At 45.8% G+C, this 107,154-nt stretch overlaps 2 protein-coding genes across 12 annotated transcripts; both read right to left on the bottom strand.

Annotated features, from left to right (window-relative positions):
• Window positions 1-922: 922 nt before the first annotated feature.
• Slc22a4 (solute carrier family 22 member 4) lies at window positions 923-68,265 on the bottom strand. 7 transcript variants are annotated; one of them, XM_074057224.1, is made up of 12 exons: window positions 64,557-64,683; window positions 50,795-51,030; window positions 49,271-50,166; window positions 44,928-45,031; window positions 41,970-42,124; window positions 33,500-33,671; window positions 28,613-28,739; window positions 23,573-23,673; window positions 22,103-22,317; window positions 10,439-10,621; window positions 5,790-5,925; window positions 923-3,760 (listed from the first exon to the last, which is right to left on the bottom strand). In XM_074057224.1, the coding sequence occupies exons 5-12, from the start codon at window positions 42,091-42,093 to the stop codon at window positions 3,685-3,687; spliced, it is 1,134 nt and encodes a 377-aa protein (XP_073913325.1). In that variant the 5' UTR covers window positions 42,094-42,124; window positions 44,928-45,031; window positions 49,271-50,166; window positions 50,795-51,030; window positions 64,557-64,683; the 3' UTR covers window positions 923-3,684. The 7 variants fall into 7 exon arrangements, with proteins under 7 accessions (XP_073913325.1, XP_073913322.1, XP_020016932.1 ...); XM_074057221.1 differs by lacking the exons at window positions 49,271-50,166; window positions 50,795-51,030; window positions 64,557-64,683 and adding an exon at window positions 67,664-68,264; XM_020161343.2 differs by lacking the exons at window positions 49,271-50,166; window positions 64,557-64,683 and having other exon boundaries at window positions 50,795-50,818.
• Window positions 68,266-82,475: 14,210 nt separating this feature from the next.
• Pdlim4 (PDZ and LIM domain 4) lies at window positions 82,476-97,646 on the bottom strand. Of its 5 annotated transcripts, none has more exons than XM_020179653.2 (7): window positions 97,469-97,646; window positions 92,118-92,269; window positions 88,112-88,190; window positions 83,660-83,841; window positions 83,294-83,457; window positions 82,902-83,019; window positions 82,476-82,790 (listed from the first exon to the last, which is right to left on the bottom strand). In XM_020179653.2, exons 1-7 carry the CDS (start codon window positions 97,559-97,561, stop codon window positions 82,586-82,588), a joined length of 993 nt encoding a protein of 330 aa, XP_020035242.1. In that variant the 5' UTR covers window positions 97,562-97,646; the 3' UTR covers window positions 82,476-82,585. The 5 variants fall into 5 exon arrangements, with proteins under 5 accessions (XP_020035242.1, XP_073913328.1, XP_020035243.1 ...); XM_074057227.1 differs by having other exon boundaries at window positions 83,660-83,856; XM_020179654.2 differs by lacking the exon at window positions 82,902-83,019.
• Between the last annotated feature and the right edge of the window lie 9,508 nt (window positions 97,647-107,154).

Below are 107,154 nucleotides of genomic sequence, written 5' to 3' on the forward strand. Positions count from 1 at the left end.
CCCTTTACAGATGAAGATGCTGAAGTTTAGGAAGGAAAGTAACTTGCTTAAGATTACACAGCTGTGATGACAGACTCAGGAACGTTTCTCCATAGGCTATGTACTTAGCCCTCTGATTATTTAACTGGCATATCAGTGGACATTTTAAAAATTGATGCAAAATGCGCCGGGTGCCAGTGGCTCACACTGTAATCCTACCTAGTCAGGAGGCATAGGTCAGGAGGATGGCGGTTTGAATCCAGCCTGGGCAAATAGTTCGTGAGACCCTACCTCAAAAATACCTACACAAAAAGGGCTGGTGGAGTGGTTCAAGGTGTAGGCCTGAGTTCAAGCCCTGGTACCAAAAAAAAAATTGAGGCAAAAATGAAACAAAACAAAAAAAGAAAAAAAAATTGATGCATATATATGATGGCAATTTTGCCCAATATATTTTTGTATGTAGCTTTTCAATTTGTACTGATTTGTTTTTGTTTTGTGTCTTCTTTTCTTTTTTTTTTTTTTTTAGTACTGGTCCATGGTCCCTTGGACCCTATCACTTTGGGCCCAAGGCAAGGCTGAACATCATGGCGGGGAGCAGGTGGAAGAGCAAAGCTCCTCACTTCATGGCAGCGAAACAGTGAGAGGAAGAGGTGCTGAGGTCCTATTATTCCCTTCAAGAGCAAGCCAATGACCTACTTATCCTAACGAGGCCCCACCTCTTAAAGGTTCCACCACCTCTCAATAGCACCATCAGCTAGGAACCAATCCTTCAACCCATGAGCCTTTGGGGGACTATTTACATAATGAAAATTTGCATTTGAGGATCATTGCTTTTAGGTGATGCCAACAAGAGCATGTTAAAAACTAAGGGCACTCCTGTCTGTGTGCTGTAGCTCTGGATGTGCTTAAGGGCCAGTAGCTTGTCACAGTGCTGTTCTCTATAAGTCATTTCTTTTTCTTTTCTTCTTCTTCTTTTTTTTTTTTTGTGTGTGTGTGTTACTGGTATTTGAACTCAGGGCCTCCCTAGGGCTTGCTAGGCAGGTGCTCTACCACTTAAGCCACTCTGCGAGATCTGCTTTGGGTTGGGTAAACACCAAGATAGGGTTTCCTGAACTATTTGTCTAGGGCTGGCTTCCAACTGTCATCCTCCTGATTTCTGCCTCCTGAGTAGCTAGGATTACAGTTGTGAGCCACTGGTATCCAGCTATAAGTGATCTTCTTGAGACATGTGGCCTTGAGTCTCAGGACTGCTATTATCATCTCAGCGTGCCTGGCGCACAACGAGACGCAGAGCTGACATATACCTCTGAGCTTATGGTAATCTGATATCCCATTAGTGGTTTTCCTCTTTTATGCTGCTCACTCGTGGTGCTGAGGTTCTGCTATTGCTGACTTCGCATACACCTGGCTTGAGAGGATGCACTGAATATGGTGCTTTGGAAGGCAAGTATCCATAAAAAAAAAAGTTTAAACTTCCACTGCCTTCTTCCCTGGTGCTCAGTCCTCTTGGCTGTGGGGCAAGCAAGCCATCTCTACCCTGATAACTGGTTTGTGCAGTTTTTTTGATTTTCTGTTGACCATCATTATGTATCTTAAGCAGTTTTAGGGAACTTCATCATATGCTCAAAAACAAACGGGCTGGGTGCTGGTGGCTCATGCCTGTAATCCTAACTACTTGAGAGGCTGAGATTGGGAAGATCAAGGTTTGAGGCCAGCCCAGGCAAATAGTGAGACTCTATCTCCAAAATAACCAGTGCAAAATAGAGTGGAACTGTGGCTCAAACAGTAGAGTACCGGCTTTGCAAGCACGAAGCCCTGAGATCAAATCCCAGTTCCACCCAAAGCAAACAAACCAGGCTTGTTCCAGCAGCTTTGGTGGGCTCCCTTCTTGAAGCCAGGTGGGCCAGCCTGCCTACTTAACCTCTTGCTACATTTCACTTGCAAAATACTAGTAACATCTGCCATTGTGGTATAATATGATTTGTATTTCTGGTTCCTGTTTTAGAGCTTCTAAAACTCCTGTCTTGAGAGACAGAAGTGTCTTTTATTAGTCATAATAAACCCCTTTGATAACTTGTAGATTTGTACTAATGAGGTTACTTAGGGAGAGGCTCCTGGTCAGCCTTAGAATGACTGGGCCAATCTCCAGAAAGACCTAGTGACAGAGGATTAGTGGATTGGCTCTTTAGGTTTTGGCTTACCCACTAACATCTAGCACGGAGGCAAGAGACCAAACTCTGAAACTCCTGACACCCTTATTTTATTTATTTATTTTTAAAAATTTATTATTTATTTATTTATTTTGCGGTACTTGGGTTTGAACTCAGAGCCTATGCCTTGAACCAATCTGCCAATTCTTTTTTAGTGATTTTTTTTGCTTGTTTGTTTTTTGCGATACAGTCTCCCGAACTATTTGCCTGGGCTGGCTTCAAACCGCGATCCTCCTGATTTCTGCCCCTGAATAGTCAGGATTACAGGCGAACAACTCTTGGACAAGATTTGATGAGCTTCCAGGTGAGTGGGACCACATGCTGGGAAGGTCCTTTGTGTCTCTTCAGCGGCTGTTCATCTATATCCTGTCTCATAGACTGGCAAATGTGTTTCCCTGAATTTCTAGCAAATTTATTGAACTCAAGAAAGAATCCTAGAAAACTCTGGCTTGTAGCTAGTCTGTCAAAAGTATAGTGTCCTGTGTGAGGGCAGGCTTGTGAACTGAACCCTCAAACCTATTCTAACATTGAGTTGAATTAATTATTGAATTCAGTTATAGGACACCAGCTGGTGTCTGCTGTAGAGTTGCTGGATATGCAAGGGACCTCTCCCACCCCAAAGCCAGTCACTGAAATGCTGTGTTGAGCATGAGAATAGAATGAAGGAAAAAATTTTTTTTTTCCCTAACAGCCATCAGTTCCCCTGAAAGGAGTGCATAACTTCTTCTAGATATAAATACTGTATACAGTCATCCCTTAGTATCCTTGAGTGGTTGGTTCCAGGACCCCCTTGGATACTAAAATCAGAGGAAACTCAAGTCCTTTGTACAAAATGGTGTGGTATTTGTATATACCCTACTTTATATCATCTCTAGATTACTTACAATACAATGTATTGTATTACCTAATACAATGTAAAAAGCTGTTAAATGCTATTGTTTTGGGAATAATTACAAGGAAGAAACTCCATGTTCAGTACAGATGTAACCATCCTATCTTTAGCTATATATACACAACAGCAGCGATCAGTTTAGGCTGGTTGAATCCAAGGATTCAGAACCTGCAGACCATATAATCCTCTGGTTACGACACGATCTGAGTTCACTTTACAAGTAACTATAATTTTGAATGTGCTGGTCCATCTACACTTTTCCACATGTACACACATATACACATGTGTTGTCATCTAATAGTTGTATTAGATTTGTGTTAATCTTCATATGGATTTTACCAGTCCTTGACGAACACAAAAAAATCTTACAAACCTATTTTTCCAAATTAATTAGTAAGGAAGAGTCTCTAGAAATGCTTGTTCTTGAAGACAAGTGGACGGTCTGGAAGCGTGGTCCAGAGCATGCCAGATGAGTAGCATTTCTCCACATCAAGGTCCATTTGGATGTTAATTGCTATTGTGAGTCCATTCGGCAAGGAAGGCTTTAGTTTCTTCTTAGGGTCTTCTGTATATTTCAGCTTGTCAAATATGGTAGAAAGTTCATCAGAATGCAGTTATTAGAACTTTGGGATTTTCTTCTCTCTCCATTGAGACTCTTGATTTTTTCCCACATCTGAACCTGAGAATAAAATAACTGCTAAAGAAAATTAAATATTCAAGACTCCCCTCCTGGAAATGTCAAAATGACACTGAAAAGCATTTCTCCAATCAATGAACAAGTAATTATTTAAAACTCTAATTGAAGAACCTCATGAAACTCACGACTCACGAGCCTCCTGCCTCCACCTCTGAGTGCTGGGATTAAAGATGTGTGTACCATGTCTAGCTGATTTTCTTTTCTTATTGTTTTCCACCTTTATAGCTGCTTTTTTGCCTTTTAAAAATTATATTATCAGCTGGGTGAGGGTGGCTCACTCCTGTAATCCTAGCTACTTAGGAGGCTGAGATCAGGAGAATTTCAGTTCAAAGCCAGGCAAATAGTTTGTGAGACCCTATCTTGAAAATACCTAACACAAAAAGGATTGATGGAGTGACTCAAGGTGTAGGCCTTGAGTTCAAGCCCTGGTACTAAAACAAACAAACAAACAAACAAAACCAATTATATGATCAGCCAGCTGCTGGTAGCTCTGTCCTGTAATCCTAAATATGTGTGAAGCAGATATTGGGAGGATTGTGGTTCAAGGCCAGGCTAGGCAAATAGTTCGTGAGATCCCATCTTCAAAATAACCAGAGCAAAGTGGACTGGCAGTATGGCTGAAGTGGTAGAGTACTATCTAACAGGCCTGAGACCCTGAGTTCAAACCCCAGTAATCCCCCCCTCCAAAAAAATAATATGATCAGATATATCAATCTTTTCTTTTACAGTTCTTTGATTTTTATATTACGCTTGGAAAAACCTTCTCTAAAAATTATAAATATGTGTGTGTGTGTGTGTGTGTGTGTGTGTGTGTTTGTGTGTTCCAGTTCTAGTGCAAGGCTCAGTGGTAAAACACTTGCCTCACATATGTGATTCCCTGTGTTCAATACTCAGTACTGCAAAAAATTTTAAAATATGTGTCAGGTGCTGGTGGCTCACACCTTAATTCTAGCTACTTAGAAGGCAAAGATCAGGAGGCTGGAGGTTCAAAGCCAGCCCCAGGCAAATAGTTCTTGAGACCCTATCATGAAAAAAATAACACAAAAAAGGGTTGGTGGAGTAGCTCAAGTGGTAAGAGTGCCTACCTAGCAAGTGTGAGGCCCTGAGTTCAAACACCAGTGCCACCAAAAAAAATTTTTTTTAATGCTTTCTTCTAGTAGATTTATGATTTTTACATTTTAGACCTAACTGTTTTTACCTTTGTAGAATTTGCCTTTATGTATTTGGTAGGATTCATCTTTTTTTGTTGTTGTTTTTTATTTGGTTTGTGGTACTGAGGTTTGAACTTAGGGCCAAATGGTTGCTAGGCAGGTACTCTACCACTTGAGCCATTTTCCTAGTCCAGGATGCAACTTTTTTATTTATTCAAAATGTCTAGCTGAATGTTCTAACATCTTTTACTGAACAATCTGACTTCTCCCTCCCCCCAGTTATTTTTAATATTTATTTATCTGTATGTATATATTTTTTGAGATAGGGGTCTCACTATATTGCCCAGGCTTAGCTCAAATTCCTGGACTGAGGTGACCCTTCCCCCTTGCCTTCTAAGTAGGGGTCTACAGCACATGCCTGCCCCTCTCCTTCACTGATTTTGAATTGACACTGTGTGTGTGTGTGTGTGTGTGTGGTTGTGGGGATTGAACTCACGGCCTCACAGTTGAGCTCTATCACTTGAGTCATACCCCCAGTCCTTTTTTCTTTTAGTTTGTTTTTCAGCTAGGCTCTTGTACTAACTTTGCCTAGGCTGGCTTTGAACTGCAATCCTCCTACCTCTACTTCCTGAACTGGTACTTTTTATCACATACTGAATTCTCCATTATCCGGAACACTATCCGATTCCCTCGATTTCTGTTCCTATACCATGATCATGCTGTTTTAATTACCATTGCTTAACATTACATTTCATCATCAGACAGAGCTTGTCATCACTTAATACTCTTCTTTTTCAGACTCTTCCGAGCTATAGTCTTATATGTTTATTCTTCCTGTCATTTTGTTAAGTTCCACTTACCCTTTCACTTTCTGCATCTCTTCCAAAGTCTCTGGTAGAGTAACTCCAAAACTTTCAGGGAAAAAAAGGGTGACAATTCCAATCAGGACAGTCAGACTGCCCATGACAATGTAGGGCAGAAGTCTGTAATAAGCACCTGTGAAGCATCAGACAGCAGGATGTCAGTTACAAGCAGCGATTGCCTGGATGCGCTGGAGAAATATTTTGTAAAGGTAGTCAATTGCATGACAGCAGTTTTCAACCCAAACATTTTCGAAGAAAAAAGTCAGCAAAATACCCCAGTTTCTCCTTGGAAGCAGTGATCAACTGCATTTCTGTAATAATTTACCCTAGTTGATTGTGCATTAGTGTAAGGTTTTCATCCTTTCCTGCTAACTGGCATCTTCTTAGCTCAATCATGTGTGACAGGTGTTCCTTCCATAGAATTCTTTTCTTACCATAGGTTTCCTCTTAAGGTGGAGATAACTAGAGATGGGAGAGGGACATCAAGGGGAAAGAGGTTGACTAGGATGTTTCAGGGTCAGGTTCTGGCCATTTAAAATCTGATGTGACCTCACTTTTGCCCAAACCAGTGGGCTGCAGAGGAAGGCTAGGGCCACAGAGCTTTGAGACTCTTTAAAAAACAAAAACAAAACCTGGTCATGTGTGGTGACTCACACCTGTAACCTCAGCACTCAAGAAGCTGAGGCAGGAGATCAAGAGTTCCAGGCTAGCCTGGGATCCTTAGCAAGACCCTGTCTCAAAATCAAAACAAAACAACAACAAATCTAGTGCTATGTTCAATCCAATTTAAAAGAATAAATGGGGCTAGCAGAGTGGCTCAAGTGTTAAGAGCACCTGCTTTGCAAGTGTGAGCCCCTGAGTTCAAACCCTAGTGCCACCGAAAAAAAAAAAAAAGGCAGTCACAAAAGATTAAATGACAAATACTACAAATACTAGGTACATTTTGTGAAAGCATTATGCCTGGATTTTGTTTCATTTTGCAGCATTTACATATCTTCATTTTATACATAATTGGAAGACTCACTTTAGATGGGGTTACTAAGACAGGAGAATAAAGATCCTCATCTTGATTCCCTTCCTCATACGGAGAATACAGAGAAGCTATACAGTGAAGTGCAGTACTTTTTTTGACAATTGAGAAAAACATTGCTGGGTGCTGGTGGCTCACACCTGTAATCCTAGTTACTCAGGAGGCAGAGAACAAGAGGATTGTGGTTCAAAACCAGCCCAGGCAAAAAGTTCACAAGACCCTATCTCAAAAAACCCTTCACAAAAATAGGGCTGGTGGAGTGGCTCAAGGTGAAGGCCCTGAGTTCAAGCCCCAGTACTGCAAAAAAAAAAGAAAGAAAGAAAGAAAGAAAGGAAGGAAGGAAGGAAGGAAGGAAGGAAGGAAGGAAGAAGGGAGGGAGGGAGGGAGGGAGGGAGGGAGGGAAGGAAGGAAGGAAGGAAGGAAGAAAGGAAGAAAGAAAGAAAAACAATGATCTTGAGGTTTCTCTGGGGCCTCTGTGTTGCCACCATAGAGAAGAACGCTCTTTTTTGGGCTCTGCTTCTTATGTGGCAGTGCCCACCACTGGACCACCTGAGCGTCGTTTGAAAGTACAGAGAAGAACAAAGGAGAAACACAGCAGATATAATAATGCTGTCTCACGTGTGGCTCAGTGCAGTGCAGGAACATATTTCTCTTTCTCTGTAAGGATTTAGAATGTACCTTTTCTAAGAATTTCTGTGTCATTGGGGTATATGTGGGGGTGTTTGTAGGTTTGAACCAGGAAGTAATCAAGGGATGATTAGGAAGAATAAGGAGGTGAGTCTACGTTTCTCACCAATGGAGTCCTTAATGAAGACTAAGATAGGAATTCCAGATCCTCCATCCACTGACTATCCCATTAAAGTCCCTCTGGTGTTATTCCAGATTGATACATTTGATTCTATAAAAGCTAAAAAATTCTTGAGCATTTTTTAAGGATCATCTTTTTAATAGGATGTAAGATTGGTTTTACAAAACCTTATTAAGGGCTCAGAACTCATTTTTATATCTATGTTAAATCATCAATTTAATTTTCATAATCTATAACCAATACGAAAAATCCAAATTTAAATCCCATACAATTATTCTTACATGAATGCAGGATATTTATAAATTTTACATAAGATATATACCAATTTAGGTCAAAGTATTTCATCTATTAAATGTATTCATAAGGCCAGTTATCTAAATAAGATAGAAATAGAAACTGGGAGATATTAGGGCCTTCTTTTCACATGCAAAACGTGAAAACATACTTGTGTGTGCACCTATATATACACAAGCCTCAGAAACCTGAAAGTTATCTACATACTCCAGAAGTGAGCTTTCTGCTATTTTGCAAACTTCCTCAAAATGTTCTTTTTAAAAGAACATTTCTAAAATATGTATGGTGAGGCTTGACATTTATACTAGGTAGTTTGAGAAAAAGCAATGAAGTAAAAACATTGAGATCTGATTTAAAGTGGAAAAAATTACTTAACTTTTGTCATATCAGGACAACAAAGCAGCCCTTTTATGTCTCCATTTATTACAAGGGCATTACAAAACATTAACATAGTAACCCTTGTTGTCTTTCAGGCATTTCAAGGGCATCTCAGAACCAAGTATTTCCTATCAAGTGTGCAAGGAAACAGAACTGCAAAATAATTAGTAAGGCGAGACAGTGAGTCTTCCTTTTTATTTGAACACCAGTTTCCCATGTTTTGGAGCTATTCTGAATTTAACATTCATAGATAGGCATTTCTGCGTTGCAAAAAAATCATAAAGTCAAAATGCCAATGATAAACTAGGAAAGATTTATAACACATATAAAAGGGCTAATATCCTTACATCACAAAGACTCACACAAATCAAAAAGAAAAAGATGAACAAACCATGTTAAGAGACATGAGCAGTCTGCTCACTTAAAAATTAATGGAATTGCCAATAAATATATGAACAAAATTTAACATTATAATTCAATAAATAAAAACAAAAGCTGGGTATCAGCAGCTTACACCTGTAATCCTAGCTACTCAGGAGGCAGAGATCAGGATGATCGAGGTTCAAGGCCAAGCCAGGCAACAAAAGTGAGACTTTATCTCAAAAAAAAAAAAAAAAAACGTGGGGGGAGGCTAGTAGAGCATCTACCTCCAAAGTGTGAGACCCTGACTTCAAACTCCAGTACCACACACACACACAAAAGCAGTAATGATATCAATTTTTTCATATAGCAGATTACTAATGACTTTTTTTTTTGAAATGGGACTGGGGTTTGAACACAGAGCATCATGTCTGCAGAGCAGGTGCTCTACTACTTGAGCCACACCTCCAGTCCATTTTGCTCTGCTTAATTTTTTTGAGGGAGGTAGGGTTTTATGAATTATTTGCCCAAGTTAGCCTCAAACAACAATCCTTCCAACCTCTGACTCCCAAGTATCTAGGATTTACAGGTGTGAGCCACCAGCACCCAGCTCAGACTACCAATGATTTTTAAACTGGAGAGTCCCCTTTGGTGGTGAGGATACAGAGAACAACCACTCTTGTTGATTGTTGGATCATAAATTGGAACAATATTTAAAACTCAATTTGGCGATTTCTATGAAATTTTAAAAAGGCATTCTTTGCTCTGGCAATTTTACTTTTAGGACTCTGTGAATTCAAATATATATAAAGAAATGCACAAAGAGTGTAGAGGTATAGGTGCCTGTTTGTTGCAATACTATTTGTACAGGTTGAGCATCCTTTATCAAAGGTGCTTGGGACCAGAAATGTTTCAGATTTCAAAGTTTTTGAATTGTGGAATATCTGCATATAATTTATCACTTAAATATTCCTAATCTGAAACCTAAAATGCTCCAAAATCAGAGCACTGCAACTCAAAAAGTTTCAGATTTTTGAGTACTTTGGACTTTGGATTTTTTTTTTTTTTTTTTTTTTTTTTTTTTTTTTGGTGCTGGGGACCGAACTCAGGACCTTGCACTTGCCAGGCAAGCGCTCTTCCACTGAGCTAAATCCCCAGCCCTGGACTTTGGATTTTCAGATTAGGGCTGCTCAAGCTGCAATAACAAAAGCCTGGAAATGGCCTACATGTCCATCCATTGGAACCTGGTTAAATAAATTATGTATGTACATACATTAGAAGTCTATGTGCTTTTTAAAAGGAGACACTTTTTTCTTTTTGGTGGTAATGAGGTTTGAACTCAGGACCTCGCACTTGCTAGGCAGGTTCTTTACCACTTTACCTACCTCAGTAGGTGTACTTATTAAAAGGAAAGTAAAAGAGTAATCTCTTCATTTGAAAGGGTGTTCTGATACAATGTTAAGTACAACAAAGTTACAATGCATATACAACAATTTTGCTTCTGTGTTTAAATAAATATACACACATATATAATATATATATTTTGTTTTGCATATTTTTTCCATGTTGTTTGAATTTTGTTTTTGAGACAGGTCTTGCTAGGTAGTCCAGGCTGACCTCAAACTCCCAGTCCTTCTACCTCAGTCGGCCAAGGGCTGGGATTACAAGGCATGCACCGCTCTACTTGGCTCTGTTTAAATTTTCACAATGACAATCTACTACTTTTATATTTAAAACTAATTTAAAGAAAGTAAAAACTGAGCAGTGGCACCTTACCCAGGTAAACGAAGTAAGGAGCAGTGATGCTGCCCACTCTGGAGGCCGTGGAGGTGATCCCCACAGCCATATTCCTGACCAGGGTTGGGTAGAGTTCTGCTGTGAAGACGTACAGCATGGAGAAAGCAGAGGTGATCCCAAATTTCCCCAACATTACCAGACCAATGGACAAGAAGTAGTAATCTGGAAAAGATTGTACACAGGGCTGTTTTAGAACTGCTACTTAACTCAGTTGCTTTTCTTGTTCTTTTTTACCTTGAGGGGAATGTTCTCATTAATATAAAGTCGTCTCCAAATAACACTTCCTCTTCAAATGTCCTAGTAATTGGAGGTGGCTTTGTATTCTGATCTACTGTTATTCTAGGTCATTAATGCATCCAGTGACCTTTATCCACTTGTCTTTTATTTGTGACAACAGTTTTGTTGGGTCTGGGAACCGAAGGGACAGATGAGTGAGTCAGTATCCCATCCCCCATGGAGAGCACTAGGAGCCCTGCACCCTCAGGAGGAGACACATGGCCTCATAAACCTGCCACGGGGCTGATAGATAGGGTGCTCTCGAGGTTGTTTCCCCCAATAAGGGGCAAACAGACCAGCTCATCAAAGAGAGCCTGTGTGTGCAAATCCATGGCCAATGGAAAGAACCCACCTAACCCTCACCCTAACCTAGAGTTAAAGAGTCCATAAAAAGCCCCAGCCTTCACCTCAGCAGCGAGCCACCAGTTTCTGGGCTCCACTGCACTGCTCTAGCTACAGCCTTTTCTTTTTCTAATAAATCCACCTGTGTGTGCACTATCCGTGTCTCGTGACTTATTCCTAAGCCCAGTGAAGATAAGAACCCCTGTAGCAGCTCCTCCTGTACCCCACAACAGTTTCATGGCAAATTGTTACCATGTTAATATAGTTCGTTCATTCTTTCTTTCTTTCTTTCCTTTCTTTCTTTCTTTCCCTCTCTCTCTCATTGGAGACCACGTGGTGTAATGAATATCAGAAGTTCATGAACTTCCGGCCAGATTGCTTGGAAGACCAAGTATCTGGTCATGGGATGTGAGACTGAAGACAGAATCCTCCCAGCATTGTTCTAAGAACCATGAATGCCTTGCACGCATGATTGTTCCTACATTCAGTAGTGCTGTATTCTGTTTTTCAGAGCACAGAAGTTTAAACATATATCCTGTTTTGCCCAGAAGTTAACTATTAAACCACATATGCTTCATGATCAATAGCTATACACAGCAACTCAATAAATACTGAGGGAGCTGGGCATTCTAGGTCTGAGTCCTCTCTCAGATCCCCAGCCACCCCCTTGCTTGCAAATTTTGTGCTGACTCTGAGTCTTTCTTTTCAATGCTCACTCCCTCCCTTTTCTCTCTAGGTCCATGGCAAGTGGTGCCCAACATGGGGCTATTGTAGTGTGGGGTGTGAAGACAGGGACCTGAAGAGATTTGTGGCAATTATAAGTAATAAGACGTGCATACTTCCCGATTGAGTTGCAATTATAGGTGTGAGGATAATCTGGTGTGGATACTAAAGGCTGGGTAACAATGGGGCAGAATTCATCTATATTAATCATTATGTTTAAAGTGTCTAAAGTGTCTTTTAAAGCAATCTGGAGCCTCTGTAAGTTCTGATCAAATCAAAGAGCTTATTGACTATGTTCTCAAATTATTGTCCATGGTTCCTGGCGGAGGGGATATTGGATGTTGAAGTTTGGGATCTTATCGGGTAAATATTATGAAAGGAGCACAGACAGGGCACTCATATTCTAGTACAGATATTTTCTATGTGGTCACTGGTAAAAATGGTGCTTGAGCCATTTTGGGAAAAAGAAAGTAAAAAGCAAACTGTGACTCAATGTGAGTGTCCTTTGCCTAATGCTCCACTACCTCCTCCTCCACAGGAATGGAAAGAAACTAACCTTTTAAAAAGAAACCCGATATATATTTAGTGAAAGAACCTAAACAGAAGAGTTGTCTCCTGTACAAAAGGCTTGGAATAAATATAAAGACACGTTTGACTTTATAGAGCCAGATGATCTGATGTTATTTCCGCTTACAGAACAAGCTGACGGACAGGGGAGAATTCAGAGTTCATCAGATGTTTGATTTAAAAACTCTTTGAGCTTTTTGAGATAGTATGAAAGAGAATGAGGTTCAGGCTCTGTTTACATTAACTATTTTGGAGTCTTTAAATAAAGTGTGGTTACCTCCTTGGGATTGGCATCAGAGAGCCAAAGTGGCTTTATCAGGAGGTCTCTATTTGTAATGGAAAACAGCTTTTGGAGATTTTGCTCAAAAAACTGCCAGACTTGATACTCAAAACAATGTGGCTATCACCTTTGAAATGGTAATGGAGACTGGTGCTTTCTTAACCTTTCAGGCACAATTAACTTATAACCCTCAGGCTCATGAACAGTTCTCCCTGTGTACACATCACACATGGCAAACTTTACCAGAACCTGGAGAGCCTTATAAATCTTTTCTAAAATGCTTTTAAGGACCTTCTGATGCTTTGGTGATTTTTTAGATCGCTTGACTAAAGCTGTAAGCCAACAGGTTGTTCATCCTCAAGCTGCTGATGTACTCATAAACAACTGGCTTAGGAGAATGCTAATGAAGACAGTAATTGATTATGATTCAGATTTAGCACAATGACCACTGTTAATCTCCCCTCTACCTGCAGGGCCTTGTCCATAAAATGGCTAATAAAGAACCTGTATAGGTGGAACAGAGGCCTATAACTGGGGAGAAATTACAACATTTACGCGAGCTGGTAAAACAACATTGGATACAGTCATATTGAACCTACACCAGTCCATGGAATTACTCCCATCTTTACTGTTCCAAAGAAGTCAGGAAAATGCAGGCTGCTTCAAGATTTAGCAACTATTAACAAAGTTATGCAGCCCATGGGGCCCTTGCAACCAGGATTAGTTACTCCAAGTGCCATCCTTATGCATTCGCCTCTTATTGTTATGATTTAAAAGTTTGCTTTTTACTATACCATTATGTGAAGAAGATAAGAAAAAATTGCATTTAGTGTACCTACTCTTAATCTAAGGAGCCAGTGAAGTGCTATCAATAGTCATTTCTCCCACAGGGATGCTGAACAGTCCCATTATATGTCAAAGTTATGTTGATACTGCCATACAACCTACCCGATTATTGTTCCCTGAAGCACATATTACCCATTGTATGGATGATACATTACCAGCAGCAGAACATCAAGAAAATCTCACCAAAATTTATATGCATCTACAAAACCAGTTAAAGCTGGCTTACAAATTGCCCCAGAGAAAATGCAAACTATCCCTCCATTCCAATATCGAGGTTATGTTATGGATAAAAAAGGGATTAAACCTCAAAAAGTTCAAATTAGGCAAAAAAAAATCTAAATACTTTAAATTATTTTCAAAAATTATTGGGTGACATAAATTGGATTTAGACCTATGCTGGGAATTCCTACTTCTGCTTAAAAAATTTATTCAGAGTATTAAAAGGTGACCCAGATTTGTCTTTTCCTCAACAGCTGACATCTTCTACAGAACAGAAATTACAAATAGTAGAAAAAGCTATTTCAAAATCTCAAATAGCTAGAGTCCAACCATTATTTTCAGTCTCCCTTATTATATTTAACACATTAAAATCTCTTACAAGAATAAATCCATGAGGATTGCATGCCAACTAATCCTGACAAATGGATGTCACACATATAAAAGGTTTTGGCCGGTTGGGATTCATTCATGTTACTGTAGACACCTTTTTTCATGCAATGTGGGCTACTTGTCACACAGGTGAAGCAAGTGTCATGCAAAGTCACATTGTTGAGAATGCTTTGCTATTTTGGGGATATCACATACAATTAAAACAGACAATGCTCCTGCTTACACAGGAAAAAGTTTCCATCAGTTTTGCGCTCTTTGGGAAATTCAACACATTAGAGGGACGCCTTATAATCCTCAAGGTCAGGCCATTGTGGAACGTATGAATGGTGTACTTAAAAGACAATTGTTAAAACATAAAGGGGGACTCATGGAATCCCCACACTCTCAATTACATATGGCTTTACCAACCTTAAATTTTTTCACATTTTCGGATGATGGATATGTGCCTTTTGAATGACATTCTCAAAATACTGCAATCACTAAAAATGTTGCCTTTGGTTATGTGGAGACACCCTGAATCAGGCCAGTGGAGGGGACCAGACAAGCTGTTAACATGGGAGTGTGGATATGGTTGTATTCAAGAATATGCTAACATAGATTGTGTTTGGGTTCCAGGAACAAATACAAAACCATACAATGGACGGAGAGATAACCAACCCACACTGGGTGACGACCCCAGCCTCGGCCCCAGACACATGGGCTCTGGTAGCTGACTTTGTAGGCTATAAGCTGAGGCAGAAGGGTTATGTCCTTGGGGCTGCTCTGTGTGCTGGGAGCGTCAACAAAGAGATGAAACCACTGGAGGGACAAGTACAGGAGTGGATGGTGGCCTAACTGGAGACACGCCTAGTTGACTGGATCCACAGCAATGGAGGCTGGGCAGAGTTCACAGCTCTGTACTTTGAACCCTTTTAAATATTTTCAAATGCATGTATTTAGTCTACTTGAAGTCATCATTATAATTGTATGCTTACTTTGGTGGGGTTAGCTTCTGGGTAAAGCTTGTTATGCTTACTTTGTTACAAAAACAAAAAGGGGGACATGTTGGAGACCACGTGGTGTAATGAATATCAGAAGTTCATGAACTTTCGGCCAGATTGCTTGGAAGACCAAGTATCTGGTCATGGGATGTGAGACTGAAGACAGAATCCTCCCAGCATTGTTCTAAGAACCATGAATGCCTTGCACGCATGATTGTTCCTACATTCAGTAGTGTAAGTGCTGTTTTTCAGAGCACAGAAGTTTAAACATATATCCTGTTTTGCCCAGAAGTTAACTATTAAACCACATATGCTTCATGATCAATAGCTATACACAGCAACTCAATAAATACTGAGGGAGCTGGGCATTCTAGGTCTGAGTCCTCTCTCAGATCCCCAGCCACCCCCTTGCTTGCAAATTTTGTGCTGACTCTGAGTCTTTCTTTTCAATGCTCACTCCCTCCCTTTTCTCTCTAGGTCTGCTTCTCTCTCTCTCTCTTTCTCTTTTTCTTTCAGTACTGGGGATTAAATTTAGGCCTTGCACTTACTAGGTAAGCACTCTACTACTTGAGCCATGCCCCCAGCCCTTTTGTTTCAGTTTGTTTTACAGATAGGGTCTTGTGCCAACTTTGTCTGAACTGGCTTCAAACTACAGCCCTCTTACATACACCTCCTCAGTAGCTCGGATTACATGTGTGTACCACCATGTCCAACTAAATTTAATCTTTAAAGAGAAGGGTCAATCCTTTCCATTATGTTTCCTTTTGTTAATAAAACTATGGGCTGGGGGTGTGGCTCAAGTGGCAAGGCCCTGAGTTCAAACCCCATTACTACCAAAAAAGAAAAGAAAAGAAAAACTGTCAATTTCTTGACCTGACATATTAATGATATAAGAAAGCTAGACATAAGAGGAAAAGGGAAGGCTATGTCCCTTTGTGTGCTATTTAACCACATAAAGAGTCAGACCCTAATATTTTAGTTATTACTAAATTTATACTGGAACCAGTTCGCACTCCTGTTGGGTCTGGGAGCCTAAAGGTCAGATGAGTGAGTCAGTATCCCATTCCCATGGAGAGCACTAGGAGCCCTGTATGCTGAGGAAGAGTTACATGGTCTCATAAATCTGCCACAGGGCTGGTAAACACAGTGCTCTCAAGATTGTTTCCCCCCCATAAGGGGCAAACAGACCAGCTCATTGAAGAGAGCCCGTGCGTGCAAATCCACAGCCAATGGAAAAAACCCACCTAGCCCTTACCCTAACCCAGAGTTAAAGTTTCCACAAAAAGCCCCAGCCTTCACCTGAGCAGGGAGCCACCGGTTTCCGGGCTCCGCTGCAATGCTCCAGCTGTAGCCTTTCCTTTCTCTCTAATAATCCTACTTTGTGTACCAACCTTGTCTCACAAGCCAATCAACAGCCTCCTGAGCCAGTTCTCTGTCCTGTGAAGGTAAGAACCCTCAACACTGGCCCACAGCATTTCACGCTGGCACGTAACATTTCTGAGACTGAACAAAGGGACATCTCTCCTGGACCAAGGTTGGTATGACTGAGCACCAAACCAGCAAGAGTTTGCCAAGGTGTGGCTGTGAACCTCTGGTGCTCTGCTGGATACTCCTGCTGGGGGATCCTCCTGCTAGCCAAAATCAGGCTTCCCTGTGCTGCTCCCTGTTTCTCTCTCTGTTCCTGTCTTCCTGAGGGACTTTCCCATCATGGTATCGAACCAATAGGTCCTAGCCAACTTTGGCTTCACAGCGATTCTGGCTCTGGGGGTGCTCTCTGCTCCCTCCCTGTGAGCTGAGACCTAGCCCAGGGTTGATTTGGGCATGGCCTTATGCCATGTTGGAGGAGGCCTGTTAGGTTTCAGCACCTGGCGATCTTCTTCTTCTCTGACCTGTCTGTACCGCTTTCAGCTGGGGCAGCAACCTGAGTGGAGATTTTGTGTGGCCGACAGTGTTCCAGTACTACTTAGTGGGAATGACCTGAAAGCACACTTAACAGTTTATCCCTCAAGCATGTGTTCTATCTCTCGGCTCTGCTCCCCCTCCCAGGATGTCAGGTCACCCCTTCTGTCGCCTCCAGAAGCAGAGGACATCTCTGTCTGCCTTCTCCTCCCTGTGCTTACTGAGACTCTGGCCTCCCATGGGAAACATACCATAGTTTGTTATGTCTTTCTTCAGTTACTCCCACACCTAGTTTCTCATGCACCTTGGTCCTCACCAGCTTTCAATCGGCTGCTGGGCACCAGCAGAGGCAAAGGCACCTCATGAAACCGTGGCCCAGAGAGGTGGACCCAGTGGGGTGAGGATTGACAGAGGACCGGAGCTCCACACCACACTTGCACCTAAACCACCCCCGCACACGCAGCTAAGACAATCCATGGGAAGATCCCAGAGCCAGCGCCACTGCTGCCAGCTGAGCGGCAGCGACCACAACCCACCGCCATTCCCCCAAAAAGACATGAGAAGGGAAGTAATTGTGAGCATCCACATATGGGAGGAGGAGTGGTGGGCCACAGGGACAGTCCTGGCGAGGTTGAGGACCAACATGGGCCTCCCACTGCACCACACGCATGCCCTAAACCCACCCCCACAAGTGGAGGAGGGAAAAGCACACATGAGGATGCCATCCCATCCTGTCCTGCCACACTGTGGTGATGCCTGCCACAGCTAAGGCAATCCATGAAAAGGGCCCAGCACGGGTCCAAAGCTGCCGCTGCACACAGTGACAAACTGTGATCTGCTGCCACTCCCCCATAAAGGGACGAGGGGAAAAACAAACAAATGAGCCATGCCCACGGGCAGGAGGAGGAGTGGTAGGCTGCAGGGGCAGACCAGGACAGAGCGGGTTGCTTGTCCTGGGCATGGGGGAGGGTGGCAGGCCTTGCCCAAGCCCAGCACCCAGCCCCACTTTGCCCCAGAGCCTAACCAACCCAGTCCTTGGATTCAATTCTTATCTCAAAGTTATGGTCCCCAAAAAGCATTAATGTAACCTTATGGGAACAACAAAAATGGGTGTTGCTATGGTTTCCAGACCTCTCATTTAAACCATCCTACACTTTTGGCCTCAACATAAAAAAAAAAATTCCTCAAATATTGACACTAGTCGTCCCTTTGTGTCACTGTGCTTGCCCTGGGACTCCCTCTGAGTTCCCTTCTCTAACTTTACAGACACTTCTCCAGGTGATGCATCCCATTGTTAAAAAGTAGCCTTTGTTAAAGAGGCTGCCTGCTTTTGGTAATAAAAGGCTAAAAGGTAGGATCCTAGAGTTTTTCTCACTGCATTGGTAAGGGTGGCCACAGTCTGACCAGTCACTACATTTCCTGGCCACAGATGGCAGAAAGAAATCATGAGATAGGGACACCTGCTCTTGTCAAGTCAATCCCCAGTCAGGACACCAAGAAGAGAGAAACTGATCCAATTTTTATTGTTGCTGTTCTTCTAGATGGGACCTGCCCCCCGTCTTCCAGCCTCAGTACCCAAGCAGTCTCTGCTGGTCTGTCTACCAAAATATTGGAAGCTCTTCTCCCTAAAAATCTCAAAAAAAAAAAAAAGTCATCTTTCTTTGTACTGAGGCCTGGCCCCAATATCCATTGGGTAACCAAGACCATACTCCAATTAGACCTTTTCTGTAAAAAGGAAAAAAAGTGAACTGAGGTCCTCTATATACAGCTTTTCTTTTATCTCCAGACCACCCAGAATAGCTCCATAATTGCCATCTAGATACTCAAACACTGGCTGTTCTTTGTAAGCCACAGGATAAACATGGGAAAGGAGGACCAGAAAAGCCCCTTACCAGTGACAAGGTCCCCATCCCTACTGTTCCCTTTACTGCTCCACCCTCTGCCCCACCTTCTGAGCCACCCCAATATTTGGAACCTCCTAATGGATGTTTCCCACTTCAACAGGCAGTGGTAGGAAGAGGGTGAGTCTATGTCCCCTTCCAGTTATGAGATCTAAGGGAGATTAAAAAGGATCTGGGTAGCTATACTGATGCCCCAGACCAATATATCCAGGCCTTTTTTTCTGTGATCCAAAACTTTGACTTGGCATGGAAAGATATCATGCTTCTCCTTGACAAGACTCTTTCCTCATTAGAAAAACAATGGATCCTGGCCCAGGCCACTCAGGTTGGAAACAATTTCCATCTATAACAAGCCCCAATACCCATGGCACCTGGAAATGAGGGAATAAATATGGCCATGCCCACAGAAGCACAGGTAGTCCCCTTGGCAGATCCACATTGGGATCAAAATGACGAGGAGGATGAATGGCATCAATGCCACTTCATCCATCTTATAGTGGAAGGGCTAAAACAGGCCAAAGCTAAACCTCTACACTTTTCCCAGGTGACTGTAGTACAACAAGGCCCTGAGGAAAACCCCCTTACCTTTCTACAGCACCTTAACAATGCTATCTGAAAGCATACCACAGTGGACCCAGAGTCCCACCCAGAGGTGGGAGAGGTTCTCCTCAAAGATAAATTTTTAACTCAGTCAGCCCCAGATGTTCATAGAAAACCTCAAAGTCTGGTCGAAGGGAAAAAGTTATTGGATGAACTAATGTAACTAGCCATGTCTGTATACTATAACCAGGACATCACAAGAAAGAGAGAAAAGGATAAAAACACACCATGACCTAATCACAAATCTCAGGGAGTGCCCCACATGACAGCAGTCTACATTTTGTGTTTGCTACCATTGTGGACAGGAGGGGCACTTCTGCAGGGAATGCCCAAAAGGGGAACAGACCGGGACACAGCCTTGGCCCCACCAGGACCCTGCCCTCTCTGCAAAGGTAACCACTGGAGATCTAAGTGCCCCCATCTCTAGGTGGAAGGTGGGGTGCCACCTCCTATGGATTGATGGGTCCTAGGGCCTCCTGTCCAGGCTCCACTTCTTAACATCAATGTTTAGGAGCCTCGGGTAACCAAAATAGTAGAAAAGCAAAAGGTTATCTTCCTCCTAGACAGTGGAGCCCATTTCTCTGTCTTACCATTCTCTCCTGGTCCCCGGTCCAATAACAAGGTTATCATTTGGGGAAAATCTTGCTAGTTCTTAGAGCACTATTTTACTTGACCTCTGGCCTGCTCTTGGGGAGACCTCCACTTCTGTCACTCTTTTCTCACAGTCCCTGAGACTCCAGTGCCCCTGCTGGGACGGGATTTACTATCTCAGCTAAAGGCTCAAATTCTACTCCCTCCAGGAGTCTATCTCTGTTGTCCTCCTTCAGGAACAAGTAGATCCCAGTGTGGACTGATGGAATGACTGTAGGGTGACTAAAAATGGCCTTCCCAATTCAAATAAAACTCAAAGATCCTTCACAGTTTCCCCATCAAAAGCAATATCACCTAAAGCCTAAAAGATGACAGAGTATTTTGCCCATTATTAACTCCCTAAAATAATAGGAACTTTTAGTAAAATGCTTAAGCCCCTCTAACACTCCAATTCTTGCTGTCCAAAAAGGACCAGATAAATAAAAACTTGTTCAAGATCTCCAGCTCATGAATAAAGCAGTCATCTCCCCTCCACCCAGTTGTTCCCAGTCCCTATACTCTATTGGCTCAAATACCCTCAAAAGCACAATATTACTCTGTACTAAACTTAAAAGACACTTTCTTTTACATTCCTCTACATCCTGATGGTCAGTCTCTGTTTGCCTTTAAAGACCCCACTAACCCCTCACAACAGTGAGATAGCCAATTCATGGTCCTTCTGGAACAACATATGGAGCTGGGCTCCTTAAACACTACCTCTGGCTGGCTCCCCTTTTTATGCTCCTTCTAATATTCCTGTTTGGGCCTTGTATAATAAATGCTATCTCCAGATTCATATCTCAACAGGTCCAATGGATCAAATTCCAGCTACTAGTCAAGGAATAACTCTCCTCCGCCTACACATGAGCCCTCAGTCCAGTTCTACTGGGGGGCCTCTGGAGACTACACGGTCAACCCCTGAGACAAGTACCACCATACATACCCTACCCCCAGCCCTGCCCCATTGCCAGCAAGAAGCAGCTAGACGAGTCATCGCCCCTCTCCCCAACAGCAGTTGGGTACTTGGCTCAGAGGGGGGACTTGTTGGGTCTGGGAGCCTAAAGGACAGATGAGTGAGTCAGTATCCCATCCTCCATGGAGAACACTATGAGCCCTGCACCCTGAGAAGGAATTACATGGTCTCATAAACCTGCCGCAGGGCTGGGAAACACAATGCTCCCAAGGTTGTTTCCCCCATAAGGGGCAAAAAGACCAGCTCATCAGAGCCCATGTACGTGAATCCATGGCCAATGGGAAAAACCCACCTAACCCTCACCCTAAGCCAGAGTTAAAGCATCCATAAAAAGCCCCAGCCTTCACCTGAGCAGGGAGCCACCGGTTTCCGGGCTCTGCTGCACTGCTCTAGCTGTAGCCTTTCCTTTCTCTCTAATAAATCCTACCTTGTGTACCAGCCTTGTCTCATGAGTCAATCAGCTGCCTCACGAGCCAGTTCTCTGGCTTATGAAGGCAAGAACCCTCAACACTGGCCCACAGCGTTTCACACCAGCATGTAGCTCTACCAACTATAACACTTGAATGTACACTTCAGAGTAAAGGTTTAAAAATACCAAGAAATTAGGAATCACCTTGTGATTTAAAAACAGAGGTTGAAATGCTTAAGGGAGTCTTTCTATGATGATCATGACTGGGAGACTTACTCTCCTTCTTTAATTGACGACTTTTTTTTTTTTGGCAGTTTAGAGTTTGAACTCAGAGCCTCATGATGGCACTCTACTACTTGAACCATGTCCCCAGCTCTTTAGTTGGTGACTTCTGATTCCCCATGGGCAACTCTTCTGTTTAGGAGCAGTTGTTTTGAACGCAGGAAACTACATAGTTAGCTATTACCTGTGTAAATGACCTGTGAATGGTTTATGACTCCAAGGCTAAGTGCAGTGACTCACAAGCAGCTAGTCAATGTTTACTGATATTCTAGATCACTTATGCACCCAGATTTTCTGGGAAGCTGTTAATCTCATTAACTTCTTACCTGCAGGTACCAGTTGAATCAAGAGGAGCACACCTCCTCCCCAGAAGAGAACCCCAGCTATGATATAACGCCTGGGCAGGGTCCTTAGTAACAGCCAGGCTGTGATGTAAGCTGGAACTTCAATCAGGGCTGAGAGGAAACAGTTCAGGTAAGCATCTCCATGTAAATTAGGAACATTGAGCGACAGAGCAAAGTAACCCACTGAGGTTAGCATCCTGAAAGATAAAAGACAAAGGATAAAAATACAAAAGGATGGCCAAAATCACTCTAAAACTTTGTGATAATCAAGAGGCTGTTCCTATAAGCAGCCATTAGTCACATGTGGCTATTTAAATGGAAATTAAATTAAATTACAAATTCAGCCCCTCACTTGAAATGACATGCTTTAAGTGCTCCATAGCCACATGTAGCACTAGTGGCTACTATATTGGAAAACATATTCTGCACTTATTCCATCATTGTAGAAAAGTGCTGTTGGACAGTGCTAGCCTAGATCTACTACTATTCAACAGTGCAGAATCCTCTGTGTAGAAATTTACTTATTATTCATATGGCTGAAAAGGACAGGATATCTGAAGGATGTTTTCAGGAATATTGGCTCTCTACATAAACTAGACCAAGGCGGGTAGCACAAAAATGAATCCAAAACCAAATGAAAAATTCAACTTTAGTGCCTTAGGGATCTTAGCAATTTTCACATGTAGGAATAAGGGCAGCATGGATGGAACTAGTGACTTCTTGGTTATTGGCTCAGAAGTGGCCACTGGCCGAGATACATCTGCATCAATGATATCTGTAGACATGTCAAAATGAAGGCAGCCCATAGTGAGGATGGCCATGTGCCCAGGAGGCACTTGCTTAATTTAGAGACATAAGCACTCTTATTGAGTGCCCAACAGCATGGCTCTAAACAGACTGGTTATAGCATATACCTACCAGTTCTGATGACTGTCTTTTTTTTGTGCTGCTGTCATGGGGTAGACAGTTTTTTCTTTTTCTTTTCTTCTCCATTTTTTGGAAGATACATTATTAAATCTAGCCTACACATACATTCTTTATTTCTGTGTCTTAAAAGCACTTGTTAGTTTGCTACTGGCAAGTGTAAAACTCTGGTCAGGATTCCAGTTTGGGCAAGGAGGATCCAGGTGATTCTAAACTCACTGCTTGATGGCTGCTTCAGCTTCAGGAAGCAGGAGCTGATTTAGTACCTTGGCTTTAGTCCAGGGGCATGATTTGTCTTCATCCCATAAATCTAAGAGGGAAGGGAACCCATCCCCTGTAGGTACCCATACTGCAGACTTAATATTGTTCCCTGTAATTTTTTTCAGTTTATAGCCTCATATATTTGCTAAATAACTTAGAATTCTATAATTTTTATTCTGCTGCCTTGCCATGTCTTGCTGGATTAAAGAAAATCTATTGCTTACTTAGGTGCTCTGTGTCTGTGTTTCCAGATCACTTATTGCTTACCATAGCAGTAAAGACATAATGGTTATTGTGGCAATATTCCAAGTCCTGAACAGGTCCAGAATGAACACTTTCTGCTGCTTCAAGGAGTTCAGCTCCTGTAGCTAAAAGAATGCAAATAACCATGACAGTAAGAGGTAGTCAGGAAGTATCTTCAGCCATGATGTATGGAAAAAACTTACACCTGCAGCTCTTATTCTACCTTGAATATGCCTAGAAGTCTGAAAATTGGGGAGAGTAAGGGCATCTCCATATGTGATGCTTATTCCAATACTTTAAAATGTAGCCCCTTTTAGACAGGTAACATCAGCCATACTCTCTTCTTATTCAAAGCCTGACCATCCACACACAGCCTTTCCTTTACTCATGGTCATCACTGTGGATGGCCTTTATCACACTGTGCCGTGATTCTGGGTCTGTTGAGTGGAGAGGTCGTGTAGCCCCAAGTCCTGGAGGTCATGTCTATTTTTCTTGATGTCTCTCTCTCTCTCTCTTTTTTTATGGTACTGAGGATTAAGGTCAGGATCTTGTGCTTGCTAGGCAAGTGTTCTGGCTACCATTTGAGCTATGCCTTTAGCCCCTGTTGCTGTCTTTAACATCAGAACAGATTCTGGTTAACTGTAAGACCTTGGGCAAGTTACTGTTTATCTTCTTTGAGCCTCAGTTTACTTTTCTTGTAAAATGAGTATAATTGAGAGTTGAAAAGATTAAGTGAGATAACATATATAAAAATTACCATTGTAATAGAATCATAGTAAATGCCCAATAAATTTTAGCTATCATCATGATCACTATCATTATTATTATTATTATTATTATTACTGTACCATTGAGGAAAAGATGCTAGCCTTCAGTGATTAGCAGCAATTTCTTACTATTATCAATAGACTTCATTCTTTTACTTTTACTCTGCTGATGTTCACATGCCATGAGTTATGAATTTAGATAAGTAAACTGAATGAGTTGAAGTTAAAATAAAAGTTGCAAGGCTGTCCAGGAGATCTCTTGGAGATAAAGTAAAAGGCTTTGTAGCCCTATGGTGAGCATGCAGTAAGAGGCTGAGGAAAGAGTATCTCTTGGGAAGATGTGAGGGGGTTCGGCCTGCCTTTGTAGCAGGTGCTTCCTAAATGTTATCAGCATCCTTCTTCCAGGATAGTCAAGACACTCGCACAGCCCACAGCCATGTTGCCTTTTCTCTTCTGCACTATTTGGAGAACTTGCCTCAAGCAGTATGACCCTAGTCATCACAAAGCAAAGCCACAGCATCAACTAGCAGAATAAGAAGTCCTCCTGCAGGGCTCTTGGAGTGCCACACATTGACAGGACCTGAAGGTCATGCTGGGTCAACATTTGGCACTTCTATAGGGCCTTGTGGAAATGCAGACTGCCAAATCCCATGCTGGGCCCACTTAGTTTGTCTTTCATGGGGCCTGGAAACCTGGAAATCTGTATATTTAAAACTACTTGAGTGATCGTGATAAAGAGTTATGTTTAGAAACCTCAAGACAAGAATATTCTTATATCCAGTGGTTATCCCTGTCCTGGGTGGAGCCACAAAAATGTAGATGAGATACATGAGCAGTTGAAGGTGTTTCTTCCAAAGCCAGAGAAGCTCAAGATTGCTTTCCAAGATGATGCTACTCTAAATATTTTCCTGTCCAAGTTAATGCCACTGCCCCTACAATGAAGTAAAAAAAAATCACATGCATTTTGACACCAGAGAGACTTAGGTTACAAATCCCAGCTTAATATCCAAGTGATCTTGGACAAATTACTTAACTTCTATATGCCTCAGTCTCCTCTTCTGAAAAAATGAGGCCAGTTTAGTTTATGCTAGCAGTGGCTAGCATAGCAGTGAGTGGGACATACTGCCTGGCATCCGGTGGGCTCTTCGTTCTCATTCTGAATGGGCTGCCTGCTGGTGCAGGGCTATGCAGGCCTTCCCAAAGATCCACCAGGGCAGTGAGCAGGAGAGATGACTGGGCCTCAGGAAGGCATAAGCTCCCTTTCCCTAGGTGGATTTGTGTGGTTCAGGATACCGGTACATTGTGGCAAGAAAAAGAAACAAGGTGCAATCGAAGCATGTGTTTTGACACTGAGTTGTATTCTCATTTGTCCATAACTATATATCTATTTTATTTTTACTGGCTTTTTTTTTTTTTTTTTTGGTGGAATTGGTGAGATTGAACTCAAGGCCTTGCTAAGCAAGCAACCCCAGTCCTTTTGCTTTTAGTTTGTTTTTCAGATAGGGTCTCCTGTTTTTGCCTGGGCCAGCATTGGACTGTAATTCTCCTACCTCCACCTTCTGAATAGCTGGGATTACAGGCCTGTACCACTGCATCTGGCTCCTATGATGTTTTTGTTTTTTGTAGTTCTGGGGCTTGAACTCAGGTCCTTCACCTTGAGCCACTTCACTAGCTCTTTTTGTAATGGGTATTTTCGAGATAGGGTCTCATAAAGTATTTGCCCAGGCTGGCTTCAAACTGTGATCCTTCTGATCTCTGCTTCCTGAGTAGCTAAGATTGATTACAGGCATGAGCCACCAGCGCTTAGCTCTATGATGTTTTCTTTCATCTGTGTTGGTCTGGTCTCTACAATTAGACTATATACATTTCTCTTTCTTTTTTTTTTTGTTGGCAGCACTAGGGTTTTAACTCAAGGCCTCATGCTTGCTAGGCAGGCGCTCTTACCACTTGAGCACTCCACCAGTCCTTTTTCTGTGATGGGTTTTTTCAAGATAGGATCTCATGAACTATTTGCATAAGGCTAGCTCTGAACTGCGATCCTCCTGATCTCTGCCTCCTAAGTAGTTAGGATTATAGGTGTTTATTGGTATTTATTGTTTATGTAGTATCAGGCTAATAAACACACATCCCTGAAAGGCAGAAGTGTTAGACACTCTCGGTGCTATTTTTGTATCCAGTTAAGTTAAGTAAGACTAGAAATGGATTTTTTTTTTTTTTTGGAGTTGGTGTTTGAACTCAGGGCTCTGTGCTTGCAAAGCAGGTGCTTTACCCACTTAAGTCATGCCTCCAGTCCATTTTGCTCTGATTATTTTGGAGATGGGATCTTGTGATCTATCTTCCCTGGCTAGCCTCCAACTGCAATCCTCCTGATCTCAGCCTCTCAAGTAACTAGCTAGATTATAAGCATGAGCTGCCAGCACCCAGTTGGAAATGAACTTCTTAATTTAAAGGGCAAAGGATCAAGGATGTCCTGGAAGCCCTTTGACAGCTTGGGTTCCTGGCCACTCTAATTAAGCTTCCATCCATGGTCCTGATAGGCAGGGATAGAGGAAGCACTCAGGGTGGAGCACAGGCACGCTCACCATTCTCTGGAGTCCTGCTTCCTGGGGTAGCCAGTGGTGCAGACTTCAGCAGTGGTACATACTGAAGTGACTGTGGCATCTTCTTCAAGTGTCCTGAGAGTCCCCTACCAGGAATGCTAAGTGAAGCCTACTGTCCTGGCATGGACCTGCTTCTTTACTTGCTCTCTCTCTCTCTCTCTTTCTCTTTCTCTCTCTCTCTCTGTCTCCCTCCTGCTGGCACAGTGTCCACCCATTGGATCCCTAGTGTCTCCTACCTTATGTCATCATTTATCTTTTTCATCTAACCCTCTTGCTCTCTTAATTGCATTCTCTGCTCATTTAGCATAGAACATGTATTTCATTTCTCTTGTCTCCTCTAGAGACCAGCATAGCATATCCTTCCTTTCACAATGTGTGATGCTTCCATGGAATGCCAGCTTTTCCTCATGGCCATGTGCCTTCAGGGTGGAGCCTTGAGCCTGTGCTCTCAGGCTTTAACGCCTCAGACAGGACACATAGCCAAACTAAAGATACACATAGCTTCCTCAGCAGGCTTTTGTTAAGATTCAGGGTGCAGTGGGGAACGCAGGATGGAATAGCCCTCAAACACATTTTTTTCCCATTTAATCTGGATATTCAAAAATCATCAGTACTTAACCATCTCAATGGTTTGTAGCAATGCCAGTAAAAAGTTGGTAATAAACTCATAAAATGAAGGAAATTGCTTACTAATTACTATTTTTTGTGGTGTTAGGGATCAAACCCAGGGCCTCACACATGCTAGGCAAGTGCTTTACCACTGAGCTACATCCTCAGGTATTGTACTTAATTTTTAAACAGCCCATCAAAGTGGATTTAAAAAGAAGAGATCGTGTTTTGCTATATTGCCCAAGCTGTTCCCAAACTCTTGGGCTCAAGAAATCCTCCTGCCTTGGCTTCCCAAGCAGTTGGGACTACAAGTATTTGCCACTGAACCCAGCTGGAGTTTTTTTTTTTTTTTTTTTTTTTTGTGGTATTGGGGTTTGAACTCAGAGCCTTGTGTTTGCTGGGAACGTGCTCTACCACATTAACCATGTCCCCAACCCTTGTTTTGCTTTAGCTATTTTCTGGATAGGGTCTTGTGTTTTTCCCCAGGCTGGCCTGGACTACGATCTTTCTATTTATGCCTCCCATGTAACTAGGGTGGTAAGTACATGCCACCATACCCAGTTTTATTGATTGAGATGGAGGTCCCACTAACTTCTTTGCCTGGGCTGGCCTTGAACCTCGATCCTCCAATCTTCACCTCCTAAGTAGCTGTGATTACAGGTGTGACCCACCATGCCTGGCCTCAGCTGGATTTTATTTCAGAATATAATAATTATTGTGTTCCTAGTGCAGTATCTGGTACACAGTGGGCACTTAACAAATATTGAATTAAATAAATTACATAAAACCAATAAGGCAAAAAGAGAAAAAAAAAAAAAACAATAATGCACACCTGGCCGGGCACCAGTGGTTCATGCCTATAATCTTAGCTACATGGTAGGCTGAGATTGGAAGGATCACTGTTGAAGATGAAATAGTTCGTGAGACCCCTATCTCCAAAACAGCCAGAGCAAAATGGAGTGGAGGTGTGGCTCACGTGGTAAAGTACCTGCTTTGCAAGTGTGAAGACTTGAGTTTAAATCACAGTCCCACCAAAAAAAAAAAAAATGCACAGTTGATCTCAAGAAGAAACATCTGCAAATGCTTACCTCCACCGGATCGAATATCACTGCTGGTGCAGCTATCTTATTCATCTTTGCAGCCTTTTGGATGATATCTTCAGCCTCTCTAAATCTTCTCTGGGATATCAGCCACCGGGGAGATTCAGGAATAAACCTAGAATTCATTTTCTGTGGTTTATAATTTTTCATAAAAGCAAGGTTTGATACTATCAACCTTAAACTTCCCCTACATCATCTCAATATTATAAAATACTACTTTGTCTCTTTTTAAACTACACATATTTCGGGCATAGAGTGTGACATTTCAACACATGTGTACAATGTGTAATGATAGGAGGGTCTTTTAAAAGATCACCAGGAGGGTGATCTCATCTTATAAGATGAGAGTTGTTTATAGGAATAAATAAAAAATCCTTCAAGTTTCAAACTTCTGATCAAATTGCAGGACCAATCATCAGTTGTGCTTGAGACTAGGACAGACCATTAGGGATGACCTTAACTGTGTGTGTGTGTTCAAGCCAGGGGAAGAGGCAGAAGGCCATCTGAAACTGAATAGCCAGTGTGGCGTCTAAAAGAAACACGGCCACAAGTGTCAGTGTCGCAAGACAAGGACGGTCTTTACAGTCATCCATTTCCAGGAGGTTCCTGATGCTCCAGCTAGTGCTGGTCACGTGCTTCTTAGGCGTAAAGGACGGCCAAGGGACCTGTGCTCCCCAAGCTTTTCCTTGCCATTAAAAGGGGAAGGCAAGGGCACTGTCGCTACCCAGAGGCTGTCTCCATGACTTTCAGCAGATTCCCTGATTGGTCAGTACCCTAACCACTTTTTAGCTGAGACCCCATGTTGTCTTCATTTTTAATGTCTAAAACTTAATTTAAAAAGATTAAAGTCTATACACATTTATAACTGATGTTTAAACACAGTTGCAAATATATACTACTCTGTTCTCTCCTAACTTTTATTTCTTAGACTCTTTTAGGCATTCTCCTGCCAGATTTTGTTTTCCTTGCCTACACATTAGTACTTAGTTATCCTAGAAAATAAATTACAAGAAACAGATACTGTGGCCTCCTACAGTTAATAGGCCTCAAAGTTGCACAAGGAATTAGCTCAGAGAAAAACACAATGTATCAAAGGCCAATCCCCAGCAACCTTCCCCAACCTACCAGCATATGGGTTGGAAAATGAGCCCAGTTTGCACTTTTCATAGTCTGTCCCTAGTTGGTCCCTATAGAGAGCTGCACTGTCCAACAGAAACTTCTGAAACTTCCTGTATCTGTGCTGTTCAACCCAGTAGCCTGTAACCACATGTGGCTATTGAGTGACTAGTGTGATTGAAGAAATGAAAATTAGCTTTTTTTTTTTTTAGTGGTCCTGGAGTTTGAACTCAGGGCCTTGTGCTTGCTAGGCAGGTGATCTACCACTTGAGCCATGTCATCAGCCCAACTTTATTTACTTTTAATTAACTTTAATCTAAACAGTCACATATGGCTGGTGGTTATCATATTAGTACAGAATTAGAGGTCTTACCTCACAGGCTCTATATACGTCATGGATGTCTCTACCTATGAGTTGCATCTTTCCCCAGGCAAGTTATGCTTAGAAATATTCTACCTTCCTTTCTAAAGCCTCTGAGGGGCAACATTGGCCTCAGATTCTTAATATTTAATCAACCAGAATTGCAAAGTTTTCTCCCTTTTGCATTTATGGCCTTCTTCCCCACCCACTATTCCACCCCTAACATATGTAGATACTTGCACCTGTGGCCATTTACTGCCAAGCCTTTTAAATGGAAGTTGAGACATAATAAAAAAAAATTCCAAACCACCTGCAGTGGTTCTGTGTAGGTTTCCCTCCCATTCCCAGCCCACTGTACTCAGGGTTACTGAACCCTACTTTCAAATTGCCTTGGTATTTTGTTGTACATCTTTAGTCTAGCTGATAATCTCAAAAGCTAGTGGAGTGCTAAGTGAGATTGCACGCTATAGTGTCTCTGTAGATTTATTTCAGACGGACAGAAGTAAGGTATTGCTGGAGAGTCTATCACATCCTGAACAGGTGGCAGGTACACTGCACCCCCCACCCCCGCCATTACCTCAGTCCACTAGCTGATGCATAGTGCTCGAAAAAGGCCCACCCTCAAGGACGAGATGTTGACAAGAAAGTTGTTTTGTTTTTGCACAAAAATAAAAAGATTGCTGGTAAACTTCCAGGATGAGCAGTCAGCTCATGAGTGCTGCCCTCTGACTGCCCTCTGTGCAGGGCAGTCTTGTCCTTGGTACAGTGTGCCCATATCCAGGTGGACCAGCCCGTGGGTAACAGAAAAAGAACGCTCCTTAGGGCAGAGTGAAGCAGCTTCTTGTGAAATGGGCATTCCTGCTGGAACTCTGGGTGCTGCTATGCTCTGCAGTCCTGAGGCAATGAGGCAATGAGCTGCCAATCTCTTATGGGCCACCAGAGCTCTTCTGTTGCTATCCTATGTCTGTCTGTCTGTCTGTCTCATAGAATTATATAATAATAAAGTTTACTCCGATGTATTTTTAAAGTACTGATTTTCTTGGGCCAAAATGACAACCACAGCCAGGAAACATAGATTATGAAACTCACTCATCTGCAGAGGCAGAAAATAACCTTGTCTTTTGCCTTGGGTCACCAACATCTTTACCAGTAGACTTAGTTAGCAAGGGGGTTGTGGAAAGAGGGACGGGGAGGATGTGAGGAGGAAAAGGAGGATGATTGCTCTCATTTCAGAACACTGCTCTGCTCTTGTAATCTGGGTCTGCTGACCCTCAAACTGGGTTCCAGAGGACACTTCCAAATAAATCAGGGTAATACTAGCTTTTAAAAAACCCTCAAATTCCAGGGAATTAAGAAAAACAAAAAGTTCTGTCTCTACATACCACCCATGCCCTCACCTGTACATACACCTCATCCCCAAAACTTACCCTGGTAAACTACAGCAACCTTAGAGGTCATGAGAAGACAGTGGCTTGGAGTAGTCCTTGTCTGAACAAGGCCAAAATGGGCTACCTGTCAATCTGTGAGTGCCTAACAGCTGCAGCAAGGTAAAGGATCCTCTAGACAATGTCCCAGGTAAATGTGACATGGCAACCTTGATGTCTGACCTAAACTGTGAACTCCCAAAGAAACTTTTATTATATGATCATGTAAGCAGATAGAACTCAAGCAGTTCAGTAAAGCCAGTCACTACTGGAAGATTTGATTTTGACATAATGAAATCAAACCAAAAAGAACAGAGAAAGAGAAACAGCCAGACCTACCAATAGTAGAAATTCCCTTTTCTTATTGAAATGGAAAAATTTTAAAAAGGTAGTGGAGTAAGGCTGTGACATTATTCTTTTTTTTTTAAATTTTTTTGTGGTACTGGGGCTTGAACTCAGGGCCTACACCTTGAGCGACTCCATCACCCTTTTTTGTGATAGTGGTCTTGGAACTATTTGCCCAGGTTGGCTTCTAACCATGATCCTCCTGATCGCTGCCTTCTGAATAGCTAGGAATACAGGTGTGAGCCACTGTGCCCTGCTCCATTATTCTTAATCTGTTCTTTCACCTAAAATCTCCAGTTAGTCATATTGGGGAAGAAGGCTAGAATCTCCAAACTTTGTTAGTCACATAACTGTTGTGTCAAAATTGAGTTGGGGAGGGGCTGCTGGGAGTTCAGCTCAGTGGTACAGCACTTGCCTAGGGTGCTTGAGGCCTTGGATTCAAGAAATAAAAAAGAGTTTGAGTTAGGGATTGTGGGAGAAGAGACTACTTCTTTAACAACTCTTTAAACAAAAGTAATTCTCTCTTTCTCTAAAATAAAGTGGATTATGGGCTCACACCTGTAATCCTAGCTACAGGCAGAGATGAGGAGGATCATTCAAGGCCAGCACAAAGAAATAAATTAATAAGATCTTATCTCGAAAATATCCAATACAAAAAAAAAAAAAAAGAAGAAGAAGAAAAGAAAATATCCAATACAAAAAAAGAGCTGGTGGAGTGACTCAAGTGGTAGAGCACCTGCCTAGCAAGCATGAGGCCCTGAGTTCAAAACCCAGTGCTGCCAAAAGAAGTAACATAAAATAAAATTAAAAAATGAAATAAAGCAGATAAAAACCAGGCACACCTTAAATACTAATCATCATGAGTAATCACATGTCTCCTGGTATCCAAGGGGGCTTGGGGATTGGGTCTAAGACCCCCTGCAGATATCAAAATCCTAGCTGCTCACGTCCCTTATATAAAATGGCATAGTACTTGCAGGTACTCTATGCACAGCACCTGTATCCCTGGAATCGCATCTAGATTACTTGTACTACTAACACAATGGACGTACATGCTTTGCAGGGGGTGCTGAAGATTAAGTCTTCTCTGCTGTAGCACTGAGCTACTCCCAGCCCCTTAATACCTAACACAGTGTAAATGCCCTTTAAGTGGTTGTTATACAGTATTGTTTAGGAAATAATAAGAAAAAAGTCTGTACGGGTTCATACAATATTTTGCCATCCTCTGTTGTTTGAACCCACAGGTGCAGAACCCCTGGATGCATAAGTTTGACTGTACTGTAGTTGGATAGAGAAAGATTTTCTAGAGAGAGGAAAGTGCCAAAAGCAGGGGGCAAAGTTAAAAACAAAACCCAACAATGCCATCTCCACAAACAACAACAACCACCAGCCAGAGCCTAGAGTGGGGAAAGCCTGGGAGAGGAAATTCCTGAGAACAGGGCTATTGGGGATAATGGACAATCAAACCCCAGTGCATAAAGAGATGGCAACTCTTCCAGCTTCTGCCTAGCCTCGGAAGGCTCCCGGGCTAGCTCCAGTGGGGGGCTCGCTGGCCCAGCTAGGTCACACCTCCTCAGCTCCAGGTGCGCCTGCAGCTGCAGAGGGCTGACTGGGAAGAGTCACACTCACCACCACAGCGGGACGCACAGCACTCCAGGCACCGTCAGAGCCAGCAGCAGCATCCGCCAGTCTCTGATGAAGTAAGCAAACAGTGGCAGCACCATGTAGCCAATTGCAAAAAACGTGCACACGCCTAACGTGGAGAATATAATGCGAACTGACTTGCCAAGAATTTCAGTTCCTGTTTAAAACAAGGGAGGAGCATCAGCATTTTAACTCACTTTAGTATTTGTTTTCTGTACCATTACCTGCAAGTTGGAGTTCAACCCATCACCACTTAGAAAAGAAAAAAGGATTTTTGTCTCATGGCCCAGAGCTGGAGTATCAGGGTGGAGGGAAGGGGGATGGAATCCCAGACTTATCAACCTACAGATGAGTGGATTTTTCTGAGATTTTTAAAGAAACTATCACATCCAGCCTAGGAGGTCATCTTTTTTAAGAATGCCACACTTTCAGAATGAAAGACCTGTGTGAGAATCAGTCTTTCTTGTCCTGCAGACAAGAGGTGGCTCTTTGAGGGGCTGGGTGGGGTAAGGGTGTGGTTAGCCTGCTCCACAACTCTCAACTGTAAGTAAACAGACATTGGCCCGTCAGGAAACTGTGGCATGTTCACAGTTTCCTAGCAGTTAGGACTCCCTGCCCCCCCTTGAGTCCTGAAACATAATAAATAGCAGCCAGTTGGCTCTGGCCATGCCCAGAGCAGGTCCCCAACACCAGGAATCACTTCCCCCACAGCCTCACTGTGCCTAGGGATCTGCCCCAGGCAAAGTCAGTCCTGTCAGACCCAGACAGAAAAGAAGGAGCTGTTCTGCTGTCCTTGTAGGCGACATTCCTGGAGCAGGCCACACACCCAGTACAAAGGCCAAGACTGCAGGAGGTTGGCACTGTTTAGGAAAGGTCGGCTGGCAGCTGAGGGCACCTGCTCTGCATAGGGCCACAGTGGATCACTTGGCACCAGGTCTCCCAGAGATGCTGCCTGTCCCTCAAGCTCTTTCTCGAGGCAGGGAGCCCAAGCACAAGCTCCTCTTGTCACAGAGCTCCAGGCCCTTCCCAGAGTTTGCTCTGGGTCCTCTGCCTCAGGGACAGAGATGTGGTCAACCGCCATGGATCTGCCTTTTTTATGAGATCTGCCCACACTACAGAGAAGTAGCCCAGAAAATGCAACACAGACAATTCCAGCGTCATTTAGCTTAGCTTTCTAGAGAGAGTTCTTAGTCCCCAGCACAGGTCAAGGAATTAACTCCAGAGAAGCAGCCATATTATCACTTCTGCTGGTCTCCCATTCCCAGATCCTACCTGTTCCTGTCCCACCCACCCATTCATTCTCCCTCCCTTATCAGAACTGAGCGGCCTGCCTCAGTTGTTCCCTCTTGAGCAACTATTTAAAAAGCCAGACTGATAGAGAGGGCCTCTTGCATCCCACAGTGCACACCATAGCCCTAGCCCCCCAGGGCCTATAAACTCATTTCCAAGATGGGGCTTGACTTCTTTGAGGATCATGAATGCTGTTTCCTGCTCTTTTCTTGCTTTGTGAATTATCTTTCACCATGCCCTAATTCCTGAACTCTGGCTATGGTTATGATATGACTATGAATTCAGGGTGCTTTATTCCTAAAATTAATTAATTTAATTCCTAAATTAAGAAGAACAGTAGTAGAGAATTTGTTAAAGTGCACAGGACCAAGTGAGACTCTTATAGAATTATGAAGCCTGAGGATTACTCCTTATGCCTTCATAACCTTGATAAAGAGAAAGAAGTTGCACCTCTGGCTCCTGGACAGTCTTTCTTTACACTTGGATTTTAGACCAGAACAGAGTTGTTATAACCTTGCAGAAGACCTGTGGGGAACAGAAGCTTTGTAAACCAATCTTTGTCCCTTCCTGTGGAACAACATGGATGGTAGAAACACAAATTTTGTTAGAAGAACTACCTTCTGCACTCTAACTCTTTTGGGGTTTGAACTCAGGGCCTCATGCCTGCTAGGCAAGCCCTCTACCACTCGAGCTGTTCCACCAGTTGCACTCTTAACTCTTAGGCAACCATCCTTCCTTAAACTTGACCATCAGCTTCACAGCTAGCACTTTGCTGAGTTGGTGCTTTGAGCCACATTCTACTCTAAGTGCTTAAATATATTATCTCTTTGATTCTTCACAATAATTATATAAGAACTAGAGTTGTTCCTATTTTATACATACTCAGCTGAAACTTAAAGAGTTAAGTCCACATGCCTAAATTCAGTCATCTCTAACAAGTGTTGTGGCCAGGATTTAAACCATATCTGTTTCACCTGAGGGTTCTAGTCTGGTCTTCAAGAAAAATGTCACCCGGGACAAAGCCTTGGTCCTTTAAAGCGATCCTTAAATTGAGATTTTAGTGGAGACACAAGGAAAGATGGGTGAGGCTGTGCACCCCCTAACCCCATGCCCCTTCAGAAGCAAGAATTTGCATTTTCCCTTCCCAGTCTGGTTAACCAGACTAGAGGCCAACCAGTGCCCTCTGGGGATCACTAGGAGAGGAGTCCAAGTCCTGCAGATCCCTCATGGCCTGCAGCTGTCACAGGCTTTTCCGGTGTTCACCTGGCAGTGAGACAGGTGCCAGTGGTGCCTCCTGGCCCCGCTTATTGGGGACCTCATCCTTCCTTCTCTGGCCTGTAGGTTTTTGCTCCTAGGACAAAGCCTAACTGGACTTGGTCTGGTTGGCCTCTGAGTGTCCCCTGAGAGTGAAACTCTGACATCCATGCCAAAAGCCATGTCCTGGCCAGGATGAGGGCCTGAGGAGCCCTAGGAGAGTGTGTCCATTAGCTGTCACCTCCATCTGACAGGCTCCTGTCCATGTAAATCAGGCTCTTCTTTGCTAATCAGTCTCAAGAATCACTAGGCACATTTCACATGGAGGCCAGGGCTTGTGCACCTCCATGAATGACAAAGGAACCTGCAGCAGGAAATGGAACTGAGACATACAGCTGCTGAGATACAGGGGGAGGGCTTTCCATCAGGCACAGGGAAAGAGCAAGGGCTTTTGGCTAAGTCCCTACTAGAGGGACTTTCATGAGTCCTGCTTCATGGAGTTACGGATGTGAGAACTGGTAATGTTGCCAATCACCTAGCAGTGTGACTGGCACATGGGAGATGCTCAGGAACCATTTATCGCTTTATCCTGAAGTGTGCAGGTGGCAGGGGGATGAAAGAAAGTACAATGCCTTTGACCTAAAGGGATTTCAGGGAAAAAAGGGAAGACCCTTTGTTCTCCTGAAAATGCTCAGAAATCTCATCAAACTAATAGAGGATCTTCTGCTCAGGGCTTCCCCTGTCTTCTCCACAAATCTTCATCGAACAGTCTAGTCAGAAGTAACCTTTTCTATCTCTGCTTATACCCACCAATGTTATCTACCAATGTCCTCTTCCCAATCAGACAGTGAGCTAGCTCCCTGTGAGTTGATAGGAGTGAGTCCTTGCTCCTGCATGGGTCCTCCTGCTTCTTCTCTTATTCTGCACAGTGCAAACAAGGGACTCCAGCAACTTTTGAACATGTTTTCCTACTTATCCCTCCATTCAGCCTTTGAAGATTTTAAGGCAGTTTATAATTTAAATACAATAAAACATAGGCAGGTGCTGGTGGCTCATGCCTGTAATCTCAGCTACTCCGGAGGCAAAGATCAGGAGGGTCATGGCTCAAAGCCAGCCTGAGTAAATAGTAGTTCACCAGGCCCTATCTAAAAAAAAACCCATCACTAAACAGGACTGGTGGAGTGGCAAGTGGCTCAAGGTGCAGGACATGAGTTCAAACCCCAGTACCGCAAAAACAAACAAACAAACAAAAAAAAACAATGGTAACATGAAAGGTGAAAGTAAAATACAAAGAAAAGTGAGGCAGGTGGGGTGGTTCAAGCTGTAAGAGCACCTGCCTAGCAAGCATGAGGCCCTGAGTTCAAATCCCAGAACCACCAAAACAAAACAAAAAAACAAAGGGAGGACTGGTTGGGAGGGGAGGGGAGCAGAAGAAGAAGAGGAGGGGAACAAGGGAGGGAGATAGGGAGTGAATAAGATCAAAGCAGATTTTATGCATGTGTGGAAATCTCATCCCAAAACCTATTATTTTGTACAATAAATTAGGTGTTTTTTTTTTAAGAATTAAAATAGCTGATCACTTTGAAAATAATCTGGCAGTTCCTCAAAAGGATGAGCATCGAGTTACCATATGACCCAGAAATTCCAGTTCTAGGCATATACCGAAGAGGGCTGAAGCCATATCCACACAAAAACTTACACTCAGATGCTCATAGCAGCAGTATTCACAACAGCCCTGAAGTAGAAATGACCCTGATGTCCGCTGACTGATGAATACATGACCAAAAGGTGTAGAGTTCATACAATGGAATATTGATTCATATTGCAACATGGATCACTCTTGAGAACATTAAATGACAGAAGCCAGTCTCAAAGGATGATTCCATTTGTATGAAGTGTCCAGAACAGGCAAATCCATAGAGACAGGAAGTAGATTGGTGGTTGTCGGGGGATAGGGGAAGAGGGCAATGACTGCTAATGGGTGGAGGGTTCTTTTGGGGATGATGAAAATGTTATGGAGCTTGAGTTGATGATTACAATCCACTTTGCAAAACACCACTGAATTGGACACTTTAAGAGTGAATCGTGTTATGTAAAGCTATTATTTCGGACTGAATATGTCCTTCCTATTATTTATACTTGAAGTCCTAACCCCCAGTGTGGCTGTATTTAAAGTAAGGGAGAAATTAAGGGTAAGTAGTCTTAAGAGTGAGGTCCTGGCAGGTGCCAGTGGTTCACGCTGTGATCCTAGTTACTCAGGTGGCAGAGATCAGGAGGATTTCAGTTCAAAGCCAGCCCAGACAAATAGTTTGCGAGACCCTATCTTGAATAAACTCATCACAAAAAAGTGCTGGCGGAATGGCTCAAGGTGTAGGCCCTGAGTTCAAACCTCAGTACCGCAAAAAAAAAAAAAAAGAGCAAAGCCCTGATCTGATAAGATTGCTGTTTTTATAAGAAGAAACACCTAAGTCCTGCTTCATGAACTCTTTTCTCTTCTCTTTCCCTCTCTGTGTCTCTCTCTAGTTGCACTAAGAAAAAGCCATGTGACTACACAGGGAGGAGGCAGCCATGTGCAACCCAGGGGGAGACCCCTTACCAGATCCCATCCTCTCTGGCAACTTGATCTTAGATTTTATTCTCCAGAACCATGGAAAATGAAATTTTCTTGTTCAAGTCACCCCACCTATGATATTTTGTGATAGCATCTCACTCAAGTAGATTAAGACAAATTATATTTCAATTTAAAAACACTTTAGTTGCTGAGATGTAGCTCATGAGAGAGCACTTTACTAGTACTCATGAGGTCCTGGATTTGATTCCAGCACTGCAAAAAACAAAATTAATTATGTGGACATTTGAAGCTGCAAAATAGATGTACTTAAATTTCAAATTTGCCAAGCTTCCTGGTAGCAAAAGTTATAAAGGAAGATGCCATCAGTTACATACTTATCAAAAGGGAAACATCTAGAAATCAGAAGAACCAAGGCTTTAAGTGGCTCAGCACGTTCAAAGAAATATCAAATGAGAGGCTGATATTAGAGGTACTAGAAAATACTGAACCAGTGAATCTGTCAAGACAGGAGGCATTAACTTTTCCTGCAGGAAACCCGTAAGCAGTTAGTTATGGGGCATGAAAAGAGGATGCTTCTGGCCTTTTACCCAGAAGCCTGTGGGCAAGTTGAGGGCATTGTTGTTGAGAAGCAGTGGGAGATTGTGGGGGAGCTAGGGTGTGGGGAAAGTTAGTGTCTTTGGCCCTGAGTGTGAATGCCTCCTAAACCAGCATCATTCTGGCAGCACCATGACTGCGGAAGCATCCACTTTATGTTGCATTGGGTAGCATTAAGTTTTCCTTGCCTTTTTAAAATTTTTATGGCTCTGGCAAGTGATGATTTTTATAAAGCAGCATAATAGTGCTTTGAGTGTAATTCAGCTTCCTGAGTTAATGGGAAGACTCCAAAGCTTTAGATTATCATTAAAAGCCTAGCCTACCCTTCCCGAGAACCAAAAGACAAACGTGCAGGGACAGACAGAATTTATTGGCCAAGGCTCCACCCTTTGGTTTACTTTTGTCAAGTAAATGCTGCTTGGTTTCAATTCAGATCAAAGGAAAAAAGTAAAATGAATAAAAATGAAATAAACCCTGGAATTTGGCTATGTTAGTCCTGCAACACCAGAGAGCGCTGTTGTGCTGTGGGAGCCAGCAGCCACCTTGTCCTTGCACTGTGTCCTCCCACCTCAGGTGCCTACCAGGGGAGTTCAGCTGCTCTGGGTTCAGAGACACTCTGAAACTTTCAGAGTTCATACCAAGACCCAAGGTTCATACCAAGACCCAAAGTTAGCAAGTCCTTGCAGATCCCCTTAGAACAAGAGGTGTAGACCTGTGCCGACAGGAAGTTGTCTGCCCCCAGCGTTTGGCCCACTGATCGCTGGTGTGACACATGTAGGCTTAGTCTGACTCTTGGCCTGGCTCTCTTACTCTTCTCAGCCACATGGGGAGTAGGAAAGACAGCACATAGAAGTGCCAAGGCCAGCAGAGCAGACCTATTCTCAGGAGCCTGGGGTGTGCTCGTCCACTCTCATAGGAGAAGCTCCTGAAGAGGCAGGTCTCATGCCACAGAATCTGGGGGTGCCACAGTCTGGCACAGATCTTACCTCGCTTCCAATCCTAGTAAAAAGGCGGTTCTGACTTCACTATGACTCCCTATCCTTCCATCCCCAAGCGTCCTTCAGGTCCTCTTGTGATAGGGTCTGCTGATCTAGGGCACAGTCACTTGTTTGGGGAGGCCTGTTTAGTTTCTGGGGTGGCCTGAGTGGAGCCATGTGTGTTGAGCTTTTCAGGAATTGGAAAGGTCACTACAAGGATGGATCCTGGGGCTTTAGAACTGGAGAATCACAGGCTTTGTGATGCCCAAGAGCCCTCTGTGTCACTGGAGACATTGGGCATAAGGAAGTTACAATTTCTGCGCCAGGTCCCTCCTCTCTCTAGTTTCCAGTACCACGGCCTGTTGCCTCTTTCCTGTGTCTGCTACATAAGCAATCTTTCCTTTTCTTTTTTTTGCTTTGGGTTTTTGTTTGTTTGTTTGTTTTGCTTGAGATCTTGCTATGTATCCCAGGCTGGCCTTGAACTCAAGATCCTCCTGCCTCAGCCTCCTGGCTGCTGGAATTACAGGAGTGAACCACTATGCCCAGCATTACAAATGATCTTAAAGAAAGATCTTTCCCCTGAAAGGAGAAGAAAAGCCCCCCCTCCTCCCTGATTTCTCACACTGCTGAAAATGTGCTATCTGCTAGGAACATGTGGCTTTCACATGTGCTCTCTCTACCCCTTTTTCTCCCTCCTGCCTCCCAGGACACTAAGGTTGGACCCATGGCAAGTGGCTCTTCACCAAAAATTAAGGAAATAGAATTTGAACAACCCCATCTTGGCAACCTGACAGAACACAACGTGATGCTGTTGCCTTTGACCAGCAGAACACCACATCTCCAGAGACAATGAGTCAGGCTCTTGAAAGCGACCAGTCACCTAACCAGATGCAGGCTTTTGAGAGAAGGACTGTTATACTTCTGTTAGAGGGACTATTAATAATGACACTGGGACAACAGTGATAAACTGGTACAGTGCTGAGCCAAGCAGAGTGATCACATTAGCGATGATAGTTGCTGTCTGTTTTGTCGTCTCTTCCCCATGTGGGGAGGGGGCTCAGAGAGTGCCCTGGGGGCTCCCACTCCTAAGGATGACCCTGGTCAACTTGCCTGAGCTCACCTTAGTTCCTTCCCAGAAAAGCTGGAGAGTGCTCTGGGGCCTCCTCAAGCATGGTAGCTGATGGCTCTTCCTCCTCCAGAAAGACACTCCTAGCAGTAGCCTATCAGCAGAAGGACTGCTAGCAGAGCACAGTGCTCACCCTGCAAGAGCTGATATTCTCTGAGGGGTGGGCTCTGACTCTGGCAGGGCCAGATCTAGCACTGAATTTCTCCATCAAGCAAGTGCCTTTCTTGCTTGTGTACCCACCACACCAATTACCCTAAATCCCTTCCTAGGTTACCAGGCAGGAGCCTTAAGACTTTACAGCTCAGATCAAAGACATTCCTGGGCTGTGTCTCCTCCAGGACCCCCTCTTCTGGGCTCTCACAAGTCCTGTGCTCCTGAGAGTGTGTGTCAGTTATTGTGTGCTGGTTCTTACCAGCTCTATCTCCTATTTGCTGGTCATATTTCAGAGCCCAGCACACAGCTGACTCTCTGGGGGAACCCACCCACTTTAACTGGCTCAAGGAGCCCATGGCTGCAGATCCTTCCCCAACATACATTTGTCTGAGCTTTATGGAACTTTAGAGACACAGCCCAGTGGCTCCTCCTTCCTGGCCTTTCAGAGGGTTGAAGGGAGGAACCCTGTGTTTCAGAATCCATTCCTACCTAGTATGAAGGCCACGACATAGTTGGAGATCTGGCCCATGCCCACTATAACAAATAGCACAGTGAACATCTCCCAGTTGATAGAGAAAATCTGCAGAAAGCTGAATCCAGTTTGCACAGCCATGGTTGCAAAGAGAATGTTCTTCCTGCCAAACCTATGGAACACAACATAACATAAAACATGAGATGTACAGGTAGCAGCAAGGTGGTAACTCAGGGTGTGTGGCAAGCTGCACATCACTGCACTCTCAGAGCTCAGACAGATTTTCAACCTGACACCTCCTCCCAGCTTCCTCCCAGGTGAGGCCTCTGACACCCACCTGCCCACTACATTTTGTGATTCTAAGCTTCCTGTGCAGACCCCTTATCTCAAAAAACACTGAGCAGATTATGCAAAGACCACGTGGAAATCTGCTCTATAGAGTGAGCCACAGGTAGAAGCTGCCATCACACTTCTGGAAAGGGGGTACAGCACAGATTACAGATACTTCTTAGAAGAGCAACATGGGAATTTTGTAAACCCAGAACCAAAAATCCATCAAAGGTAGTGGGTTTTTGTTTTGTTTTGGTTTTCTTTGGTTTTGGTAGGATTGGAGTTTGAACTCAAGGCTTTGCACTTTCAAAGGAGGCACTCCACAGCTTGTGTCAGACCTCCAATCCATTTGGCTCTGGTATTTTAGAAACGAGGTCTCAAGAACTATTTGCCTGGGCTGGTCTCGAACCAAGATCCTTCAGATCTCTGCCTCCCAAATAGCTAGGATTATAGGCATGAGCCACCCACTCAACCACTGGCTGAGGGCAGTGGTTTTTAACCTTGGCTGCACTTAGAATTGCCTCAGAGCTTAAAAAATATACTAACAGTTCCTGACTCAGAATTTTTTTTTTTTTACTTTACCATGGTGCAAAAGTGATAAACATTCAGTACAACCTTACTTCTTATTTGGATCTTTTCCCAGGGCAAGGATGTGCAGTGTGAACTGTCTTTCAGTGTTGGGCAATATCAGTGAGCTAAGGACCCCAGGCGTCATGAGACCACAATAGGAAACAGCCAGTGCCTTACAGTGTGCTAAGCTATGATATTCAGTGTTAGGTGTACTTTCGACTTAAGATATTTTCAATGTAGGGTGAGTTTATTGGGACACAACCCCATGGTAAGTCAAGGACCATCTGTACTGATGTTACTGTACCTTTTTTTGGTGGTACTAGAATTTGAACTCAGGGCCTTGAACTTTTTGGGCAGGCACTCTACCTCTTGAGCCATGCCTTCAGCCGCTTTTGCTCTGGTTGTTTTGGAGATAGGGTCTCACTTTTTGACCAGGCCAGCCTGAACTGTGATTCTCCTATTTTAAGCTTCCCATAGTTGCTGGAATGACAGGCGCCTGACACCATGCCAAGACTTTTCCCTGTTGAAATGGGATCTTGCAAATGTTTTTTGCCTGACTAGCCTGGAATCACAATCATCCCAATCTACCTCCCAAGTAGCTAGGATTACAGGCATGAGCCACTGGTGCCCCGCTTGCTGTAGCTATTTGTTTTTTTCTTTTTTTTTTTTTTTTAATAGGGTCGGTATTTATGTCTGAATGTCTCAGCTGTGGTCCTCCTATTTGTTTCCCTCATAGCTGGAATTACAGGTATGAGCCACTGCGTCTGGCTGCCACTCCACTTCTTGAGAATCTCTTTGTCTGGGATGCAGTTTGGGTATTGGGATTTTTAAAAGTTTGCCAGAAGAGTGTAAGGTGTAACTAAACTTGTAAACCACTGCTCTACAGAAGGTGTTGCTCTCAGTCATCCTGTTAGTGACACTATAGTTGGTGTAAGGGCTAATTTCACATTCTGGCAGTGACCAATCGCCAGGATGGAGCACAGGTAGGATCAGAACAGGCCCTAATCCCATTTTTCAAAACTAAAGGGTCAGGCCATTGTCTCAATATTCCACTGGGTTTGTGTTACTTACTTACTTAATTAATTGCAGCACTGGGGTTTGAACTCAGGGCCTCATGTTTGCTAGGCAGGCGCTCTTACTTCTTGAGCCACTCCACCACACTTCTTTTGTGATGGGTTTTTTCAGGATTGGGTCTCTCAAACTATTTGTCTGGAGCTGGCTTCAAACCATGATTCTCCTAATCTCTTCTTCTTAAGTAGCTAGGATTATAGGCATGAGCCACTGGTGCCTGGCTGTGCTATTTTTATTTATTTATTTTTTTGAGACAGGGTCTTGCTAACACAACCCAAGCTAGTCTAAAGCTTGCAATCCACTTGTCTCCACCTCCTGAGTGTGGGGTGACAGGCATGGGCCACCACTCCTGGCTTCCCACTAGACTTTGATGCTGGGGGAGGGACAGACATTCCTCTGGGAAGCCCTCCCAACACTGTAATTTAGCACTCCAACCTTCTCTGGCCACCACAGAACATTTGGGGCCAGTGGAGCATATCTGGAGTACTGCAATGCCGTCTCCTGCAGCCTCTGAATTTCAGGAAGCCCAGAGCCAACTAGGGTCAGCTCTGCGGCCCCAGGGTTCAGCAAAGGCCCAACCTTCAGGCCCAGGGAGTGCATAGCTAGTGCTCACTGTCTGGCCTAGCTCTGGCTGATGTCCTCTCCCTGCTCCCTACACAACTCATGAGAGTTGGGGGTGGAGCGGGGGACAAAGGTGATGGTAGCATTGTGTTCTGTCAAGGGATTTGTGGCATAAGGACTCCACTTTCCGGTAGGGTCAGGTGCCCTTCAAACCAAAGCCTTGGAGTACAGGTTGGGAGACCGGAATAAAAGTGGGTCCAGACTAGAGTGCTACGGGGCAGGATGAATAGGAGACATCAGTGCTCCTCCTATCACTGACTCAGTGACCTAAGAGTACTCCCCCTCTCTGTGCAGAAACACCAGGAATTCATTTAGTCCAAACCCAGGATAGACAGTGAATAGATAAGGGGCCCACTCCCACCTTCCTCACCCAGTGTCCTTACCTGTCAGACAGCTGGCCAGACACGAATGAGCCAAAGAGCACGCCTACAAAGAACAGGGAGGTGGTGAGGGGCGTCTTCCAGTCATCTTCACACACCAGATTCCACTGCCAACAAGACAGGCGAGCATGAGCACAGCCATCCAACAGGCCCAACCCCAGCCCTGCTCAGCTCTGAGAGACCATTAGATTCTGCCAGGAATGCTTTCCAATTTGTGCCAGGCTGTCGCCCTGTGCCAAGGGCATATGCCTTGCGGCTCTGGCCTTGACTCCTAACTCTACCATTCGCTGGGACAAGTAACCTGAGGCATGTCATGCCCCCACTGAGATGTAGCTTCTTCTTCTGACAGGGAGGGTGATGGCTTGGTCTACTTCCATTATGAAGCAAGAAGCCAGATGAGGCTATGGCTATGACTGGTGACCCCTCGCAGTATGAAGCAAAGGAGACCCAGCCGCCTTAAGAGGCCACCCAGCATGGAGGAAAGGGGTTTGAAAAGCCCAAGGGATGGGGTGAAGGGCATGGGCGCTTGGTCCAGGGGTAAAAATGTTTGCTTGTCCCCCCTCCCACCCCCTTGAAAGCACAAGTGGTCCCAGGAGCTCTGTGAATATTTTTAGAGCAGACTCCTCTGGGAAGCTCGGCACTCCTGGTCTACTCACACCTAGACCAAGATCTGGGCATGATCCAGGACTCTAGCAAGCTGGGACCTACCCACCCCTCTCCAGGCTTCCCCTCTTCCCTTCCTCCACCTCTCCACTCTCCTTGTACCCTGCCTTCCCAGCAGTGTGATCCCTCCCATGCCTCAGGGCCGGTAGGCCACTATTGCTTTTGTAACAAGTCTCTGCTGGTAGATCCATAAAATGAGAGTTTCAGACACTTTTGGTTCCCAGCTCTTGACTGAAGTCAATTCAGCAAAATCTCAAGGGAGGTTGCAAAGACTTCAAGTGCATTCAATGCCCTTACATTTATTTTTTAAAAATAAGCAAATGCTGCCGGGTGCTGGTGGCTCACACTTGCAATTCTAGCTACACTCAGGAGGCAGAGATCAGGAGGATCGTGGTTCGAAGTTAGCCTGGGCAAATAGTCCCTGAGACACTATCTCGAAAAAACCCATTACTAAAATAGGGCTGGTGGAGTGGCTCAAGGTGTAGGTCCTGAGTTCAAACCCCAGTACCGATAAATAAATATAATAAGCAAGTATCTATGAGCATTTGGGGCATGAGGTGGAGGTGTTGCTGTCTGTGGCAAGATCACCCCTTACCTCCCTTGCACCCCCAGCTCTCCTCCAGTTCCCCTGGGCGGGGTGGGGGGGGGTTGAGGGGGATTCCTGCTTCCATGGCCTTTGCAAAGCAGTTCAGTTTATTCCTAGCACCTGCCCTGAAAGTGTAGCTGACTTAAATGAATTCTGGTGTTTATTCCACACCTCATTTTGCAGCACAGAGAGGTGTTTCTAAAGACACACAAAAAAATACAAACCAAAAATGCTAAAGGCCCTCAGGCAAACAGAAAGTCAAGGGAGGCAGGTTATGAAAACCAAGCAGAGGTGAAGCTGAATCCGGAGTCCTGCCCAAGGGTCTTCCCGGGCCAGATCGAAGTCCAGCTGGGATAATGCAGCTCTGATTATCCCAGCTACTCAGCTCCCCGAAGGCCCACAGGACCCGTACTGACCAACTTGCCTCGCGTGCCTTCTTCTGAGACCTGAGCATGCCCTATACATTTCACAGAGTGCTCTGTGATGGGGACAATAACGTCCTCAAGAATTCCCCTGTCCTAGGGACCACAGCAAGAGTCAGGGAGCCGTGCCCACAGGCTCCAAGCCACGTGCCCAAGCACAGCTCTGCAGAAGAAAACAACATGGGTTAGAAACCCCAAACTCTGCCCCCAGACAAAATCCAAGGGCCAACCTGCTATAGTTTGAATGTCCCCACCAAAATCCATGCTGAAATTTAATTCCATTTTAAGGTCTTAAGAAGGTAAAAACAATCCAATCACGGTATTTGGAGGTGGGGAGGTAATTAAAGTTAAGTAAGGCCACAGGATAGGGCTCTAATCCAATGAGAACATGACTTCATAAGAAGAAAGCCAGGCATGGTGGGGCATGTCTGTAATCCCAGCTATGAAGGAGGCACAGGTAGAAAGATCTTGATCCATGGCTGACCCAGGCAAAAAGCAAAACAGTGCTGGGAGCATGGTCTCATAGCACAAGGCTCTGGGTTCAACGTCCAGTCCAAAAAAAAAGAGGAAGAGGAGGAGAAGGAGAGGAAAAAGGAGAAGAAAGACCTAAGTGATCAAGTTTCCTCTCTCTCACCATGTCCTGCGTTGCCTTGGGACTCTGCAGAAAGTCCCCATCAGTAAGAAGGTCCTTGACCTTCCCAGTCTGCAGAATCTTGAGTTGAATAAGCCTTTATTCTGGTATTAAGTTATAGTGACAGAAAACAGACTAAGACTTCTGCGGTTCCTGAGTGGCCCCAGAGAAAGGGCAGTGAGCACTTTAATTTTGTTTAGTCAGGGTCATGTGCTCTGCCAGCCCACAGATCAGAAGCAGAAGACAAGACATGTGGCTGAATTAATGGCTATCTACCTCCAAAACTGACTGGCCAAAGCTTTGGAAAAGGGACTGAGCCTCATGATGAGGAATGCAACCCATTTTTCAGAAGAGTAAACTCAGGCTACTCTGAGATTATGATTTTTCTAATGTCATAGCAAGCAAATGGGCATGCTAAATACCAACAGGGCCTCAGAGTCCAACCTTGAACCCGGGTCCTGCTTTGGCTATGAACTCCAAAGACTAATTTCAAAATGAGCATATGAAATACGGCTACCCCACACTTCTTTAAGGAATGTGACAGCAGGAGACAATTGCTCCAGGACTAGAGGTAGGAGGCCTCCATCGCAGTATTCAGCCTTGGGCAGAACCAAGAAAGTCTCAATCAGGCCTGGCAGAGATTTTGCCATGTCTGTCATCAACCATTGTCCTTTCACCTGCAGTTGAGCAGAAAAGTGCAATATTCCCAATACAACACCCTCTCTTTTGGGTTTTCAAAAATTTCCCTGTCAGGACCTTGACTTAGGGAGGACAAGCTAGGACTTGCTGTCTACAAAGGAAGGAGAAAGACTGTCAGATGTGGAGCCAGGCTTTGCACGAGTGAAAGAAATGAACAGGGATGTCTACCTAATCTGCAGACCTGCAAACTGAAATTGCAGGACCCTTGTTCAAAAATTTACAATTTCAAAATGTGGATAGAAGAGCACTGGGACAAAGGGTGTGGCTCTGTGCGACTGCATGGGTTGGATGCTCATGAGCTGGTCCTGGCAGTGGGTCAAGCCTGATCTCCATGAGGCAGGAGGTTTTGTGGTGTGTGTGTGTGTGTGTCTGTTGTTGTTGTTGTTGGGGAATGAACCAAGGGCCCTGGGTATGCTAGGCAGGCACTATACCACTAACCACATCCCTAGCCCTTTTGTTTTTATTTTGTTTTTGAGATAGGGTTCTCTTTAGCTTTGCCTGGACTGGCCTGGGACCCATGATCTTCCTGTTTCTACTTCCCAAGTGGCTGGGATCACAGACATGCACCGCCATTCCTGGCTACAGGAAGGACTTCTGAACTGGGGTGCTGGGAATAGTGAGGTAAGGGTCAGCCTCCCATTACTCCCCTTTCTTGAGGCTGTGCAACCACAGCTCTGTGTCTTACTTGGCTCCATGAAGAGGGCTTCTTAGGAAGCCCTGCCAACAGCATTTGTACAGCACAAAAGGAGGCCAGCCATGACTACACAGTGACCACTTTCCCCAGGCCCAAGCAGGATGCTGTCTGCCTTTGAAGACCCTGGTGAAGGTAGTTAGACATCATGCCTGCCATGGCTGATCTAGGGCTGGGATTTCCCTTGGGGAGTTACTGTGTCAAGGCACATATTTGGAAAACTGTGAGGAGCCTGGAAATAGGACACAAAAGTGCCCAAAAAAGTTCCAAGTTGACTCAAGGGACTGGAGTCCAACAAATCAGTTGTCAGCCCAAAGAGAAGCCCTTTCCTTCAAAGGGCTGTTCTTTAGAAAGCCCGGCCCTATCTGCCCAAGCCCTTTAGGATTTGAGGGGTGTGCCTTGGGAGCCCCATTAGCCAGGGCCCAGAAAACTCCCTGTGGTTAACAATCTCATGGGAGATCAATGGTCTCCATTGGAGACCATCTTTCTCTTAATGGGATAGAATTGTCCCTGTGGGTCCCTATACATCTAGGTACTCACTGCACACAAATACACACATTGCCAGAGGCTCAGAGGCTTACAGTCGATGTCCTGGTGAGGAGCTGGCTGGCATTGCTTTAAGCCAAACAGTAACAATTTCAAAACACAGCCTACCCTTCATCTCTGAAGAAACCATGGAACATGGCAAGCAGCTGGCCTAAGTTATGCAGGAAGAGAGGCTTTGGGTGTGGGCTCCCTGATCACCAGCGTCTCAGACCAAGGGTCACACAACAGAGTAGAGTGAACTCCATGTAGCTGGGCCATATGCCCTTCAGTTCTGCTTCGAAAGACAAAAATCCAACTCACAAGGTAATAGGGACGGAGGGTCACTCTAGGCATAGAAGAATGTGAGTCTCGTACTGTTGAAATGACTTCCAACAGTAACAGTAACAGCCATGACTAAGCATCTTGGATTATTTTGTGGGTTCTCAAAGTTGCCCTGTGGGATGGAAACTCCTTTCATCCTCATGTTACAAATGAGTCAATGAAGGCACAGAGCAACGAAGTGACCAGTCCATGCTCTCTTAGTGGATTGGTCAAAAGAATTGCTTAATCATTTGTCCCAATGACATTGAGTCCTCCAGGCCAGGCTATGGGTGGGCACAAGACACGGTTCCTGCCTTCAGAAAGCTCAAGGTCAAGCATACTTCATGGGAAAGATCAGGTGTGTAGATATGCAAACAGAAGCCCAACATGATGGAACGGGGACTGTTCCTGAAAAATCTGTTGCAGTCATGTTTTACATGGCTTGTAATGACACAAGGCTAGACACATGGTTGGATGCTGAACAAATGCTGAAAAATTAGAACAAAGGAAAATGAGTATGGGCTGGATACAGTGGCTCATGCCCATAATTCCAGTTCCTCAGGAGGTGGAGACTGGGGGAATTGAGGTACAACGCCAGTCCAAAAAATATTCAGGGCTTTGGTGGCAAACCAACAAATATTCAGGGCTGTGGTCCCAGCCAAGAGGATCATAGTCCAGGATGTGAGACTATACCTGAAAAATAACTAAAGCAAAAAAAAATTAGTATATGGCTCAAGTGTAGAGTGCCTGCCTAGAGAGTGTGAGGCCCTGAGTTCAAACCCCAGTACTGCAAAAAAAAGTAAAGAAAAGCAAAACAAAAGAAAATAAGTAAGAAAAATGTGTGGTTCTGGGCTGGGCAGCATCATGCACTGTACTTTGAAAATCACTCTCAACCTTGAACGAGAGTAGCCAAAGTCTCCAGTTTTAGCCATAAAGGCTATAAAGATAAGAGAATCCACTCTGCCCTGCCTAGAAGGGAAAGCTCTGGAAGGCATCCCAGCATCGAGCAAAGAACATGGGTTTTCCTGGATTCTGCCACCTCTTATGGTGTGACTCATTGGCCTCTCTCAACTGTTTCTTCATGTTTTAAGAACTCACCAGTACACTCAGTCCTGGGTTTGTTGTGCACATTGGACAGGACGTGAAAGTGGAGTATCTGACACATTAGAGGCTTCTGAAACAGTAGTTCCCTTTCTACTAAACTAAGCAAAATCATGACTTAAAATGGCACGGATAAATAATCAAAACATTTTATACTTAAATCTAAGTAAAAGAGATTCTTAGAAATAAAAATGCCTCCATTCAATTCTTAGAAACTAGAAAAGCTCTTACCACAAGGTACAAAATCCTTTTATAAGTGGACTTTAATCCCAGAGATGACTGTGAATGAAAAATTAGCAATGGTCCATTTAAGAATGAAAAATGAGTCTCTATAGTGTCCTCTTATGCTTGGTTATCATTCACTCCGGGGGGAAATAAGAAGAAATAGTTAATAACAGAATGTACATCCACCCCAGTTCCTTCTTTATAACTTGGTTGTGACTTAAGGCTGGAAATTTCTTGATCATCTGCAAAATAAAACAAACAAACAAAAATAATAAAAACTCTGAGTATTTAGTTCTTTTTGTTTACAACCACTTTATTGAGATATAATTGACATAACACAGAATTCACTCTTTTAAAGTATACAGTTCAACAGTTTTAAATATATTCACAGAGTTCTGCAACCATCAGCACCATCTAATTTTAGAACATTTTCATCATCCCTGAAAGAAACCCCAAGCCTATTAGCTGGCATACCCCATTCTCTTCTCTGCCCAGCCATTGGCTAATCTATTTTCTGACTATGGATTTGCCTGTTCTGGACATTTCATAAACATGGAATCATACAGTATATAGTCTTTTTGTTTATTTGTTTGCTTGCTTTTGATTTGTGGTGCTGGGATGGAAGCCAGGGCTTTGCACATGACAGGCGAACATCCTCAGCCCAATATGCAGTCTTTCGCTTAGCACAACATTTTCAAAGTTCATCCATGCTGGTGAAGCATGTACGAGTACTCCATTCATCATTATGGCTGAATAATATCCCACAGTATTGGATGCCAGTTTAATGTGTTTGAATAGATAGACATTTGGATTGTTTTTACTTTTTGCATACTGTGAATAATGCTGCTATGAAAATTCATGTACAAGATTTTTTGTGAACATAAATTTTCATTTTTTGGGTATATGCATGGCAGTAGAATTGTTCGGTCACATGGTAAATCTATGTTTAACCTTTTAAGGAATTCCCAGTCTGCTTTCCAAAGTGGCCACACCATTTTACAATCCCAGCAGCAATGAATGAAGGTTTTAAGTCCTCCACAATCCTGCCAACAATTGTTATTGTGTGTCTTTTTAATTTCGACCATTCCAGTAGGTGGAAAGAGGAATCTTACTGCAGTTTTGATTTGCATTTCCTAATGACTAATGATGTTAAACATCTTTTGCAATGCAAAACTTGGGGAATACTGCTATCTTAACAATAAGTTTTCTGCTATATACCTAAGGACATGGGATGCCTTCCCATTTATTTAGGTCTTTAATTTCTTTCAATGATGTTTTATAGTTTCAGAGTACAAATTTTGAGACTTTTTGGTTAAATTTATTCCTGAAGAAAGTTCCTAAGTATTTCTTGTAAAGCAGCACTGCTAGAGATAAATTCTTGGTTTTGTGTGTCTGGAAATGTTTTTATCTCATTTTTGGAAGATAGTTTTGCTGGATATATGATGCCTTGTTGATAGGTTTTTTTGTACTTTCAGCAATTAGAATGTTATCACACTGCCTTTTCTCTTCCATTATGTCTTCTGAGAAGTTAAAGCTAAGCTCTTTGAAGTTCCCTTGTCTGTCACAAGACATATTTTTGCTTCTTTCAAAATTTCTCTTTTTTTTGGCTTTCAACAGCTTTATTACTGTGTATCAGGGTGTGATGTATTAGGGTGTGGACTTCTTTGTGGTTATTCTTCTTAGAGTTTGTTGAGACTTTAAGATGTGTAGATTAATGTTTTTCAGCAAAATTGGAAAGTTTTCAGCCTTTCTTTTTTTTCTTTCTTTCTTGGTGGGGCTGGGGTTTGAACTCAGGGCTTTGGGCTTGCAAAGCAGTCACTCTACTGCTTGAGCCACACTCCTGTCCATTTTGCTGTGGTTATTTTTGACGATGGGGGGGGGGTCTCATGAACTATTTGCCTATGATCCTCTCAATTTCAGCCTCCCTTGTAGCTAGGATTATAAGCATGAGCCATTGGTGCCCAGCTCCACCATTGTTTCTTCAAGTAATTTTTTTCTCAACTTTCTCTTCTCTCCTTCAGGTATTCCTATGTGCATTTATTGGTGCACTTAATAGTGGTCCACATTTCTCTGAGGCTCCACTCATATTTTTTCATTCCTTTTTCTTGCTCTGTTCTTTGACTTGTATAATTTCCAATCTTCTATCTTTAAGTTTGCTGATTCTTCTGCCTGTTCAAATCTTCTATTAGGACTCTCTAGAGAATTTTTAACGTCTGTTATTACACTTTTTATTCCAAAATTTATATTAAGTTTTTATATAAACGTAATTTCTATCTCTTTGTTCTATATTTGATGGCATATTGTCTTTATACCTTCTTTTATTTTCATATTTATTTATTTTGGGCAGTACTGGGGTTTGAACTCAGGACCTCACACTTGCTAAGTAGGCACTCTACTGCTTGAGCCATTCCACCAGCCCCCTTCCTTTACTTTTAAAAGCATGATCTCCTTAAGTTCTTTGAATATATTTATAATAGCTCCTTTAATTATCTGTGAAATATGACATGTGGGCCCTTTCAAGTAAGTTCTGTTGTCTGGTCCCTCTTCCCCCACCTCTCCACACTGAGTGTGGGTCATATGTTACTATTTCTTTGCATGTTTTGTCTTTTTTTGTTAAAAATGGGAGACTTATATTGTAGAAACCCTGAACAACTCCTCCCTGATTTCCTCATCTTTCTCTTAATCTATCTACCTCTACATCCAGCTGTTGGGCTTTATTAATTGCTGGGTCATTGCTTTATTGCTTTTGACAATGCCCCAAGGCATAAATTGTTTGTAGTCAAATTCAATTGAATTCAAAGCACCCCCCACCACCTTTTTATTTTCCTTTGTTAAAAATCTGTACATCTTCATTTTGATATTTCTAAAAGCAACATATATGATAGATAGGGCTACACTCATTTTATAGTAAAGTATAAAAATCAATATAGTACAAAAGCTATTTTTTCTAACTCTAATAGCCGCTTAAAGATTCTTAACTGTAGCAAATATCCTGAAATTTTAAGACAATGATATGCATATTCAATTAAAATTTATAATAAGGAGATAAGACCTAAATACATCCTGCATGGGTACCAGGTATTTAAACACAGACAAAAATTCAGATATAGCAAAATGATATTTAAAATATGACTATAAGTATAATATGAAATCAGATAAAATAAGTAAACAATGGAGACTACAAGGTCCAACTCCTTCAGCTAAAATGCAACTTGATTGGGTTAAAAAATACCCAGGAAGAGGCAGCACATGTCTGTAACTCCAGTACTCAAGAGATGAAGGCAAGAGGATCAGGATGTGAGTCTGAGGCCAGCCTGGCCTACACAGAAAATTCAAGGCCTGCCTGAGCTACATAGTGAGACTGTCTAAAAACAAAACAAAACAAAAACCCGCCTAGGAGATTAGTGAAGCACATGGCTGGGTGTGTCTGTGGCTGAGTTTCCAGAAACCATTAGATCATGAGGGCTCTGACCTAATGAATGGATTAATCCCTTGATGGATTTGTAGCGTGAGGGTATTATTTGGGACATGGTGAGAAGTAGGACTGGAATCTGGTTACAAGAAGTAAGTCACTGAGGTCGTGTCTTTGGGAGCTATATCTTGCCCTGTTCCTTTTCAAGTAACTATGGACTGAGCCCTCTGAAACTTGAGCCAAATTAATCTTTCCTTCTTTAAGTTGTTTGTGTCAGGATTTTCATCACAGTGATAAGAAAAGTAACTAGTAGAGTGAGCAACTCTATCACTGACTGTGAGCTGAAGGAACCAACAACTCTGTTTTCTTGGCCACCTCCACCTAGAGAGGAAAGGGAAAGGAGGAGTAAGAGGTCCTGACTCCAGGGCTACAGACTCCCACGGTTCTTACCAGGATAGAGTAGCTCTTCTTGAATAAATGTTTCTTCATTTGCTGTATTCCCGTAGAACAATTTCCAGACTCTAAGCAGACAAGTGTATATGTATGCGTGTAAAAATAAGTACGTGTGTAAGTGTGTATGTGTATGTGTGTGTATGTGTAACAACCAGCCACAGCAGTTTCACTAGGAAGCAGTTCTGTGGAGCTCATCTCACTGCTATCTTTTCATGTGCTTACTGATTTGTAAATCTTTTCTGGAGAAACACTTATTACCCAAAAAAGGCAAATATGATTTTTATTTTTTTGTTTTTCAGTTCTGAGGTTTGAACTCAGGTTCTTGCACTTGCTAAGCAGATGCTCTATAACTTGAGCCATGCCCCCCAGTCCTTTTTGCTTTAGTCATTTTCAGTATCCTCTTACTTATAACCTCTCTCATAGCTGGGATTACAGCCATATGCCACCATGCTCAACCAATTTCACTTGTTTTGTTTTTTTTTTTTTGCAGTACTGGGGTTTGAACTCAGGGCCTACACCTCGAGTCCCTCTGCCAGTAATTTTTTTATGTGTGATGGTTTTTTCAAGATAACTACTTGCTCAGGCTGGCTTGGAATCATGATCCTCCTGATTTCTGCCTCCTGAGTAGTTAGGATTATAGGCGTGAACTACTGGTGCCTGGCTTAGCATGTTTTTAAGTCATATTTTCTTTTTATTGTGAATTGTAAGAATTCTTTTTGTATTCTGGATACAAGTCTTTTGTCGGGGATACATGATTTGCAATTATTTTCTCCTATTTTTGTGGATTGTCTTTTAAGCTATTTAATTATTCTACTCAAAAATTTATTCTAGTCATATTTCCCTTTACAAATAACTGAGCCAGGGACTGAGAAAACTAAAACTGTTCTCAGCATCTTTAGATTAGGGGTAAAGGAAAAGCCTACCTATGTGGAAAGGAGCCAGTGAAGAGTCCTATAGTTATCTGAGGCTTAACCAAAATGAAAACAAAGGCAGGGAGTTTGGAGATGGGGCTGTAGCTCAATGGTACAGCACTTGCCTTGTTTGTGCAAAGCTCAGGGTTGGATCCCCAGCACCAATATTCCCCCCAAAAAATCTGGCTACAAGACCGGGAGTCTGAGTGGCAATGTGGGGGTAGGAGGTAATGCTGTGGGAAGGAGAAGGGGCACTTAGGGAGCCAGATCTGCCCCCTGCATCCCAATACTGGGTCTGCCACAATTCTACCAAGCTCTACTCTAGGGTCATGAGCAAAGAGGAGAGGGTCAGTGCCAGTCACCTAGCACTGAGGCAAAGGTCTGGAAGATGCCAGTATGAGCTTGCCCTCCAGCCTTGCAAGTGCTGAGCTGGAGCTGCCAGACTTGGGTTATCCATGCTTCTTGCTAGAGTGTGGGGTTGGGTATTTGGGGGGAACACCTGTGTGTGTGTGTGTGTGTGTGTGTGTGTATCCAGCCTTTGCCCAGAACCGTCATTCCTTACACACCATCTCTATTCCAAATGGGGATCCTCACTTTTCATCTGGGCTCCAGAGACATGCTTAAACCACACCAAAACTTCAGGGGACCTGCCTTAGCCTTAAATATAAATGAAATGTAGATGCAGTCTGTCATAAGGGAGAACTACAGTCCTTCTGAGGCCTGGGCACCTGCAGCTCCTCCTGAAAGGCCTGCTGCAGCTTTGTTTTAGTCAACATGCCTCCTTGGACTCTGTCTGAGGGTTCTGCTGCCCACCAGGAGGGCTGGACAAAGTCTGTTTATCCAGAGACTTGGCAGGAGGTGGCAGTGAAGCAACTGTAGAACAAAGGCACATTCTGAGATCCTGGTGACTGTTGGCAAAGGACCACTGCTGAGAGGCAACAGGAAAATAGTCTGGGGCAAGGCAGCTGACAAACAGGGAAGCACACTCAGAGAAAGGGCCAGAGCAAGGGTGGCTCCTGAGTCTCCTCTGTTTGTTATCTGGAAAAATCTGCTGTGTGAAATGTTGACTGGAAATAAAAGTTTCCCTGGTGTTGGTGAGCAAGCTTTAGGCATCAGATGGGGCCTCCTCATTCCCTTTGAAATCTGCCAGAGGGCAGGTCTGAGTGTGGCCTCAGCTGAGCAATTGGTTAATATTCAGGCTATCTTGACAGCCAAGCTGCCAGTCTCCACCCCAGTCAGCAGTGTCCCAGGGCAAGCTGCAGGTTCGACACTGAAAACTGCTTATCATGCCAGGTCTTCCCCCTGGCCAGGCCCACCCAGACCCCAGAGGAGATGCATCCTTGTTAGCTGGTATCTGGTGTCTTGCAGATACCACACTTGTGGGCCAGCTTCCCATTCCCATTACTTTCTAGGAGCTTCCTTTCTCTCTCTCTCTCTCTCTCTCTCTCTCTCTCTCTCTCTATCTATCTACTTATTTGCAGTACGGGGGTTTGAACTTAGGGCCTCACACTCACTAGCCAGGCACTCTACCACTTGAGCCACTCTACCAGCCTTCCCAGGAGCTTCCTGTTAGGAGGGAATGAGGCCCCCTGTTCCTTTGGATACCTGGCCCACTTTTGGGCTATGGTGGGAATCAATCTGTCCCAGGAAAGGTAGCACAAGGCTAGTGCCTCCAGAGGTGCAGGCTGTTTGCCTGAGGCCATATCCAATGGCCAGGCCACCAGCAGCTCCTTGACAGGGTATGCAGCCAGCTGTAGAAGAGGATAGAAGCATACAGGGTGTGGCAGCAGCCTTATCTCAGACTACTGGTGGCCTGTCAGTAAGGCTGGTCATTTGCCCACAGGGCTCTCCCAAGGCTTCTGTAGCACCAGGCCTAGGAGAAGCAGTGTCCAGATCAGAGGTTATTGCCTTGATTTCCCCAGCCCATGGCACCTGCAGCTACTCCTGTTGGGACAAGGCTACCTAGTGACATTTTGTGGGAAAAGAGAACATGCTTGAAGCAAGAGTCCATGCTTAGGCCTTGGCCTTGGCTGCCCTTCCTGCTCCTTCAGCCTCAGGGCAGGAGCCCTCTGAGCTTGCTCTCCATCATTTGTGGCACTGAAGAGCCATATGGAGGGCTATGCTCACAAAGAACAAGATCTGATCACTCTAGTAGGTCTCGGTGACAAAGACTCCACTATCAGACAGACTGTTTGGGAAGTTTGGGGTCGCTCTCTCCCCCAGCAGAACCTCCAGTCCCATCCCAGATGCCACAGGCTCCTGCTCCTATTCCTGCCCAGCTGCCACCCACCGGTCAATTAGCTACTAGAGGTGAATGATACTCCTCCCCCAGGGCAAATGCCAGCTCCTCCAGCCCTGAGTCCAGTCTTACTCAGAATGTTCACATCCTTTTTCCTTTGTTTTTTAAATTAATTTTTTTAAATTATTGTTGTGCTGGAGGTACATTGTGACATTTACAAAAGTTCCAACAATGTATCGTAGTTGAATTCACCCCTCCATCATTCTCCTTTATTCCCCTTCCCCCATTCCTGGAATAGTTTCAACAGGTCTCGTTTTTCCATTTTCATACATGAGTGCATAAGATTTCTGCCCTATTCACCCTTCTACACCCTTCCTTATCTCCTCCCCTCTCCCACTGGTACCAACCCCCAGACAGGGCCTGTTGTCACCATTTTTCCTTAAAGTGAACAAGACTTTGGTTCAAGCTGGGACATGTAGAGCAACAAAATAATTAAGTACAATATTAGATTACAACTGATGTCATAAAATAAATATGCATGAGCCTGTACTGATGTAAATCAGTAATTGTGTAAATAAATGAATGGGTGCCAGGCACCAATGGTTCACACCTGTAATCTTATCTACTGAGGAGGCAGAAATCTGGAGGATCTCAGTTTGAAACCAGCCTGTACAAAAAGTGAGACCCTATCTCAGAAATATCCAACACAAACATAAAAAAAAGGGGGGGGGGCGCTGGCAAAGTATCTCAAGAAGTAGAGTGCCTGCCTAGCAAGTATGAGGCCCAGAGTTCAAACCCAAGTACTTCCAAAAATAAAAAATAAAAATAAGAAAGAAAAATTATAATAACTAAATAGGCATGGAGGAAAAGCTCTTTTTTCCAGATAATTCCAAATCACCACTAGGCAAATGCCACAGTAATAATCATTTTAGTCAAGATCTAGTGATGACATACCTATCAGTACTAACACTTAATGTTAATGGACTTAATTCACCCATCAAAAGACACCGTTTGACAAAATGGATTAAAAAAGAAGATCCAACAATTTGTTGCTTACAGGAGACTCATCTCACCGACAGAAGTAAGCATATGCTTAGGATGAAAGGCTGGAAGAAGATTTACCAAGCCAATGGCCCCCGAAAACAAGCAGGAGTAGCAATACTTATCTCTGACAAAGTAGACTTCAAACCTACATTGATCAAACGAGATAAAGAAGGACATTCCATACTAATAAAAGGGGAAATAGACCAAAAGGAAATAATAATCATCAATCTGTACGCACCCAATGTCAACGCACCCAATTTCATCAAACATACCCTGAAAGACCTAAAAGCATATATAAACGCCAACACAGTGGTTGTGGGAGACTTTAACACTCCATTATCATCAATAGATAGGTCATCCAAACAAAAACTCAATAAAGAAATCCAAGATCTAAAATATGCAATAGATCAAGTGGACCTAGTAGATGTCTACAGAACATTTCATCCAACCTCTACACAATATACATTCTTCTCAGCAGCCCATGGAACCTTCTCCAAAATAGATCATATCCTAGGGCACAAAGCAAGCCTCAGCAAATATAAGAAAATAGAAATAATACCATGCATACTATCTGACCACAATGCAGTAAAAGTAGAACTCAACAACAAAAGTAAAGACAAAAAACATGCAAACAGCTGGAAACTAAATAACTCATTACTTAATGAAGAATGGATCATCGATGCAATAAAAGAGGAAATTAAAATGTTCCTGGAAGTCAATGAAAATGAAAACACAACCTACCGGAACCTATGGGACACAGCTAAGGCAGTCTTGAGAGGAAAGTTTATAGCCATGAGTGCATATATTAAAAAAGATTGAAAGATCCCAAATCAATGACCTAATGATACATCTCAAACTCCTAGAAAAACAAGAACAAGCAAATCCCAAAACAAATAGAAGGAGAGAAATAATAAAAATAAGAGCTGAAATCAACGAAATAGAAACCAAAAAAACCATACAAAGAATTAATGAAACAAAAAGTTGGTTCTTTGAAAAAATAAACAAGATCGATAGACCCCTGGCAAACCTGACTAAAATGAGGAGAGAAAAAACCCAAATTAGTAGAATTAGGAATGCAAAAGGGGAGATAACAACAAACACCATGGAAGTCCAGGAAATCATCAGAGACTACTTTGAGAACCTATATTCAAATAAATTTGAAAATCTAAAAGAAATGGACAGATTTCTAGATACATATGATCATCCAAAACTGAACCAAGAGGAAATTAATCACCTGAATAGACCTATAACACAAAATGAAATTGAAGCCGCAATCAAGAGTCTCCCCAAAAAGAAAAGTCCAGGACCTGATGGATTCTCTGCTGAATTCTATCAGACCTTTAAAGAAGAACTGATACCAACCCTCCTTAAACTGTTCCATGAAATAGAAAGGGAAGGAAAACTGCCAAACACATTTTATGAAGCCAGTATTACACTTATCCCAAAACCAGGCAAAGACACCTCCAAAAAGGAGAACTATAGGCCAATCTCCTTAATGAACATTGACGCAAAAATCCTCAACAAAATAATGGCAAATCGAATTCAGCAACACATCAAAAAGATTATTCACCACGACCAGGTAGGCTTCATCCCAGGGATGCAGGGGTGGTTCAACATACGAAAATCAATAAACGTAATAAACCACATTAACAGAAGCAAAGACAAAAACCACTTGATCATCTCAATAGATGCAGAAAAAGCCTTTGATAAGATCCAACATCATTTCATGATAAAAGCTCTAAGAAAACTAGGAATAGAAGGAAAGTTCCTCAACATTATAAAAGCTATATATGACAAACCTACAGCCAGCATTATACTTAACGGAGAAAAATTAAAACCATTCCCTCTAAAATCAGGAACCAGACAAGGATGCCCACTATCTCCACTCCTATTCAACATAGTACTGGAATTCCTAGCCAGAGCAATTAGGCAAGAAGAAGGAATAAAAGGAATACAAATAGGTAAAGAAACTGTCAAAATATCCCTATTTGCAGACGACATGATCCTATACCTTAAAGACCCAAAAAACTCTACTCAGAAGCTTCTAGACATCATCAATAGCTATAGCAAGGTAGCAGGATATAAAATCAACATAGAAAAATCATTAGCATTTCTATACACTAACAATGAGCAAACGGAAAAAGAATGTATGAAAACAATTCCATTTACAATAGCCTCAAAAAAAATCAAATACCTAGGTGTAAACCTAACAAAAGATGTGAAAGACCTCTACAAGGAAAACTATACACTTCTGAAGAAAGAGATTGAGGAAGACTATAGAAAGTGGAGAGATCTCCCATGCTCATGGATTGGTAGAATCAACATAGTAAAAATGTCGATACTCCCCAAAGTAATCTACATGTTTAATGCAATTCCCATCAAAATTCCAATGACATTCATTAAAGAGATTGAAAAATCTACTGTGAAATTTATATGGAAACACAAGAGGCCACGAATAGCCAAGGCAATACTCAGTCAAAAGAACAATGCAGGAGGTATCACAATACCTGACTTCAAACTATATTACAAAGCAATAACAATAAAAACAGCATGGTACTGGCACAAAAACAGACATGAAGACCAGTGGAACAGAATAGAGGACCCAGATATGAAGCCACACAACTATGAGCAACTTATCTTTGACAAAGGAGCTAAAAATATACGATGGAGAAATAGCAGCCTCTTCAACAAAAACTGCTGGGAAAACTGGTTAGCAGTCTGCAAAAAACTGAAACTAGATCCATGTATATCACCCTATACCAAGATTAACTCAAAATGGATCAAGGATCTTAATATCAGACCCCAAACTCTTAAGTTGATACAAGAAAGAGTAGGAAATACTCTGGAGTTAGTAGGTATAGGTAAGAACTTTCTCAATGAAACCCCAGCAGCACAGCAACTAAGAGATAGCATAGATAAATGGGACCTCATAAAACTAAAAAGCTTCTGTTCATCAAAAGAAATGGTCTCTAAACTGAAGAGAACACCCACAGAGTGGGAGAAAATATTTGCCAATTATACATCAGACAAAGGACTGATAACCAGAATATACAGGGAACTTAAAAAACTAAATTCTCCCAAAACTAATGAACCAATAAAGAAATGGGCATGTGAACTAAACAGAACTTTCTCAAAAGAAGAAATTCAAATGGCCAGAAAACACATGAAAAAATGCTCACCATCTCTAGCAATAAAGGAAATGCAAATTAAAACCACACTAAGATTCCACCTCACCCCTGTTAGAATAGCCATCATCAGCAACACCACCAACAACAGGTGTTGGCGAGGATGCGGGGAAAAAGGAACCCTCTTACACTGTTGGTGGGAATGTAGACTAGTACAACCACTCTGGAAAAAAATTTGGAGGCTACTTAAAAAGCTGGACATCGATCTACCATTTGATCCAGCAATACCACTCTTGGGGATATACCCAAAAGACTGTTACTCCAGAGGCACCTGCACATCCATGTTTATTGCGGCACTATTCACAATAGCCAAGTTATGGAAACAGCCAAGATGCCCCAGCACAGACGAATGGATTAAGAAAATGTGGTATCTATACACAATGGAATTTTATGCAGCCATGAAGAAGAATGAAATGATATCATTCGCTGGTAAATGGATGGAACTGGAGAACATCATTCTGAGTGAGGTTAGCCTGGCCCAAAAGACCAAAAATCGTATGTTCTCCCTCATATGTGGACATTAGATCAAGGGCAAACACAACAAGGGGATTGGACTATGAGCACATGATAAAAGCGAGAGCACACAAGGGAGGGGTGAGGATAGGAAAGACACCTAAAAAACTAGCTAGCATTTGTTGCCCTTAATGCAGAGAAACTAAAGCAGATACCTTAAAGCAACTGAGGCCAATAGGAAAAGGGGAACAGGTACTAGAGAAAAGGTTAGATTAAAAAGAATTAACCTAGAAGGTAACACCCACGCACAGGAAATCAATGTGAGTCAATGCTCTGTATAGCTATCCTTATCTCAACCAGCAAAACCCCTTGTTCCTTCCTATTATTGCTTATACTCTCTCTACAACAAAATTAGAGATAAGGGCAAAATAGTTTCTGCTGGGTATTGAGGGGGGGAGCGGGAGGGGGTGGAGTGGGTGGTAAGGGAGGGGGTGGGGGCAGGGGGGAGAAATGGACCAAGCCTTGTATGCACATATGAATAATAAAAGAAAAAAAAAAAAAAAAAGATCTAGTGATGAATGCTAAAATCAGTGGGTACGACCTGGGTATGTGGCTGAAGTGGTACAGCACCTGCCTAGGAAGCTTGAGGCCCTGGGCTAAATCCACAGTACCACCAAATAATAATAATAATAATAATAATCTCAGTAAGTAAAAGTTTGAAGAGACACAGTGTTTTATGTTATCTCAAAAATTCTCCCCCAAGATATTTATTAACTATGAAGAAAAAAATAGTAACTTACAGTGGAGAAATCCATCAGACACCAACTTAACCAAACGATCAAGGTTAACATCACCAGTAATTGTCAACATCATGTAACCGCTGGTATGATGCCTTGAGGACACTTCACTTCTGCAGTATTCTTACCAAAAAGGTGCAGAACTCAATGAAACCATGAGAAAAATCATCACACAAACCCAAATCGAGGGACATTCATCAAAATAACTCATAAAACCAAAGTCATGAAAGAGAAGGAAAGACCAAAGAACTGTCACAGATTGGAGACTGAGACATGACAACTAAATATATGGGGGATTCTAGATTGAATCTGAGAACACAAAAAGGACATTGGTGGAAAAATTGGTCTAGTTAATACTATTGCAATCAATATTAATATCCTGGCTTTGATAAATGGATGGTGGGTACAAATTATCAACATGGGGAAGGAGGAGCTGAGTGAAGGGTATATGTTTTTACAATTTTTATCTGAATCAAATCTTATGTCAAATAAAGGCTAAAATCTTTGACTCTTAGTAACTGCACGGTATGAATAAATTGGACTTCACAAAGAGCCCCTGAGGAAGGGAACTTCCTTATGCATGCACACACACACACACAGGTGCACGCATGCAAGTCACACCTGAGACACCAGAATCCTGCCTCCTGGCATCTATGAGAGGCATTTCGATGGCGAAACATGCCATCTCTGGGCTCCTGGCTGACCTCAGCCTACGGGGCAGGGTTCAGGAGTATTTGGGGCAGGCTTCTCCGTCCTTGAAGGTGACCATTGGGAGGTCCTGGCACAGAGGCACAGGCAAAGGAATACTTTGAGGATGGGCTCTTTACTCATACCAGCCAGGATACAGGGACCTGTTGGGGGCTGTGGGCTTGCCCTTGTGGGGGGAGATGAGGATCTGCCCTTACTACTGCTCACCATTTACCTACGATGTCCTCTTGCTGGTGTCAGACTCTGCTAGTTGCCACATAGCGTAGGCCATCTGCATGGGCACCCACTCTCACTGAGTCCTCCCAGTGACTCATACGAGGGTACTCTTATGCTCATTTTCAAAAATGGTGGTCAAACGCACATAACATAAACTTTACCATCTTAACCACTTTAAGTGTACAGCTCAGTAGAGTTCATGTGGTTGTGCAATCAGCCTCCAGAACTCTTTTCATCTTACAAAACGGAACCTATGTGCCCATTAAACAACTCCCATTCCTCCCTCCCTTCAGCCCCTGGCAACCACCCTTTACTTTCTGTCCTCTGAGTGACAACTCTTCATAACTCACATAAGAGAAATCATGCAATACTTGTCTCCCCGTGACTAATTTCACCGAGCGTAATCTCCTCAAGGATCATCCATGTTGTTGCATGTTTCAGAATTTGCTTCCTTTTAGAGTTGAATAATGTTCGCATTTTGTTTATCCATTCATCTATTGATAGATAAGAATGGTTTCACCTTTTTGGCTATTGAGAATAATGCGTTATGAACATGAATGTGCAATCATCTTTTGGAGACTTTGTTTTTAATTTTTTGGTATATACCCAGAAGTGGAATTGTTGGATCATATGGTAATTCTATTTTTAATTTTTTGAGGAACACCCATACTGTTTTCCATAGCAGTTGCACCATTTTACATTTGCCTTTAGTTTGGATATTAAATGTCCTTCAAAGGCCATGTGTTAAAGGCCTGGGTCCGAGCCTGGCACTACTGGGAGGTGGTGGAAACTTCAAGGGCAGCAGGGGCTAGTAGGAGGAAGTTAGGTCATTGGGGAACATTCCCTGGTCTCTTTCCTTTTCTCTCTTTGTTGTCTCTTCTATGAAGAAAGCAGCTTTTACTCCCTGCCATGATGTGCTGCCTCGCCACAGGTCCAACAGCAGTGAGCCCAATCATTCATGGACTGGAACCTCCAAAACCGTGAGCCAAAATAACTTCTTATAAGTTGCTTCTCAGAGGTATTTCTACAAAAACTGAAAGCTGACTAACACTCACACATCCTCACCAACATTTGTTTTCTGTTTTTACTTTTGCTAATAGTCACCAACAACTCATTTTGCCACCATCTTCTGGGAAGAGCCATCCTACTCACAGGTGCCCACTCCTACCATCCAAAAGGCAAGCAAGGAAAGGAAAGCACACAAAGCAAATTGTGGTGCTTGGGTGTGAGTGTATAAGGTCATGCATCACTAGGTGTAGCCACAGGCCCCTGTGAAAAGTGTACAACAGGGTACCCATGGACTTGGAGACCAGTTGCGACCTACCCCTCAGATCCTGTGGTGAATTAAATCAGCATGGAAGGGGGAAGCAGAATGGTCAACCCAGCCATCTGGGAAGTTTGGCTTCCATCTTAGGTGACATGGATATTCCAGAATCCATGTGTTGTGAGCTGGCTCCCAGTCTTAGATGGCCCCAGGGCCAGGCTATAAGTGAGGTTGGGCAAGCAATAAGAGCCACTGTTAAGGGATCAAAGCCAGAAAAGCACAGCCACTTCAGGACCAAGGCAGGCATGGTACATGCTGGGGGATCCAGAGATGGCCCACAGGCTCAACCACTTTCCATGGATCCTGCAGACTCCACAGCCACCACCCCTGGCTGATCACCATTCTCTTGTAGGGGTGACTTTCCCAGCTTCCTCCCAGTCTTCTTGCTTTTCATAGCAGGTAGCTTAAGCTTTTTCTAAAAACACAAATCTGAACTCGCTACTTCCTTACTGTCCTCAGAATCAAGTCAAGTCTTCAGTGCACCAACCAACTGGCCTTGCAAGTCTTTCTAGGTTCCTGCCATCCCCCAGCTCCAACGGATCTATGGGAATTCCATTCCCAGAATCTGTCACACTATGTTTTGACAAGTTCCATTCATATTTCCAGATTTGGCTGAAATCTTTTAATCACATTTACTCACATGTGTACATGGTTTGGGCCACCTCCCCCCCACGCCCCACCGCCGGCTCAAATTTTATCACTTATTTTTTATGGTGCTAGGGTTTGAGCTCAGGCCTACACCTTGAGCCACTCTACCAGCCCCCCTTTTCTGTGATGTTTTTTGGGTTTTTTTGAGAAAGGGTCTCAAAAACTATTTGTCCAGGCTGGCTTTGAACTGTGATCCTCCTGATCTCTGCCTTCTGAGTAGCTAGGGTTACAGGTTTGAGTCACCAGCACCCAGCTATCACTCTTTTTGATATTTTTTTGCAGTACTGGGCCTTGAACTCAGAGCCTACACCTTGAGCCACTCTACCAGCCTTTTTTTGTGATGGGTTTTTTTCGAGAAAGGGTCTCAAAAACTATTTGTCCAGGCTGGCTTCGAACTGTGATCCTCCTGATCTCTGCCTCCTGAGTAACTAGGATTACAAGCATGAGCCACAGCCGCCCAGCCTATCACTCTTTCTTGACATGTTTCCATGCCTTGGTATTCTACAGAGAGGGTTAATTTATGGTAAATAAGCAAGCCATGATTTGAATTTGGACTCCAGAACTCTAGTTGATGGTATCCCTCTCTGTAACATCACCAGTGTGTTCCCATGGACATTTGAGCTCTGAAGGCAGGACCCACACCCCAGATGTCTACTCCCTAGGATCCAGCACAAGGCCAGACATGTTGTATGATGATTGCCAAAGTGTACTGAGAGAAAGAGATAAAGGACTAGCAGAGGCCACTGCTACTTTTTTTGTGGAGAGACCATAAAGTAAAGGACCATAAAGAAAGAAATCCCACCTGCTTGATGGACCAAAGGAAATGAGTCCATGAGGACGCTCTTCTCAGAGAGCCATGACCTCAAATCTCCTGTCCCCTCACCAAAGTGCAGTAGGAAACACAGGGTGTATACATTCTGATTCCTGAAACTTAGGGAACCTGCTACCAAACCACTTAGGGGCTAATGGCACAAGCTGGAGCCCCTGCTCACCAACTGGCACCATGCTTAAAGAAATCTCTGTGAGTCTGTCTCTCTGCCAGTGCCTTGAAGCCAGGATTCTACCTCTTCTGGCTTCTTGCACCCAACCTGGAGAAATTGGGGCCTCGGGATAGGGGTTGTTTGCTGGTCTCAAAGCTGCGGGCTCAGCAGTCCTCTCATCCCTGGCAGGAAGGTGACTCATGCTGTGTAACAGGGCAGCTAAGACAGGGCCTGCCCAGGGCAACATGTAGCTTCTTAGGAAATAACTACATCTGTTGTGAAAATTGGGAAGGAAAAGGTGGTTGATGACAACACTCCCTTCTCCATCCCCTCCATACTGGACAGAAATGCTTCAGGAATTGTCCATGCTCCCTTGGGCTGCACACCTGTTGCTAGAAGCATCACCCAGTCCGGTGCTGGGCAGGTTTGAGGTGGAGGGGGACACTGCCAGGGAGTCTCAGGATGCCTATGGAGGGTGGCTCCACGCCTGGTCCTGACCACCTACCTCGGTCACGATGGTGGACAGGTAGACGTCTTGGCTGTACTCCCAGCCATCCAGGCAGCCTTCTTGCTCCAGCTGCTCCAGGTCCACATCAATCCCCGGCTCCAGCCCGAGCGCAGAGAAGTTGGCGATGGTGGCCAGACGATAGCGGCGGCATTTGTGGGGCACCTCGCGGCCGTCCTGGAGCTGCAGCGGGACACTGTGGTTGCGCCACGCGCTGCTCAAGTTCGCGGTGTCGGGCACCCGGCAGCGGTGCTCCGGGGTCCCCGCCAGGAACACGACTGACATGCCATTGAAGCCATTGGGGATGATGCTGGCGCTGAGCAGGAAGAAGATGAGGCGCTGGAAGGGCCCCCACTCGCCTAGGAAGGCGGTCACCTCCTCGTAATCCCGCATGCCGTCTTCAGCCGCTGCTCTGCCGCTTTCAACACGGGTGTTAAGCGCGTGCTCGGGGCCGTGTCGCTCAGCCCCGGCCTTCTCCGAGGGTGTCACAACTTTGCGGTGGCACAGGCGGGCTGCAGGCGTTAGAACGCTCCCGGGGGCTCGCGACGTTTCGCGACCACACCCCCGTCCGCGGCTGGACGCGGGGAGGGTACAGGAGGGAGGGCGCGGGCGGGCCGGGGTGGGGTGGGGCGGGGCGGGGCGGGGCGGGGCGGGGACAAGCCGCAGCCCAAGAGCAAGGTCCTTAGGTTGGCTTCTCTGTCCGCTAGCTCCAGGCAGGGGACCCAGAGCTGTCCCAATCCAGCCTGCGTTTAAGTGGCCTTCCACCGGCGCGGACCCGCGAGTCCGGCAGTCGGTGCTCTCGGGAGACCTCTGCAAACAGCAGGGGTGACAGGAGCGTCCTGCCCTTCTGACACCACGCGAGTGGCTGGCACCAGCTGCCCAGGGCTCACTTCTCACCTGTCTGGGGAGGGCTCCAGTCGGTCACTAATCAGCGGTGGCCGGAGAAGCGTCCTTGGAACAGCGGAAAGCCTCACCTTGAAAAACAGAAACAGGCCCAGAGCCTGCAAGGGATGAGCAAGGTCACGGTGCGTGAGACATATGACCTGGACCGAAAAGGGTAGGAGCAAGGGCTACTGAGCTGTCCCAGTGTCATCCTGAGGTCCTCCTGCGGTCTCTACAGAACATTTTAAGACTGGACCTGGCCCATTTGGAAAGCACAACCGTGGAGGCGCAGCTGTCACCGCGGAAGGGTTCTAATTTTCATCCCCTCACTCATCCCTTTCCCCTAGGGCTCTTTATCTGGCTTGCTGCCAGAGCCTTCTATTTGCAGAAAGGCCTTCCTGGTCTAGGAACTGACAGTAGGATTTGGCACTCAGATCTGGCAGAGTAACCAAAGTGGGACCTACAGTCTTGTCTTTCTTTCCTTTCCTTTCCTTTTCTTCTCTTCTTCCTTTTCTCTCCTCTTCTCTCTTCTCCTCTCTCTTTTCTTTTCTTTTTAAATTTCTTTCTTTTTTCTTTTCTTGTCTTTTTTTTTTTTTTCCATTCAATAGCCAGATCTGAGGTGTCAGCTGTTGTCACTAGCCTGGGCTGGAACCTGCATCCTGGAGCTCACTAGGCAGATGAGATCCACAGGCTGAAGAGCATATCTCTTTGGAGATTTTGCAGGAGTGAATTTGCCCTTCAGACCCTCATTAAGAGGTCAAATTTCCTGCATTGGGAACAGGAAAACTTTCTCTCTTTTTCTTCCTTCCCACCTTGTTTATACTTTATTCTGTTATACTAAAATAAATCCTTGTTAAAACTTCAAAAAAAAAAAAAAAGAAGAAGTTGAAGGGTGGGTTGGGCACTGGTGGCTCACACCTGTAATCCTAGCTACTCAGGAGTCAGAGATCAGAAGGATTGGGTTTCTGAAGCCAGCCTGGGCAAAAAGCAAGACCCTATCTCAAAAACATCCAACACACAAGCAAAAACAGCTAGCAGAGTGGCTCAAGTGGTAGATCACCTGCCTAGCAAGCAGAGGCCCTGAGTTCAAACTCTGGTACTGTAAAAATAAAAAGTTTGAAGGGCACTTTTGCCTCTCTTTTTTTTTTTTTTTTCCTTGTAGCCTCCAGTGTGACCTCTCCTGTTAAGCTGGCTTCCCACCATCTGGGAACCTCACTTTTCTTACCTTTCATTTAAGACCATGTATCCTAATGTGCCAGGACAATTCTGATTAATGCCTGTTCATCCACTGAAAGTACTGATAGATTCTCCTTGCCTTCCAAAGCTGTCCTTTGAATGGTGTAGATGGTCTTTACCTGACATCGCTTCAGTTTCATTCCTCCACCCAAAGTCAAATAATAAGGCCCAGCCTAATACAAGAACTTATGTGCGGTACTTTGAGTAGTGACGCCTAGGAAACAAAAGTGAGAGACTAAGGAAAGTGAACAGGGGAAGAGATAAGTCAACAAAAGTTTGTGAAATTGAGCTGGCCATTAACAATGACAAGGATCAGTAACAACACTATGCAGAGGAGCCATCTTGGAGCCTGAGACCAAGGGAAAAACCAGCAATACTGATCCTGTCTCAAAATTTTGATTTTGTGTTTATCATAGATTTTTGCACTAATTTTTATCCTTTCATAATATTGCATTAAAATATTGTTATTATTTAGTGAGCTTGAAATGGGATCTCACTGTGTTATCCACGCTGGTCTTAAGCTCTGGATTCAAGTGATTCTTCCATCTCAGCCTTCCAAGTTGCTGGCAAGCCCCATCATACTGGCTTAAATATTTGATTACTGAATTTTTTGGTGTCCCTTTATGTTTTTCACCAACAGAGACAAGTGCCTCACTCTTTTCACTCACCTCAATCTTATCTCACCCTCATTGTTGCAAGTGACTGGAGTTTATTCCTATTGAGGTCTTCTAAAAAGCCATATAAAATGAGGATTTATTTGTTTCCAAGTTTTGTCTCCATTGGGCAACTCCCCTGCACTTCCAGGTTGCACTTGAGTGAGAATTGAGCAGGTACCACTCAACTAAGTTCTTTACCAAGTTGACCACAAGTGTATGTAAATCAAACCACTTGGTCCTGTACAAAATGCAATGCTTACAACTTAGCCTGTTGGAAGGATTTCCCTTCACCATTCTTTAGAGCCACCTCCTAAATGGAACTGTTGCAGTAACAATCCACTTTTGGCTAGTATGAACATATTAGCTAGTCCATCTGTGAGTCGGGGTACTTTTATCCTCCCTCCATCAGCTGGTTGTAGAGAACCACTCCATGAGGCCACAGGTTTGAACTGAGGGAGAAGTGTTGGTATAACTGAGTAGGAGTCATCTGTTACTGACTGACATGCCTGTACCTTAATGACTTGCTTAGTCCTGATCCTGAATCTATCATTTCTGTTTTATGATGGATTGTTCATGAGCCTGCCTAATATTATGACTTGATAAAACCTGACAAGACCCTTGGTGCCCTGTTGCCAGGCTCTCAGTTATTACTGAGACCAAATAGCTACTTTTCAAAAAGTCTAACAGCCCTGTGCTACAGAGACTGGTCTTTTTCTAAAACCCTAGAGATCTGTACTGAAACTCTTTTATTAGGCTTGTCAGGGACTCTACACAGTACCCTTATTTACTACAAACACTTCTAGTACCCTTGAATCTGCTGAATTATATGGACCGGATGGCAGGGAAGCTTATATCATAGGCAGGCACACTGTACAACTAACTCTCTCTTTCTCTGGGCTTCACTGAAAACAGTGAGCCTTCTGAGGCACCCAGTAGATGAGTTAGAGTAGTAACCTGCCAAAAATTTTGTCCAAGGGCAAGGGCAACAACCTGTCTTTGTTTTATAGGGAATACCTGGTATGCTGCAGAACACTGGATTCCTAACTTCAGTAGAAGAAGTAAATGGGAATAGATGAAATTATATTGACCACGATAGTGCTTCTAGGGGCTCATTTTAGTTTGCCTACTTTTATATACATTTAAGTTTTCTTGAATAAAAAGACCCTTTTATGGAAAAGGCCTGTGGAAAGCCCTTCATACTTTTTATCTCCATCCCTTGGCATGGACGTGTCTTGCTAGGACATCTAGAGTCCGTGCTTATTCTTGCTCACTAGGACAAGTTAAAATTATGTCATTAGTATAGTAAACTACCACGATGGCCTAGAAAATATTGAGATAATCAAAGTAACTAAATACTTTTCTGTGACAGAGAGCAGGAGAATTAATCATCCAAGCAAGCAAGTTGGTATATGCAGCAGTTATTCTCACATAAAGGAAGGAGCTTTGATTCTAATTTAGAGATATTTTCTGCTGCTTTTAGAATGTCATAGACAGAGGTGGGGTGTCGCTCGTAGTAGAGCGCTTGGTTAGCATATGTAAAGTCCTGGGTTTGAACCCTAGCACTGGAAAAACAAAACAAAACATAGATTGGGTATACACATCTACATATATATAAAAGAACTTTATTTCTCTCAGTTCTGGAGACTGGGAAGTTCAATATTAAGGCACCACCATATGGGTTTCTTTTCTTTTCTTTTTTTTGACAGGGCCTCAACTCATGATCTCCTGATCCTCCTGCCTTGGCTTTCTGAGTGCTGGAATTGCATGTGTGTGCCACCACACCCTGCTGATAGGGGTTTTCTCACCACATCATAACAGGATGGAGGGCATCACAGGGGAGCATGAGAGAGTGTGCACTTTCATACTTTTATAGGGTTGCTATCCTAAGATAACTAACCTGCTCTGCAAACACAGGATTAATCCATTCATGAGGAACCTACCATTTTCTAAAGGTCCCATCTCCCCAATATTATCTCAGTAGCAACTGAATTTCAATGCAAATTTTGGAGAGAACATAGAGGCATCCTTATTGAATGATACTGAGAGGAATGCCTTCGACGTTGGTGCTCAATTCTGCAATATCACCTACAGTGTTTTACTTCTGATTTAACAAATTGATCAAGAAGGAAGGGGTAAGTGTCAGGGAGAGGCTTCCATTTGGCCTTTAAACAAAAGCTCTGTTATAGATGCTAGCCAGAAAAAAAAAGATGAGGTCCTGGAATGAGTTTCTCAAACTGCCAGCAGCAGGGTTAGGTAGCAGTTGGAAATATGTCCACCAGACCTAGCGATAAGAATATTTTCTTAACTTTTGGTTAGAAAAGCACTGTTTACATAAAACCTACATTGGCTGTAGATAAGAGGAGTGGGATACTGTGAAGGGGTGGGGGGTGGGGAGCTTTCGGATAGGAGGACAGTCCACAGAGGGAAGTGGGGAAAATGTGCACATGAACAGGGTGCTGTGGCACTGGGGGTTGACAGTGAAGGGTTTCCAGTTAAGGTTTTCACGTAAATAGTCTTTTGTTGGTTTCGCCGTCAGCTGCTAACTGATTACCTTCCCTTATCTCCTCCTCCCTTGCTATAGTTTGGATATTAAAAGTCTCCCAACGGCCCATGGTGTCCAGGCAGCCTTATTGGGATGTGGTGGAACCTCTAGGAGGTGGAGCCTAGTGGAAGGTCCTTAGGTCATTGGGGATGTGACTTGGAAGGGGATAATGACACCCCTGCCCTTTCCTCTTTCTCTTTTGCTCCCCAATGTAAACAGGTTTGCTCTGCCACACCTCCTGCCATCAGGTGCTGCCTGGCTACAAGCCCAAAACAATGGGGTCAATGGGCCATGGACTGAAACCTATAAAATGGTGCTCCAAAATAGCCCTTTTATTTTTATAAATGGTGTCAGTGTTTTGTTATGGTGATGGGAAGTGGTCTAACACACACCCCCATCCTCTAGCTTTTGCAATTAACTTTAGAACATCTCAGAAATTTCCTTTTATCAGGCCCATCCTACAATAAAAAATGGCCCTTAACAGGACAGAGAATAAATGCTAAGGGTTCTGCTGCATACTAAGTGTATCATCCGTCTCAATTATTCACTTAAGGACCAGGGAAACACTACAGTGTAGATCTTCAGATTCATTGGACTGCTTGTCTAAGGGCTTCACTAATCACCTGGCTTTCATGAGCCCCCAAATTTAATTGAGGGACCAAAAGATAGTGTTTTCCCCCTGCCCCCAGCATGGATGCCAGCGCCTCCTACACCCAACAGTACTTGAAAGGTCTGCATCTTTTCCCTTCCCCTGGCCAGAGTCACTCTATTAAAAAGCCACAGATCCCTTACGGGACGGGATTGGGGAAATAATTTTCATGTGTTGTTTTGGCAGCACTGAAGGGCTCATCCAGAAAGAAACTTTCCCTTTCCTTAAATCAATAGGCCCTAAGCCTGAGAACTGGTCTAGATTGGAGACATTTATAAGAAAATACCATTTTCCATTGTCACAGCTATCATCTTCCCTCTGTTCACTAGCTCTTGATTTAGAGGGTGCAGAGTCATCTGCTAATTTATTTAACTCTTAGGAACACCATGGTCTATTAGCTGAGGCAGGGTAGATAGAAGTAGGTGACGGAGAAATCAGAAAACAACTGAAGATAAGCCAGAGTCAGGAACCAAGACTAAAAGAAACCATTATAGCAGCAAAAGGGGAAGGCAGCTACTTCTGTTGGTTTTGAAGGTTTTGGGGAACCCAGGAACTCAAAATTCTCAAATGTATCTATCCAAATTTCCCTATTCTGTGTCCCAGGGCTCCCTACTTTCCTTATTAGGGCTATAACTTTGTTGTATTAGAATCATAAAACCTCCAGTGTTGCTCTCCTACTCTTACAATTACAATCTGGGTTTGATCTCCTAGACAATCTCCCCTGGAGCTACAGGTGATACAGATCTCTTTCCCAGCTGCCTTGGGGGCTTCCTGGCTTTCACTGGGTGCCTTCATTTAATAGGCCATTGGTGGCAAGGTTTCTGAAACAATTAACAAAAGCCAGCCCACTCTGCAATCCTCAAAATCACCATTGTTCTCATATATTCTAAGTGCCATTATTACACTTTCTCCACTTTGCCCCTCCTGCAATTTTGGGCCAGAAATTCTTTGTTGGAGGAGACTGTGCTATGAATTTTAGTATGTTTAGCAGTATCCCTGGTCTCTGGCCACTAGACTCCAGCAGCATACTGCCCTAGTTGTAATCATAAAAGTGTCTCCAACATACAATTTCTATGTTTTGATGTGCCAATTAAAAATAAATATAATTTAAATAAAAAATGGTTCCAGATATTGTTAAATGTCCCCCAGGGAGGAGAGTAAAATGTCCCTGGTTGAAAATCACTGGACAAACCAATGCTCCACCTTCTGCTAGAGTCTCATTCGAACCTGCCATGGATGAGTCTTGGCAGTGGAGCTATTGTAAGCCTGGAGTCATTGCCCTTCTTGCTTGCCTGCTGCAGTGGAGTCCTTATCTGAGTGTGAAAGGTGAGGGTTCCAGTTCTAGAATCCCTTCCTTGTAGGTCTACCTACCTTCTAGGTCTACTCCTGCTATCTACTGTGTTGCCTTGGGCTGCCTCCTAAAAGCAGAGCCTCAGTCAAGGGTTTGCATGTGTGTGTGGCTTGTTTGGGAAGGGTTCTGAAGGAACCAGAGTGATTGGGGAGAATAAAGCAGGGCAGAAGGAAATCCAATAGGAGGGTACAGCATCAGGTCTTTTTTCATTAGCAGGTGGAAACCTGGAGAATGGGTCTCAGAAATGTCTGTTTAGGATTGAGAAGTAGAGAGCATTTATCTGTAGGGTTCTATCCCCCATGAGTTAAGGAATGCCCCATTTGGTGCACTGTCTCACACTTTCAGATTACACATGTGCAAGCACCAAGTGGAATTCTGTATTGTCCCAGGCCTCTGCATCAGAGGAGCCAAGAGCAGAAAGTGTGAGAAGTAAGCCATGCTAATGAAGTTATGTATGACACCTTGGAGAAGCTGGTGGCCATGTCAATGGCTGGAGTAAACAGTAGCTCAGAGGATCTGATGCTGTGGGCATGAGTTCATTGGCACTCACATATGACCAGGGAGAAGGCAGCTTGTGCTGTCCTTCTCTGCATGCTGCCCAGGAGCATGAAGGAGGCAGGGCCCTGGCAAGAACCACTGAGGAGCTAGTACAGGCCGTTTAGTAAGTATCATGAACAGACCCCTGGAGCAAGTTAAGCATGTATGTAGGGGTTCATTTATGGCAGGGTTGGTGATCATATGCTGTGCCCACCAGCCTTGTCCACATTCAGACCTGAGGTTTTGAGGTCTCTATAGTTAGGAATCTGAATGTCCCCCAAAGACCCATGCATTAAAGGCTTGGTTGCCAGCCCTGGCACACACCATTGGGAGGTGGTAAAATCTCTAGGAGGTGGAGCCTAGTAGGAGGAAGTTGAGCCATTGAGGGTGCCCTTGAAGGGGATATTAGGACCCTGGTCCTTTCCTGTTTCTTTGTTTCCTGGATATCATGAGATGAACAGGTCTTCTTCACTACGTGCTTCTGCCATGATGTACTAAGCTGACGCAGGCCCAAAGCAACAGGGCCAGGTAACCATGGATTAAAACCTCCGAAACCATGAGCCAAAATAAACCTTTCTTCAAGTTTTTTTTTTTTTCTTTTATGGTTCTAGGGTTTGAACTCAGGCCTATACCTTAAGCCACTCCACCAGTCCTATTTTGTGGTGGGTTTTCTTTGAGGTAGGGTCTTACGAGCCATTTGCGCAGGCTGGCTTCAAGCTGTGAGCCTCCTGATCTCTGCCTCCTGAGTAGTTATGATTACAGGTATGAGCCACCAGCACCCAGCTTCTTCCTTTTAAGTTGATTATCTCAGGTGCCTTGTTACAGCAACTGAAAGCTGACTAAGACAAGAGATCACCTTGACTCAACACAACTTTCACCTTTCTGTGCTCCAGCGAGGTTGGAGACTGAGGCCTGAGGCTTCACTCTGACCATTCTGGGGATCTTGCCAAGCAGAGACAGATCAGCACCTGTGAAAAGTAGACTGGTTAGAGTCACCAGGCTGTTGGTAGGTCAGGCAGTGCTCTCCAGGGAAGACGAGTATGTGCAGTTGGCTCTGGTTGCCCTTGCCATTGAACCAGCTAGGGAGCCTGGGGCCTTGGCAAGTTTGTTAGTTTTTCTGAGCTCATCCATAAAACAGGGATAATAATCATCCTTCCTTTCAGGTTGATCTGAGGATTAAAGAATGAAAAATCAGTTTACTAAGGGCTTGGAGAGAAAAGCCTGGGACACATTACCTCCATTATAGTTATTATCCAGTGCACTCCCCTTCCTTTGAGTCTGTGGCTCTGCTCCAGCTTCCATGAAGATGTTGCTAGGCCAGCAATGCCCTGGAGAGCAGTGGAGTGTCATAAAGAAGGGCAGAGGTGCCTAAGCCTCCGAGCCTGGATCACCAAACCTGACTGGGAAGGTAGACCTGCTCCCTGGCTGGTTGGTGGAGTGTTTGAACGTGCATGGTTGAGGCTGACTTCAGGTCCTGCAGGAATCAGTGAGGACTCTGGCAGCCTGTCCTGGGATTTCTAGCCTCTATGTTACAGCCAGAAATGAGTCCAGATCAGGTCTGGTTTCAGTGGGGATCCAGAGAGAGCTCCCCATTGTGGAAGAGGGACACTAGAGAACAGTTCTTCTTTGTTACATAGGCCTCTTTACTACCCTTATACCTTTTTACAGTTCCACCTCCATTCAGAAGTGCTGAGGGAATTGAGTATAAAAAAAAGAGAAATTAATGTGTGAGAAAATTATTAGCCAGGAAGTTACCTTGAGTTGTGAAGAGCAAGGAGACGCTGTCACCTGTGTAACAGTGAGTTGTCCAGGACAGCACTAAGACTCACTAAGGACAGGGAACCCAGAAATGAATTGGTAAAGTGACCCCCAGCTCAGGTTTCTGGGCATTATGATGGAGGTCACAACATGCCTATCCCACTCAGTTACACACAGGCTGTGTGCCCAGGGCACAGGGGGGCAGGTCCTTGGCCAGGAAGAGAGGGATGGCACCTAGCAGTCTCTGTGCTCTCCTTCCCTCACTTTTCTTTCTCTCTTTTTTCCTTTCTTTCTTCTTTCCCTCCCTCTTCTGTCTCTCTCTCTCTCCCTCTCTCTCCCTCTCTCTCTCTCTCCCTCTCTCTCTTCCTCTCTCTCTCTCTCCTCTCTCTTTTTTTCTTTCATGGCACTGCGTTTGAACTCAGGGCCTCACACTTGCTAGACAGGTGCTCTACCACTTGAGCCACTCCACCAGCCCTTTTTTTGTAATGGGTTTTTTCAAGATAGGGTCTCATGAACTATTTGTCTGGGCTGGCTTCAAACTGCAATCCTCCTGATCTCTGCTTCTTGAGTAGCTATGATTACAGGCATGAGCCACTGGCACCCAGCTCCCTCACCCCTTTCTTTGGGAGGAAGATGGGGAAGTAATAAAGCTTGTCTGTCACTCAGAGAACCAGAAGAACCATTTTCATTTCAGTTTCCTCAGAAGATCAAGGAATCCTGCAAGATTCTGGAGGAGGCCTTGAAGCTGAATGGGCAGATCAGCAGACAAGAGATACAGAGCCCAAGGCAGGGCTGTGAGCAGAGGGTAGCAGGGCTGATCTCCTGGGGCCTGGTTAGCAGGAATCAGGAGCTTAGACTTCATGCTAAGTAAGAGCCATGAGGAGCCATGAAAGGTTTAATAGATAGGAGTGACACACAAGTGGATTTTTTAAACCTCCCTTTGTCATACAGAGAAAGAAGTGCGAGGTGGACAGAAGACAGAAAGGCCAGGCATAGGCCTGGGCAGAGATGGTGAGGGCCTGGACGGGTACTAGGGTTTCAGAGACAGAGGAAAGTAGGCTAGTTAGAAATTAATTAGGGATGAATGCAGTCACAACTGCTGACTGGCCTCTCTGTTTCCACCTTTGCCCCTTACTGTCAGTTCTCCATACGGCAGCCAGAGAGATTCTGGTTAAAACATAAGTCCAGGTCATGTTACTCTTCAGGCTTCCCATCTCAGGGTAAAAGCCAAAGTCCTTACAAAGGCGTCAACATTGTTCTCCTTCCCACTCCCAATCTTTCCGACCTCATCTACTGCTTCTAGCCACCTCACTTGCCCCACTCCAGCCATTTCTCAATGTTCCTGGAACACAGTAAGCACAGACTTCCTTCCTCAGCCTTGTCCAGGACTTTGCATGTTTTGTTCCCTCTGCCTGGAATGCAATTTCCTCAGATAGACATCAGGTGCTCTGTCACCGCCTCAGGTCTCTGCTCAACTATCACTTGCTCTGTGAGGCCTTTCCAGTTTCCTTATATGAAGTGACCCCTCATTCTCTATTGTAATATCCTCTTTATTTCCTTCCTAGCACTGTTTATAAGTCTGTACTTATTTTTTTTTTACTATTTATTTATTTTTGCCTGGCACTGGAATTTGAACTCAGGGCCTCATATTTGTTAGGAAGGAGTGCTACCATTTAAGGCACACCTCCAGCCCTTTTTGCTTTAGTTATTTTTTTAGATAGGGTCTAATATTTTTGCCCTGGCCCACCTGGACCAGCCTCCCTTGTAGCTGGGATGACAGGCACGCACCACCACAACCAGCTTCTTTGTTGAGATGGGGGTCTCACTAACATTTTACCCAGGCTGGCCTTGCAATCTCCACACCCCTCATAGCTGGGATTATAGGGATAAACCACCAAGTTCAACCTGTGCTTACTTTTGTGTTCATTTGAAATGTTCTCCTGGTGTGTAGCACAATGCCTGGTACATGGTAGATTCTTAGTAAATGTTTAGCTGAATGAATGAATGGAAGTTAAGGATGCATTCAGGGGAGCAATTGGTTTCCAGGACTCAACTTCTCCTTGAAGACTATGGCACAATGCTTGCAAAAACCTGGAGTGGGAGGTAAGCGAGGTGGTAGTGGTAGGTGTGTATGTGTGTGCAAGATTGGGTGCTGGCCTCAGGGACCCTGTACCTCCCAGTGCCTAGTCTGGTGTCTGGCTAGGACAGAGGTAGCTCTAGGCTAGGCTCTAACCAAGGAGAAAACAGGCTGTGCCAGAGGCACTGGCCAGGAATGAAAGGGGTAGAGCAGAGGGCATGTGGATGGGAACTACTGACTCTGTCTGGGGATGGGAAGGCCAAGGATTTGCTCTATAGGTGAGGACAGTAGAGATGTGCCTTGAAGAATGAGTAGTTTTCTGGGTGAGGGAAAAAAAAAGGTCTTTTGAGCTTGAAGAGTCAGATGGTTCAGAGAATGGTGAACCATCTAATGTAAAAGAAGAGGTGAGACAAAGCAGAGATACCTTAAATGGTAGGCCAGTGTTTTGGGGCCATGAAAGGGTACAGCCAAGGGAGTGACAGACTCTAGAAAGGCTTAGGTGGCAGAACCCTACACAGGGTGACAGGTAGGATGGGACTGTTGGGTGAGGGGAAGAGGATGATGGCCAAGTCTTGGTTCCAAAGCCATTGAGGTAGGATTTGGGGGAGGGGGCAGGTTTGGGGACAACAATGAGAGTTGATGGTCTATGGCGCTGAGTGGGGAATCCTGAATTTGGCTCCTCATCCTGGAGAGGCGTGTCTCCTCTCAGGACTGGAGCCCTGAGTCACAATGACCTTGTCCCACAGAGCCCTTGTCACAAGTTTTTCATGGTTCACTACACATAAGTCCAGTTAGGGCCACTGGGCAGAAGAGGTAGGGTAGAAACTAGGCATTGAAGCCAGGAATCGGCACCCCTGCCTCCTACTCAGCTCCCACCCAGAGGCTCAGGCAGGGGCAGCTCTGGTTGCTGCAGCCCTGCAGGATGGAACTACTCATCTTCAGGAAGCCAGTGGTACCAGGGTAGCATTGTTCCAGTGGGTAGTCCCTGCAGGAGCAGGTGTGGGTAGGTGCAGAGTATCAGCGGATGAGGAGAGGGGGGCTGTGCCCTGGGCTCTGGGATTTTTCCACTCTCTCCTGTACCTAATGGCTTCTCTGGCTGCCAGTCATTCCCTCCATTTGGCCTATGACCAGGCGGGGCAGGACCAAGTCTATGGGTGAGGCGGAGTGGGGAGAGAAGCGAAGACTCTTTCACCACCCCACCCTATTCAGGCTTGGCCGTGGGGAGTGTGAGTCTCAGTAAGCAAGTGTGTGTGTGTGCTCATGTGTGAGTATGTGACTGTGTGCATGGGCCCGCACGCAGTGCCAGAGGGTAGGTGGGATCTCAATGCTCAAAGTCTAACCCCTCACAAAACTGAAGGGAGCAAGGGCCAGGGAGGAGGGTCCCAGGTCACACTCAGGACTAGGGCTCTAGCTCTCTCCTGGCTTCACTTCTCTGAGGTATCTGCCCACTACCTTGAGCTTTGCTCCTTTGGGGCAGGGAGCAGATGGCTGGAAGGAACCCTTGGAAGAACTCCTCAGAACAAATTTAACCAAGAGCACCAGATCTAGGAGAAGAAAGTAGAAATGAAAGTTTACAAGATGACAAACACAATACCTGAATAAAAGCATAAGTACAGAACGTGGTCCTTTGGAAGAAAGGACTTTATGTCAGTTAACTCTCTAGATTTGGGGAAACCCCAGTCATGGTTCAAAGACATGTGTTTTTTCCAGAGCCTGGTATCCTGGATCTAAACCAACAATTGGAAATGCTCAAGAATAGCCTTGACATGCTTGCAAGAACAAGGAGAGAGATGAGCTATTAAACTCTAAGACGGTCATAATTAAAACAGTGTGATGTTGCCACAGGAACAGCAGATCAGAGGAATACAATCCAGTAGCAAAGATCTGTACAAGATTATGAAAAGCTCCTATCACTCTTTAATAAGAAGTTAAATAAACCTTGGAAAATGGGTGAAAGGTTTAAGGTTTATTCATACAAGAACTACTCTTAGAGTGAGGGCCATTCTGTTCTGTGCTGTTTCTCAATGGTGGGTATGTATGCAGCAAGTACTCTGTAAATGTTGTTGCATGACTGAACAAAATCACTAGGAATCAGAGAAATGCAAAATAAATACATAGCTACATGCTATGTTTTACTTATCAGATAAAAAAGTGAAAATATCAGTGTTGGCAAGAGCTAAAGGAAATGGGTACATCTGTATGCCATGGTTAGAATGAGAATTGATAACAGCCCTTTGTGGTTTGTGATAGGACAAAATTGAACATAGCACAAATGTACATTACTCAGGTTCACTAAATAAAGGTTTAAAAAGTCAGTTTCTTAAGCAGCGCAAGCAAACTAGAAGTGTGGGTGTTCCATCAGACCAAGAATCCAGGACAGGACACGGCTGGGAACTGAGCCTATACTGGTGTGTGTAACCAAAAGGGAGAAAGGGCCAAGGCAGACCCACCGTGGGAACTGCAGTACCTCACAGGAGGGATGGAATTTCAATCTCTCTCTCTCTTCTGGAATTTCTCTTGACTTTGGAGATAGGGCAAGGCGTCTTGGAGGGGAGAGGAACGCAGCCCTAGACAAATGCTCTTTTCTTTCAAAACCTTCCTTCTCTCCCTAGAAAAATCAAGCACGCCCCCTACTGGGGAAGAGAAAAATAGGCAAAGCAAAAAGGGTCTCTGAGGGGAACTGGGGGTGAGGAGGGGGAAAAAACCCAGAGGACAGATTACCAGGTAGCAGGTAACACCCTTGGCAGCCACTAGGGGGCGCCTCTGCTTGCTCGAGCAGAGGACAACCACATCCAGCCTTCACTGTCCTTGCTTACCTTGGCTCACACTGCTTCTTGCCTTATAGAGCTCTTGCCTCCCTCATCTTAGTTCTCACTTGACATTTTCCCTGACCCTATCTAGGTTAGACCCCTTCTGCAACCTCACCTCTGAATTAATAAAGCTGCCCCTTGTAACTCAGGTCTGCCACCCACCCAGGCTATGGACTCACTGAGGGCAGCCTGGCACCTGTCTTGCCCACCACTGCATCCAGTGCCTAGGACATGCCTGGCACCAGAATTGATCTTACAGCGTGCAGTAGTCATGGCCTGCACTGGAGGCTGGCAGGCCAGGGCACTGACTGGTATGAGGCTGAGCAGAGGGTCTTTATTAGAGAGGGAGGGGAAACACATATTTACAGAGACCACGCAGAGACAGTAAATGAAGCAGGTGTGGGAGCAGGCGTCCTGTCCTGGCTCAGACAAGTTCCACTTTGGCGTTAGGGTATACAGCCACCACGTCATAGCCCTCTGGTGGCTTGACACGTGCCTTGGCGTGGTTCTCGCAGTACAGCCGCTCATCCAGGAAGAAGTAGCCACGCTGCTTGAGGTTCAGGCCGCAGTCGCTACACATGAAGCACTCAGGGTGGTAGAGCTTGTCCCGTGCCTTGACAATGGTGCCCCTGTTGAGGGGGAACAGAGAGGGCGGCTTTGGGTAACCGGAGGATTCTTGAGCATATCCCCTTCCAGGGCCCTCGGGAGCATGCCAGGGACACCATGGGGTGAGTACTCACACAATCCCGTGGCCACAGCCTGTGCACTCCGGCAACCCTTGCAAGCCACTCAGTGGAGCACCCAGCTTGCTGGCTGCAGGCTTGAGATTCCGGGGGCCACCAAGACCAGGCCGCTCCCCTGAAACCATGAGTGCAGGTGACATGAGCTGGGTGGGAAAGGTCAGAACTCTGTTTCTGTGGAGTGTTGTTTCTGGGGCCAGAATGTTTGGGCATGGGATAAGGGGCAGAGACAGAGCAGTGGAGTGGGAATCAGAAGGTGAGGGCACAGTGAAGGTGTGAAAACCAGCTATGGAGAAGGCGGAGGGGTGGATGGCTGGGAGCAAGCCAAGGTGTACGTGGAGGACACCACAGGTTGGGAAGGCAGGCAGGGTAAGGTATGGGGAGAGTCTTACCACCCTCGCTGGCTTCTAGCATGCCCTGCAAGTAGCGGAAGGAGCCTGACTGCTTGGGTTCGGTGGCAGATGGCTCAGCTGGCTCCCTTATCATCCTGTACACCTCCGAGCCCAGGTCTACTCTGCAGTCCCGGTTCCTTGGAAGGACCCTGGCTGGATCAGCGCTAGGCAGGAGAAAGAGATAGAGGAGGGCCAGGATGGCAATTCCAGTCTTCACTGATGGCTTGGGGACACGGGGGACTAGTGAGGCTTTATGAATCAGAATGCAACTGAGACCCAAGATCAAGTGTCAGGGGTCAGGATGGACTTGGTGAGATTTGAGGGATCAGGGCTTAGGAAGAGAGCTGGGTCTGGCTTCTGTACTACCTGAGGGGTGGAGACACGTGCAGGTTGCTCATCTGAGTTGGCAGGATGGCCTCACTGTTGCTGCCATTGTGAGGTACAGGAAGGCGAGGTGGCTGCCCATACAGAGATCCCAGGCCTGGTCTGCTATCTTCTGGCCCAATCCCGGTGGCTGAGGGCCGCCTGCTGGTCACTGGACTGCCATCCTGTGAGAGTGAGGCCTAAGGCACCGGGAGACCCTCTGGCCTCTGGCCATTCCTTGTTGACTCTACCTCCAGCCTGTTATGCTAGGCCTCAGGTGTTGCCTAGCTACTTCTGACCTGGCATCTCTTGGCTATGCTGTCCAGTCAGGGAAGGGGTCAATGTGGAGGAGCTCAGCCTGACACCTGGTTCAGCCACTACAGAACTACGAAATGCTGTGGAAAGTCAAGATACAAACATCTGAATACCTGAGACTCAAGCTGTGTTTGTGAGCTCTGTGGTGGTTGTGACCATCAGTGCCTCAGAGAGATTGTGTTGAGGCTGACCCATTGCAAGAGCCTTTTAAGGCCACTGTGGCTGCAGCAGAGTGTGTGGCTTCCGGGCAGACAGAGGTGGTTCTGGTGCTGAATATTCCCACCTGCCAGAACTGTGCTGGGTAGCAGGTGGGCCCATGGTTGGGAACATAGTAAGGTAACTTGTCCTGCAGCCAGGAAGGGTACTCAGTAGTTGTGTGCAAGCCCTCCAGAGGGTGGTCTGAGGCTGGAGAGTGCTGACATGAGATCATCCCATCTGAGCTTCTATCTGCACCCCATTTCCTGCTCCCTTGACTACAAGAGGTATCCTTCTTTAGGCAGAGCAGATGAGGGACAGAGTCTGAGCAGGCTCAAGACTCCCTATCTCACTACCCCAAGGCCAGCCTAGTGTCCATGACTGGAACAGCAGGAGGAGGAGTGCCCTGAGCATGGTCCTTATGCTGTGAGGACAGGGTAGCATCTCTGTTGGGTGGGTCTGAGTTGGACCTGGGGGTCTGTGTCCCTCCCTGCAGAGTCCAGAAGTATGCTGGCCTCAGCTTGCAGGCACACATGCACAACCCCAGCCAAGATGAACATGAGCAAGCATACTTTCACAAGCACATTTAAAGCCATCACATGCATACAGATGATATATACTCACCAGCCATACACCCAGTCACACACACACACACACACACACGCACACACATGCACACACACGTACATATAATTGCAACCAGCACAGGTCCCCTGGGGAAGGCCACAGTGGCTAAAACTGGGCTGGCAGTCAGAGCACCCTGATTTTAAGGTGAGGCTCAAGTCCAGGCCATGACATAGGTCTCAGCCTCAGCCTGGGAGATGATACGTAAACCTCACTGCTCTGCAGTGTGGACAAGGACACCTACCCTATGAGGAAAGAGCCTGATGGGACCTAGGCAGCCTCTAGCAGTGGGGCACGGTTGAGCCTGCCAGGTTCTGCCCTGACTACCCCTGTTCTCTGGAGGGCAGGAGCAGTTGGGGCCCTCATTTCTCCCACCAACAAAGGGGAGAGTCTTGCTGCCTGGCAGGGGCCCATCAATGCAGCAGCAGCAAGACCCCTTCCCCATCAGGCCCAACAAAAGCCCTTGAGAAACCTGAGCACTCTCACACATGTCTGCTGGGCAGGCAGGCAGGCAGGGCTGGCTTCTAATGGGGACCAGATGGGTTGTGGTTGGTGGGGGTGGGGCTGGGCCTTGGGCAGAGGCTTCAATGGGAAGGGGAAGTGGGAGTCAAGGAACCATAGCCTAGGAGGATGGAGGCTCTCACTCACTCCCACCCAGCAGGGTGTGGGAGTCTACTGCAGGGTCACCAGAGAGCCATTGCCCCTCCCCTGGCCACCCATGCAGCAGCTTCTCTAGGTCTGAACTCAGTGGTGACCTCTGTTTTGTGAGTCTTAGCTCTATCGCACACTAACTTGGCAAGTCACTTCACTTCTTTGAACCTCAGTTTCTTCATCCGTGAACTGGGAAATACGATGGTTTGTATAGCCTGGTTTCTTATGGGGATGAAGTAAGACATATGTGCCTGGGACATGGTGCCTGGGACACGACAAATGCTCTTTAGCTGAATGGCTGTCATAGTAATTCCTAAGCCTCTGTTCCTGAACTTCCCCTCTGTGCATTCTCCTCAGACCATGTGCTCCCTGCTCTCAGGACCATCAGCCTGTGCTGATTTGGTTGCTGAAGGCTCAGGGAGTTTTCAGCAGAATGGAGGTAACTGCCTGCTTGCTCAACAGCACCCACATGACTAAAGACAGATTCTGGGATACTTGAACTGAACGGAGGTGAATCCTACACCCAGATCCAGATGGGCAGGTGGTCCTTCCCAAGGCTGAGTTTCAGCTCTGCTGAGCTGGAGGGGACAGGCTGGGTATGCAAGGACCACCCACTCCAACTGGCTTGCTTCTACCCATCTCTGGCTTCAATGCCACACCCTCCAGGAAAGCTTGCTTTGTCACTACACTTCTTCCATCTTGGATAGCCCAAGTGGCCCTGTTTCCACATGGGGTCTGAGAGACAAGGGCTTCCTATGGCTTTACAGGGAAGGTGGGCCTGAAGCTGCAGCTGCCTTATCCTGTCCCATTTGAGGACACCTGCCAGGGGTAAATTATGCTGATCCTGGGGCTAATTGTGGTTTCCTTTTCTTTTGGTGGCTCAGCTAGCCCCACCCCCACAGGCAAAGGGTGGGAGCAGTGTGGGTACAATGAGCCCTGTGTCTATTTAGTGAGGACACAGCTCTGCAAGGGCTGGATAGGGGTGTTTTTGTCACCACCCATGGAGCTTATGACCTTTAAGTACAAAAGGGGGGCAGCAGCTGAGGGGCTGCCCTGTTGCTTGTGGAAAATCCCTTCCTCTCCAACTAGAGCACACATAGCCACCTCTTCCAAAAAATCAGTTGGGGTAGGAGAGGGCTGCTCTACAGCCCCCAGAACCAACAAAACATGGCTGAGCTTCACGTTCCAAAGAGTGGAAAGGCCCATTCTTTCCATCCCAGCACTGCCACTTCTGAGGGGAATTCAGCCTCACATGTACTGCAGGTCTGCACTATCTGCTCCCTTCTATCTGGCTCAACTCAAGCTTGGCTGGTTTGTCTATAACAAATCTGCCACCTGCCCCTGTTCTTAAGGCCTTGGATCCATGGGGCAACATGAGACACAGATGTGGCCATGAATCCCTAAGGAACCTAGGAGCCCTACATGACCCAGCTCTACCATCTCATCCCTGGCACCTGCCCTCCCACCCCTCCCACCTGTCATCCTTCCCATGGACCTTTCTGTTCTCTGAACTAATGGTGCAACAGTCTCACCTCTGGACCTCTGCATGTGTTTTCCAAGGACACTTTTTCTCTCCACAACCCTCTGCCTGCCTTATTCTTCCCAGGCCTTCAGGTCTGGGCTTGGATACTCCTCCAAGAACCCAATCTCACCCCTGGCTCAGTCACATGCCTACTATGGCCTCCTTTGGCTTACCTATCCCAGGACTCTATGTGTCTCTGCTCTGCCAGGACAGGCACTTCACAGCATGGTAAACATCTGTCTTGAGGGATGCCAGTGGAGGCAAGGTAGGGAACAAATGTCAGAGCAAGATAAGAAATGTTGGCGAGGAAGGGACCAGGAAAGATTTTTTTCCTGGTTTGCAAAGGTCTCCTCTCACTGCCCTGGTCCCTTTTTTCCCATGTAGAAAATGGACAAAAGCAAGCCCAAGAGGCCATAGTCTCACATGCTGGGACCCATGGTTCTGGCTACATCACAGATCAGTCCGGTCACTGCCTTGCCCAAACTCCATGGCCTAGGGATACTAAGCTGACTCTGGATACTTCAGTCTTATCCACTTGGCTACCCCTATGCCATACCTAAAATGAGGTCCTACAGCAGCGTGGCTCCTTTGAGGACAAGGCAATAGCTGTGATTTCTGTCCTACACAAAAAGGAGACTGAACAGATAGGCCTGCAGCCTGAGGTCTGCGAGTTGCAATAACAGGATGACCAAGAGAGAAGTTCATCTTTGGATAGGGCACCTAAGGCTAGGATGAGACAGAGGAGTGTTCCATAGCCTAAGATCACCGCCCAAGATCATTGCCATGCCACCCTCTACCCAATCTATTGTCTTATTCCTCATCCAGCATCGCTGGGTACCACAGTGAACTCTAACTTGGTGGGTGGAAAACTCAGGCCAAGACCTGGACCAGCTTTTGTCACAAGTACCTTTGTTATAACCCGGGACTGTCTAGAGTACAGACAGAGACCCCAGCAGATGCTCATCACCTAATCAATACAGGATGGGGTGTGGTCATGGACCAGAGAAGCTTTCTGCTTCAGTCTCTGTCCTGGGCACATGAAAGCCACAGTGAGGACAGCCATTGCAGGTGAACCTGTGGATCATGCCTAGATCCTCTTCCCTGGGTTTACTTTGAGCCAGGACAGACAGTGTGGTATCTGTACGTACCTGGGCTTCAAGGTCGATGTGGATCCTGTGTGCTTGAGCCTTGTCGTCAGGGGCACTAGGCCAGCTCTTGCTTTCAGGCCTGTAGCAGGAATTGGGATGGTCAGACATATTTGCTACCATGCCCACATTTATGGGAACCAGGGCCAAGAAGGGCCAGGCTCTGGGCTCAGAGCCATTCAGGACCAGGCCCATGCACGGCAGGGAGAAGGACACCACCCCAACGCTTTCCCCTGTACTATAAGTGGTGTTTGCTATGCCAGGGAGCCACAAGCCTAAGTTGGTCACCCTCCTGGAGCAGTGCTATGTGCTCCCTTCCACTCCAGTGGCCCTATCCCTCTCCAGTCTTAGTTTCTGGAGAGGCTGCAGGAGAGGCCCTGTAGCTTCCTCACTCTTCTACTCTCTCTGCAGCCTTCATAAGTTTCACTCAAGGAAGCTCAGCTAGAGGCAGGGCAAGCCAGGCCTTACATGTGGATCAGCCAGGAGCCCATCTGCTCATCCCTTGGCCATCTACAGCCTCAGGATGGGGCTTGGGGTCAGCTGTTGGGGAGGTGAAATGGAGGCTCTGAGGGCAGCACCTCCCCTCCTGCTGCCGACACCCGCAACCCGCCCAGCAGAATCATCACCGATGATGTCTGCCCAGCCCAGATGGGAAACAGGCCATTAGGAAATTCCTGCTTCGTCATAGAAACCAAAAGCCAAACACCACTCAGGAGGGAAAAAAACATCGTAAACCTGCCATAAGCAGGGCAGACAGGCCTAGAAGCTGCGGGCCTGGGGCCCAGCCCTGCCAATCAGTAGCTCGGTGAGAAGACAAGACAGAAGGGTGCATGGACCCTGGACTGACAAGTGGTATGAAGCAAGGCTGGTTAGACTAAAGGGAAACAATGTTCCCCAACCAAAAGGCCTTCCAGGGTTTCTGGAGGTCTCATGACTGGCCTAGCAGCTCAGTCCTGCCTCTCTCCCTTTGTTGGCTAAGGGATTTAATAATCTGTCAGCAGCTCCATGCTTTCTTGCCTCTCCCCATTCCTTGGCCCTTTGCAGGCTATCTTTCTACCCCACAGCCTTCCAGGAGCCCTTGGCAGGAAGGCTGGGCTGCCCCAGGGCAACCCCTCTGCAAAGCATCTGTCTGTAGCCCCTTCCACTAGGCTCCCAGATGACCACCTAACTCACAGCTCTAACTGTAACTTCTACCTAGTCAGACTCCATAGAACAAACCTAGGACATCTTGTGTGGCTATTTTGCCTTGTACTTCCCCAAAGTTCTGTTCAGAACGGTAGTGTAAGCCTAAGGGTCTAAGAGTACAAAGTGCCTGAGCCATAAGACTAGCTCAAGGCATCAGGTAAGAATAAAGGACTTAGTCCTGTGTTAATTCCCATCCTGGGCCTCCTCTTCAGGCTGGGCAGGTGCTCTGTCTGCCCATCTTTATTTTATTTTGGTGGTACTGGAGTTTGAATGCAGAGCCTCACACTTGCTAGGCAGGCATTCTACCACTTGAGCCATTCCAGCCCTTTTTTTGGGAGTTTTGTATTTTGGAGATAGGGTCTCTAGTACTGCTTGTCTGGACTGGCCTCAAATCAATATTCTCATGATCTCTGCTTCCTGAGTAGCTAGAATTAAAGGTGTGAGCCATGGGTGCCTGGTTGCAATCTGCCCATCTTTAAACAAAATGAGAAGCAAAGGTCGGGATGTGAAAAGGTAACTTGGACCACCTGTGATGGGCAATACTGACTCCATCAGTGGCAGGGTTGGAGTTGATGCTAGCAGGCTTTGAACCTGTAGAACAGCCCAAAGCGTATAGGTTGGCCTGAATTGTTGGATGCCTGGCTTTGGCTCCAGGTAAAAATTAACCTAGCAGGAAAGCAGAGCCTTTGCTATACTTTTCACTCTGTGGAGAAGTCTATGAGTAATCAGAGTCCTAGGTACATAGAAAGCAGGCAGGGAAGATGGTTTGGATAGAACACAGAGTGGCTCACTGGGCCCAACTCACTAGGCTGACCTTCTGCAGAGCCCATGTTGTGGGTGGAAGGGGTATCTGGGGCCCAAGCATAGGTCTGCTAGGGCAGGCAGGATAGGGAGCAGGGACAGGGACCTTGTATGTGGGAAGGTATTGGGCCAGAGAGTCAAGGGGGACCCTGTGTCTCATCCCTCAGAGTCTGGTATGTGAGGGTTGGAGACAGGCGCAGGAGGCAAGTCTCAGGTTTTCACCCTGATTGAGCAGGCCTGGTACCTTCTCACCACTCAAAGCCTAGATCACAAGTCCATCCCCCTTCTGGAACTGAAGGAGGTCAGGCCCAGAGAATAAAGTACTTGCCAGAGGACACCATTGTCCACAATAAAGAGGGAACCTGGAACCCAGCTCTGTGGTGTAAATGATATGCTCCCATTTGTTCCACAGCCAGGTGGCATTCTGAGACTGCACTCAGAGCACAGCAGGTCAGTGGCCCTCTGGCTCCATCTATGCCTGGCTCGGAACAAATGACCAGGAAAGAAAGGAAGGAAGGGGGGTCCTCCCCCCCCTCCCCCCCATCACCCTCCCTGACATCATTCTCTCTGGGAATCTCCTGACTCAGGCCCCTGTGAGCCTCCCCCAGTTCCACCACCACCACCAGGGCTGCCCTTTTTCAGCTAGACAGCAAAGCCAGAGGTGAGTCAGGGCCCAGGAACCCAGCCAAGCAGGGAGGCCTTAGAGGCCACTCATGGGCAGAGCAGTGCTGATGCTTCCCTCAGCCAGCAGTGCCTCAGTCTGGCAAAGGGTGATGAATGTGATTCCTTTTTATGGGAACGGAAACCCAGGATCATGGAGGTCATCTAGGTACCTAAATCCCAAAATCTAGATGAGAACCAGCTCTGCTGAACTCCCAGGCTAGGGTGTCCTCTTCACATGCCACGTGGAGTATACGAGGCCCTGGACTTGCATCTGGGCCCACCCAGTGCCAAGGTCGAATCAGGGGTCTTGACCCCAACCTGGACATGTTCATGGGTCAATCACAAACAGGCGCTTCTTTATAAAACTTCTCACCATGTTTAAAAGCCCCAAGCCAATGGATCCCCTCCCGCCCTCCCTGCCAGCTCCAAAGCATGATTAGCTGTGTTGTGGTCTGGGGAAGTTTCACCCACACACTTCCACAGAGTGTCGTGGAAAGTCCCTGCTAGTGTGAACGTGGCAGAGCTGAGCAGTTATGTCTGACTTTTCCAGATCCAGGAGGGGCCGGGGTGTGGGGAGATCCCATTCAGTTAGGATTAGGCCAACTGCCTGTCGGTGCTAACTAAAGAACTAGGACCTGAGCAAGGCAGAGAGGGGGACTGGACCTCTCGTTCTAGTACCATTTACAGGGCAAGGATGGGGCTTGCCCTTCACGATGGGCCACACAGCATTACACAGTCCACAGCAGGAAGTTTGTTCTAAATCCAGATTTAACTAGAGCAGGGGCATGGGCCATAGTGGGAACAGCTGAAGGAGGGAAGCTGTGTGGCTGGTTGGAACGGATGGCAGCCAAGAAGAGGAACTGGAGTCTTCAGGAGAGAGAGACTGGAGGTCTAATTTTGCTTCCCCATTGCCTCCTCTAACCCTCTAACTTTTCTGAGCCTCAGCTGTCTCTTTTGTAAAGTGGGGCTTACACTAAGTTTTACCTTTTAAGTTGGTTTGAGGGTAAACGAGATGTTGTTGCTTTGAAATGATCATCAAGCTGTTCCCTTAGGGGAGGGAAGAGGACTGCAGTAAATGTCCCAGAAGTGACTCAAGGTCTTATTTCCACTGTCTGCAATGCCTGCCTTCAGTGTCCCAGTGTAGTTCTAGTCTTAAATTGAAAGGCACTTGTTCCCTATTAAGCCTCCCCAACTTTAAACAGTGCCCTCCAGGCCTCATGAACATACTGCTCCCTAGGACTGGGCCTGGATGGGGCACCCAGGAGCTGAAGTAGAGAGGCTGTGTGAAGCCCAGTATATCAGCTACCCAGACTGCCCCTACCCTTTCATCCTATCCTCCCAGTCCAGCCTCCCTGTGTACCTGCTCACTAAGAGCGTGAGGTGATCATGGCAGCCTTTGATGCGGTTCTGTGCCTCCAGGTGTGTCATGAACTCTGTACTTTCACCATTGATGGCCTGGATCAGGTCTCCTGGGCACAGGGCAGCCAGTGCGGCCTTGCTGCCAGCATGGACCTGTGGGTGGACAAGTCAGATGGTTTGCACAGGCATTATGTGGTCTTCTGCTCTAGACCTCCAACCTCAGAACCTGTCCAGTATGGCCTTGCTGCCAGTGTGACCTGTGGGTGGGCAAGCCAAGAGGCTGGGTGAGGTCCCCATGTGACCTGGTTGCAGTCTCTGCTTACAAAAACTTCAATTCGTGGGCTGGCAGAGTGGCTCAAGTGGTCGAGTGCCTGCTTAGCAAGCATGAGGCCCCCTGAGTTCAAACCGCAGTTACCTCCAAATAAACAATTCTAGCACCCAGAGGCCTGGTGGGGTGTGGCTGGGGGCAAGCAGGATGTTGTTTCATCAACACACATACAGACCCAAAGACATGCAAAGGACAGGGAATACACAGGTACATACATGCTCACATACATACAGACCATGGACATGTCACCAAAACTTCACATGGACAATGCCCACTCAGCCAGACTGCATAGAAGCCCCTTGACCCCATTTGGTCTCACCTCTCACTCCCACTGCACAATCACCTCTTCTGCGCCACACTGTGCCCAGCCCACTCAAACACCTGTTGGGGATTCATAGGCACTCGATGCTGTTCCCTCTATCTAGAACACTTTTTTTGGGGGGGGTGAAGATACTGGGGTTTGAACTCGGGGCCTGGAGCTTGGTAGGCAGGCACTCTACCACTTGAGCCAGATACCCAGCCCTTCTGCTTTAGTTACTTTTGGGATAGGATCTCAAATTTTTTGACCACGCTGACCTCGGACCGCAATTCTTCTACCTAGGTCTCCCTACATAACTGGGATCAGAGGTCCACATGCCACCATGCCCAGCTTGTTGGTTGAGATGGGGATCTTGCTAACTTTTTCCCGGGATGGCCTCAAACCAAGATCCTCCTCATCTCCACCTCCCAAGTAGATGAGTTTACAAGTGTGAGCCACTGTGCCCAGCCTTTCACCCCAAACACTCTTTCCTTTGATTCCCAAATCCTATTCACTAGCTCACTTCTCCTCCTCCTTAAGGTCTCAACACACAGGTCACTTTCTCTGGGAGTACTCTGCGTGCCACCATTACCATATTTGCCCGTTACAATTAAAATGGGGCGGTCTGTACATGGCCTCTTCAGCCAAGTCCAGGACCATTCAGTCCAGAGTCAGCCTGCACTATGGAGAACAATTCTATCTTCATTTCCTCTGAGGGCATCTCAGCACTACTATTGACCCCACAGGGTCAAGAAGTGTTCCCATTTGTAAACTCTTACAATACTAGTCATCGAACAGGCCACGTGAGAAGGTGTGGGGACAGAATCACAGACAGAGAGACCTAAGTAAGCAATCCAGAGGAATTCAGGCAACAGGGCACCCTTCACTCCATCTCAGCTCCACACAGCCTTTGGAAACAGACTTCAGGCACCTTCATTCTCACTCAGCCTCTCCAGCTAGTGCCTAGAGGTGGCTAAAGAGCTGCCAGTGACCTTGCTCCTATTAGTGGGGATGCGGGCTTCTGAAAACCCAGCCAGGCTCAGAATAGTCAGTTCCCAGTAGTAAGCAGACAAGGCTAAGGTGCTGGAAGCCCTTGGCTAGAGGTCTGGTATGGGCACTGCCCAAGCTGACCTGCCCTGAAAGAGGCTGCGTCAAGGAATGTTCTTTATTGACACATGACACCCCAAACAGCCCACCACTTATGTTCACCTGTAGGGCCTGGGCACCTGCACAAGCCTGTCCTCCTAGGGCAGGTGCCCACTTGGCACCACCTCATCCCATTATCCTCTCAAAGCCTTTTCTAAGCTCCCTACCCTTCATGGATATCTGTTCTGTGCCAGTGCTTTACCCATAACTAGTTCATAGCAACCTCTCAATCACCAGGTAAAGCCATGACTGTTCTCATCCCCCATCCACAGATGAAGAAAGAAGAGCTTGGGAGCAGGGGTGCCTTGCTGCAGTTCTCCACTGGAGAGGAGTCTTTTTCCTCAGGGGGCAGCTAGCTGCAAGATGACTAAGCTAGCACAAGGGGTACATTCAGGTCCCTGTGGGTGGAGGAAGTTCTCGAAAGCAGGGGTGGCTGGGATGCTGCCAGCTCCATTAAATGAAGGGAGTTCTGGTCAGAGAGGGCATGAAGCCAGGAAACCATGACTCTCTCAGCTGCTTTTACATGAATTGTCTCAGTAATTCTCAAGACAAGCCCATTTCCTAGATGAGGAAACTGAGGTCCAGAAAAGTACAAAGAAATGCTTAATTGATAAATAGCTGAACCAGAATTCCAATCCAGGCCAACTGATTACAAATTAAAGACTATTTTCTTTCTTTCTTTTTTTTTTTTTTTGTGAGAATGAGAGTGCGGTTTAAACTCAGGCTATCACACTTGCTAAGCAGGCACTCTAAAACTTGAACCATTCTGCCAGCCCCCTCCAGTCCATTTTGTTCTGGTTATTGTGGAGATGGTGGACTCATGAACTATTTGCCTGGGCTGGCCTTGAACCTTGATCCTTCCGATCTCAGCCTCCCAAGTAGCTAGGATTATAGGAGTGAGCCACTGGCACCCAGCTCTGAAACTTATGTTCTTAACCATTACACTTTTTCTGCAAAAAGTGAGGGAGGAAGAGATAAGCGATCTAGGTAGAAGGACCAGCATATATAATGCTCTTCTAAAAGGAAGCAGGTTTGTATAGATGGAGCATCATTATTGAGGGGAGAGTGAAAGAAAAGAGGCAGGGACCAGATTTTGACAAGCCTTGTAGATCCAGGTGAAAAGATGGCATTTCTTCTGAGGATTGGGAACCATAGAGGATTTAGGCAGGGAAGACAGAACAGAATTCAGGTCAATCTGTCTAGAGATGGGATAAAACAACCAGAGTGCAGGATAAACAGAAAGAAGGGTGACAGGAGCAGTGAGGTCAGGTGGGAAGCTGGGTGTGAATCAGCCCCCTTACCTGTAGTGGCTGCATTCCAGCCCCTGCCCCACCCAGCCCAGATGCTGGTGGGCTGGAAGCCACAGAAGGCCATATTGTCCCAGAAAGTCACAGCAACCTCTAGACAGACTTGGACTCCTGACCCCACTCTGCTTCTCTGGGTACATTACTTTAACCTCTTCAGTGTCCCCATCTACAATGGGAGGCCAGAGAAAGCACTTACTTCCAAGGGCTGTTGTGAGGACTACCTGAGACAATCGGGGCATGTGACATCTCCACAGGAGACAGGGCATACAGTGGTGGTTGATGGGGAGGTGCTGGGACCAACGCCCATTAGGGTGGGGCCTAGCACACTGTGGATGCTTGGAAAAGGCCAGCACTCATTATTCCTTGTCTGTGGGAAAGGAGCAGTTGACAATGCTATTGGGGATCCCTGAGGTTTTCTGGGCCAAGACTGCAAACCCCTAGACCCACCAGATAGTTCGCTTCTGTCTGCATGAGGGTGTCCCTTCCACCTGGGCTCTGAGTGGGGCCCTGTGAAGCACAGGAAGGGTTAGATCTTTAACCACTTTGGTGAGGACACTCCCACATATCAGTCCCAGTAGTCTTGCCCCTGAGGTACCTGCTAGGCAAGCTGTGGCCTGTGCCTCCCCAGCTCTGTAAATATTCCCAGATCCCACCCAAACCCAGGCTCAGTCATCCTGGCTCCTTGGGCCTGAGCTGCCGCCCTGTGTGACTTTGAGGAATTGGGGGTGCGGGGGCGGGGGGCAGTTCTTTCAGGCAAACCCTTCTCCCAGACTGCCTGCCTGTCACAGACCTGCATCCTGATCAGCGCCAAACAAGGCCGCTGCTGCTGCCGTTATGACGTGTGGAGGTCTTTCCTCCACAGGCAGGCAGCCGCGTGGGCAACAGATGTCTCAGCTCCCTGCCGCCTGTGGCCGTCAGCCACCACCACTGAGCCTGTCAGCGGCCTCACGCCCAGGGTGCCTGGCCTCCTGGCTGGCCTATCACCCCCCAACCAGCCCTCCTTTGTGGACACACATGCCACCCACCAGGCAGACACAGACACGTGCACATGCACACGCCCGGCAGGATTTCTCAAGGAAACGGGAGATGAAAGACTCTAGGGTATGTTGAAGGCCCACCTCAATCAACCCTAGGAACCTGGCAGTGAGGACAGATGTGGGAAGTCTCCTAGGACAGCTGGCCCTGCCTATCACCCTGGTCCCCAGAAAGAAAATTCCATGATTCCATGCTCCACCCAGTGCCCACCCCTCCCAAGAACTGGAAAGAAGCTTCTGGAACTTGACCTAGTCCCCAGGGTGAGAGGGGACAGCAGAATGGGTGAAGGTGGCTCTCAGTTCCTCTGACACAAGTCCCCAAAGACCCAAGCAAACTCTGTGAGGGCAAGGGATGGTTCTCAGATGGTCCCAGGTCCCTCTAGACTGGGAGCCACCGAGGGCAGGGCCCAGGTTCTCTCCTCTTCTGTCTCCTTGGCTCGGGACCCCCAAGAGTCCCCTCTGCCCCCTAGGCTAGTGTCCTATCTCCTACACCCTGCAATAAGGGCCTGATGGTCCTCCCTGGCTCCTCTGTCCACAGGCTAGCCACCTCTCCAGGCATTCTTCCTTCTCCTTTGTCCCAGGCTGGGGCAAGCCATGGTCTTGGAACCCTTGAAGAAAGGTGGGGGGTTGAGGGGGAAGCTGAGGTAGTCCTGGTCCCTGGCCTTGTGTTGGCTTGTAGGGAGGCCTCACACCTCATAGTCAAGTTTTCCTTTCCCTAGAAGCCAAAAATTCCTACTGGTCACTTCCTTTTAGGGTTACTGAAGTCACAGAAGAGAGACTAGGGAAGTGGATGGACTTAGAGAGGTCTGGGGTCCCCCAATCCTGCTGGCAGGGACCCTTGATAGGAGAAGGGGCTCTCGGTCACTTTGCCCCAAATCTTTAGGTAAGGTTGGGTCTAAGGAGAGTTTCTGGGCCTCCGTAGCGCTATCCAAACTCCTGGCCCGTTTCTGCGGGGTCCTCTCCCAGCCCAGTGTTTCCCCCTAAAGGAGGCCAGTGGGAGGGTGGGTGTGCGAACTCTTGGGGGAGACTCTCCACCCAATAATAGGGCAGGCAGGCCCGGCGGGAAGGGGGGTGGGGCGGCGCTGCCCTGCTGAAAGCCACCTCTACAGCTCGGGGTCACCCAGGCCAACCCCCCACTTTCAAGCGTCGGACACGTCGGGGATCTGGGTCCCGGGTGGACTGCAAGGACTAGGTCTCTGACCCGGGACCGCCCGGCTGGCCCGCGGCCGTCGGACTCACCCGCGAGATGGTGAGGGGCGCGCTGAAGTCCCGGCCGCCCACCAGGCGGAAGCCCCAGGGCGAAGGGCCGCGCAGGGTCACGGAGTGGGGCATCGCGGGCCGGAGCCGCAGCCGGAGCCTGAGCCGGACACTGAGGAGCCGTCGCCGCCGCCTGGCCGCCGCCGCCGCCTGGCCGCTGCGCCCCGCCCCCGGCCCGCCCGCCCCCCAACCCCCCTCCCCGGCCCCCGCCCCCGCTGCCTGCGCGCCGGGATTGGCCCGGCGGCCGTCCGACCCTCCCACTCCGGGGGGCTCTGAGGACCCGCCTCTCTGTCTGGCAGCCTGCAGCCTGGCAGCCTGCAGCCCGGCACCCCCACGCACTTCTCAGAGACCCCCCGGATCCGGACGGCCCCGACGTCCCGGATCCTGCCCGGGACCTTGGATCTGCGGGCCGCGGACCCGAGCTGGCCGCGGAAGCTCAGGCACAGGCCCTTTGAAGTCGCTTTTACAGGGCTGGCGCCCCAGCCAGAGAAAGGGTGGGGGGCGGGCGGGGCAGTCCAGATGGGGGATGGGGCCGCGCCTTGCTCCCAAACCTCCTCAAGATACTGGCAGGTCAACCTGCAGCCCCACCTCTGAGTGTGTGGAGTCCTCTGAACGCGGAGTACCGCTCTCAAAACCCTGGGCTGGAGCTGGCCTGGGCCAGGAACCGACCCAGGACAACAAGCAGGCAGCGGGCCTCTTATAATGGTAGAAGCAGAAAGGCGCCCAAACTAGTCTGGGGAGGCAGGCTGGGAGACTGCCTGGAGGAAGTCACCTTTGACTTGAGTCTAGAAGCAATGTGCTTTGTCTTTCTAGCTGTCCCTGCTTTCCTGGGACACTCAGGTCTTCTCTTGTTGTCAGTTCCTTCCAGGCCATCTTGTCCACACAGCCCCCTCCCCTCTGCAAGGCTTCTTGGAAAAGAAAGCGGCTGGAGTGGTGGCTATATTGCTGTGGGGGGAGTGGAAGTATATGCAGCCCTTCACCTGGGACCCTTTTCTCCTCCAGGTCTTCTCCATGCCCAATCTTTGTTCTCTAGGAATGACCTTGAATAGCCTCTGCAGGTGCCACGGCTCAGGCATGGTCAGAGCCCTGCCTACCTCTCCTGGGTCACCTCAGTCTGACTACGTTAGACACCATTTGCTTCTCCACCATTAGGAGGCTCCTAGGTTAGCCAGTATTTTTGACAACCCTGTGTGCCCTCCTGTCCTAGCTCTGGTAAGGACCCCACACTCAGGATGCTCACAGGTTGTAAGGGGAGTTAGGTCCACTAGTTCTCTAACACTCTCCAAAGAAGAGGACTGTTTGAGAAGTACAAACAGGGTAGTCCAAGAAAGAGTGGAATCTGTGAGTCTCTCTGGGAAGCAGTGTAGCTGCTATCTGTTCTTCTGTGAAAGGCACAACATGAATGGTTGTGTATGGATGGATTTGGGGGTTGTGTTGTGTATGTGCGAGTACATCTAGATCATCAGACCACCGACCACTGGGCTCTCAGTACTGCTTGGTGGACTTTGCTCAGCCCATGTACAAATGGGCCCCTTGTGGACAGAGGTGGAAGGGCCAGCAGAAAAGTGTGGTCCATAGACCAGAAGTTCCCCAGGACTTAGACCCATTAAGTGGAGTGAAAGGGGAATAGCCACCTCTTACCATAGTCTGTCCTGAGGGTTGAGTGTAAGTATAGCCTGTGGTCATAGACCCCCTCATCTGGACTTTTTATTTTGTTTTTGTTTTTTTTTTTGAGACAGAGTCTTACTATGTAGCCCAGGCTGGCCTTGAACTTATGATCCTCTTTTTATTATTATTATTATTATTATTTCTTTTATTCATATGTGCATACAATGTTTGGGTCATTTCTCCCCCATTCCCCCCACCCCTACCCCCCCTCTCTCCCCTCCTACCCCCTCGCTACCAGGCAGAAACTATTTTGCCCTTATCTCTAATTTTGTTGAAGAGAGAGTATAAGCAATAACAGGAAGGACCAAGGGTTTTTGCTAGTTGAGATAAGGATAGCTACACAGGGAGTTGACTCGCACTGCTTTCCTGTACATATGTGTTACATTCTAAATTAATTCTTCTCGAACTAACCTTTTCTCTAGTTCCTGGTCCCCTTCTCCTATTGGCCTCTGTCACTTTAAAGTTTCTGCATTAGTTCCTTTGCATTGAGGACATCAAATGCTATCTTTTTTTTTTTTTTTTTTTTTTTTGGTTTCTTGCCTGTCCTCATACCTCCCTGTGTGCTCTTGCCTCATCATGTGATCAAAGTCCAATCCCCTTGTTGTGTTTGCCCTTGATCTAAAGTCCACATAACAGGGAGAACATACGATTTTTGGTCTTCTGGGCTGGCTAATCTCACTCAGGATGATGTTCTCCAGTTCCATCCATTTACCTGCAAATGATAAGATTTCATTCTTCTTCATGGCTGAGTAGTATCCATTGTGTATAAATACCACATTTTCTTAATCCATTCATTAGTAGTGGGGCATCTTGGCTGTTTCCATAACTTGGCTATTGTGAATAGTGCCGCAATAAACATGGGTGTGCAGGTGCCTCTGGAGTAACCTGTGTCACAGTCTTTTGGGTATATCCCCAAGAGTGGTATTGCTGGATCAAATGGTAGACCAATGTTTAGCTTTTTAAGTAGCCTCCAAATTTTTTTCCAGAGTGGTTGTACTAGTTTGCATTCCCACCAACAGTGTAAGAGGGTTCCTTTTTCCCCCGCATCCTCGCCAACACCTGTTGTTAGTGGGGTTGCTAATGATGGCTATTCTAACAGGGGTGAGGTGGAATCTTAGTGTGGTTTTGATTTGCATTTCCTTAATGGCTGGAGATGGTGAGCATTTTTTCATGTGTTTTTTGGCCATTTGAATTTCTTCTTTTGAGAAAGTTCTGTTTAGTTCACTTGCCCATTTCTTTATTGGTTCATTCATTTTGGGAGAATTTAGTTTTTTGAATTCCCTATATAGTCTGGTCATTAGTCCTTTGTCTGATGTGTAGGTGGCAAATATTTTCTCCCACTCTAGGGGTGGTCTCTTCAGTTTAGAGACCATTTCTTTTGTTGAGCAGAAGCTTTTTAGTTTTATGAAGTCCCATTTATCTATGCTCTCTCTTAGTTGCTGAGCTGCTGGGGTTCCACTGAGAAAGTCCTTACCTATACCTATTAGTTTCAAAGTATTTCCTACTCTTTCCTGTACCAACTTTAGAGTTTGGGGTCTGATATTAAGGTCTTTGATCCATTTTGAGTTAATATTGGTATAAGGTGATATACATGGATCTAGTTTCAGTTTTTTGCAGACTGCTAGCAGTTTTTGTTGAAGAGGCTGTCTTTTCTCCATTGTATATTTTTAGAGCCTTTGTCAAAGATCAGTTGGTTATAGTTGTATGGATTCATATCTGGGTCCTCTATTCTGTTCCACTGGTCTTCATGTCTGTTTTTGTGCCAGTACCATGCTGTTTTTATTGTTATTGCTTTGTAATATAGTTTGAAGTCAGGTATTGTGATACCTCCAGCATTGTTCTTTTGACTAAGTATTGCTTGGCTATTTGTGGCCTCTTGTGTTTCCATATAAATTTAACAGTAGATTTTTCAATCTCTTTCATGAATGTCATTGGAATTTTGATGGGAATTGCATGAAACATGTAGATTACTTTTGGGAGTATCGACATTTTTACTATGTTGATTCTACCAATCCATGAGCATGGGAGATCTCTCCACTTTCTATAGTCTTCCTCAATCTCTTTCTTCAGAAGTGTATAGTTTTCCTTGTAGAGGTCTTTCACATCTTTTGTTAGGTTTACCCTAGGTATTTGATTTTTTTTTTTGAGGCTATTGTAAATGGAATTGTTTTCATATATTCTTTCTCAGTTTGTTCATTATTTAACTTATGATCCTCTTGCTTCAGCTTCCTGAGTGCTGGGATTGCAGGCATGTATCACCACAGTCCCCTCATCTGGATTCTTAAAAGCCACAGTGAATGTAAATAGTGCAGTGCTTTGCGGGGGCAGGTGTGGGTTCCACCTACTGCATCCCACAACCCATTCTGGAACTTCTCCTCAAATGTTGCTTGCTATCCCAATTTACACATCCCTAGGGCCTGCCATCTCCCATCCTGAAACCCCTTCTACTTGTTTACTTCTGTCTGGGGGAGTATGTCACCTCCTTCTAGAAGTGGACCTCCTGAATATGACATTCCTGGCCCCTCAGCCTCTGGGCAGTGTAATCCATCTCCAAAAGCTTCTCTCATAAAGTTGGAGATGAGGATGATGGGGGAAAGGGGAGACCTAGAATCTGGTATGTATACTTCCCCTTGTCACTGTGCAAGGTCTGGGCAGCTCGCAGGATGTCCGGGTCCATGTCAGCTATCCACTTGAGCTCTTGGTGACAGCTGTGACTTAAGAGAACATCAGAGGCCCACTTCTGAAAGTACCCTCCTACAGGAGAGGGGCCTGGGCCAGGCTGTGCTCCTGGAGGCTGCTGATCATCCTTCTTAGGGGCCACACTGTGGGTCTACTTCTGAGGTACCCTGAGGTAAAGACAGTAGGTTTTTATTTGTTTCATGCCCTCTGGCTCCAAGTCTTCTCCAAAACTCCCTCCAGGAAGCCCACAGGCCCCTTTAATGGCCTTGGTCCTGGAGGAAAGCTGTGTTATTGAGTCCCAATTGTACTAGGGTACCAAATCATAGGACAGTCTCAGCAGCTGGGAGCCCTCCTTAATTTGGGGCTGCGTGGTAGCGGGTTGTGACTCGCCTCTGTCCTACTGGCCTTCATGTGTTTGCAGCACGCCCCATCGGGCATCTGTGCTGCTGAATATAATCAAGATGCTCATTTTGTGCATTCTTCATTCATTCAGCAAATGTGTACTGAGTGAGCACTCCATATGCCAAGAACTGTGCCTGCCCAGGGCTGGGGTTGAGGCATTCATGAGGGCAGGGGCTGTGTCTTTATTATTTATTTATGTTTTCCCAGCAACCAGCAGAAAACCTGGCTATTAACATTTGCTATCAACAATGTCAGAACTGTTGTCTTAGCTCAGTCCTTGGCCGTGAGCCAGGGAGAGGTAGAGAGGGCTTAGAAGGTTGAAAACTTCTGTTCCCGCCGCCTTGGAGGCTGCACTTAATGGCCCTCCCCTTCATGGGAGCCCCAAGGAGTTCAGGCCATGATACCCAGGCTCTCTGTGTGTGGCCAGGTCTATCCAAGGTCAGGGGAAACCACAACACTCTTTCCTTGATGGGCAGGCAGGGCTGGCTGGCTCCAGTAGGAGCTCACACCCTTGGGAGATGCCCTTGGGTCTGAGCCTAGAGGAAGGAGAAGGGAAATGGTGTGACAGGAACACTCTCAGGCTGAGGGCAAGCTCAGCACAGGAGATTGTCTAGAGTTGAATGCAGCCTTGGGTGGGGGTGGAATGAAGCTGATAGGCCCACCCATACTTGAGGTACCTTCCCGTGAGACAGTGGTGGCTGGCCAGAGAGCTCAGATGCTGAACTGCTCTGCTCTGGCCTAGTGGCTATTGTTTTTGGTCTGCCCAATTCAGGCTTAGCTCCTTTGAGCCAATATATCCCTCAGAGGCCCAGCTCCCTTTCCCCAGCCAATAGCCTGGGTTCCAAGGAGATCAATGGGGAGTTCCCTGTTCTTAGAACACTTAGTCCCTAGTACTGACCACTGCAGGGTCCCAGAAAACAACCAGAGGAGATAGCTGAGAAAGCCCCCACTTTGTGTAGTCTCTGTGGCCCAGCTCTAGGTCCCATGGCCTCTGGCAACCCAAGGATATGCTTTCCTAGAGGCCTGCTGGTCAAGGGCAGGGGCTAGTGAGGCTATTGAGCAAAGAGGACAGTCTATGGAAGGGCACAGCTGGATGGGAGGGACTGTTTGGTCTGCTTGCTATGGTAGAAGTTGGTCTTGTAGTGACTGGGAGCCAAGACAGACCTTAGGCAGGGTTTGGGGACTCTGCAAAGGGTGGAGGTAGACAGAGGACCTTCCTCAAAAGGAAGGTCTAGAGTGGTGCAGCATGGAAGGTGGGTTGGTGGCTGATACCCAACATAACCCAGGAGGACAGGAAAGTAACAAAGTGGCCTCCAAGCTGTGTTTGCTTCAGAAGAACACACAGAGGAGGGAGTGTCTGTGGCAAAGGGAGTTTCCCAGCTCCAGCTTTGTTTCCCAGCTCACAAACACTTATGAAGTGCCAGCTATATGTCTAGTCTAGACCTGACCAACTGGACCTGGGGTTAAGGGGGTACTGGGTGCCATCTTTCCAGGGGGGAGTGGGGGGGCAGCTGAGATGCCAGAGGGTCTGGAGGTAGCTAGTCTCTCAGGGACCTCACAGGAACAAAGCTGATTCTGCCAATTTGGGCCTAGTTCCTGGCCCTGAGCCAGATTCCAGGGCAGATACAAAAGCAGAGTGGATTCTTTGCAGGAAACTGAGCCTGGGAGAGGCAGTGAGTGACCACCCCAAGTTCACACAATTTCAAGTGGCGGATCTGGGGTTGAGACTCCATGTTGGTGCCTTTGTGCTATGCTTTTTGCACCAGGGACTAGATGTGTCTTAGCTACAACTGCAGTCCCCAAAAGCACCTATGTCAGACCTGCTCTGAGTCTCTTTTCATAGAGAAAACCAGTCTGTTCTGGGACCCAACAAAGGGGCTTGTCATGTGGCAGGGCGGGGACAGGCTTACTCAGCTGAGTCCAGGGAGGCTCTGGCCCTGAGGCCTGGGAGTAGAATGGTGTTAGGAGGGGTGGCATCTCAGTCAGGGCAGTAGACAGGTGGGAGAACCAGGGGTGGGTCAGCCCAGCCCAGCCAGGGAGGTGACAGTCTGTCAGCGGTGACAGTGAGACCCATATGATAGAGTGTTGTGAACCTGGGAAGGCAGCCTTCATAGGCACTGCAGCCTCACCCTTGCCTTAAGAAGACCCCCCCATCCCTTCACCTACACCCCTGCAAAGGGTGCAGGCAGCCTCCCCATCTAATGTTTCAAGTCTACTGTAGCCTGCAAATAGAGGCCAAATCCAGGAGTTCTTAGGTATCCTGCTTTGCCTGGCAGCTGGAGGCTTCCATCAACCCAGCCGCACTGATCCCTGTGAGGGGAAGGTGCCTCCTTTTACAAAACAGCCCTTGGGATGAGAAACTGGGATGTGTGCTCATTCTATTCTCTGGGCACTTTTGGCTATGGCCTGACCATCACTATGCCCAGAAGAAAATAAGTGTTCATGACTTTTCCATTCTCAGCTTGGGTCAGAGAGGCACAACCGTGAGGTGCAGGCAAGACTCTACCAAAAGTGCAGGAATGACAAAGACAAAACAGTATAAGTTATTGGAGTACTTCGGGGACCTGTCACCACTCAAGTTGGGCTGTGCTTAAACTCCTGGTACAACTATAGCCCTGTCTTAGTGCACACATACCCTGACACACAGCAGTGGCCTGGCCAGGACAGTCTGGTCTCAAGTCTGAGGACCTTCTTCCTCTTTCTGACTACTAGAGCTAATATCCAGGGTTACTCAGATGGCTGAAGAATTCCAGGCCAATTCTATGTTTCCAGGCTTCCAGAACAATAAAAATAGGAGAAATGGACAATAGCTTTTAAAGAATTCTGGCACATGTTATTTATGCTTTGTATATTTGTTAAACAGTTATTTTTGAGAGCCTCCTGTGTGTCAGGCATTGTTTTTTTTGTTTGTTTGTTTTGTTTTGTTTTGTTAATTTTTTTTCTTTTATTATTCATATGTGCATACAAGGCTTGGTTCATTTCTCCCCCCTGCCCCCACCCCCTCCCTTACCACCTACTCCGCCCCCTCCCTCTCCCCCCCCACCCCAATACCCAGCAGAAACTACTTTGCCCTTATTTCTAATTTTGTTGTAGAGAGAATATAAGCAATAATAGGAAGGAACAAGGGTTTTTGCTGGTTGAGATAAGGATAGCTATACAGGGCATTGACTCACATTGATTTCCTGTGTGTGGGTGTTACCTTCTAGGTTAATTCTTTTTGATCTAACCTTTTCTCTAGTTCCTGTTCCCCTTTTCCTATTGGCCTCAGTTGCTTTTAAGGTATCTGCTTTAGTTTCTCTGCGTTGAGGGCAACAAATGCTAGCTAGTTTTTTAGGTGTCTTACCTATCTTTACCCCTCCCTTGTGTGCTCTCGCTTTTATCATGTGCTCATAGTCCGATCCCATTGTTGTGTTTGCCCTTGATCTAATGTCCACATATGAGGGAGAACATACGATTTTTGGTTTTTTGGGCCAGGCTAATCAGGCATTGTTTTAGGCCTGAGCGTTGAACAATTAAGTCGTCGTAACACACATCCAAAAGGTATCACCTCATTTGGAAATAACTGCAAAAATGTAAGTTCTAGGCCTCCTGATCCTTCTTCTCAGGATGGAGCTCCATTGGTCCCTGTTGCCTGTGATTTTCTCACTGGTATGGATCAGGCCTCTGTCCCTTGCTCTTGAAGGGTCATGGGGGCTATGGTGATGATTGGCAGGGGTGGTACAGAGGAGTCCAGTGAGCATTGGCCTGTCTCCAGCCTACCCTCCCAGCTCTGTCCTTTCCATCTCTTATGTCCCCTGTAGTACCAGCTTCTTTATTGATTAATCTTAGTGAAGTGCTCTGCCCAGTGGTGCCCAGCATTGCCCAGTGGTGACTGAGTCACAGACTGGCGAGGACTGTTCAGGCTGACCTCAGCTCTGGGCCTGGCCACCAAACAACCCGAGACCACCTGGTGTGATCCTGGCCGCCCATGTTGCTGGGAGAATGGAGTCGAGCCATGCTTCTACAGTCCAGTAGCTGCCAGCTGGCCCAGAGGTCGGGAATCCAGGTGCAGGGGGCCACGGGGATTAGAGCAGAAAGGGCCAGAACCAGATCTTCAAAGGATAAGGCTGGGCTGAGGCTGCTGGACGCTCATTGGGAGAATGGACTAGAGAGAGCCAATGAGTCAGTCTCATGTCTTGGGGAGCTATTTACTTGGCTTCCAAGAATCTTCAAAATCCTTTTTCACTTCCTCTCCCAAAGCTAGGTCCATAGCTGTGCAGATCCAGGCTCAGCAGTCGGGTGTGGGAGGCAGAGCTCTTAGTGGGTTAGGGGACTGAGAACCTTACAATCCGCATTTCTTATACTCACCCACAACTGCAAGAGTAGTCATGTGACTTGAGCACCCACCAAGAGGATGCATGATCAGATTGTGTGCTCCCTGTGAGATCAATGTATTAATGGGAAGGTAGACGTGACTTAGTGGGGCTGTGCCTCTCCCTCAGAAACCAGGATGCTCTAAGACAATGTAAAAGGAGAACTATGTACTGAAAAGTAAACAAGAAGCTGTCTCATCTCAGGGAAGAGGAAGACAAAATGGAGGGGTGGGTATGGGCTTGAGGTATACCAAATGTTGGAATGGGCCCTAGCCAGCACTCTGGGACCAATAGGCTGTATCCAGGATTAAGACAAGCTGACTACAAAGAGCTGTGACATAAGCTTTGAAGCATGAAGTATTGTTGGCCCAGAGAAGGAGCACATGCATTCTCTCTCAGAGAACCATGGTATTTCAGAGCCAGAGAGGGATGGATTGCTTCCACAATGCCTTGGTAAGATCTATTGTCCTAAAACCAATAAGGGCCCCTTTAAGAGAATGGCAGACCCATGTAATTGGTGAATATAGCAATTGACTTCTGTAGTATGTTGAAACACTGTTATCAACT

This window comes from Castor canadensis, chromosome 16 (assembly GCF_047511655.1).
Source record: "Castor canadensis chromosome 16, mCasCan1.hap1v2, whole genome shotgun sequence".
NCBI lineage: Eukaryota > Metazoa > Chordata > Mammalia > Rodentia > Castoridae > Castor > Castor canadensis.

Excerpts from the sequence above, each read along its gene's own strand:
- Slc22a4 (XM_074057221.1), bottom strand. The coding sequence starts at position 68,056 with ATGCGGGATTACGAGGAGGTGACCGCCTTCCTAGGCGAGTGGGGGCCC. Across the intron at positions 33,672-41,969 it reads TGTCGTGGCCTTCATACTAG|GAACTGAAATTCTTGGCAAG; the intron begins GTAGGAATGGAT and ends TGTTTTAAACAG. Across the intron at positions 23,674-28,612 it reads TGATATTCGATCCGGTGGAG|CTACAGGAGCTGAACTCCTT; the intron begins GTAAGCATTTGC and ends GCATTCTTTTAG.
- Pdlim4 (XM_074057227.1), bottom strand. The coding sequence starts at position 97,561 with ATGCCCCACTCCGTGACCCTGCGCGGCCCTTCGCCCTGGGGCTTCCGC. Across the intron at positions 83,458-83,659 it reads CACGTGTCTCCACCCCTCAG|CGCTGATCCAGCCAGGGTCC; the intron begins GTAGTACAGAAG and ends TCTCCTGCCTAG. Across the intron at positions 83,020-83,293 it reads GCTAGAAGCCAGCGAGGGTG|GGGAGCGGCCTGGTCTTGGT; the intron begins GTAAGACTCTCC and ends TCATGGTTTCAG.